The 105596-nt window shown below is 43.7% G+C and overlaps 1 protein-coding gene across 3 annotated transcripts; it reads right to left on the reverse strand.

Annotated features, from left to right (window-relative positions):
- Positions 1 to 994: 994 nt before the first annotated feature.
- Positions 995 to 79261, reverse strand: LOC112266557 (aryl hydrocarbon receptor). 3 transcript variants are annotated; one of them, XM_024444131.2, is made up of 13 exons: positions 78821 to 79261; positions 72513 to 72700; positions 14910 to 15055; positions 11841 to 11930; positions 9818 to 9941; positions 9134 to 9279; positions 8698 to 8900; positions 7705 to 7814; positions 7345 to 7486; positions 7015 to 7240; positions 6580 to 6809; positions 3706 to 5254; positions 995 to 3257 (listed from the first exon to the last, which is right to left on the reverse strand). In XM_024444131.2, exons 1-13 carry the CDS (start codon positions 78877 to 78879, stop codon positions 3144 to 3146), a joined length of 3327 nt encoding a protein of 1108 aa, XP_024299899.1. In that variant the 5' UTR covers positions 78880 to 79261; the 3' UTR covers positions 995 to 3143. The 3 variants fall into 3 exon arrangements, with proteins under 3 accessions (XP_024299899.1, XP_024299900.1, XP_024299901.1); XM_024444132.2 differs by lacking the exons at positions 72513 to 72700; positions 78821 to 79261 and adding an exon at positions 18521 to 18740; XM_024444133.2 differs by lacking the exons at positions 72513 to 72700; positions 78821 to 79261 and adding an exon at positions 18085 to 18101.
- Positions 79262 to 105596: the final 26335 nt, after the last annotated feature.

Consider the following 105596-nt stretch of genomic DNA (forward strand, 5'->3'; position numbering starts at 1 on the left):
AGCAAAAAAAAAATGTTACATTTTTGTTGGACAATTAACAACAGGAAATCAGCTCCAAGTGATTTTGGAAATCTGTTCTCATGCATTCCCATGCATAATAGAGAGACATATGGTATGTGATCATAAACAAATACTAATAATTAATAATTATTTATTTGATTTACATATCACTTTTCTACCAACTGAGCTACTCAAAGCGCTTTACATAATAGGGGGAAATTTGTAGCACCCACCTCAGTGATGCACAGCATCCATTTTTTGTGTCAGATCGCTCATCACACATCAGCTATCAGGTGAAGAGGTGAGGAGTGATGCATGCCAATTAGGAATGAGAGGGATGGTTAGGTGGCCATGATGGAATGTGGCCAGGTTGGGAATTTAGCCTTGACACCAGGATGAATACCCCTATTCTTATACCCCTAATACCCCTATTTGAATGACCACAGAGTCAGGACACACGTTTTAACATCCCATCCGAAAGACGGCACCGTACGCAGGACAATGTTCCCAAATGTAATCAAGGTTTGAAATGATTATGTTTTAGTCAAATACTATTATCTGTTTAGGTTTCTTGCGGTCAATTTTCAGTCTAAAACTATATATTTTTATTATTTTCTGTCCACCTGACCATCCTCTCAAGAAAGAATTGGCCCGCGGCTGAATCTAGTTGATGATCCCTGATCTAGAACGATGTGTTGATACATTCATATTCAAGTGTTATGGCATAATTACATACAGTACGTGTGATATATCTACAGTATACGTTGTATGTTTATCTTTCTGTTTTTTATTTTAAATTTGTATTTATTTGCTCTGCTGATATAATTGTACCATTGACCATCACATTAAAGATTTATTGAATATTGTGAAAATCAATTTTTAAAAAAACAACATTTTCCAAAAAACACAACATAAATCTCACCAGGTCAAATTCCTGATACATGTATATGTACTTGACAAGTAAAAGTAATTCTGATAAGAACAGACAAACCTATGAAAAGTCATTAAACCCCTTTAATAATGTGGAGATGAAATATAACAATTGAGGCGTAAGCGCCATGGCTGACACATTGTTAGAGGCAGAAAAACAACAACAACAAAAGCCACAAGGTGGATGTTTATAAATACTGTTCTGAGGAAACAGGTCAAAAAGGGTTTTACAGACATGAACTGTTCTGTGTGCGGAAAACATACGTATAAAATAGAGTATAATAATAGGTGTGAATCTTATAAAGGCCACGTTACTTAAAAATACAAATTAAAACTAGTATGTACGCATTAAAATGGTACGGCATATAGAAAGGCGCCTTGGCCTCAGTGCAATAGTTATAGTGCCTACATTATGCAGAAGCATACAGACAAGAGCACAGACAAATATACTTTCAATATGGACACTTACGGTGTTCATTAAAGATTCTGTATTTTTGTATGATTTCTGAAAGCACCCGATCCCCCTAGAATACATTGAATAATCCACATTGAATTGGATCATTGATCATTCTGAAACTGTAGCTGCCAATACTGTATTACTTCCCTGTAGAACTGCAGGGCAATAAAATAATTCATCAAAGAAAGTAAAGTAAAGTGAAAGATATTCCCACATAGGCATAGGAGAGCATATCAACAATGCAGTTTGAACAGTGGCTCTACTTTTTCTTTTCAAATTGACTGGTGATTATATGCTTTTTCCATGATTGGTTCATCAGTTTCTCATCTGGAAATGTGTTTCTCATCTGCATATCTATGCAAATGAGGCACTTAAACTATCTGATGCATTTCTGCATGAATACTTTACCAAGGCACCTCCCCTTCTTGGGTGTTTTGAATCAATAGAAGCACAATGGAAGCAAATAAAACTGCAGGTGCACAGGAATCCCACTGGGCACAGACATCAATTCAACATTTATTCCAAGTTGGTTCAACATCATTTCATTGAAATGACGTGGAAACAACGTTTATTCAACCAGTGTGTGCCCAGTGGACACTTCACAAAAATCACAGAAAAGACTAAACTGGCTCAATTACATATTTGTAGTTTTGGTTAAATGCTTATAAAAATACAAAAGATGCATTTTTTTCAGAAAACAAAACAAAGCTGAGTAAATAAATGTATTTTTTGTTGTTGTCATTACATTCTGATTAACATATCTTGTTGTAATAATAGGATATATCCAAATGGAGCATGGTTTGTGATGCAAGAACACGAGGCAAGTCTCAAAAGTCATCACAAGGCAAACTGAGGGAAACTGTCTTTCAATTCTCATTCAGGCCATTGAAGTATTATGATTGCTGGGGAATAGTTTTTCTCCCCGTATCAAAATAACGATTTGATACAGTTTAAACTGTATATCATTCATACATACATATTGTACAGTACGTAATGATATCCATCCTGTCCATAATATCATATGCCAACATATTTAGCATTTTCCAAATGCAAACGCTCTTCTTCTTGCCCGTATGGCCATACTGTAGTCAATTTACCAGGCATCGACTATCTCACCTTTCCTTTTGGAATTCGTCTAGATCCTATATATTCAAATGCATTTCGGGATTTAAAAAAACAACAACTTAAAAGTAATCCCAGGAATCTCATTCAACGTCTCACTCTCTCTTTTTACATATTACTGCTTACTTCATCATCTTTCGTCTTCCCTTTCCAAAATCTTCTGGAAATTCTTTAACGTCAGAGGCACAACGAAGCACAATTCAAAACAACCAATAAATATATTCTGTCTTTTCTCCACATCCACCAGGCGTGAGTGTAGGTCCGAAATGGCACTCTATTCCCTATATAGTGCACTACTTTTAACCAGGGCAAGCACACCCAAGGTGAAAGCAAGTCAAGGAGGAGCTCCAGTGACAGTCGAGTCTGGTTGCAGAAGAAAAATAAGCCACGCGACCCTCTGGTCCAAACGCCTTGTATCTTGCATCCAAACATACGATTTGAGACGCATAGAAGAGAAATGAAGGAAGCCATCTTGGCCAGTCTCCTTGGTGAAGTAAGGCATGGTGGTGGTAGAATCCCCAAAGGCACCTGGCTGTGTGAGTCTATTTATTTGTTTAGCGAACAGGGCTCATTATCAGTATCTTAACAAATTCCATTCAGCCGCGGAAAAGGTTCTTCCTCCTTGTAGAACCTTCTAGAAGTCGCAACAGTTGGTTTGATTGTTCTCTGAGAAGTATGTGTTTCCGTTGGGCAGGGGCAGGGGCGGGAACTGGAACAACATGTTTTCCTCCATTGGACAGTTTGTAACCTGGATGGTAAATAATGGACCAATTAGGAAGAAGTTAGCCACAACAGATCAGAAAGACAAGGGGATGATGTAATGCCTGCAACCCACAGCAAACTGTGCTTGTTTGAGTGCTTTTAAAATCCTCATTATACCCTTCTCAAAGAAACCACCAACAATGGACAAAGAAAATCTCCAAATTTGTGTAGAAGTACATACAACAGAGCAATTAGCTCTAAATGCTTCAATATACGTCAAAGACAAATATGAAACAGATACCTTCTTCCCAAAGGCCCCTTTGTGGCTCGTAATAATTGTCCTACTAGTAAAACCCTAAATACTGGTGCAATTAGAAACGCTGTAATCTGGTTGTAATAATGAAACAAGTCTCCCTTGAAAAATAGGTATTTTTACCTCAATGGGACAATCTGTTAAAATAAAGGTTACATTCAAATACTGGTGCCTGTATTACCTGTGTCTGCCCGTTGCAGTTGAGGTACTGCTGCTGGACCAGCAGGCTGTCTGGTGTGAGGCCCCCAGGGGTTAGACCAGGCCCCACCTGACAGGACAGAGGGCTGATGTTGGTGTCACCTTGTGGGATTGCCGAGGACCCCACGATGGGCCCGCTGGAGTTCCCCTGGAAGTAGCAGGAGGCCTGGGAGGGACTGTGGTCGTGGAGGAGGGCCGTGGCCCTCTGACAGGAGGATGGGACCAGGGAACCAAGTGCTGTGTTGGGGGTTAAACAGACCCCGTTGACAGGAACCAAGGGGGGGTTGGTGCTGCTGAACATGCAGCTGTTGGAAGAGACGAGAGGAGGGGTGACTTGAGCAGAGGTCTTTTGAGGCCTGTACTGGCCTGATATTGTTTGATCCCTGTTGTAGTTCTGGGCCTGAGAGTTCTGCTGTGGCTGGGCCTTGAGCCCAGGGATAGGGAGCTGGGGAGCAATTTGGAAGTCAGACACCTGGCTGTTATAAAAGCTGCCCATGACATTGTGTTGGTGTCCATTTTGTTGGCGTAACATCGTGGGCAGCATTTTCTGCTGCTGCTGTTGCTGGGTGTGCAGGGAAAAGTGTCCTTGTAGGCAGCTAGCCGGGTTGGGATCTAGAATGACGTCTTTTGGTTGATTTGAAATATTCTGGGCAAAGGTTTCCAACAGGGTGTCGGCCACCATGTTGGTATTGGGCATGGAGGGCAAGGGTATCCACATGGATTCCTGACCGGGCACTGCAAAGGGATCTGATTGGCTTATGGAGCTCTGGTCCTGGAATCTCATTGGTTGATCATTCATGTTCCACCCTAGCAGCTGGTTCTGGATTGGCAGACCCATAGGAGCAGGGATGACCTGAGTGGCAGAGCTCCGATTGGCAAGGCCTGACTGCATCTGTTGTCTCAGGGAATAAGACGCCAGCCCATTACCAGGGCTGGACAGCATCTGAGAGGCCTGGAGGCCTTGCTGCCTACCTTTGGCTTGGTTCTGCCACACCTGGGCACAGGAGCCAGTCAGGGAAGGGTTAAAGGCCAGAGGGTTAGCGTTGCTCTCCAGGCCCAGGTTCTTTCCCAGGGATTGGGCAAACATGTTCCTGGAGGAAGCCTCCTGGAGTGTGGGGCTGTTCAATCCCATCTGAGAGCCCATGTGTGTCAGCTTCATCATGCCCCGAATGTTACTCAATGTTTCAGCCCCACTCAAGCCTCCCATCCCAAGCAACTGGTTCTGCTGGGGATCAACCCCCCAGTTGAAGCCCTTTCCTCCAGGCATCATGGTATTCCCCTGCAGGTCGACATTTGTAAGGCACTCTGGTACCTCCAGGAGGGGGTTGTTGACACTGACGGACCCCAGCATTGAGCCCAGATGCTCGGGCATCTTGAGTCCTCCGTTCTCCTTGAAGAGATGTTCCTCCACATATGACAGGATGTCACGGTTGAGGATGTCATCAAGGTCCTCGGACATCTCACAGTTGCTGGAGCTCATCTTCAGCAGAGTGTTCTCCCAGTCCTTCAGCTCTGTGGGGTCCACATCCAGGCTGCAACAAGATAAGATCAGATAAGGTCCACTTCCAGGCCGCAATCACATCAAATCCAACTTTATTTGTATAGCACATTTCATACAAGCTACAGTATAGCAATACAATACAATGTGCTTCACCTAATTTTTTTTTTAAATAGATACAATAAATAATAGAAAATAGATGCTAATTTTCCATGAACAAAAATTGTGTGACTTGCTTCAGCTCTTTGAAAGTATTTTTGTGGTAGTACAAGAAGTTTAAACATTTTACTTAAGTGAAGCGGTGAAATATATTCGAAGTTCAATTTATTAAAATATCTGGTCTGATTACTTTGATAGACTGTGTCAACCTCATTACATTGGACTGTGGGGCACATATTTAATCACAAATAATTACACTAAGACTACTACACTTTTAATCATAAGGAATTAGAAATGTTTTAGGTTATAATTTGGAGAGAGAAGTATGATGATGCGTCTAGTGGAAGAAGTTTAGAAGTTTGTTAGTGAGGAAAATATGTTGAGGTAGTTGAAGAAGTAAAACAAATGAAAGGTTGAGTAAGTTCTGTCCACAAATGTACCCACATTTTCATTATATGTAAATAGTTACATAATTCTCCCTATTAGCTGAAATCGTATTTTTTTCAAAGCTATTTTAGCTGTCATGTTAGCTGTTCGGTCCGAGCAAATTCACAAATTTGTGGCGCTATGCAGAAGTTGACTCTCTCCAGGCACACGTTGCTAGGCAACCCGCCTACACTTGCCTAGGCGGGCCCGCTCCCTCTGTGGCTAAAGCCAGCGTGAGAAACATGCTAACAAACGTTTGTGCTGTGCAACTAAATAAATACTGCCATCTGACACACAAAACCTACGTACTTGCTATAGTCGTGATAGTGTTGCTAGACAAAGCAACTATACTGCACTCTGACACACAAAACCTACGTACTTGCTATAGTCGTGATAGTGTTGCTAGACAAAGCAACTATACTGCACTCTGACACACAAAACCTACGTACTTGCTATAGTTGTGATAGTGTTGCTAGAAAAAGCAACTATACTGCACTCTGACACACAAAACCTACGTACTTGCTATAGTTGTGATAGTGTTGCTAGAAAAAGCAACTATACTGCACTCTGACACACAAAACCTACGTACTTGCTATAGTTGTGATAGTGTTGCTAGAAAAAGCAACTATACTGCACTCTGACACACAAAACCTACGTACTTGCTATAGTTGTGATAGTGTTGCTAGACAAAGCAACTACCTTCACCATTCAATTTTATAATCTACTATTGTTTTTTATTCATTTCTATGATTTATTTTATGGTAGAAGTCAAACCTTGAACACAGGCTGTTGTCCCCGATGATCTGCTGCAGTGTTTCCATCAGGTCCTGGACAGTGGACTCCTCCCTGATGCCTGCGTCCGGCTTGGGCACAGTGTGGTGTTGGGACTGCCAGGAATCACCAGGCACGTTGGCCATTGCGTGGCTGTTGCTGAAGGCCTGGTCTTCCCAGGAGCACAGCTCCTGAGGGTTGGGGGGCTCGCTGGAGGGCTCGCTGGGGCTGGTCTGTATGGATGAATAAATTAAATTAATAAAATACTTTCCGTGTCAAGTCATCTTTAGCGACCCATCCCTTACGGGATTATTTGACACATTGTCGGTGTTCAAAATGGCAACCTATTCCCTACATAGTATACTAGAGAACTATTGGCCCTGGTCAAACATAGTGCATAATGTAGGGAATACGGTACAACAGAGTAAATTGCTGTACCTGCATATAGACGGACTGGTCCTGCTTCAGCATGGAGCCCAGCAGGGAGTCGGGGTCCAGGGCCATTTCTTCGGCCATCTTCCTGATCTTAGGGCCCTTGCTCTGGGTTGGAACGTCAGCTACGTCCAGAGAGAGGCCCACCTCGTAGAGAACAGCTTCCCCAGTGGCGAAGTTAAAGGGCAGCTGGAGTCTCCGCTGGCGAAGCTGCTCCTCACCCTCCTTATTTCTTGAGGGATAAAAAGGAGTGTTAGAACAAAATAGAATAGAGTACAGCAGAGTACAGAGCAGAGTAATCTTGGATAGGATTGTCCAGATAATGACTCTACTCACGATAACGGTCTCTGTCTGACCATGATGAAGTCGGGCCTCCCTCCCTTGTAGATCAGTCTGGCATTAGCCTGAACCCAGACCCACACACCATTCTTGGCCAGAAGCCTAAACACAGTCAGACCACTCTCACCTGTCTTTATCACTAAGGAGGGAAACAGACACGAGGGAACTGTCAACAACAGGGACGGGTACAGCAAATACAGAGAACTTGTTCGTTTTTGTTCATTTCATTCATTCGTTGTTTAATCCATTTGTTAGTTCAGTCGTTCGTTCATTCGTCCGTTCAATCACTCGTTAGTTAATTCAAATCTCCAAAGAGAAAAGTCGTAATATTAATTGGGAAACGTGATAACGACTTACTTCTGATATGGTTGTCGGCACAGTACATCATGTCAGCAGCGTGGATGAACTGGTATCCAGAGCCTCTCATACACAACTCTAGCTCAGTGTAGCCCAGAACCACCTTCCCTCTGACATACAGTAACGCACAGGAGGAATAACATCAGAAACGCTCGCTAATTACTCTATTTTTTTTCCGGTTCTCTACAGTTTGTGGTTACTATTCAGAGTAACGTTCATGAATAAGTCATCACAAATGCTTATAAATAATTTAGAAATGAACGTCAATGTTATAATGCACACAAAGGAATAAAGCCATCGTTAGATATACACCACGTGGCCAAAAGTATGTGGACACCCACTCGTCGAACATCTCATTCCAAAATCATGGGCGTTAATATGGAGTTGGTCCCCCCCTATAACTGCCTCTACTCTTATGGGAAGGCTTTCCACTAGATCTTGGAACATTGCTGCGGGGACTTGCTTCCATTCAGACATAAGAGCATTAGTGAGGTCGGCAGGGATATTGGCCGATTAGGCCTGGCTCGCAGTCAGCGTTCCAATTCATCCCAAAGGTGTTCGATCGGGTTAAGGTCAGGGCTCTGTGCAGGCCAGTCAAGTTCTTCCATTATTTCTGTATTGACCTGCTTTGTGCACGGAGACATTGTCATGCTGAAACAGGAAAGGGCCTTCCCCAAGCTGTGGAAGCACAGAATTGCCTAGAATTCCACTGTATGATGTAGCGTTAAGAACTCCCTTCACTGGAACTAAGGGGCCTAGCCCAAGACATGAAAAACAGCTCCAGACCATTATTCTTCCTCCACCAAACATTACAGTTGGCGCTATGCATTGGGGCAGGTAGTGTTCTCCTGGCATCCGCCAAACCGAGATTCATCCGTCGGACTGCCGTCGGACGTCGGACTACCGTCGGATGTGGCTGAAACGGCCGAATCCCCTAAGGGATGTGCACATACTGTAGTGTACTTTAATAATAACAGTGGATGGGAGTGTTACCGTGTATCAACATTCGTGGGGGTGAAGTCCAGCTTGTGTTTGGTCTGGAATATAAGTGTCTTGGTCCTGATCTCCAGGATAGAGGGGGTCTGGATTGGGGTAGCCACCAAAAACAGGGCCAGCTGGGGATGGTCTATGGTCCCGTCATCTGACATCTTGTTCTGGCCATGGAGGTACTTCAGACGCCCATTGAAGTTTAGGGCCTGGAGTTGAGACACAGGGAAATAAGGAGGAAAGGTAAGGGACTTCTCAATCTGTGTGATCACATGAGGATAAACATAAATCATAAATACAACTACACTAAGTTTTTGTTTTGAGTATTGCCTCATTCTGTAGAGGCAAAAGTCGTATTTAATCCACTACCTACTAATACAAAGTTAATCTGTAGACGTTAGGCCTCTTGACGTGTGGGGTTGGACTGTTAGTTTTACTGTACCAGGAAGCCAGAGGAGTTGTCCAGGAGACAGCGGAAGCGACAGACAAAGCTCCTCTCCAGGAAGGAGGAGTTCTCAGGGGGAATGTGCTGCGGGTTGTAGCTCACTATGTTGCTGGTGATGTCACTGCTGTTGTTAGGCTGCAGGCCTACAGTACACACAGTTACGGTACAGACACATGTATATTTAAATATATTTTATATTTTAGTAATTTATTAGACAGAGTAACTGACAAGAGCAATTAGGGTTAAGTGCCTTGCTCAAGGGCACATTTGTCACGAAGTTGTCTCTGGGATTCGAACCAGAGACCTTTCAGTTACTGGCCAAATGCTTTTAACAGCTAGGCCGCCTGTTTATTATCCTGTATATTCAGCTAACTATACAAAACGTTTTTTCAAGCAAAATCAAATCTTTCCACAAAGGTTGGCTTAGTCCACGTGTCAAAGTCATTCCACGGAGGGCCGAGTGTCCGTCCTTGTACATTATTGCTGAATTAAGGTCACTAATTAGTAAGGAACTCCCTTCACCTGGTTGTCTCGGTCTTAATTGAAAGGAAAAACCCAAAACCCGCTGACACTCGGCCCTCCGTGGAATGAGTTCGACACCCCTGGCTTAGGCAGTCGGAAAAAACCAGGGTGTGAGTACTAACATAGCAGAATAGTGTACTAACATAGTGCATTACTCACTCTCTGTTGTCCCTGGCTCTGTATCAAACTGGTTGGGGTTAAGGGCGAAGTGGAGCTGACGTCTGAACAAGGCCCTGTCGTCCGTGTGGATCAACTCAAACACACTCTGGTGAACCACATCTGACTGTGGGAGACAGGACAAAGAGGGAGACAAGAGTGTAAAAGACGATATACAGCAGCTACAGTACAGAGTCCAGAGGAATATATGAAGTGCATGAGATTCAGTCATTTCCAAATGTCTCCTGATAATACGAACTAACAGGTGCTGCCCTCCAGTGGTTTGGAAGCCATAATACTCCACCGTCTGCTTCATTCAATGTTTTGTGGGAAGGGGAAAGGAGTGGGATGGGTTGTACATCTCTCGCTAAAGAGCAAAGCTCACCAGGTGCAGAGGCACAAACAACCTCCATATTCCAAGAGGACTCTCTGTGGGTGTGTGTGCGTACGTGTGTGTTGTTGTTTGGAGCATGAGTCATCAACATATTAAAAAACATATTCATTAGAGCCTCTCTCCTGCAGTGTAACGTCTGTCTTTAGGCTCGTAACCTGGCCATGCACCGTGTGTGTGTGTGTGTGTGTATGTGTGTGTGTGCACTGTAAACAGGGGTGAACGTATGTTTAATTTCTTCCCAGTACGGGACGTCCTATGTGTGCACACGCTTATGGGCCTAATCATAGAATTTTACCGGGATGCCATACCGGACCGCCTTACGTTCACCCCTGGCTGTAAATGTGTGTGTGTGTGTGTGTACTGTTAAGTGTGTGTATGGGCCAATGACCCGGGTTCATGCATCGTGTTGCACAGAGGGCAAGCAGTGCTTCTGGGCCCAATGTGCCAAGCGGCAGTCACGCTACACTTTATTGTTCCCAGCACACATGACTCATGTGTTTTCTCATTCGATCCATTAATGGCTCCGCCATTAAAAAAAACGCTGGGAACGTAGGTCTTGACGGAGAGAGAGCTATGTGATTAGATGCTCGTTCTCTGTTCCCTTTTCTCCCTTAGGCTCCCTAAAAACGTGTACTTGGCCTCAGTCAAGGTCTCTCTCTGGGAATGATGTGTGTGTACGCACGGAACGAGAGTTTGGAGTTTGTTTGTCGATGAATTTCTGACTTATAAACACATCCATTTAAACGTGGTCTGTATAAATGTCTGTGATGGGAAAGCGAGCCGAGGGCATATGAATCTCAACTCCATGCACTTCTGCTTCCGATTATAGCCTTGCTACTTCAGATATGACTGATATGCTATGGGGATGATCAAAGTTGAGGCGTTAGAATGTCCAACAAGGTCAACTGGCCAGCAAATTATTCAACTGTGACAATACTGACATTTCTCTTTAGTGTATATGTGATGGTGTAATTAGCTAGGTAGTTGATATGGGCTGCTATGAGGTGACAGGTATGATACCATTAGCTAGCTAGGTGATACGGCTGCAATAAGCTGACATGTATGATACCATTAGCTAGCTAGGTGATACGGCTACTATGAGGTGACAGGTATGATACCATTAGCTAGCTAGGTGATACGGCTGCAATTAGCTGACATGTAAGTTACCATTAGCTAGCTAGGTGATACGGCTACTATGAGGTGACAGGTATGATACCATTAGCTAGCTAGGTGATACGGCTACTATGAGGTGACATGTTTGATACCATCAGCTAGCTAGGTGATGCGGCTGCTATAAGCTGACATGTTGGATACCATCAGCTAGCTAGGTGATGCGGCTGCTATGAGGTGACAGGTATGATACCATTAGCTAGCTAGGTGATATGGGCTGCTATAATCTGACATGTTGGATACCATCAGCTAGCTAGGTGATGCGGCTGCTATGAGGTGACAGGTATGATACCATTAGCTAGCTAGGTGATATGGCTGCTATGAGGTGACTTGAAATGTAGCTACATAGGGTCTTCATAGAACCTGAATAACCCATACATAACACATTTATAAGCAGGATATGCATGATGTGGGTGCACTGTCTGTGTGTCAGTCAGCATGGATCAAAAGGCCCTATTTTACCTGGTGGAAGCCTAGGTAGTCCTGAACAGTAGGAGAGGAGTAGAACACGTATCCCTCCGCCGTGACCACTAGCACAAAGCCATTCAGGGCCTAGAAACACAGAGAGGCACAGTCAGACAAAAATAAACACTATGAACTTACTATTTATGAAATTAATAGTATTATATTATTATGAAGTTAACATATGTTCATACTTCACACGTCAAACATGACACACTTCGTTATTTGACATGAAGATGGGCAAATAAACTTAAACTGAAAGAAAGAAGAATGAATTCCATGACGTAGTGAATGATAAGGGTCAATAAGCGAGTCAAATTAAATTAGAGGAGGAATTCTGGTCGGCTGTTGAAGAAGGGAGAAGTAGCCATGGTGTGTGTGTGTCTATGTGTTTGTTCAGGTTTGGGTAAACATCCCATGTAATTAGCCATTCCTTTGTTCAGGTGTTAAATGTGACAATACAACGGAGCAGGGGGGAATATAGCTTCTTGTCACGCACAGGATCCTGGGCCTTGTAAACAATAGACCACCAGAGTGTGTGTGTGAGAGAGAGAGAGAGAGAGAGAGAGAGAGAGAGAGAGAGAGAGACAGACAGACAGTGTGTGTGTGTGTGTGAGAGAGAGAGAGACAGACAGACAGACAGACAGACAGACAGACAGACAGACAGACAGACAGACAGACAGACAGACAGACAGTTGTGTGTGAGAGAGAGAGAGAGAGACAGACAGACAGACAGAGTGTGTGAGACAGACAGACAGACAGACAGACAGACAGACAGACAGACAGACAGACAGACAGACAGACAGACAGACAGACAGACAGACAGACAGACAGACAGACAGACAGACAGACAGACAGACAGACAGACAGACAGACAGACAGACAGACAGACAGACAGACAGACAGAGTGTGCGAGAGGTCCTGCATTTTGGTATCACAATAAATCACAATATCTGGATTTACTGGAAGCTGCTGCAAGTTTTCAGCATTTAAAACACAGACATTAGCTAACAGGTTTAGGAATACAGGCCAAAGTATTTGTGTGTGTGTGCAGTGGTGGAAAAAGTACCCAATTGTCATAGTTGAGTAAACGTAAAAGATACCTTAATGGAAAATGACTCAAGTAAAATGGAACTACTTGAGTAAAAGTCTGGCTTTAAATATACTCAAGTATCAAAAGTACATGTAATTGCAAAAATATACTTAAGTATCTAAAGTACAAGTAATTTAAAATTGCTTATATTAAGCAAACCAGACATCATTGAGTCTCTCCGGGGTTCCCGAGTGGCACAGTGGTCTAAGGTACTGCATTTCAGTGCAAGAGGTGTCACTACAGTCCCTGGTTCAAATTCAGGCTATATCACACCCAGCTGTGATTGGGAGTCCCATAGGGCGGCACACAATTTCCCCCCCAGTGTGGTCTTGGTTTGGCCAGTGTAGGCCGTCATTGTAAATAAGAGATTTTTTTGTAACTGACTTACCTAGTTAAATTAAGGTTAAAGGTAAAAACATTTTTACAAACGAAGAATTTGTGTTACAAACAAAGCATTTGTGTTTAGGGAGTTCTCCAGATCAGAGGCAGTAGGGATGACCTGGGATGCTCACTTGATAAGTGTGTGAATTGGACCATTTTCCTATTCTGCTAAGCATTAAAAATGTAATGACTACTTTTGGGTGTCAGGGAAAATGTATGAAGTAAAAAGTACTATATTTTCTTTAGGGATGTAGTGAAGTAAAAGTAAAAGTTGTCAAAAATATAAATAGTAAAGTAAAGTACAGATACCTAAAAAAACAACTTAAGTAGTGCTTTAAAGTATGTTTTACTTAAGTACTTTACACCACTGTGTGTGTGTTTGAGGGTAATAGTGAGTGATTCTAACCCACCTACTCTAATTATTTCCAGAAAAAGACTACAGGACAACAAGACGATAACATGGTTTGTAACATCTTCACGATATATGCTCCCAGATTGCACTGAACAAGTTTTCTGCATGGTGAATCAACCACATAGTGAAACACAGTGAAAAAACTATCCCCATTAATCTTTGTCTGGTGTTTAGGCCTACAAATTAAAAAAAAAAAAAAATACAACACACAATTGTGTCTCTTAAGAGCAGCGTTTGTTCTCTGTGTGGAGAGAACAAACGCTGTAGTCACCAGGACAGCAACTGGGGAAGACAGTTAAGACTAAACTACAAACTGCCCAGCACTACTATCAAGGCAGAGAATCAGTCATAAATCAGTCTAGCACCATCCTCCATTAGACCAGTCCCTACTGGAGAGAATAGTGCTGTTTGTGGTCCGCGTTGAGACCTCCCTGGAGATGGCGATGGTTATCTTTAGCAATAAAGCTAATGCTAATGAGAACTAGCATAGCCCTCACTGAGAAATGGGACAGCACGCTAATACTGCTAGCATTATGAGAAATGGGACAGTGCTGTCAGAGGCATTGCCCCACGGGTAATGAAATGAGAGAGTCAAACTCAGGATTTAGTCAGGAGTGCAGGGACTCTGGGGTGTTTACTCCAGGAAGATGACTCTATATGTGTGCTTTAGACAAGTGGTTGAATCCGCTTCCTCTTTTTCCCTCCTTTGATGGCATTGAACATACATGTGCGAGAGGTTATCATTCTATGGAGGTTGTCGAAATATCAAAGAGTTTATAATCGGGCATATTTGTTCAAGACTGTATACAGGGGTTCTATATCTATGGTATACAGTATGTGTGATATTTGGGCTGATAACGTGAGACAGTAATCCCTAACTCTCGGCAAGGTGGAGGAGTTTCGGTCATGTCAAGACGTAAAACAAATAGCGTCTCGTATAACTGGAAGGGAAGGAGTGAGGTTGGTTTCTTTACATGTAGATGGGTATGAGAACCGTCATATAGTGTGTGTGAGCTGGGGGACAGGTCGGTGCTTGCCCCTCACGTCAGCTAAGCTTCCTCAGGTAAACCCCATAGGGACAGAGAGAGAGAGAGAGAGAGAGGCCTAGGGCTGGGGGGAGAGACAGACAGACAGGCAGACAGGCAGACAGACACTGTAAACATACAGTAGACACACTGTATACCTGGAGCAGGAGGTTTCCCTCGGAAAACGTGACCGCATCCACAGAGGTTGTAGCAGTTGTGCTCTTCGCTAGAGTGATCGGTCCATTCCCTCCGAACCCCACCGCTCTCTCCACCCCCCACCCTGGACTGCCTTTCTTCATGGTCGCTGCAAAACAGAACAGAGAGAGAAACATAACTTCACACCGGCACACAATCCTGAAAGCAACACGCATCCGGACAGTGGGAGAAAGCAGCATGGAACTGACTTCCCAAATATTTTGTTGACATGCTCTCTGCTAACGTCTGCAACTCTTTCTCTTATTATTTTTCCAAACCAATGAGGATGGTAATACAAGCCCAGACACACATATACGCACACAGCCACACTCCCTCTCTCCAACCCCGTTTGTTTGTTTGTTTGTTTGTTTGTTTGTTTGTTTGTTTGTTTGTTTGTTTGTGTTTGTGTGTGTGTGTGTGTGTGTGTGTGTGTGTGTGTGTGTGTGTCTGGGCTTGTATTACTATACAAGGTACCGGAAATCTTCAAAGGTCACCACAAGGAGAGTAAAGGATTGTAAAAGACAGTCCCCACGAGAACAAAGCCTATTTTAAGCTTAGTTAAAGGGTTTGGTTTAGGGTCTAGAATTAGGGTTAGGGGTTAAAGGTGGAGTTAAGGTTTGGGTTAGGTTTAGGAAAAATAGGATTTTGAGTGTAAATACATTTTGGGTCCCCACAAGGATAGTAAAACATATGGTCTGTGTGCATGCGCTTGCTTGCATGTGTCTGTGTGTCAGCCAGGATTGGCTTTGGGCTCATTTGGGACTTAACTTTGACTTCAGACTTAATAGATGGGATTATAAAACCTCCCTCCCAATTTGTCTAACTCCATTGTCTCCTTCCCTTGTTCATTTGTTTTCGTCCCCAGGAGAAGCCCTGACAGCGAGCAAGGCTCATAGGGGACTAAGTGCGGGCGTATACGTCATATGTTTCAACTGGAGACTTGAGACATACTCCAGATGTCCAAAGGCCTCTAATCTATATGTGTGTCCCCTAAAAGCAGAGCAGCAGACACCAAGTATGTTTGTGGGGAAAAAAACATAGCCAATTCTTTTCAGAATTGCCGGATGAGCTACGACTATTTCTGTCCATTAGTCTAATATCTCAAAGGTGGTCTTCTTAAAATAGGTCAGATAGAGAAAGAAAGAGAAAAGGGGAGAGAATGCGAGATGAGAGAGAGAGAGAGAGAGAGAGAGAGAGGAAGAGAGAGGCTGACAGACAAAGACAGAGTGACAGAGAAGGAGACAAACAAACGGAGGAGACAGACAGTGACAAATAGCTGTACATACTGGAGTCGGACACACTGGTGACTGACTCCACCAGACTCCAGTCCAGACTGAACCGTAGAGCTCTCGTCTTTCCCGTCTCTCCCCTTCCCCTTTCCCGTGTGTAGCTTCAGACCAGAACAAGAGCCTCCTTGTTCCCACTCGCAGCCTCCCCTTAACCCTCATACCCGGCTGGACACAACACACCCACTGTGCTCAGCCACTTCTGATGAGGGCTGGAAGAGCCGGGGGCTTTCTCTTCCTTCACCACAGATCTTAAATCAATAAAGCATGTTGCTCAGCCTGAACTACAGCTTGGGCTGGGCCTTGCTGGGCTGGCTGGGGGCTGCTTCACCAACACAAATTCTTTCAATCACAGAGATAAGTGTCTCTCAAAGTACCTTGCTATAAGTTCCCCAATTGCAATGGGAGTGTGTGGCTGCTTTGTACATTGGCTAGCCCAGAGCTAGCTAGAGAGAGTGGCTGCTGTACATTGGCTAGCCCAGAGCTAGCTAGAGAGAGTGGTTGATGTACATTGGCTAACCCAGAGCTAGCTAGAGAGAGTGGCTGCTGTACATTGGCTAGCCCAGAGCTAGCTAGAGAGGGTGGCTGCTGTACACTGGCTAGAACAGAGCTAGCTTGGGAGATTGGTTGCTGTAGGCTACATTAGGCTTGCCTGACAATTCACACTGAATTCTTACGCTGCTCTGTCGTTCACTACATACTTTCATCGTCTGTGGTGACGAGGGGAACGAGGGGTGTTGTACACAAGACAAAGTCAACAGTGATTGGATCGTCTCAAACCAATCAGAGTATCAAAGCTAATGCTTTACCCACGTGTGTTCTGCCTCTGGCCCAACCTATCAATTTCTGGACCAATCACACAGCCCCGAATATGTTTCGCATTCGATGAAGGGTCGGGGAGGTACTCAGATCCAGACTCATTGCGGAGAAGAAACTAATGTCTGTGGGCGTGAAAGGAGTCTGGGTAGCCAGGCAAACATTAGGCTATATCACAGAGCTAACCCTGGCTCTGAGGTACGGTTTGGCTGACTGCTATAGTTTACAATGGAGTTGGCTAGAGTGTGTGGTTGCTGTACAGGCTAGCCTGGAGCAAGCTCTGCCCCTGAGGTACGTTCGGCTGCAGGCTGGGTGGGGCGCCCAGTCATTTCCTGTGTGTGTTTTGAGCTACAGGCTGCAGTTAATGCTATTTCTGGATCCTCAGCCGTTATCAAGCCCTCTGTATCACAAGAAGAAGAATATAGAAAAAAGAAAGGGACAGAAATCGAGAGAGAGCAAGCGAGTGAGAGAGCGAGCGAGAGAGAGAGATGAACAACAACAACAGTGTTTCTTTCCAGCAACAAAACCCCAAAATACCTTTCCCACAGGACACAGATGTTGGGAGATAATTTTGGAGGAAATGCAAAGTCAAAGGCAAACCATTTAAAAGGACGATGGACTATTGATATGGCCCAGTAAATTGCAGAGTACTTAACTACGTAGCATACATCAGGGTTAGGATGGAGAGAGAGAGAGCGAACGAGAGAGAGAGAGAAAGAGAAAAAAATAAAGAGAGAGAGTGGGGCGGGAGGAAGAGAGAGAGCACCGTTTCAGGGTTTGGCAGACATGTACAGTATGTGGCTATGCGGTATGGTTACTTTCCCATGTTTGTTCCAGTAATGACTAAGGGAGGAAGAGAAGACAGTGTTTCTATTTGGGCTGACAATGAGGGCTCATGACTGGGTCATGACTGTGGTCCTATAGCTCAGCTGGTAGAGCGTGACACTTGCAATGCCAGAACAGTGGGTTTGATTCCCGAGAGCATGGTATGTAAAATGTATACAAGCATTCACTTTTGATAAAAATGTCTGCTCACCTGTTCACCTACTCTGTGTTTCACAAAGACACTGCGGTTGGAACGTCACTCAGGAAGGAAAATGGCGGACGGAAGACAGGGTGGTGCGGCAGGTGCCGCTTCTCATTCGAATGCTGTAATTTTATCTAAACCATCAGGTGTACACCGATCCCAGCTAAGTAACTCATGCAAAGAGTTAAAGCGCAATTATGTGTTTTATCTCCAGTACTCTGCCATGATTGTCAGTTATGTAGCTGCTCTACTGATAATCTCAGTGCGTCCTTGCTGGGATGACACAATCAGTCTACTACCGGAGAATATCAACACCAAACACATTGGTTCACTGTTCCACGGGAGCGGACAGTACACAGCCATAATGTTCTGAATACCATAATGTTCTGAACCGCTTAGGCGTAACAAACACAAGTCCAACATTTATCGGAAACTGTTAAACTACCTGTTCACTACCCTCCTGCTCTCCGGGGATGTACAACTCAATCCTGGGCCCAATTATCACCGAGCCAGTGATACGCACGGGAGTGGAGAGCGGTGGATGGCCTCGTCCACTGGTCGTCGCCGCTGTGGAGGTGGGTGAGTGCTATGGTCCTATGGTTTCTCTCGACTCACCCGGCTCCAGGATAGATTTTGACTCTTCAAACATACCAGAGTCGCTATATGCGATCCCTGACTCTGCTTCTGGTACGCAAGCTATTTTAATTAGTTCCCCGCACCCAGTGCAGGCGGGAGGGATTGTTAATTGCGCTACCGAACTGCCCCTAATCAAAACGAAACAAAACGGCCTAAACCCAGCCGTCAGAAAACACAGAAAATTTAACTTTTTTTCAATGTGTCAATCACTCTCGAGTCATCTGGGACCCACGAGCTAAGCCCAAGGGACTACTAGGGGGGGCACTTGAACATTCGTAGTGTCATTCCAAAAAGTGATCAAATTCAACATCTACTCACAGACTCCAACCTTGACTTTCTCTGCCTCTCAGAGACATGGCTCCATAAACACTCTCCATATGCTTCCTTGATTGTGCCTGGCTACAATGTTTTCAGGAGAGACAGGATTGAAGGAAGAGGAGGGGGTGTGATGATTTACATTAAAGAACATATCCGATGTAAACAAATTGAGTGGTCATGTGATAATGAACTAGAATGTATCGGCCTGAACGTTACACTGTCTCCCCAAATGTCTTTTACCCTCATTGGAATGTATAGGCCACCTTCCACCAAAAGTGTGTTTTTTGATCAGTTTAATACCATGCTTAGGGAATGTGATTTTGGGAAAGAGGTCATCTTAATGGGAGATTTTAACATTAATTATGAAGACAAGTGTTGTAGGAAAACCCTCAAACGGATCACTAATACCTTTGACCTTACACAGCTAGTTAAAGGGCCAACCAGGGTGACTTGTTGCTCTAAAACACAGATTGATTTGGTGTTCAGTAATAAACCAGAGAGAGTGACTAAATCATTCAATATGGTTACTGGGCTGTCTGATCATAATCTGACACTTATAGCCAGAAAGCTGTCTAAGAGCAGGTTTAACCTCTCTACTGTTAGAAAGCCGGATCAACTCAGAATACCTAAGAGTGAATTAAACTATTTTGAAAAAGCAATTAAGGGAATGATCTCTTGTCCTATACAGATGTGGAAGCTGATAGTCAGGTTTTTCTATCCACAATCCAGACTACAATAAATGGCTTCCTAAAGAAAATCAAATCCAAACCTGGCCAAAAGAGCACTCTTCCTTGGCTAAATGGAGAAATCTGGAAATTGATGAAAGAACGAGATTATGCTCTAAAAATAGCCTTAAAATCTAAATTAGAGCATGACAGACGTAGGTTTACCATGTTGAGAAATAAGGTGATGAAAGAAATCAGACAGGCCAAGGCAAACTTTTTTATTAACATAATTGGTGAAGCAAAGGGAAATTCTAAATTGATATGGGAGAATCTAAAAAAGTTAACAGGGAAAGACCATAGTAACACTGCAAAAAGACTAGAAATCATGGTGAATAACAATCTAACACAGGATGCAGTCGAAATAGCAATAGCCTTCAATTCCTACTTTATTGACTCTGTCAGGGTACTGACACAGAACCCCTCCACTGGTTTCTTGGGCTCAGTGCTAGTAAATGACACTCAACCTGTCTTCATCATAAGGGAGGTTTCTGAGTCAAAGGTGAACAAGGTGATTAGCTCACTAAAGAACTCTAAAGCCAAAGATGTGTTTGGGATGGACTCTACCTTTCTTAAAAACTACAAAGAGTCACTCATTGGCCCCATTACTAAGGTCACCAACACATCTATTGGTCTCGGTGTGTTTCCAAGGGTATGGAAGTTGGCCATAATAACGGCCATCTTTAAATCAGGCGACCCTGCTAACGTGAGTAACTACAGGCCCATTAGTATACTACCTGTGGTGTCAAAGGTTGTTGAAAAGTGTGTAGCAGAACAACTGATTGCCCACCTCAACAACAGCCCCTTCACATTACACTCCATGCAGTTTGGCTTCAGAGCGAAACACTCCACAGAAACGGCCAACTGCTTTCTTCTGGAAAATGTGAAGTCCAAGATGGACAAAGGGGGTGCTGTTGGGGCTGTGTTTCTGGACCTAAGGAAGGCTTTTGATACTGTTAACCATGAGATTCTCATCACAAAATTGTCCAAGTTCAACTTTTCCCCTGATGCTTTGAGATGGATGAAATCATACCTTGAAGGCAGAACTCAGTGTGTCAGAGTGAGCAATGAGCTGTCGCCCACTCGTAGCTATGATGTGGGCGTGCCCCAAGGTTCAATACTGGGGCCCCTCCTGTTCAGCCTGTACATTAATGATCTGCCTTCTGTCTGTACTGGGTCTGAAGTTCAAATATATGCAGATGATACAGTGATATATGTGCATGCAAAGAGCAAACAACAAGCTGCACAAGCATTCACTACTGTAATGGTCCAGGTTACAAAGTGGCTCAGTGACTCGTGTTTGCATCTCAATGTGAAAAAAACTGTTTGCATGTTCTTCACAAAGAGGGCAACAGATGCTACTGAGCCAGATGTCTATGTGTCAGGGGAGAAGCTCCAGGTGGTATCCGATTTTAAGTACCTTGGCATCATACTTGATTCCAACCTCTCTTTTAAAAAGCATGTGAAAAAGGTAATTCAAATAACCAAATTCAACCTAGCTAATTTCCGATTTATACGAAATTGTTTGACTACAGAGGTAGCAAAACTGTACTTCAAATCTATGATACTCCCCCACTTAACATACTGCTTGACTAGTTGGGCCCAAGCTTGCTGTACAACATTAAAACCTATTCAGTCTGTCTACAAACAGGCTCTCAAAGTGCTTGATAGGAAGCCCAATAGCCATCATCATTGTCACATCCTTAGAAAGCATGAGCTCTTGAGTTGGGAAAATCTTGTGCAATACACTGACGCATGTCTTGTATTCAAGATCCTTAATGGCCTGGCTCCCCCTCCACTCAATATTTTTGTTAAACAGAAAACCCAGACATATGGCAGCAGATCCACAAGGTCTGCCATGAGAGGTGACTGTATAGTTCCCCTAAGGAAAAGCACCTTTAGTAAATCTGCATTCTCTGTGAGAGCTTCCCATGTCTGGAATACACTGCCATCAGACACACATAACTGCACCACATATCACACTTTCACAAAATGCTTGAAGACATGGCTAAAGGTCAATCAGATGTGTGAACATGGTCCCTAGCTGTGTGTTGCCGCTCTCCATGTTGTCTGTTGTCTGTAGCTTGTGAGGTGTGGAAACACTTTGTTGCTTTTATGAATTTTGTCTTGCTGCTTTTTGTTCTATGTTGCTCTGTCTGTATGCTACGTCTTGCTTGTCCTATGTTGCTGTCTGTATGCTATGTCTTGCTTGTCCTATGTTGCTATGTCTTGCTTGTTCTATGTTGCTATTGTCTATATTGTAATTGTTTTTAATAACCTGCCCAGGGACTGCGGTTGAAAATTAGCCGGCTGGCTTAAACCGGCACTTTTACTGAAACGTTGATTAATGTGCACTGTCCCTGTAAAAATAAAAATAAACTCAACTCAACTCAATGGCATATATATGATGTGTAGCTGGCGTGTGAACCAGGGAGACTGCTGTTTAATTCAGTGAACCAACTAGAGAGAATATGGGCCAGGGTTCATATTCCCAGAGTCTCAGCATCAGAGTGCTGATTATGCTTAATGTTTCCTCTTAGATCATAATGAATATGATTATATATAAAGCACTCTGAGATGCTTTATGAATACGGGCCCAGAACTCCAATATAGCAGTTGCCTGTCCCACGTAAAGGGAGCCAGCCCTGGCAGGACTAGATGTGTTGTGGTGCTGTTATCCTGCTGCTGTTACTGGAGCACAGAGACCAAACCAAACCCTTGGAGCAGTTCACTGGGTTTAACCAGTCAAACGAGCTTCGACTTCCCTATCAGAAAATCTGTGGCCTGGTCTGTGGGGTTAACCTCGGAACTGACGTGAAGCTCTGACTACACAGCAAAGGAATGACTGGCAGGGCTGGCTCAGCCCGGTCCACACACACACACGCGCACACACACACACACACACACACTCAGGCCTCCGCAGAGGGGAGGCCAAACGAGGAAAACAGACCAGGCCGCAAAATTGCCACTTGGCCGGTCAGATAGCAGCAAAAGCAACACCACATTCCTCTATTCTCTCCTGACTGACTGACTGGCTGACTGTAGCCCCGAGAGCTGGAAATGGACAGGAGTCACCAAGTTTTAAAAATGAGAATGGTCTGAAGTGGTTTGGTCAGTGTAGGACTGTACAGCGGGAGCTCTGCCCCGGCCCGCGGAACTCAATCCATCAGGACTGAATTACCATTCAAATGATATTCCTACTGCTGCCAGTGTACATTATGGAGAGTAGCCTATGATCAGAGGCTTTGGAGTCATCTAGCTCCAGTTCTTCTTTCCTAATGATCGCCTGTCACCGACCATCGTATGCCTTCTATGCACTTTGTACGCCTTCTACGCTCGTCATCATTTCTCATCATTTTTACTTCAAAACAAAATATTCCATTGATATTTTCTTTTGAATGCTTCCAATACTAGGGAAATGGCAACATATCCCTTCAAAACCACAACGTTGGCACTCTCACATTCAAGCCATCGCTACTCAACCTAGTGATGAAGAGAGAGTAGAGAGTGTAAGACAGAGTCGTGCACACACACACACACACACACACACACCAACCCCCACCGCCACCTCAACACCCCAGGGCAGGCAGCCGGTCCGCCGACCACAGCTGTCCACACTGGGCAGAGGGCAGCAGTCTAGTCTCATCATTATTTTAGTTTTAGAAGGTCAACCCACCAGTCAGTCTCCTGTAGAACCAAACAGAACCATAAAAGGTCTCTAATTTCAAGGGGAATACAATCTACCCACCCACCGCTATAACCAGATCTACTCAGAGAGAGAGAGAGTCAGCGAGAGAGTCAGAGAGTCAGAGAGCCAGGGAGTCAGAGAGTCAGGGAGTCAGGGAGTCAGAGAGTCAGGGAGCCAGGGAGTCAGAGAGTCAGGGAGTCAGGGATCCAGGGAGCCAGGGAGCCAGGGAGTCAGGGAGCCAGGGAGTCAGGGAGTCAGGGATCCAGGGAGTCAAGGAGCTAGGGAGTCAGGGAGCCAGGGAGTCAGGGAGTCAGTGAGTCAGGGAGTCAGGGAGCCAGGGAGTCAGGGAGCCAGGGAGCCAGGGATGGTCTGGGCACCTAATGGATGAGCATGGTCTATAGATATATATATATATATAATCTCAGGGTGACAGTAATGGGATATGTAGTCTACCCAATCAACAAGTAGTCTACCCCATCAACAAGTAGCCTACCAAGGTCAAAAGAAGTACATTATATATAAGGAATTAGATGCTATTTAGGACACAGACAAACTGTCTTTATTTGTTGTCTCACTGTAATGTCATCAGGCGGGGGAAGGATGATTCTGTATGCCTTGTTGAGGACGTGCTTAGGCGACAGTAGTTTGTATGTATGTTTGTGTTTGTGTGTGTGTGTGTGTGTGTGCGTGGGTATGTGTGTGAATGACCAGGTTCGAGCTACCTGCCAAAAGGTTAAAGGGTAAAATGCTGTGTGTGTGTGTGTGTGTGAATTATATAATAAGCTTGCAGATGTTCAACCGGTATACAGAAGTGTCTCTGAAAGCACGCACATCTAATCACTACAGAGCAGGGCCTCTCTTGGACTGCTACAATACAGACAGAATAATGACACCCAATATAAACGGCTTCCTGTCACACCGAAGTGGAAATGTTCAACCCACAAAAAGTCTACATGCACAAATACATCCCCATACAAGCCACCTATAGTGCAGTTCAGCTGTGTTGTACTGTACCTCTCTACCTCCATCCCTCTTTCACCCCCTCTCTACCTCCCACTTTACCACGCCTCCAGCTCCCTCTTTCACTTACTCTTTCCTTCCCTCTTTTACCTCCCTCCCTCCCTCCCTCGCTCCCTCCAACTCTGGTGTATAGTATAGGAACACACACCGACTGCCGTGTGACTAGCTCATCCCCCTTCTAACGGCTGATGTTTCCCAGACAGAGCCAGGGAGCCATGACTCATACTCTTTACACTGGAGGAGAGAGCGAGGGAGGAGAGGGCGAGGGAGGAGAGAGCGAGGGAGGGGGAAGAGAGGGATAGGAGAGAAAGCAGGAGATAAAAAGAGGAAAGAGAAATTGGGTAAGAGAGGGAGAGGGAGGTGGGAGAGAGAGAGAGAGAGAGAAAGAGAGGGAAGCCCATCCTCCCCTATCTGTTCTTGCTCTTGTATGGTCGTCTAGTTAATGACCATCGCGTGCAGAGCGAGACTGCATCCTTGACAGCACCTGAACCCTATTAGCTAACAAACTGGACCACTTCCCGGTATTTTCTTTGCTCTCGTTTTTGTGTGTAAATGGTGTTTGGCACTAATGACTCCCTCCCACTTGCTGCCCTAAACATAAAGAACTTCATAGGTAAACCAATGTGTGATTAGTGCCCGTAGCACTCACTGTGGGTGGACTACAATACCAAGACCAGTCAGGGGTAACGAGAGACCCACACAATGGGTCTGTATCCTGTTGTCGACTCTTGACTCAAACTGGGAGAAAATCGCCAATACAACAACGTAATTGTTTTGCCTGTCATTTTCGTAGCCGTTTAAGTGAAGTACTGTGCACAACATGAGACAGAGGATTGTGTACGTGTGTATGTATGTGTGTGCGGCGTGTGAGGTTCTGCCCCGATGGTACGCTCAAAGCCCAGGGAGAGAGAGGAGAGCTCCAGTGTGTGGGATGTATAAACATGTACTTCTAAATAACGACTTGTTCGTTTCTCAACTCTGGAGTTTTTTTTTCTGAGCCGTGCCAAAAAGTTGTAATTTCTCTCATGGCTCCTATGCTTAACATGATTTACAGCAAAACATAACGCTACAGGTAGATTTTATTCACTCTGCAATTTCACATAAGGCATCTGCGACCTTTTCTCCCCACCCTTTTCTCTGTTCGTGCGGCTGAGCTATGTTAGAGATTGTGAAATGCGTGAAATACAATGTAGGCTACGGCCGATTGATTTCCTCGGGGTCTAAGCTAAGCACACATTGGTTTGTAAACTCTTCAGTTCCCGAGCAACTTTCTTTCTGGTGATAAATCAGTTAATTGCAAAAGTCATTTTCAAAAAGTCAAAGTCATTTCAACAGTTCACACTAGCAACAAACAAAAAATCAACAACTCCAAAACAGTGCCAATGTGTTACTGAGTTAGAAAGAATGTTATAATGATATACAGTAAGACAAGTACACTGTACTAGTGTACTGTATACTAGTAAGTGTAGTACTCTGTACTACAGGAATGCTTTAGTAGGCTAGGCTTTGTGTTGTGGGCGTGTTGGGGCATGCTCAGTGGACCTCCTCTGTAATACTCGGGAGGCCTCCCCAGTCTACGCACTTGGAACTTCTCTCCGCTTCTCTCTGCCTCCACGTCCTGACTCTGCCCTCTGTGGCCAACCCGGAGCTGTTTTCCATTTGCGCAGGACTTCAGATTTAGGGAGAAAGAAGGAAACAGTGAGTGAAAGAAACACACGAGGAGAACAAAGAGGAAGAGAAAGAGGGGGAAGGAGGAAAGAAAGAAAGAAAGAAAGAAAGAGAAAAAGAAAGAGGGAATGGCTGTGGGGAAGTAGTAGCACCGTGGGAACTCAACTGGACTGGTTCAGATTCTGATGCTGGAAAACAAGCCGACTGTTTCATCCATCTCACACTGCACTGTAGCACTACCTATGACGTTAATTAGAACCAGCTGGACTGGGGAAAGCAGCTAGCAAACCCCCAGTCAGTTCCCTAATAAAACTACAGACCCCATTCCTATCTCTCCCCCCTCTCTCTGTACATCTCGTTTGCCAGGCCTTTAAAGTAAAGAGGTAAAGCGATGGGGCCTCCTCAGCCGCTAGGGGTTCCCCTAGGCTCTATGCTAAGTGCTCTCGAGATTCTACTACAACTTCTCCTGGCATCAGACGCTGTACATACAGTAGAGGAAAAGCAACCATTTAAGCCCCCTGCACCCCTACAGTCCCCCTCTCTCTCTCTCTCTCTCTCTCTCTCTCTCGCTCTCTCTCTCTCTCCGTATCTACAAACCCTCTGACCCTCCCTTATCCTTCCCCTGTCTCTCCCTAGCTTCTCCCCCACACCCATTCACTGGGGTTTTTGAAGACTTTGAAACCTAAGAGCTGAATTGAACCATTGTTTTCCCTGCCTGCCTCGTCGTCTGGCCGGCTAGCACAACCTCATCCAGCCTCTCTCATATCTCTCTCTCTCTCTTTCTTGTTTAAGGGCAGGTCATAACTTGCAGAGCTCTGGAGGAGCCCAATGCTCTATCTATCTGTAGATCGACACTCTCTCTTCAGCAGTGGAACATACAGACCCCCTTGGTTCCCTTGTACAGTACAATACAGTATACAGGCCCAGTTCACACAACTCTTTTGAAGAGTGACTTGGAATTATTTAATCAATTCCCTATTAGCATACTTGTTCTCCCGAAATATTGTACCTCCAGCAAGATATTCTGACAAGGTATCTATGCATTTGTTATACGGCTTGACAAAGGTCCGACAGTTGCCCCCAGGTAAGCACAAAGGCTACTTAGCTTCCTCTGACTCCATGTGGTCAACGAGCATAGGATCATCTCAACTTTACGCCTCTCAATATGAACCGTTCTTATACCCAATGAGCTATTTGCAGACATTACTGTCTCCCCTCTGGCCCTCATTCATGTGCACTCATGGTACTGTATATGTGTCCTGTGGCATACTTTGTTACAGAACACATAAACAGGAGTAGGCTGTAGCTGTCCGATGATGGACTATGGGTGTGCTACGTATACATAGCGTTTTCATTTTTATTTCACAGGGAGTCATTATTTTGACAGGGAGTCATGCTGAGAATGACGTCTCTTTTACAGATGAGTCCTGTATACACGCCAATACACAGGAATCGTAGAAAACAAACACATTTTTCAGAAAAAAAAAAAGGTCCATAATCGGCCCTAGAGGCACCGATTCATCCAGTTTCGGAGCGCCTTCATTCCACAAGTAAGGTGCTAAAAAAACGAAAAAGCAGATTGATCTAACTCAGTGGAGTTAGTTGATCTAACTCAGTGGACTTAGTTGATCTAACTCAGTGGAGTTAGTTTGATCTAACTCAGTGGAGTTAGTTGATCTAACTCAGTGGAGTTAGTTGATCTAAATCAGTGGATGTAGTTTGAGTGGAGATGGAAGGGATCTCTAGAGTTAGCGCTCCCTGAGACCGGGTCTGGTATCTTGTACGTCTGTGTGGTGTAGCATAACGGTCTGACATGGCGGCAAATGCCTAGGCCACATCGGGGTTAATCCCAAATGGCACCCTACTCCCTAGGTAGTGCAACACTTTTGCCTATGAAGGGAATAGGGTGCTATTTGGGACAGAGCTATGGTTTGTCATGGAGCAGGTGGGACAGAGATTTACTCCAGAATAAAGCCCTCAAATGCAACTGTGGACCTTGAAGACCCACATTGGGTGACATAAACAACACCCTCTACAGAACAGGGGCAACCTTCCTGGAGGTCACAGCAGGCATGTTCCAAAAAGGGCACCCTAAGGTATACGTTTACAGCACATTGCTATTCAAGGTTCCACAGCAGAATATGAACCTACTGTACATTATACAACATGGGAATAATTCATTCCCCATAGGCTATACCAGAGGTTTTCAGATCCTATCCTGCTTGTTTTCTGTTCTACCTGATGATTAACTGCACCCACCTGAGGTCCCAGGTCTAAATCATTCCCTGGTTAGAGGGGAAGAATTACAAAAAGCAGTGGAACTGACTTCAAGGTCCAGATTTGAATTTGAGGGCTGTATACTGTGAAGGCTAGGGTACGTCTAAAATAGTCATAGAGACTAAAGGTCAATGAACCAAACTATGGACCTACGATGAAGCAGAATACAGACCTATATAATACTACTCCATTATCCATCAACCATCAGACAGTCTCCTACAATCTCCAGTACACCTTAAACACTGAGGGATCATGGGACAAACTGTACACTGTCCTCTGTTTACAGAGCTATTTCCTGTTAGAGGAAACACATACAACTCCCTTCCCTGAGAGAGAGAAAGAGATAGATATATGTATATATATAGAGCGAGAGAGAGAAGAGACAGAGACAGAGACAGAGAGAGAGAGAGAGAGAGAGAGAGAGAGAGAGAGAGAGAGAGATCTAGAGAGGAGAAGGAGAAAGAGAGAGCGAGTAAGAGAGAGAGAGAGAGAGAGAGTGAGTGAGCGAGTGAGTGAGCGACATGGTGTGCGAGAGGTCTTGCATTTTGGTGTCACAATAAAGAGCCTTTGTTATAACTGGATTTACTGGAATCTGATCCCATTTGGATCCTATCTTCACACCACATGTCCATGTAGAACTCTATCTGCTTATGTGGGCACCATAGACCTGCTGCACAAACAGACCCTGACCCTTGACCCCGGTGTGTAGTGGGATAAGTTTTAGAAGAGCGCAGAGAGCGGCCCAGACATCCCTCTGTTAACATTCCCCTGCCTCCATGCTATGTCACATTCGGGCCGTTGTTTCATTTGTCGATAGGCCGTATTCATGCTGCCACCCACCCCAATGACAGGCTAGACCAGAGCTAGAAGCAGCTAACTTCTACCCTTTTGCTGCTAAAGAAATACAAACTCTGTTTTTCTCTCTGTTTTTTCCCCCCTTGACGTTTCACCACTCGGCGAGTGTGTTAATGTTGTTGTTTTTTTGCAACGGTTCTGGGTGAAGGACGTGAGTAATTAACAACAAACTATGAGTTAGGAGGAAACCGTACAGACCTTGAAAACAGAAGTTGGGACAGAATATAAAACATTTGAGTCAGGTTCCATGAAGTTATGATCAAGTCTAGTGTGAGAAAAATTCATGTTCTACGCCGTATTCTTCAAATACTACAAGTAAATCAATATCATAAAACGTGTTTTTTTCACATGTAGCACCTTCTACGCGTCTTCTGTAGAATTGTACAGTGAGATTCAATACTGTACTCCAGTTTAGGTCATGTTGAATTAATGGTTCATGACAGGCCCCCTTGGCACCAGCAATACCTATTTTATAGCTGCATGGATCCTATCCAGCTCTCCACTTATGCAGAGTAGATAAATGCAGAGTTAAAGTGTTGGTTGGAGCCAGCAGCACCCGGATCATCTGACAAACAAGTATTTTTGTTTCATCTACAGAGAGAGAGAGCGAGGGAGAGAGAGTTAGACAGAGAAAGAGAGAGAGAGAGAGAGAGAGAGAGAGAGAGAGAGAGAGAGAGAGAGAGAGAGAGAGAGAGAGAGAGAGAGAGAGAGAGAGAGAGAGAGAGAGAGAGAGAGAGAGAGAGAGAGAGAGAGAGAGAGAGAGAGAGAGAGAGAGAGAGAGAGAGAGAGAGAGAGAGAGAGAGAGAGACACTCCAAAGAGAATGCAATGCACGGACAGGCATCGCTGGAGGTCCGTTTACACTGTTGTCTGGATCGTTAATGAATGGATGGATACAACATAATTAGCCTTCAATGTCAAAGCCAACAGTCAGAGAGAGAGAGAGAGAGAGAGAGAGAAGCAAGCTAAAGCCTGTGCCAAAGATGCCAAAGATGAAGCACGGACGAGCTCAGGGGGAGGGAAGGAGACAGGGAGAAGAGGGAGACCAGGAAGAAATACAAAGACAAGGAAGCAGTGAGGAAGGGATAGGTGACATAGGAGATTGAGGTGGAGAGAGAGGAAAAACAGGGAAACAGCCTGGATTTAAAATGGATTACACTTAGCTATTGCGTCACGGGCCTACACATAATACCCCATAACGTCAAAGTGGAATTATGTTTTTAGACATTTTAGGAAATTAATCAAAAATGAAAAGCTGAAATGTCTTGAGTCAATACGTATTCAACCTCTTTGATATGGCAAGCCTAAATAAGTTCAGGAGTATACATTTGCTTAACCTGTCACATAATCAATTGCATGAACTCATTCTGTGTGCAATAATAGTGTTTAACAGGATTTTTGAATGACTACCTCATCTCTGCACCCCACACACACAATTATCTGTAAGGTTCCTCAGTCAAGCAGTGCATTCCAAGCACAGATTCAACCACACAGACCAGGGAGGTTTTCCAATGCCTAGAAAAGAAGGGCACCTATTGGTAGATGGGTAAAAAAAAAAGGCAGACACAGAATATCCCTTTGACCGTGGTGAACACATCCCTATGTACCGCTCTTCAAATTAGGAGTGGCTGCATCATGTTATGGGTATGCTTGCAATTGGCAAGGACTAGGGAGTTTTTTTAGGATAAAAATACACGGAATAGAGCAAAGTACAGGCTAAATCCTAGAGGAAAACCTGGTTCAGTCTGCTTTCCAACAGACACTGAGAGACAAATTCATCTTTCAGCAGGACAATACCCTAAAGAACAAAGCCAAATATACACTGGAGTTGCTTACCAAGATGACATTGAATGTTCCTGAGTGGCCTAGTTACAGTTTTGACATAAAATGGCTTGAAAATCTATGGCAAGACTTGGAAAAGGATCATGTGCAAATATTGTACAATCCAGGTGTGCAAAGCTCTTAAGGACTTACCCAGAAAGACTTACAGCATTAATCACTGGCAAAGGTTATTCTAACATATGTTGACTCAGGGGTGTGAATACTTATGTGAATGAGATATTTCTGTATTTCATTTTTAATACATTTGCAAACATTTCTAAAAACACATTTTCACCTTGTCATTATGGGGTATTGTGTGTAAATGTGTGAGAAAAATTGGAATTAAGGCTGTAACACAACAAAATGTGGAATAAGTGAAGGGGTATGAATACTTTCTGAAGGCACTGTATATATATATATATACATACACACAGAGTGAACAAAACATTAGGAACACCTTCATAATATTGAGTTGCACCCCATTTTGCCCTCAGAACAACCTCAATTCGTCGGGGGCATGGGACTTTACAAGGTGTCGAAAGCGTTCCACAGGGATGCTGGCCCATGTTGACTCCAATGCTTCCCACAGTTGTGTCAGGTTGGTTGGATGTCCTTTGAGTTGTGGATCATTCTTGATAGAATCGGGAAACTGTTGAGCGTGAAAAACCAAACACACGCATCTCGTAAAGCTAAACACAGAGTCTCTGCCTCGGCCCGTCTCCCCAATCCCCCTTTCCCCAGCAACAACCATTGTCGAAGGGCGTTTTTTTTATTCAGCCGAAATCTCCGGGCAAGTTATTAATATCTAGTGTTTACTTTCAACACTTTCGATAAGCCAACGGAACATTTTTCAGCTCTAATGTCGCGTTTCTGGCAGCCGCTGAGTTAAACTGTGGGTCGTTTCCTATTCTAAATCACTTCGTGGCACGACACCGCACTGCAAGGCTACTCAGGTCAGACTCCCTCTTTCACTCATTCTCCCTTCTTCTTCTCCCTCGACCATCACCCAATTTTCTTTTCTCCCCTCATTGCCATTCATTCGTTCTTGTCTCCCACTTTCTAGGCCTCTCTACCTTCAACACACCCTCTCTTTTTCACTCTCTCTCTCTGGTCTCTCTGTCTCCCTGGTCTCTCTCTCTCTTGCTCTCCCTGGTCTCTCTCTCTCGCTCTCCCTGGTCTCTCTCTCTCTCTGGTCTCTCTCTCTCTGGTCTCTCTCTCTCTTGCTCTCTCTGGTCTCTCTCTCTGCAAGCTCTAGGAGTGGGAGGTGTCGTGAGGGTCTCTCTCTCTCGCTCTCCCTGGTCTCTCTCTCTCGCTCTCCCTGGTCTCTCTCTCTCGCTCTCCCTGGTCTCTCTCTCTCGCTCTCCCTGGTCTGTCTCTCTCTTGCTCTCTCTGGTCTCTCTCGCTCGCTCTCCCTGGTCTCTCTCTCTCGCTCTCCCTGGTCTCTCGCTCTCTCTCTCTCTGGTCTCTCTCTGGTCTCTCTCTCTCTCTCTCCCTGGTCTCTCTCTCTCGCTCTCCCTGGTCTCTCTCTGGTCTCTCTCTCTCTGGTCTCTCTCTCTCGCTCTCCCTGGTCTCTCTCTCTCGCTCTCCCTGGTCTCTCTCTCTCGCTCTCCCTGGTCTCTCTCTCTCGCTCTCCCTGGTCTCTCTCTCTCGCTCTCCCTGGTCTCTCTCTCTCGCTCTCCCTGGTCTCTCTCTCTCTCTCTCTCCCTGGTCTCTCTCTCTCTTGCTCTCTCTGGTCTCTCTCTCGCTCTCCCTGGTCTCTCTCTCTCTCTCTCCTGGTCTCTCTCTCTCTCTCTCTCTGGTCTCTCTCTCCCTGGTCTCTCTCTCTCTCTCTCCCTGGTCTCTCTCTCTCACTCTCCCTGGTCTCTCTCTGGTCTCTCTCTCTGGTCTCTCTCTCTCGCTCTCCCTGGTCTCTCTCTCTCGCTCTCCCTTGTCTCTCTCTCTCGCTCTCCCTGGTCTCTCTCCCTGGTCTCTCTCTCTCTCTCTCCCTGGTCTCTCTCTCTCTCTCTCCCTGGTCTCTCTCCTGCCCACTCGACCACAGGCTGAAGCAGAAAAAGCAGCCTGAAAATAAGAGGGCAGTCTTTTTCTTGGCAAGTGGATCTTCCATTTGGTTCCCTGCTGATGTTAATTACCAAGCTCCATATCCTTGTGTAACCAAACACTTTACCCTGATCCGCCCCTCCACCCCCTCCCCCACCCCCTCGTCCACTTCCCCTCGCTGTTCCCCCTCCTCTGTGCTCTCTCGCTCTCTCCCTTTCCCAAAACTTCAATCTCGACTGCCAGGGTTGAAAGTTTGCACGCCTTCTCCTCACGCAAGGCGAAGGAAGGAAAGGCGAGGGGATTGGGCAGAGATGTACTCTGTACTCAATCTCACTTCCCCTGTTAGACTTGGCACAGCTCCCACTCAACTGCACTCAGCAGCACACACAGACACACACACACACACACACACGCGCGCACGCACGAGCGCACACACACACACACACACACGCATACATGTGCACGTTGCACAAGCACACAAACACATGCACTGATGCACAAAGCACACACACATTAATTAACAACTTTTAACAAACACAAACTCCACTAGTCAACACAACCTCCCAGCCTGCGTTACTGCATCAACACTCTACCTCGAAACACACACTCCTTTCCATCACACACACTTTCACCCACGCTGCTCACAACTCAACACGACACCTCCCACTCCTAGAGCTTGCTCATCAAAATCGTCTTGCAGCCAACACACACACCATGACCCGTCATCACACTCACACCGCAGAACACGAGACACACACACCTCCTCTCCCGCTCCTCCCTGTTCTGCTGAGGAAGGCAGTTAGCCGTCAGCCAGACAGACCGCATCAGGTAGTGACACAAAGCCTCTCATTGTTCCAGGAGTTGGCTGAGGCCCAAAGGGCTCATACTTGGCTGCTTCATAAAAACTGGGGTAAGACAGAAACAATTGGTGGGGGGTGATGGAGAATCTCAGGATTTCTCTCTCCCTCCCACTCTCAATCTCTCTCTCTTATTTGCAACCCAACCAAGATACACTCACACTAGCACCTTGTATTACAACACTAACCCATCCATCCATCCCTCCATCTGTCACTTCTCCCTGGGCTTCATGTATAGACCACACCACACCACTTCACATGTAACCAGTCAGTGAACTCAGAGGATTCCATTCTCTTCTTCTCGCTCATATAAGAGTACAAAGCATCACACAACATACTTCTTCTTCCAGCCAGCCAAGAGGAGAATGTTTCTTTGGCTACGTCTATTGCCGACATAGTGCACAACTTTTTGCCAGAGCCCTATTGCCCCTGGTCACAAGTAGTGCACACTGCACTATATAGGGAATGGAGTGCCATTTGGGATGAAGCCAATGTTTTCTTAATGTCACTGAGTCTCCTCTCTACCTCTAACCTGAAGGGTGTTTTCTTGTGGATGGTGGATTTGTGCCTGAAGACACTTAGCTTATGTAAACATGGCTCGGTTTCTTGATTCATCTCCGTAAGGTTAGGTAAATGCTGGTGCTGTGCCAGGGGAGTGCTGCTCTGTGCTGAGGGCTGCTTGGTTTCCTACAGTACAGAGCAGAGCAGCTGGCTTCTGACTGATACTGTAGACTTGCGTCCCAAATGGCACCCTATTCCCTATGGCGTGCACTACTTTTGACCAGCTTCCCTATATATATATATATATATATATATATATATATATATATATATATATATATATATATATATATATATATATATATATATATATATATATATATATATATATATATATATATAACCTTTGACCAAGGCTGGTCAAAAGTAGTGCACAATATAGGGAATAGGGTGCCATTTGGGATGCACCCTAGCTGCAGCACCAGCTGCACACAGAGCTGAGAAAGGGACAACCAAAGCTGGGGGGCTTGGGACTTGAAACCGATCTCTGCAGGACTCAGAGGGAGGGAGGAAGAGGAAGATTACTGAGAAACACCAGACACATGCTAAGACACAGGCACACACACACAAGCATGCATGCACACACTCAAGCGGGCACACACACACACAACTAAGTCTTACTATACTTGTGAGGACTTTTTGGGGACCGACAATTGATTCCCATTCAAAATCCTATTTTCCTTAACCCCTAACCCTCAACCTTACGCTAACCTTAACCCTACACACCCCAGCCACAAGCTGGTCTCTACCTTACCATCGGGCAGAAGGCCTCAGAGCATGAGGTCTGATACCAACAGGCTCAGAGACCGTTTCTATCTTCAAGCCATCAGACTGCTGAATGCCTGAACTGGCCTGACCACCTGCCCTGATTCTCTGCACCTTAGCACACACACACACACACACACACACACACACACACACACACACACACACACACACACACACACACACACACACACACACACTGCTACCACTCTTATTGTACTGCTCAGTTTATATGCCCATATTACACTTGAATAAAATGTTTATTCTATTCTACTGCCATTTACTTTATGTTCATATTCTTATCTTTTATTATTTCTTATTGTTGTTGCATTGTCGACTAATAAAACCTCAACCCCTAACCCTTAAGTCTAACCCTAACCCTAATTCGAACCCTAACCATAAGCCTAACACCTAAAAATAGCCTTTTTACAAGTGAAGACCGGCAAAATGTCACATTTTTGTTAGTTTATAAGGACTTCTGGTACTCACAAGTAGAGTAAAATGCGTACACACGCGTGCAGACGAGAGACCCCCAACTGTACACCCACACACCTATTCTACCTCTTCCACTGTGCCAGCCAGCCAGGCACTTAGAAGGTAGTTGAATGCTTCAATAATGGCTGCGGGTGCTTTACCAAAGTGCAGCATGGTTTACACAAGGGACGCAGTGAGTCTGAACAAGCCGTCCATTCTGCAGGGTGATTGGAATTCATCGGGGCAGAGCCCATTAATGAAGGCTGTCAGCTATGCTCTCGTGCCAACGGAGACACTGGTATGACGAGGATAACAAAACGAGGTCACGCCAGGCAGGGTATGCCAGCCATCGGATCTGATCTGGAGTACAACAAGTTGTGCACACGGTACTGGTACTGTAGGTACTGAAGGTACTGAGTTAATGATAGTGTGGAGCAGACTAGAGGGGCTTACAGTCCAAATGCTGTTTGACAAGAGTATAGACTACGGCTGGATAACAGCCAGGTTTACTGACACCAAAGACAGGGCAGGTAGCCTAGCGGTTAGACCATTGGGCCAGTAACCGAAAGGTCGCTGGTTTGAATACCTGAGCTGACAAGGTGAAACAACTCGACGTGCCCTTGATTAAGGCATTTAACTATCATTTGCTCTGGGGGCTCCATACTACAATGTCTGACCCTGTAGAAAAAAACACATTTCACTGCACATATTTGGTGTATATGACATTAAATTATCCCTCTCTACTAGTGCAGCACTGCTCACTTTCTAAACTCTATCCTCTCTTTCCACCCCCCCTTCTCCCTCTTTCTCTTTCGCTAAATAAAATCTTTACACGCAATGCCATTTCTTCTGCCAATTACTGTCAGTCAACAGCTCCAAGAGGCCTTTTGGGAAGAAAGCAGGGCTCGAGCAGGCCAACCGCCGGGTGGGCTGGCCCAGCCTAAATACTGCCGCCCCCTTTAAAACCTCTACTAGTTCCTATGAATCAGGGGGACACGTGGGGAGGGGAGAGGCCAGGGGAAGGAGGAGGAAAGGAGGGCCAAGTGGTCAGCTAAAATTGGATATCGCAAAAACTATGTGAGAGAAAGACAGGGAGAGAGAGAGATGCAGCATACCAAATGGCACCCTGTTCCCATTTAGTGTACTACTTTTGAACAGATCCATATCTGTAGCGCACTATATAGGAAACAGGGTGCTATGTGGGACGCGGACAGAGCGTGGAAGGAAAATAACAGATTGGAGGGAAGGGTTGGGTTGGGGAGTTTTGTTATGAGTGGTTGGGGCCTTTAGGGGCCGGTGGTTTGGACTGGGAGAGCTACTGGGCCTCTGGAGCTGGAGGGACAGAATAGACCATTAATATGATGCTGACGTTCCCAGAATGCAACATGGAACCTCGGTTGACTCCCCTCCCTCCTTCTCTCCTTCTCTCTCTCCCACCTCCACGCCCTGCCTGCCACTGGCTCGGCTCCCCCGAACCATCTGGTAACCCTCCAAACTGTCAACCCTCCACCCCTCTAACCCCCTGTCTGTCGTGAGGCCTCTGCCTGGCTCTGGCTGCCATGACTGACTCCAAACCTCCATGGAACCATGCGAAAAACAGTCTACTCTGTGGCAGACCAGTTGGCAAGCTGAGAGATAAACAACAACAACAACAACTTCCTTCTCCTGCAAAGGACAGCACAAATTCAAAACGGTGCGTTTTCAGTTTGAATACTACATTTGTTTTTCTGGGTTGTTACAGGCAATACAACGACGCAATTGCCACTCTACTAGCGTAAGTGAACATAGTTCATCATTTCCTTGCTTGGACAGGAGTGCGGGTCGAGCAGACATGTTTTACTGTACTTCTCCTCTCTATCTCCAACCTAACCCTCCTAGCCCAAATAACCCAGCTCAACTCTAGCATGCACATGTACACCAGGGGACGTGGGTTCAATTACTATTTGAAATGATTTCAGATACTTTATCTGTGCTTGATTGCGCTTGCCTGGCTTAATGGACAAATAGAGTAGTCCCAAACTGCAAACCCCTTCCATCTGAAACTCCAGGCAGGCTCCAGGCAGGCTAGAGCAAACACTAGATGTAGTACTAGTATTAGAAGCACCAGCATTAGAAACACTGACTCGTTGATGAACCCAGGTCTGCACCAGCCAGGCGTGAGTTCGAGCTGGCACCTGATAGAGGGCCAGGCAGTGTCACTCAGTGTCACTGCCAGGAAGGACGCCGGTGCTAAGAACACAAAGTATACAAAAGACATTTCTGGCCGCTGTAGGGCTGAGAGAGAGAGAGAGAGAGAGAGAGAGAGAGAGAGAGAGAGAGAGAGAGAGAGAGAGAGAGAGAGAGAGAGAGAGAGAGAGAGAGAGAGAGAGAGAGAGAGAGAGAGAGACAGAGAGAGAGAGAGACAGACAGAGAGAGAGAGAGAGAGAGAGAGAGAGAGAGAGAGAGAGAGAGAGAGAGAGAGAGAGAGAGAGAGAGAGAGAGAGAGAGAGAGAGAGAGAGAGAGAGAGAGAGAGAGAGAGAGAGAGAGAGAGACAGAGAGAGAGAGAGAGAGAGAGAGAGAGAGAGAGAGAGAGAGAGAAGAGAAAAAAAAAAACCTTAATAAGCACCTGAGGACAATAGAGCTACTCCGGAGATTGTGAAATCGAGAACAGGAGTACACAGTGACTGATCTAACTGAACTGCATCGGTTCTGCTCTGCGCAGCGCCAACACTTCCGTGTTTGACAGCCATCTGCTCTCGGTTTATATAGCAGCAGCAGCATGTGCAGGACAGTGTCGACCCACGCTTCTCTGACCAAGCAGTTCATCACATACTGTACTTCCTCTTCTTAAGCTTCGGCCATTTTGAAGTCACCGAAGCACATTGTAAGAGGCTTTCACGGCTGACGAGACGAATTCATGTTGTTGTATCACGACAGTTAAAGTAAGGACAAGGTGTGGCTCGTTTGTTATTCTATATTAAAAAAGGTGTGAGGTATTATTGCTCTCCAAGCTGAGAATGTACTCCTCTGGTTCATTCATGAATGTATCCTCACGTTCTCTCAACCTCAGGGCATGCTAACTGCATTTCAAATTAGCACTCACAGTGGAGTTTCAAAATATTTTTGATACACTTTTAATTTAGCCATGGGTAAAGGTAAGGTAAAGTTCCCATAGTCATCAGTGCGGTGCGTGTTGATACCGTGCTTACTGTGACGTGAGTCAGTAGGTGATTTCAGACCTTGATCAGCATGGAGGGAAAATCCACGCACATCAAACGCTAAGCTACCTACCTCCCACAGACAGAGATGGACAATTTCCAATTTGCAACTCTACAAGTCTGAAGCAATGTCATCACTGATTTGGATTCCCCCGAAATTGTCATTACACAAAAATATGAAGTGTCTACTTTCAGGCAAAGAGAGGAGGATGTGAAACAGAGACAATAGAAAGACGAATAGTAGGGCATAGTGCTCAGTTGTAGTGGTACCAGGCTGGGCCTGTGGTAAGCATTCCACTCTCTCTAGTGACACTGTTGGGTAGAGGTGGCTGCATGGCCCTGTGGTAAGCATGGCACTCTCTCTAGTGACACTGCTGGATAGAGGTGGCTGCATGTGGGCTTCTGAGGGACTTTCCCTGGTGGTGTGGTGACTCATACATTTGACTACGTTTCAAACTTCACAGCTATCACACCGCATCAGAAAGGTCCATGACATATTTTCTTATACAATATTCTAATGATGTGCCATACTCTTTCTTATACAATACTCAAATGACAGAAGCAAGGAAACGGAAGGAAAAAAGGCCATGTCAGGCAAATGGTCGAACGTAGAAATAGGGATCCATATCATAGAAATAGAATCCATAAAAAAGGGCTTGGATTTTATTCTATGATCCACATATAGTAGCTTCAAGTGGCTTCATCTGTAGATACACTATAAAGACACTATATAGAGATACACTATAGACACACTATAGACACACTATAGACACACACTAGAGACACACTAAAGAGGCATACTATATAGAGACTATAGACACACTATATAAAGACACACTATATAGACACACTATAGACATACTATAGAGGCACACTATATAGACACACTATAGAAACACTATAGACAAACTATATAGAGACACACTATAGAGGCACACTATATAGAGACACTATAGAGACACACTATAGACACACTATATAGAAACACTATATAGACACACTATAGACACACTATATAGAGACACACTATATAGACACACTACAGACACACTATAGAGACACACTATACAGACACACTATAGACACACTATAGACACACTATATAGAGACACACTATAGACACACTATAAACACACTATATAGAGACACACTATAGACACACTATAGAGACAAACTATAGATACACTATATAGACACACTATAGACACACTATAGAGACACACTATAGATACACTATATAGACACACTATAGACACACTATAGACACACTAAAGATACACTATATAGACACATATAGAGACAATCTATAGACAGACTATATAGACACACTATAGAGACACACTATAGAGACAAACTCTAGAGACACACTATATAGAGACACACTATATAGAGACACACTATATAGAGACACACTATATAGACACACTACAGACACACTATAGAGACACACTATACAGACACACTATAGACACACTATATAGAGACACACTATAGACACACTATAGAGACACACTATAGACACACTATTGTCACGGTGTGCGCTACTGGTTGAAGGTAAGTCAGGTACAGGAGAGCAGAAATGGGTGATAATAGGCACACATTATTCATATCTAATGAAAAAAGCAATATACGCCCAAAGTACACGAAATGGTACAAACCAACACACACGGGCCAAACACAGACCAGTGTTAAACAGACAGTGCTAAACAGCCTAATACGGGCTACACGTAACAAACAAACAATTTCACACAAAGACATGAGGGGGAACAGAGGAATAAATACATGATGTGTGATTGGGAATGAAAACCAGGTGTGCAGGGAACAAGACAAAACAAATGGATAAATGAAAAATGGAGCAGCGATGGCTAGAAAGCCGGTGACGTCGACCGCCGAACGCCGCCCGAACAAGGAGAGGAGCCGACTTCGGTGGAAGTCTTGACAACTATAGACACACTATAGACGCACTATAGATACACTATTTATTCAAAAGTATGTGGACACCCCTTCAACTTAGCGGATTCGGCTATTTCAGCTTCACCCGTTGCTGACAAGTGTATAAAATCGGGCACACAGACATGCAATCTCCATAGACAAACACTGGCATTAGAATGGGCTTACTGAAGAGCTCAGTGACTTTCAAAGTGGCACCGTCAATGGATGCCACCTTTCCAACAAGTCAGTTGGTTTGCACTGCTAGAGCTGCCCCGGTCACCAGTAAGTCGTGTTATTGTGGAAACCGCTAGGAGCAACAACGGCTCAGCTGCGTAGTGTTAGGTCACACAAGCTCCCGAGAACGGGACCGCCGAGTGCTGAGGCGCGTAAAAATCGTTTGCCCTCGGTTGCAAAACTCACTGCCGAGTTCCAAACCGCCTCTCGAAGCAACGTCAGCACAATAACTGTTCGTTATGAAATGGGTTTACATAGCCGAGCAGCCGCACACAACGCTAACATCACCATGCACAATGCCAAGCGTCGTCTGGAGTGGTGTAAAGCTCGCCGCTATTGGACTCTGGAGTAGTGGAAACACACTCTCTGGAGTGATGAATCACGCTTCACCATCTGGCAGTCTGATGGACGAATCTGGGTTTGGCAGATGCCAGGAGAACGCTACCTGCCCCAATGCATAGTGCCATCTGTACAGTTTGGTGGATGAGAAATAATGGTCTGGGGCAGTTTTTCATGGTTCGGACTAGGCTCCTTAGTTCCAGTGAAGGGAATTCTTAATGCTACAGCATACAATGACATTCTAGACGACCCTGTGCTTCCAACTTTGTGGCAACAGTTTGGGGAAGGCCCTTTCCAGTTTGAGCATGACAATGCCCTCATGCACGAAGTCCATACAGAAATGGTTTGTCGAGATTGGTGTGGAAGAACTTGACTGGCCTGCACAAAGCCCTGACCTCAACCCCATTGAACACCTTGGGGATGATTTGGAACGCCGACTGCGAGCCATGCCTAATCGACCAACATCAGTCGACCTCACTAATGCTCTTGTGGCTGAATGGAAGCAAGTCCCCGCAGCAATGTTCCAACAACTAGTGGAAAGCCTTTTCAGAAGAGTGGAGGCTGTTATATGAGCAAAGGGGGGACCAACTCCATATTAATGCCCATGATTTTGGAATGAGATGTTTGACAAGCAGGTGTATTGAGAAATGCAACAGGTTGTTAATAGCTATCCATAAAGTCAATGGGGCTGAAACAGCTGTGTATGTGTGTGTGTGTGTGTGTGTGTGTGTGTGTGAAGCCTGTAGCCACAGCACAGCTGCAGCTGACACAGTGAACCAGAACATTGACACGCAGTGAACCTGCACACACACACGCAAACGCACACGCACGTGTGTGTGTGTGTGTGTGTGTACACAACACATTAAACACAGCTAACGGTCTTGTCAAGTCTACTCCATAGAACATTCCATCCTCCAAAAGCTGCATACTTACCCGTACTTATTTCCTCACACACCGGTTCCCTGGTTTGTAGTGGTGGTTATATAAAACAAGAGGGCTTGGATAAGGCAGAGATAACAGAACATAGCACAGTGTAGACCAGCAGCTGAAGGATATAACTTCTGTAGTGACAGTTTACCCTCTCAAGAAAGATGATTCAATTCAATTCAACATTCATCATATCCAGTTGTCCATTCATTCCCAATCAGATTAAAACCAGGAAGTGTGATGTTGGTTGACGTGTAGCAGGCCTCTTTGGCCTCATGTGTGGAATGTTATCAATATTTTCCTAATTTGATAATTAATCAAGATAATTTCAAAGAACCCTATGAAAATCCGCTGTTTCTATGTCAAAAGTTTTTTGTTATATTTCAGTCTTGAAACAGTCTGTGGTGTATATAAAGTGTAATATGGGATGCAAACTCAAAATGTAATACATTTCAACTCTATATCGGACATGGTACAGGTGTCTTGTTTTTTTAAGCCCACAACCATGTGTGTGAGGTGTATACTTCTGTTTCAAAGTAGACTTGTTTAAGACTACTAAGAATCACTCTGTGTGGCCCTAGTTTAGCCCACTGCAGTGAAAGGTTAAGCCACAAACTGGGTCATCCAACAACATGAAAGGAGATGGCCATTCATTTCTATGACAGTGTCACACATAGACATAACCAATGACGTGTTCCTCAGGCTACCATGGACCTCATAGGAGGCACTCTGGGCGTGATTGTGTTTACAGACATTACTGAACTGTACAATCTTAGGAAAAAAAGGCTTCCTAAAAGGTTATTTGGCTGTCCCCTTAAGGAGAACCCTTTTTGGTTCATTAGGGGGTATTTAATTCGACATTTCCTTTGGGGTTTTGTGCGGGATTGTTTTCGTTTGAACTGTCAGTGAGTCTGGGTTTCGTTTAGTTAGCTCATGTTCTACAGGTGGTTTTCCCTGGACTGTGTCTGAGTGGGGGTTTTCGTGGCTACTACTGTAGTCCGGTTGTTTTTTTGAGCCAGTTAAATAAAACACCCTTTACTTTGGAACTTGTTTCTCCTGCGCCTGACTCCACACCCACATCTCCTTGGGGAGATCTGACAGTAGAGGCTTCTCATTGCTCTCCTTTCGAAAGACCATCATATAACTATAACGTACACCATTTAGCAGACACTTTAATCCGAACCGGCTTAGAGTCATGCATGCTTACATTTTACATATGAGTGGCACCGGCAGGAATCGAACCCACAACCATTGCAAGTGCCATGCTCTACCGACTGAGCCACACATGACTTCATAAGGCCTTCTTGCTCCAGATTCCCAGGCATTCATATCCAGCCTGTTTTAAATACAGTGTGGGAATGCAAATAGTAATCTACATACTACACATACACCCCTTTCTCCCCCGTTAGTTTCTCCCCCCGGGTCTTCTCTCAGGGAAGAAGGTAGTGAATGGGATCTAACACGCTGGGCTGTTTTTATCAGCTAGGCCCTAATCACCCTCCCACCCACCCACCCCTGTCTTCTTGGAGCAGAGTTCAATAACATGGAAATAGGAAGTGATGCCTTGACGTGATGAATCCAATCGAAGGCAGAGGAAGAGGATGAGAGAGAGGAAGAGAGAGAGAGAGAGGAATATGAAGGGAACGATAGGGAAAGAGAGAAGAAGAGATGGAGATATAACCTGAGTGGCCGACTGCTTTTGCATGCCACAATGACTGGAGGGGATGTGTGTGTGTGTGTGTATGTGTGTGCACGTGTGAGTGTGTGGGGTGTGTGTGCCACACAACAGGTTGCCATGGTGGCGGAGGGAGACATGGAAAATTATCGTTGGCTATAGACTAATGAAGCAGCTGCTGGGATGTTTATTCCGTTTCTGGATGACTGGCCTCACCCCTTCCCCCTCTCTCCCTCTCCTCTCCTCTCCTCCTCCTCCCCTCTCCTCTCCTCTCCTCTCCTCTCCTCTCCTCTCCTCTCTCTCCTCTCCTCTCCTCTCCTCTCTCCTCTCCTCTCCTCTCCCTCCACTTCACTTCACCTCTCCTCTCCTCTCCTCTCCCCCTCTCCTCTCCTCTCCTCTCTCTCCTCTCCTCTCTCCTCTCCTCTCCTCTCCTCTCCTCTCCTCTCCTCTCCTCCACTTCACTTCACTTCACTGTCACCTTTCCTCTCCTCTCCTCTCCTCTCCTCTCCTCTCCTCTCCTCTCCTCTCCTCTCCTCTCCCTCTCCTCTCCTCTCCTCTCCTCTCCTCCTCTCCTCTCCTCCACTTCACTTCACTGTCACCTTTCCTCTCCTCTCCTCTCCTCTCCTCTCCTCTCCTCTCCTCTCCTCTCCTCTCCTCTCTCTCCTCTCCCTCTCCTCTCCTCCTCCTCCTCTCTCTCCTCTCCTCCTCTCCTCTCCTCCACTTCACTGTCACCTCTCTTCTCCTCCACTTCACTCTCACCTCTCCTCTCCTCCACTTCCCCCTCTCTCCTCTCCTCTCTTCCACTTTACTCTTCTCCCCCTCTCTCTCCTCCACTTCCCCCTCTCCTCTCCTCTCTCTCTCCTCTCCTCTCTCCACTTCCTCCTCTCCTCTCCTCTCCTCTCCTCTCCTCTCCTCTCCTCTCCTCTCCTCTCCTCTCCTCTCCTCCTCCTCTCCTCTCCTCTCCTCTCCTCTCCTCTCCTCTCCTCCTCTCTCTCTCCTATGACTGTGTGTGTGTGTTATTCGTTGACAAAGGCGTACCTGTTGTTGCAGAGAATGGAACCAACGGAGAGCACCAAGGACATAAAGAAAATGTGAAAAAATACACAAAACATACATATTCAATATCATCAAATGTGACTCTCTTCTCTAACCGCCTCAATGGTTTGATGATGACAACAGACCGCACGTATCCGTTTCCGTTTCGACGAACAATAAAGTTGTATGTTGTGCTACGTATCAAAGGATGATGCATCACAGGCCGCTATGTTAAACAGACATAGATCACAGCAACTCTCCCATGTCTCCATGGACACACATGTACCTCATTAACTAGAGTCTTTGGTCAGACCACAATGGCCTTTCCTCCTTACACTGGGCTAAATACATGTGGTAATACATTACTTGCACAAGTCTAAGTCACTTGGACAGACATCACATAAGGCAGTGGATCTACTCCTCGACGGGATTGTATGGTCTCCAAGAATAAGAAATAGTTAGGAGTTATTATTTTTTTAACCCTTATTATACCAGGTAAGTTGACTGAGGACACATTCTCATTTGCAGCAACAACCTGGGGAATAGTTTCAGGGGAGAGGAAGAATGAGCCAATTGTAAGCTGGAGGATGATTAGGTGAACATGGAATTTAGCCCAGGTTAACACCCCTACTCTTCCAAGAAGTGCCATGGGATCTTTAGTGACCACAGAGAGTCAGCGCAACCCAATTAACATCCCATCCAAAAGACAACACCCGATGCAGGGCAATGTCTCCAAACACTGCCCTGGGGTAGTGGGATATTTCTTTTTATAGACCAGACGAAAGGGTGCCTCCTATTGGCCTTCCAACACCACTTCCAGCAGCATCTGGTCACCCATCCAGGGACCAACCCTGCTTAGCTTCAGAAGCAAACCAGCAGTGGGATGCTGCTGGCTTTCTATTCATTCAGCACTTTAAATGAAACAGGGGGAAATAAAATAAGAGGAGAAGAGACAGTGAGGAAACCACATAGATCTTAAAGTGAAATAAAACCCAGGCGAGCAGTGAGCGCACATCTGGAAGTGGAAGATTCCTCGGACACAGCCTTGCCTCCATAGTCAAGTCCGTACCAAAGAGTCATGTTTGTTTTTGCTCCGAGGGGGAGAGAGGCAGAGAGAGAAAGTGAGAAAGACGTGACGAGAGAAGAGGGTTGAGGAGGGGTGAGGTGAAAAGACGGAAGATTGAAAGAGAGTAGTAGAGGAACGAAGGTTGAAGCGAGAGGCGGGGGGGGAGTAGAAAATAAAACGCTCCAGATATTCAGTAGGGATATTATCTTAATCTGAAGACATTTAGTTCCACTAGAGCCAGACTATAGATTTGTCCTTGGGAAGTAGCCAGAGTCAGAGATAAAGGAACCAATCGGTTAGGGGAGTTGGGGGACGACGCACTCACAACACAGCCAGAGAAAAGGATCCTGACTCCCCTTAACCACTTCCCCTGCCTCCATCCTCCTTCCCTTGCTCTCTTCATTTCTGATTGTTTATTTCACTTTTGTTTATTATCTCATTCACTTACTTTGGCAATGTAAACGTATGTCTCCCATGCCAATAAAGCCCCATGAATAGAATTGAGAGAGAGAGAGAGAGAGAGAGAGAGAGAGAGAGAGAGCACAGTAACCCTACTCTCCAGCAGTCCAACACTTGACCCATATCGACCGGCGCCTTTGTGGGAGAGAGAGAGAGAGAGAGAGAGAGAGAGAGACAGAGAGAGAGAGAGAGACAGAGAGAGAGAGAGAGCGCAGTAACCCTATTCTCCAGCAGTCCAACACTTGACCCATATCGACCAGCGCCTTTGTGGGAGAGAGAGAGAGAGAGAGAGACAGAGAGAGAGAGCAGTAACCCTACTCTCCAGCAGTCCAACACCTGACCCATATCGACCGGCGCCTTTGTGTCAATGAACTGTTTGTTTTTGCTCTGAGTTTTGCATACAGTAAGTGACTGGAGAGAAAACAAACCATGCATTATGGAGGTGACTGATTGACCGTGTTCAACAGCACGGGTAGAGAGAACCACACCAGCTTCATTTCACCAGGAAGTGCTGCACTTTGCACAAAAGGGAAACCTATTTTTACGAGAAGCACACGTTGTGTAAGCACAAAGCTCGACATACAGTAAAGGTATGCAAACCAAGTAAACAGTATGCTAACCAATCCATGAATTACACACATACAGTATGTTTAACAACATGTCAAATGCATATAACAACCATTCACACCAATTTAGACTTACAGTAAAATGTATTCAAGGACTACTCCGCAATCTATTTCTGTTGCTTCAGGAATGCAACACGTGACACATTCCCAAAATGTTTTATTTGGTATTTCTAAATTGCTCTCCCTAAAAATAAACATGAGTCTAAATATGTTTCTACTCTGGCTTACAATTGTGGAACAGCTGTGCATTTATTGATTCAAGAAGATTCCGTCTCTCTCAGCTGCTGCATGAATTAGTAGTAAAAAAAAAGAGACAGAGACATATCCAAAATGTCACCCTATTCCCTACATAGTACACTACTTCCGACCAGGGCCCATAGGGGAGCGCAAACAGAACGTAATTAAAACCAGCAATTAGCTTCACTCTGTTGCAAGAGGAGCACGGGGGTTGATACCTCATGTCCAGTAGTAATACAGGACAGAGAACGAGGGAGGAGAGGAGGAGGGGAGGAAGACAAGGAGATGCTGCTTTTTTCTAGGCCCCAGTTTTGTCTTTTAACTTTGAATGATTCCATGCCTTGCCTTTCTTCTCCGGCGGTGCAGGGTATCCTGTTTACATACTTGGGGCGGTACTTGAAAGCGGGGCCTGCGCCTTCCCCGCACAGACATGTTGGAGAACTGCTCGCACTAGCCCTTCTCCGTGCCCGCCCGCCGGCCCGCCGCGGAAATATAAATAAATAAAAGTGGAAGGTTTGTGTAATTGCTACACAATGGAACGAAGCCTGTCCTGTCTGGTTACAGTATGATAGGGTAGACTTAACCTTACTGTAAGGCACCTGCATGGAGTGTGTGTGTTTGTTTGTCAGATTGCCCACAGCTCACGTTCACGGCGTACGTCTTTGTTCAAAAGATCATAGCAGTTAGAGAGAATCAAATATCCTGTATGTAGGAAGTCTTAATCAAGGCAGGAAATGAAGACGTTTACATTATTGAGTCACTATAGCCCAATAGTCATGAGCCTTCATAGACAGTCTATTCATTTTAACAGATGCTTTCTCATATTCTTTTCATACTGGTCCCCCGCGGGAATTGATCCCACGACCCCGGTAGTCACAAGCGCCGTGCTCCACTAACTGAACTGCACGGGACCATAGACGATTGGTGTTCACCACTGGGGTGAGAGAGAGGTTGAGATGAGGTTATGGTTGTTGGTTAGGGTTTATGGTTTGGGTTTTTGGTTTTGGTTTAGCCTGGTTAATGGTTAACCTTGAGTGGTTATGCAGACACACACACACACACACACACACACACACACACACACACACACACACACACACACAGACACACTAATGCCATGTCTGCCTGGCTCTGGCTGCTTACGTGTAAATACATCTTTACACTCTTACCCGAATACGGGTTGAAAATGGCCGATTTGGACAGTGATAAGCGCCTAAATTGGAGCGCGTGAATGTACAGTAACATTCTGTACATGACGTCACAGCGCCGTATGGGTTTTGACTGACAGCCACTCTGAACTCTGAGCACTGCTCGCGACAGGGAGCTGCCGCCATCCCTCCTGCTAATTGGGCAACTTTTGCTGATGTTTTGCCGTCTGAGTGAGGGGAAATGTGGTAAATTAAGAGGACGTATTTTAAAAGAGGAGACGTTGAGGATCACAAGAAATACCGCTTTGATGTCATACAAGCGAACCCAAACACCAGTCCAAATGTGAACATCACATTCCATATCACAAAACACACGATAATCATTTCCCCATAACCTTCAATCTCGTCCCTTATAATTGCTACCGCGCTTATGCATATTTCTTTTGTAAGAAACGTTTCATTTTAACCCTATCCATATAGGCCAGTTCCCACGAGTGTAAAGGGTTAAACATGTCTGTTTAATCTTCATATCAAAAGACAAAGAAATGGATTCATCATCTCCAATAAACTAAAACACATCTCTGGGCTACGTCCCAAATGACACCATGCAGTGCACTACGTAGGGAATAGGGTGCCATTTGAAACGTAGCAATACATCTGATATGCATCTGAGTAATGTAATGGTCTCGTTATAGGAGGTGTCCTGAGTAATCATTTGGGTCCCCATATCATCCCGTAACCACAGCCAGGGGATGCCTGCACCAATCAACAGGGGCTAAAGTAACTGAGTGATAAAACGCTAGCGACAGTTTGTCTCAACATCAAGGCCAGCCAACCAGGCCCATGGACACTCCTGCCTCATTCTCTGCCACTTGATCTGTCCTTCCAGACCCCTGTCATTTGATAAGGTGGTGGCGGTGGTGCTCAATGCGTCAAGCAGAACGATGACGCGCCAGCTAAAATAAGGCCTGTAATATCTCTCCCTCTCCCTCGCTCTCTCTCCCTCCCCCTCTCAGTCTCTCCCTCTAGGTGTGTGTTTTCCTTTGGGGGGGGTGGGTGTACACTAACGCTTATCCTCCAGTGAGAGCCAACAGGACCTGTCCTTGAGGAAGCTGAAGACGAAGAAGAAGAAGACGAAGAAGAAGGGAGCCCTGGAAATGAACACACACCCCTCCTCCTCCACCCTCCCTGCTGCCACATCCCAGCAACACCAAGTACCCCTGCTGAAAAGGGCCTCCTGGATTTCTGGCATTAACACCCTGTGTTGCGCTGTGTGTGTGTGTGTGTGTGTGTGTGTGTGTGTGTGTGTGTGTGCATTCACGTGTGTGTTCTTGAGGTTCGCTGACAGACAAGGGCACCTCGTCTATGTGTCTTCCCAGCACTAACACAGGAGACCTTGAGAGGCAGAGAGAGAACTGATTGAGAGACCCCACCCACCTCCTCGCCCCCCCTCCCCAGCCCCTGCTCCACTGACAGATCCGGGGCCCTGCTCTCACGCAAGCATGCCTCCCCTGGGGACCCACGGCTGCCAAGAGGAAAGAGAGCCCTATCTCTTCCTGTGTGCCGATAAAACCCACCCAACACTACAGCACAGCACAGTACGACGCTGACAGGGTCTGAAGGGAACATTAAACTGAGGAGGGCGTAGAGTTTGCGGAAGACAGGAAGAGAAGAGTGGAGAGCGGACATGACCAGGTATCCAGAGTGATTCTGCTGAGGAAGCGGTGGCCCGAGCCAAAGCAAAGCGTTTCTCTCTGGCAGAACAGACATTCTGAGTATCCGTCAGTCACTTCTTACATTGCACATATTGTCGCTGCTGGAGTTATTTTCTCTACTTCAAGTTTGCCTCAAGTTTGTTTTGCACAACTCTTGCAAAGGGGGAAATGTTGTTTTCAGTTCAAGTTCAAAATGTCATTGGTAGCCAAAATTCACATTTCTGCTTTTTAAAAGAGATATAGTACTGCAACAAGACCGGGGAACCGCAATACATTTACACAAGCGTGGTAGTGAAATATAAACTATTATCTTTGCCCAACAAGCCCATACTGTGTTATTTCCACAGAAGTACATTTCCCCATGAATTATGACTTTGATTACACAGATTAACGCTATGTCGGGAAACAGCTATCACACTCCACTGGGGAATTCTGTAATCTGCTCCGACAGGTTTTTCAGTGTCAGTGTGTTCACTTCAAAGATGTTAGTTAGACCGAGCAGAAGAGGGCGAAAGAGGTGCAAATATTTGATAAGGGAGAGAAAGAAAGACAGAGGAAAAAGAGAGAGCGAGAATGGAGGAGAGAGAGAGAGAGATAGGGGGAGAAAAGGGAGAAAAGGGAGAGGGAGCAAAAGAGAGTGACAAACAAAGAGAGCGAACGAGAGAGAGGTGGAAGAGGGTAGAACAAACATTGGATTCTGACAAGACATGCAGTCTGGTTTGTTATGTTTTACTCCTTACCTTCCTGACAGATTTCCACTTCTCCACCTCTTTATTCTAAGAGCCCACGTGGGGCTCTGCCTATGTAAATGTTCATTCACAACTCCGGGGGAGGGGAATGCCTGCCAGTAATTTTCCACCACCATGATGTTAATCCAAATCACTTCCCTGTGTCTTGACGATGTGTCAGGTGAGCTCGAAGTGTACTGTATACAGTCATTCAGGGGATACGTGCAGTCCGGTGCAACATGTTTAGTGGTCCGTGCCATGACAGTGGGTGAAACTGTTCCGTCATTTTGTGTCATTGGAAGAACAGACAGGCTCGAGGCTCATGTTTGCTCATGACACATTGTCAAATATTAGGCCTTTAAATCTCAAATAAAGGATGAACTGAGTAGGTTTGCACATTTTGGGGAATATTCAGAGGTGGAAACTTCCCGTGGGAATTAATGGGATTATATGGGAATTGATATTAATACAATTTAAATGTAGGTGTTGTTTTGCTTTGGGAATATTTACCATATCATATGGAGACAGACACATAAACCTTTTACCTTATATAATTGCAAATGATTAAATCCTTCCAATATAAATAAAAATAAACATTTTAGTTAAACATTTAGTAACGAATTGAACTTTAATTAAATGAGTTGACTTTTCACATGGGATGAGTTCACAGAACCACAATGATCCATTGCATCTCTCAAAAACGGTTTCAACATACATCTGTAAAATGATAGTCTAGAAACTAAATCTTTGGTTGTCTTCCTCTCAGGCTTCCGTGTCTTCTCCCTGGACCTCCTCAATGTCCACCTCTTGAACATCAGACTCTGAGGCCCCATCTTCACTGTCACTTTCCAGCCTTGCTGAGGATGGCTCATTGTCAGGCTCACAAAGACTCACATTTGCCCGGATGGCCACCAATTTTTCAACCATTGTATTGGTTAGCCTGTTCCGTGCTTTGTGTGTTCCCAAACAAGGATGTTTGCGTTCTGATGTTGGTGGGATGTGGAGGATGATGGAGGCAAAAGGGGAAAGAGCCTCAGATCCACAAAGTCCCTTCCACCAGGTGGCTGATGAAATATGTTGGCATGACTGCCATATTGCATCTCTATCCCAAAGCCCTTGCTTGGAAGTGTACTTCGCCAGACTGCCAAAAACCTTGCCCTCATCCAGGCCAAGGTGGCGAGACACGGTAATGATGACACCATAGGCCTTGTTGATCTCTGCACCAGACAGGATGCTCTTGCCAGCATAATTGGGGTCCAACATGTACGCTGTGGCATGTATGGGCTTCAGGCAGAAGTCTTCACGCTTTTTGCTGTATTTCAGATCTGCAGTTTCCTCTGCTTGGAGCAACATTGAAGTGGGCAGAGCAGTACGGATAACCTCTCTTACATCTGCAAGCAGAGTCTGAACATTAGACAGGATAGCATTGTCTCCCTCAATCCGTGCAATGGCTACTGATATATGTTTCAGGAGTTTCAGGCTGCTTTACCACTCTCTTCCAAAATACATCATCCAGGAGGATCCTCTTGATGGGGCTGTCCATATCGGGAGACTGTGATATGGCCATTTCTTGGAGAGTCTCATTCCCCTCTAGGAGACTTTCAAACATTATGACAACACCAGCCCAACGGGTGTTGCTGGGCAGCTTCAATGTGGTGCTCTTATTATTCTCACTTTGCTTGGTGAGGTAGATTGCTGCTATAACTTCATGACCCTTCACATACCTAACCATTTCCTTGGCTCTCTTGTAGAGTGTATCCATTGTTTGCAGTGCCATGATGTCCTTGAGGAGCAGATTCAATGCATGAGCAGCACAGCCAATGGGTGTGACATGAGGGTAGGACTCCTCCACTTTAGACCAAGCAGCCTTCATGTTCACAGCATTGTCTGTCACCAGTGCAAATACCTTCAGTGGTCCAAAGTCATTGGTGACTGCCTTCAGCTCATCTGCAATGTATTGACCGGTGTGTCTGTTGTCCCTGGTGTCTGTGCTCTTGAAGAATACTAGTTGAGGGGTGGAGATGATGTAGTTAATTATTCCATGCCCACCATTCGACCACCCATCAGAGGTGATTGCAATACAGTCTGCTTTCTCTATGATTTGCTCGACCTTCACTTGAACTCTGTTGAACTCTGCATCCAGCAAATGAGTAGATAAAGCATGTCTGGTTGGAGGGGTGTATGCTGGGCGAATAACATTCAGAAATCTCTTCCAATACACATTGTCTGTGAGCATCAGATGTGAACCAGCTGCATACACAGCTCAAGCAAGAAATTCATCAGCATTTCTCTGACTACGTTCCTCCATTGAGTAAAAAAAAACATGAGCTGTTGCTATCGATAAGGTGTCTGATTCATCATTTTCAACTCGAATAGAAGTAGAGTGACTTTTGTCAGAGGTTTCTTGTTGTGAACGCTGAGGGAACTTTATGCACTTGGCCAGATGATTCTGCATCTTTGTTGCATTCTTCTCATATGATTTGGTACAGTATTTGCAAATGTACACAACTTTTCCTTCTACATTAGCAGCAGTGAAATGTCTCCACACCGTGGAATATTCCTGTAAAGATTAGATAAAAATTTGTAAAAAAACAACAAATACAATTCCATGTACAGATAAATAGTTAACTTCTTGGATATAGGGGGCGCTCTTTTAATTTATGGTTAAAAAAACGTGCCCGTTTTAAGCGCAATATTTTGTCACGAAAAGATGCTCGACTATGCATATAATTGGCAGCTTTTGAAAGAAAACACTCTAAGGTTTCCAAAACGGCAAAGATATTATCTGTGAGTGCCACAGAACTCATGCTACAGGCGAAACCAAGATGAAACTTCAACCAGGAAATGGGCAGAATTTTTGAAGCTCTGTTTTCCATTGTCTCCGTATATGGCTGTGAATGCGCCGGGAATGAGCCTGCCCTTTCTATCGTTTCTCCAAGGTGTCTGCAGCATTGTGACGTATTTGTAGGCATATCATTGGAAGATTGGCCATAAGAGACTACATTTACCAGGGGTCCGCCCGGTGTCCTTTGTCTAAATTGGTGCGTAATCTACAAGCTGCACGCAGTCATCCAGTGATTGAGAGGAGAGAGGAGGCTTTCAACGAACGATATATCATGAAGAGAAATGTGAAAAACACCTTGAGGATTGATTCTAAACAAAGTTTACCATGTTGTTTCAGTTGATATTATGGAGTTAATTTGGAAAAAAGTTCGGCGTTTTGAAGACTGAATTTCCGTTTTTTTTTGGTAGCCAAACGTGACGCACCAAACGGAGCAATTTCTCCTAAACAAATAATCTTTCAGGAAAAACTGAGCATTTGCTATCTAACTGAGAGTCTCCTCATTGAAAACATCTGAAGTTCTTCAAAGGTAAATTATTTTATTTGAATGATTTTCTGGTTTTTGTGAAAATGTTGCCTGCTGATGCTAACGCTAAATGCTACGCTAGCTGCGCTAGCTGTTACACAAATGCTTGTTTTGCTATGGTTGAGAAGCATATTTTGAAAATCTGAGATGACAGTGTTGTTAACAAAAGGCTAAGCTTGAGAGCTAGCATATTAATTTAATTTAATTTGCGATTTTCATGAATAGTTAACGTTGCGTTATGGTAATGAGCTTGAGGCTGTATTCACGATCCCGGATCCGGGATGGCTCGAGGCAAGAAGTTAAGCAGTTAGATTAACAACTCCTTTGTAAGATAAATGTTTCAAAATGAAACATATATGGAAACAAGTGAAATAAAACTCCTCGGTTAGCAGGCTCAAGCAAGCTAAAACCCACATGGTAGCAAAAACTAACTAGCAGAAATTGTCAAGAAGTTAGAAATGATTTAAACACACTTTTCTTTAGGCTACTATTTAATAGTTAACAAAAAATCATGTATGTCACATAAAATATATTCACCCCACCCAGTATGGTAATCAAAACTTACCAGAAAGCATGTAGTCCTTGGCTCAGACAGTGTAGTACTGTGGGCTTAATAGCATCTAGTGTGCAAGATCTTGAGAATCAGCTGTATATGTGATGGAAGAATGCACTGTGCATGCAGAGGGTTGCAATTCCATTGAATTGCCTTATGTGTCTCCCACAAAAAAGGTTCACTGTTATAAACTAACTTTTTTTGATGAATTTAAGCAAAATTACCATGGAAATATTCCGGAAATTTACCAGAAAGTTTCCAACCCTTGCAACCCTAGACCTGTTTTTGAGTTTCAGAAGGAAGTCTTCATGGAAGAAACTGAGAAAACAGAAACTCAGAAAATCCGAAGAGGCAAACATTTCTTACAAAAAAAAATAAGTTGAATCAGGGCTGTTAAAATGTAGATGTTCCAGAGGTCTGCATCCGTGGCTTGTAGGCTATGTGTGGAAGCCAGGAGATGCTAAATGTGTTTAAGTTAAGACCGACAGTTATTTGCTTGACAACCACCGGCTGACAACACTGTGACCGCCACAGCCCTATTTTATCATTTGTAATATTATTTAACCTTTATTTATTTATTTTTATTTTACCCCCTTTTTCGTGGTATCCAATTGTTAGTAGTTTCTGTCTTGTCTCATCGCTACAACTCCTGTACGGGCTCGGGAGAGACAAAGGTCAAGAGCCATGCGTCCTCTGAAACACAACCCAACCAAGCCAAGCTGCACTGCTTCTTAACACAGTGCGCATCCAACATGGAAGCCAGCTGCACCAATGTGTCGGAGGAAACACCTAGTGACCTGGTCAGTGTGCACTGCGCCACAGGAGTCGGTAGTGTGTGATGAGACAAGGATATCCCTACCGGCTAAGCCCTCCCTAACCCGGACAACGCTAGAGCAATTGTGAATTGCCCCATGGGCCTCCCGGTCACGGCCCGGCTGCGATGGAGCCCAGGGTCTCTGGTGGCACAGCTAGCACCTTAGACCACTGCGCCACCCGGGAGGCGCCTATTTAACCTTTATTTAACTAGAAAAGTCAGTTAAGAATAAATTCTTATTTACAATGACGGCCCACACCGGCCAAACCCGGACGATGCTGGGTCAATTGTGCACCGCCCTATGGGACTCCCAATCACGGCCGGTTGTGATACAGCCTGGAGGTCTGGATGTGATACAGCCATAGTCAGGAAACATATTTTTCCTCCCAGAAACACTAGATCATCGCTGCTCTTATGAATTATCATTGCAGGTATGTATCCTGATGCACATTCTTATTCAACAGTCTTCTGCATAGGAACACACTCAGCTGTTTGTACAAACTCAGGGAAGTGGACTGTTGGAAATGGATATTCCCTTCCTGAGCCATGTCATCACCTGAGGGATACAATTAGAACTGCCGCTAACTGAACAATAAAGTCACAGTCCAGTCCTATCCAGCCCAGCTGGATGACCATCCAACATCCTGCATCTAATCCCCGTCTCTCGCCAGAAGAGCAGGGAGAGAGCCAGCGCTAGATCAGAGGTGAAGGGTTGGAGCGGAGGTTAGCAGACACCTTGCTGCTCTGAGACACCAGGCATCAATGAGGCATTCCTATTCTGCCTGACTTATGTTGATCCACTCAGTCTGAACAAAGAGAGCTTCCTGTATACATAAAGGAGATTACTCAACATGCTCACCAGGTTTCCCCTGAGAACTGACTGAGACACACACACACACACACACACACACACACACACACACACACACACACACACACACACACACACACACACACACACACACACACACACACACACACACACACACACACACACACACACACACACACACACACACACACACACACACACACATTTAACTAGGCAAGCCAGTTAAGAACAAATTCTTATTTACAATGACAGCCTACCCCAGCCAAACCCGGGCAAATTGTGCACCACCCTATGGGACTCCCAATCACTGCCGGATGTGTTACAGCCTGGGTTCGAACCAAGGACTGTACTGACGCCTCTTGCACTGAGATGCAGTGCCTTAAACCCCAGTGCCACTTGGAAGCCCACATATGCACAAATGAACAAACACATACTAGCACAGACGCTTGAGCAAACGCTCGCACACACACACACACACATTTTACTGTCCTTGTGGGGACCTAAAATGTATTTCCATTCAAAACCCTAAATCTAATCCTTACACTAATTATAAAAAATATAAACAATTCTCCCCAATTGGTAATTATGGTCTTGTCCCATCGCTGCAACTCCCCTATGGACTCGGGAGAGGCGAAGGTCGAAACCCATGCATCCTCCAAAACCTGAGCCTGCAAAGCAGCAATGCTTGCTTAACCAGGAAGCCAACCGCACCAATGTGTCGGAGGAAACACCATCCAACTGGTGACCATGTCAGCTTGAAGGCACCCGGCCAGCCAGCCGGGTGCAATGGGACAAGGAATGGGACAAGGAACAAGGAAATCCAGGCCGGCCAAATCATCCCCTAACCCGGACGATGCTGGGCCAATTGTGCGCCGCCCCATGGGTCTCCCGGTCCCGGCCGGGATCAAACCAAGGGTTGTAGTGACGTCTTAAGCACTGCAATGCAGCTCCTTAGACCGCTGCGCCACTCGGGAGGGCCCCTTACACTAATTCTAACACTAATTCTAACCACTAATTCTAACAAATTCCTTTAACACTAGACAAGCCAAGTGAGTCATTTTGACTTAATATGAATTTCAAATTGACATATCTTTGCCATTTCTTAAAGTCATAACCCACCTCCATCCTTAACTTTTCCAAAATAAGCATATTTAAGACACATATGTTGTTAGCATTTCGATATCACAAACAGAATTTGTGTTCTAACCAGTTGAAGAGGACTTCTTCAAATCCTCCTACAGAGTCACATGCTGGTAAGACATTTTGATTTCTATATAGTATCAAGAAAGAGCAGGTCCGGAAGTTTCCAAAACACTTAACATTTCCGAATAACTCTTACAAAATGTAAGAGATGAGCTTTATTTCACAATACACCTTTTCCAAGAATAACCACTGTTTCATGAGCTCCACACTTGAGCATGTGGCAACAGATGGCCTACAGTAACATAAACAAATGAAAATTATGGTGTTCTTTGAAAAACTTTTTTTTTTCATATTCTAATGTTACCCAACACCTTCATAAAACACAACCAAAGGAGTATTTTTCCGATAGCATATATGAAATGTATTTATTAGGCTGTTAGAATGTTGGAGCCAAAATGACTAGTTTTGACTTGAAGGGGGGGGTCCCTAGCGGTATTTCTTTTGTTAACTCGCACCATTCTCATGACACATTGTAAAAGGAGAAGTCTATTATACATCCTCTGTGTATTCAATGAAAATAAAGGAATCGTTTCCCCCCCCTCCTAGACTATCTCTTCTGTTGTGGGGTTGTTAGTTTCAGAGTGTGTGACTCAGGGACAGCTGAATAACACTGGAGGTTTATAAACAAAGGGCGAAAACATAACAGCTGTCCTTCAGAGAGATGAAGTTTTTCTCCGTTTCCTCACGTCTCGCCAGAAGTTGAACTCATGCATCAGAAACGAGAAGTGATGATTCACCAAACCCCTCCTCCCCCCCGTATAAAACCACACAACCCCTAATACCCTCGGTTCCCACCAATCTCAATCTGATCTCTCAATAATAAGGAAACGCATCTAAACAACTCAACTGGACGTAATGGACCAGCCGATACCTTTCAGGTTGGTGTAGGTCTGCTAAAGAGAACAACGTAATAGTAGACTAAAGTGCCCTATTGCCTGCTGCTCTTTTCTTGTTCTTATCATGCAGCTGCTTCTGTTGTTACTCAGGGAAAAACAGGAATAGGACTACAGAAAGAAACAGGAGCAAGCCTACAGAAATGATAAGGAGTAGGTCTACAGAAAGAAACAGGAGCAGGCCTACAGAAAGGATAAGGAGTAGGTCTACAGAAATGATAAGGAGTAGGTCTACAGAAATTATAAGCAGTAGGTCTACAGAAATTATAAGGAGTAGGCCTACATAAAGGATAAGGAGTAGGTCTACAGAAATGATAAGGAGTAGGTCTACAGAAATGATAAGGAGTAGGTCTACAGAAAGAAACAGGAGCAGGCCTACAGAAATGATAAGGAGTAGGTCTACAGAAATGATAAGGAGTAGGTCTACAGAAAGAAACAGGAGTAGGACCTACAGAAAGAAACAGGAGCAGGCCTACAGAAATGATAAGGAGTAGGTCTACATAAATGATAAGGAGTAGGCCTACATAAAGGATAAGGAGTAGGTCTACAGAAATGATAAGAAGTAGGTCTACAGAAATGATAAGGAGTAGATCTACAGAAATGATAAGGAGTAGGTCTACAGAAATGATGAGTAGGTCTACAGAAAGAAACAGGAGCATGCCTACAGAAATGATAAGGAGTAGGTCTACAGAAATGATAAGGAGTAGGTCTACAGAAATGATAAGGAGTAGGTCTACAGAAATGATAAGGAGTAGGTCTACAGAAATGGTAAGGAGTAGGTCTACAGAAATGATAAGGAGTAAGTCTACAGAAATGATAAGGAGTAGGTCTACAGAAATGATAAGGAGTAGGTCTACAGAAAGAAACAGGAGTAGGACCTACAGAAAGAAACAGGAGCAGGCCTACAGAAATGATAAGGAGTAGGTCTACAGAAAGAAACAGGAGCAGGCCTACATAAATGATAAGGAGTAGGTCTACAGAAATGATAAGGAGTAGGTCTACAGAAAGAAACAGGAGCAGGCCTACAGAAATGATAAGGAGTAGGTCTACAGAAATGATAAGGAGTAGGTCTACAGAAAGAAACAGGAGCAGGCCTACAGAAAGGATAAGGAGTAGGTCTACAGAAATGATAAGGAGTAGGTCTACAGGAATGATAAGGAGTAGGTCTACAGAAATGATAAGGAGTAGATCTACAGAAATGATAAGGAGTAGGTCTACATAAATGATAAGGAGTAGGTCTACATAAATGATAAGGAGTAGGCCTACATAAAGGATAAGGAGTAGGTCTACAGAAATGATAAGAAGTAGGTCTACAGAAATGATAAGGAGTAGATCTACAGAAATGATAAGGAGTAGGACTACATAAATGATAAGGAGTAGGTCTACATAAATGATAAGGAGTAGGCCTACATAAAGGATAAGGAGTAGGTCTACAGAAATGATAAGAAGTAGGTCTACAGAAATGATAAGGAGTAGATCTACAGAAATGATAAGGAGTAGGTCTACAGAAATGATGAGTAGGTCTACAGAAAGAAACAGGAGCATGCCTACAGAAATGATAAGGAGTAGGTCTACAGAAATTATAAGGATTAGGTCTACAGAAATGATAAGGAGTAGGTCTACAGAAATGATAAGGAGTAGGTCTACAGAAATGGTAAGGAGTAGGTCTACAGAAATGATAAGGAGTAGGTCTACAGAAATGATAAGGAGTAGGTCTACAGAAAGAAACAGGAGTAGGACCTACAGAAAGAAACAGGAGCAGGCCTACAGAAATGATAAGGAGTAGGTCTACAGAAAGAAACAGGAGTAGGACCTACAGAAAGAAACAGGAGCAGGCCTACAGAAATGATAAGGAGTAGGTCTACAGAAAGAAACAGGAGCAGGCCTACATAAATGATAAGGAGTAGGTCTACAGAAATGATAAGGAGTAGGTCTACAGAAAGAAACAGGAGCAGGCCTACAGAAATGATAAGGAGTAGGTCTACAGAAATGATAAGGAGTAGGTCTACAGAAAGAAACAGGAGCAGGCCTACAGAAAGGATAAGGAGTAGGTCTACAGAAATGATAAGGAGTAGGTCTACAGAAATGATAAGGAGTAGGTCTACAGAAATGATAAGGAGTAGATCTACAGAAATGATAAGGAGTAGGTCTACATAAATGATAAGGAGTAGGTCTACAGAAAGAAACAGGAGCAGGCCTACAGAAATGATAGGAGTAGGCCTACAGAAATGATAAGGATTAGGTCTACAGAAATGATAAGGAGTAGGTCTACAGAAATGATAAGGAGTAGGTCTACAGAAATGATAAGGAGTAGGTCTACAGAAATGATAAGGAGTAGGTCTACAGAAATGATAAGGAGTAGATCTACAGAAAGAAACAGGAGTAGGACCTACAGAAAGAAACAGGAGCAGGCCTACAGAAATGATAGGAGTAGGTCTACAGAAATGATAAGGAGTAGGTCTACAGAAATTATACGGAGTAGGTCTACAGAAAGAAACAGGAGCATGCCTACAGAAATGATAAGGAGTAGGTCTACAGAAATGATAAGGATTATGTCTATAGAAATGATAAGGAGTAGGTCTACAGAAATGATAAGGAGTAGGTCTACAGAAATGATAAGGAGTAGGTCTACAGAAATGGTAAGGAGTAGGTCTACAGAAATGATAAGGAGTAAGTCTACAGAAATGATAAGGAGTAGGTCTACAGAAATGATAAGGAGTAGGTCTACAGAAATGATAAGGAGTAGGTCTACAGAAATGATAAGGATTATGTCTATAGAAATGATAAGGAGTAGGTCTACAGAAATGATAAGGAGTAGGTCTATAGAAATGATAAGGAGTAGGTCTACAGAAATGATAAGGAGTAGGTCTACAGAAATGATAAGGAGTAGGTCTACAGAAATGGTAAGGAGTAGGTCTACAGAAATGATAAGGAGTAATTCTACAGAAATGATAAGGAGTAGGTCTACAGAAATGATAAGGAGTAGGTCTACAGAAATGATAAGGAGTAGGTCTACAGAAATGATAAGGATTATGTCTATAGAAATGATAAGGAGTAGGTCTACAGAAATGATAAGGAGTAGGTCTACAGAAAATGATAAGGAGTAGGTCTACAGAAATGGTAAGGAGTAGGTCTACAGAAATGATAAGGAGTAAGTCTACAGAAATGATAAGGAGTAGGTCTACAGAAATGATAAGGAGTAGGTCTACAGAAATGATAAGGAGTAGGTCTACAGAAATGGTAAGGAGTAGGTCTACAGAAATGATAAGGAGTAATTCTACAGAAATGATAAGGAGTAGGTCTACAAAATGATAAGGAGTAGGTCTACAGAAATGATAAGGAGTAGGTCTACAGAAATGATAAGGATTATGTCTATAGAAATGATAAGGAGTAGGTCTACAGAAATGATAAGGAGTAGGTCTACAGAAATGATAAGGAGTAGGTCTACAGAAATGGTAAGGAGTAGGTCTACAGAAATGATAAGGAGTAAGTCTACAGAAATGATAAGGAGTAGGTCTACAGAAATGATAAGGAGTAGGTCTACAGAAATGATAAGGAGTAGGTCTACAGAAATGATAAGGATTATGTCTATAGAAATGATAAGGAGTAGGTCTACAGAAATGATAAGGAGTAGGTCTATAGAAATGATAAGGAGTAGGTCTACAGAAATGATAAGGAGTAGGTCTACAGAAATGATAAGGAGTAGGTCTACAGAAATGGTAAGGAGTAGGTCTACAGAAATGATAAGGAGTAATTCTACAGAAATGATAAGGAGTAGGTCTACAGAAATGATAAGGAGTAGGTCTACAGAAATGATAAGGAGTAGGTCTACAGAAATGATAAGGATTATGTCTATAGAAATGATAAGGAGTAGGTCTACAGAAATGATAAGGAGTAGGTCTACAGAAATGATAAGGAGTAGGTCTACAGAAATGGTAAGGAGTAGGTCTACAGAAATGATAAGGAGTAAGTCTACAGAAATGATAAGGAGTAGGTCTACAGAAATGATAAGGAGTAGGTCTACAGAAAGAAACAGGAGTAGGACCTACAGAAAGAAACAGGAGCAGGCCTACAGAAATGATAAGGAGTAGGTCTACAGAAAGAAACAGGAGCAGGCCTACATAAATGATAAGGAGTAGGTCTACAGAAATGATAAGGAGTAGGTCTACAGAAATGATAAGGTGTGGGTCTACAGAAATGATAAGAATTAGACCTACAAGTCCCTTGCTCTACGAGAACCCCTTTTGACTTTCACTCTCAACTGATGACTCCTTTTCAACTGGTGTGGGGAGCTAATACGAAAACCCCTTTTTCTTTTACTTACTTCAAATTACAATAGCAACTTTTGACATTGTCTTCCCCAAGCATTGATTTTCCTGGTCCTATTTGTTTTCCAACCATTGTATTCTTCCATAGAGAGAAAGTTTGACGGCTTCTCCATTGTTGGTAGGAAAAAAAGAGGCAGTTCGTTTCAGAGGGAGGCAGAACGTCAATATTTGTTTTGGCTTGAGTCATTCATTCTAACGTAATTGTAAAGTTCTTACAGTAATTTCTTATGTGGAAAAAAAGGAAATTCCACTCTCTCAAACACAAATACGCACACACACACACGCACACACACACACACACACACACACACACACACACACACACACACACACACACACACACACACACACACACACACACACACACACACACACACACACACACACACACACACACACACACACACACACACAACACAAAAAAGGGCCTGAGCTCTACAAGGAACATTGATTGAAAGAGATTGAAAGCTGTAGGTCATTAGGGCCAGTCTCAACCTGTCCTGCATGGTGACCTTTAACCTGGCCTGATTGAGACAGCTTTACTCAACTGCTGCTTACCACTTACCAAATGAATCCCAAACGTTACTATTAAACTTTTCCAAACAAATCAAACAACGTTTATAATCAAACCATAGGAAGCCTAATACGTAAATAAACTATAACATTTAAGACGGAGAATTGTTATTGTCTTTACTGGAGAAAAATACCAAAGAACGCGCTCTCCCCCACGCGTTTGGAAACACTACAGCCAAAATGGGAGCCACCTAGAAAAACTACAATTTCTGGCTCATTTTTCCAAATATCAGAATGAAACTCTTTCTAAAGACTGTTGACATGTAATATAAGGCCTAGGAACTGCAATCTGGTAGGATTTCACCTTATAATAAAATTGACAGCCAGCTACCAAACAGTGGTAGGCTGAACATTTTTTTGGGGGGGGATGGTTTCACCTGCCATATCAGTTCTGCTATACTCACAGACATAATGTTAACAGTTTTAGAAACGTCAGAGTGTTTTCTATCCAAATCTACCAATCATATGCACATCCTAGCTTCTGGGCCTGAGTAACAGGCAGTTTACTTTGGGCACGCTTTTCATCCGGACGTGAAATTACTGCCCCCTACCCAAGAGAGGTTAACCTTAACAGTAACCCTTCCCTTACTCATCTCTGAACACCGTTTACTCAAAAATGTCATATGTAGCAATCAATGCCTTACAATGCATAACTCTTTATTTGGGCCTTACAATGCATAACTCTTTATTTGGGCCTTACAATGCATAACTCTTTATTTGGGCCTTACAATGCATAACTCTTTATTTGGGCCTTACAATGCATAACTCTTTATTTGGGCCTTACAATGCATAACTCTTTATTTGGGGAATTTACAGATAGAAATCTCTTGTTAAACTCAATCCCAACTACGAGCAGAGACTCCAATGTCATTTTAGTTCAAATACTGCACAGGGCTAGTATTTCAGTGCTAGCTAGCGGTCGGTATACCTGGAGGAATCTGCTGGGTTTGTGATATGGCTTAGTAGGCATGTGGCAGATTCCTCAGTCTTGGCATTTCGCCTGCAATGGAACTTGATCATAACTCAAACACAGGACCTCGACACCATCTGGAAAGTAGAGGAGCTCACGCTAACCAGACACAGATATTGTACATGTACCAACTGTTTGGCCTTGTGTTTGATTACATTGCAGAGAGGGCGCTGCTCAATAAGTTGGATTTTTTTTTTAATGGCAGGGGTGGGGCCTGTTCACCCTCTGCCCAATCTAAGCAAGCCAGCGAGATGATCAAGATGGGCATGAAGCAACACTGGAGTAAATTACAGAGCCCTTGGTCTGTGGCAGCCACTGAACTGCACTCCTGTGCAAAGCTAGATTTTTCCGGATCTTCCCAGGTCCACCCAACCCCCCCCAAATGCAGGACTCCATCCTAGACCTCTCAGCTAGCACAGGACCATGACTATTGGCTTACCCTCTTCAGCACAACCCCAGTCAAAACACAGCATCAAGCGGCTAGCTGCTCAAGTAGGAACATGCCCAAGTACCCGCCAAAGACCCACCGTGCCACAAGAAAACAGAGAGAAGAAAACGGAGAGAAGAAAACGACTCTAGTAGAAAAAAAAGAGAAAAAGAGCATGTCTTTTTTTGGTTTACTCAGTGTGTACTGGGCTGTAAATCACAAGCCGGTCTTGACATCGTTGTGTTAAATGGGTGGAGGTTGGTAATATCACTGTGGTTAAATAATCACCATTGTTGTTATTCTTATTGCGGTGCCCACGGGGACATTCCTACAACACTATTAACTATGTGTCATGGTGAAAGAATTCATGTGACTAGTCCAGTTCTTCAAAAACAGATTTAAACTTTTACAGAGTGACTTGTGTTTTAGTCAGGTTGTGACATTATAGGCTCATAAACCACTCTGTTAGTGTGATTCACACAACAGCTTCATCGTTGTCATATGTCCTAGGATATTTACCCATCTGAAAAAAAGGATGGTGTGTCTTACCGTTGCCTGAATCGGTTATAGAAATCCCATTATAATGCTTCAGGTATTGGTCTGCTTTCATACTTTGCTCGGTAAAGAGCGGGTCGAGGGGGTGAGTGGAAGAAAAAAGAGTGAGAAAATGAAGGTGAAAGAGAGCGGTAGGAGGGAGAAACAGAGAGAGCACTCGTCATCTAAGGTAAAACTCAGTACACACCGTCAGTCCTAAGACTGGGGCCTCATTCTGTCATAGAGTTAGACTAGCAGTGATTGTTATCCCTCTCAAACAGGTATTTGAACTAAAGCTTTGTAATGACTGTACCTGTCCTTGGTCTAGGTTAGGGTTTTCCAAACTCGGTCCTGGGCCCCTCTGGGGCCCCTCACCCTCTGAGTATACGTTTAGTTCTTTTGCCCTACACACCGGATTTCAAATATTCAAAGCTTGATGATGAGTTGGTTATTTGAATCACCTGTGTAGTGCTAGGGCAATTACACTTTGAGTCTCTGAGGCCGAGTGTTGAGTAGAGGACAGACTGGGGCCCCAGGACCGAGTTTGGGAAACCCTGGTGTCTAGGTAGTCAACAACAACATGTCAAAACCTTGAGCCTGCCAGAGCCTGTGAGGTTGTTCTGGGAGGTCAGGGGTTAGAGGTCACTGCTAATGGTGACAGGGAACATTCCTCTCTGTCTCTGTGACTTCTCCTCACTCCATTTTATCATGTTATGTCCTGGAGCAGTGTTTGCATTTGTGTGTGTGTGTGTGTGTGTTTGTTCGTGTGTGTGTGTGTGTTTGTTCGTGTGTTTGTGTGTGTGTGTGTGTGTGTGCGCGTGCGTGTGTGTGTGCATGTGTGCGTGTGTGTGTGTGCGTGCGTGCATGTGTGTGTGTGCGTAGCCCTCAATGTGTCTACAATGTCAAACACTACCCAGCAGAACATGTCCAGACACCATCCCATTCAATAACACAGCTTACTCACTGCAGTTACAATGGCGTCACATAGACAGGCTAGAAGAATGGCAATAGCAATGCAAATTGATCTGGTGTGTGATCATGCACTTTACAAATTGCATCCATCCTTCTGGCAGCTATTTATGATGACTTCAAAATCAACAAAGGGATACAGGGTGTATCGGGGCGGCAGCGTAGCTTAGTGGTTAGAGCGTTGGAATAGTAACCGAAAGGTTGCAAGATCAAATCCCTGAGCTGACAAGGTTCAAAACTGTCGTTCTGCCCCTGAACAAGGCAGTTAACCCACTGTTCCTAGGCCATCATTGAAAATAAGAATTTGTTCTTAACTGATTTGCCTAGTTAAATACAGAAAAAAATAAAAATACAAGGTCAATGTTGAGATGACATGTGCATTACAGTGTATGAACATATAAACACATACTTCTCTAACCTGGGCCTGTGATGTCAATACTGAATCTGTTTCATGATTTCTCCGTGCACGGAAAATCTGTGTTATCCCAATATTGTTCTGTTTTGGTTTTAGGATTTAGCATTTAGTGTGTGTTTAGTCTCCGTGGGAGCATTTGTTTCTCAGCAAAATGGCAGCCCTGTCCTTCTACTTTTTGTTTGACCTACACATGCACTAATGTTGAGTCCAACCCTGTGTTGTATCTATCTCACCAACAGTAACACCCACACAACTCAACACCATCCCTGAGTGCCAAGCTGCTCCATGTCACTCTGTCAACACTTCATAACAAACAACAGTAACTGAAAGAGATCCATTCAAAGAAGGTTTCAGTTCAGAATAATAACAAATACGACCAAATGTATGTCACACGGGAAGTGGAATGAATCATAGTTGCCATAGTCCAACCTTATTACAACCTCAGTACAATCTTACCATGACCTCAGGAGAATGTGAGATTGGTTTGCATGGAGGGGTCAAAGGTGACTCTCAGTAGCTTGTTTAGCCTGTTTTACAGCCTCTCTCTGTTGGGGAATGCTAGCGACCCAACCTGCACTACTCCCTATTCCCCAAAGCAAAATCCCAACGCTGGAATAACATCTGGGAAAGCCATGGACGGTGGTGGGGGAAGGTGTGTGAAATCGCCACAGAGGCCCAATACAGGATTCAGCGAGGGGGGTTAATGGCATAAGTCATAGGACTTTAGGACTTTACATAATGGAGGAGTGCTCTTCAAACCTGTTTCCTAGGAACCCACAAGGTGTGCAGGCTTTTGCTCTAGCCCAGCACCAACACAAATTCAACTAAAATACAACTTATAATGAAGAGTTGAATGTTAGTAGTACTATGCTAGGACTACAGACACCTGGAACATGAAGAACACGACAGGTATATTTCTGTTATAATGGGACACGGCCTATTCCTCGTTTTTATTTAAACACTGCTCCAATAAGTAGAGCTGGAATGTGACAGGGGTTAAGCCTACCAATAATATATATGTCAGATCCATCACTAGGCAAACACAGCTGACTCCGACAGCAGTGCCTCGTGTTGTGGTTGTGCAGCCAGCCAGCAATGCTCCAGAGCTTACCTCCCCAAACGTGCCCCTCCACCCTTCCACACCCAGCAGGCAGGCAGCCTCAGATCCCAGAGATGATAAACAGGCTTCATAGAGACAGAGGCCAGAGAGCTCGAAAGGGAGACAACGCACAGGGAGGAGGTGGAAAGATGGATGTGTGTGTTGTGTGTGACGGATAAAGGTAAAGCGATGCTTCAGTGTGTTTTTTTATGGTCGACAATCACGACTGTCTCTGAGTTCTTCTCTGGGTGAAGTGCTGTTCTTCATCAACACAGACCACTGTCAGGAACCATAGATCCGGTGATACAACATGATCAGAATTACTGGCCCACTAGATCCCAGTATGCCTTCTCCCTGTCTACTGACAGTACGCGCACACACGCACACACGCACACGCACACACACACACACACACACACACACACACACACACACACACACACACACACACAGTGTTTATCTCCCCCGGGTTTCTGCACTCTGCATGGGCCCCACTAATACAGAGTGTGTCTGTTGTCTCAACATAGAGTCACATGGATTCACGGGTGGTGACCTTTCGACTTTACTGACCCTCAGCTCAGAGTCGTACAGTGTCAAACCTCCTTTCCCACACTATCACTGACACTCCCTTACTTCACAGGGTCCGCCAAGTCAAACACAGAGATAGGAACCAGGTGGTGCGAAGACGGCCTTGAAAGACCACGGTTCATATTGCAGTCGGGAACGCATGGTGAGCTCAGCCACACACATCTAGTAACATTCACCGTTGTTCCCCATGTGTGGATATTGTTGATATGGGAATAATGTCGCAACTACAAGCTGTTTTGTGAGGTCACGCACATTCTGATTCATTCTCAATCAGAAGATATCTGAGCGATATCAAGTGTGGAAATGGTTGGTTGACACTTCTACTCTGAACTGGGGTCCCACACTAAAGATAACCACCATGGTGAGACCAAATCAAATCAAATAGAATTTTATTTGTCACATACACATGGTTAGCAGATGTTATTGCGAGTGTAGCGAAATGCTTGTGCTTCTAGTTCCGACCGTGCAGTAATATCTTACAAGTAATCTAACAATTTCACAACAACAAATGAATGAATACGAATATGTACACATAAATATATGGATGAGCGATAGCCAAATGGCATAGGCAAGATGCAATGTATAGAGTATTGTATATACATATGAGATGAGTAATGTAGGGTATTTAAACATTATATAAAGTGGCATTGTTTAAAGTGACTAGTGATACATTTATTACATCCAATTATTAATTATTAAAGTGGCTAGAGATTTGAGTCAGTATGTTGGCAGCAGCCACTCAATGTTAGTGATGGCTGTTTAACAGTCTGATGGCCTTGAGATAGAAGCTGTTTTTCAGTCTCTCGGTCGCAGCTTTGATGCACCTGTACTGACCTCGCCTTCTGGATGATAGCGGGGTGAACAGGCAGTGGCTCCGGTGGCTGTTGTCCTTGATGATCTTTTTGGCCTTCCTGTGACATCGGGTGGTGTAGGTGTCCTGGAGGGCAGGTAGTTTGCCACCGGTGATGCGTTGTGCAGACCTCACTACCCCCGGAAGAGCCTTACGGTTGTGTGCGGAGCATTTGCCGTACCAGGCGGTGATACAGCCCGATAGGATGCTCTCGATTGTGCATCTGTAAACGTTTGTGAGTGTTTTTGGTGACAAGCCAAATTTCTTCAGCCTCCTGAGGTTGAAGAGGCGCTCTTGCGCCTTTTTCACCACGCTGTATGTGTGGGTAGACCATTTCAGTTTGTCCGTGAAGTGTACGCTGAGGAACTTAAAACTTTCCACCTTCTCCACTACTGTCCCGTTGATGTGGATAGGGGGGTGCACCCTCTGCTGTTTCCTGAAGTCCACGATCATCTCCTTTGTTTTGTTGACGTTGAGTGTGAGTTTATTTTCCTGACACCACACTCCGAGGGCCCTCACCTCCTCCCTGTAGGCCGTGTCGTCGTTGTTGGTAATCAAGCCTACCACTGTAGTGTTGTCTGCAAACTTTATGATTGAGTTGGAGGCGTGCATGGCCACGCAGTCATGGGTGAACAGGGAGTACAGGAGAGGGCTGAGAACGCACCCTTGTGGGGCCCCGGTGTTGAGGATCAGCGGGGTGGAGATGTTGTTTCCTACCCTCATCACCTGGGGGCGGCCCAGATAGACAACAGATAGATTGTGTAGCAGTGGGGCCCCTGCAGAGAGCAGACACCCGGGGGAGATTAAAACACAGTACATTCAGCAGACAGGGAGAGAGAGCACATTTTGGTCTGGTGGGCCAGTAGGTTGACGATCATGGGGAAGCTGCAATGTGCTGCTTATGTGGAGCGCCATGGGAGGCGTGGGACACAACCCTAGGGCTTTTCTCATCAACCGCGACACCTTACGGCTCTAGGCCGGCCTCCTTCCCATCATCCTTCAGTGGTCTATGATTGAGGCGAGGGGCAAGACAGAGCAGGGACGATCCAGGCTGCATCACATCTGGCCGTGATTGGGAGTCCCATAGGGCGGCGCACAATTGGCCCAGCGTCGTCCGGGTTTGGCCGGGGTAGGCCGTCATTGTAAATAAGAATGTGTTCTTAACTGAATAGCCAAGTTAAAATTTAAAAAATAAAAAATAAAAGAGCAGGTCCAGCTTGGACCTCAAGAGTACAGAGGTCTCTTTCTCCTGAGCCAAACATCCAGCCACTTCAACCTACTCTGAGCTCTCCATACATCTACATAGCTCAGGCCTGACCAAAGCGTTTTGTGGTCATGAAATTAAAAGCGGACAAGGGGAGTTGACCACCACAGCATGTTTGAGGATGACCAAAGGGCAGTGACCACCACAGCATGTTTGAGGATGACCAAAGGGCAGTGACCACCACAGCATGTTTGAGGATGACCAAAGGGCAGTGACCACCACAGCATGTTTAAGGTTGACCAAAATTGCATCACTGAGAAAATGTGTGTATAAAATATACAAAGCCCACTTTAAATAGAGTTGAACTAAAGTTCTAGTATCTTTAATAGCAACTAATAATGTAAAAATGCTCATATAGAATGTATAAGACGATTCCTTTTTGGACCATGCCGTGCAAGCACAGTACACCACTCTACTAGGATCCTGTTGCGTTTGTTTGAGGGGAGGGGGAGTTTGTGAACTTGAACTTCACACAGGCCGATGAGGAAGGAGGAAGGGAGGGAACAGAAGAAGGAAAGGAGGGTAAGGGGTTGCACAGGAAGTAGAGTGTGGGTGGAGTCAGAGTTCAACGCCTGATTTCCAGCTCCCTCCACACACCCTCTCTGTCCTTCTGACCCTCTCTGTCCTTCTGACCCTCTCTGTTGCTCCATAAGAGAAAGAGAGAGGGGAGGATAGAGAGTGAGGGGGAGAAAGAGAGGGTGAGAGGCTCTGCTGCTGCTGCTGTGTGTGTTGTTGTGGTGTAAAAGAGGATTCGAAAAACAAAACGGGATCTCCTAACTGCTTTGGGGCTTGTAGCTCATAACTACTCGCTCATCATGACTACTCGTGTATGGCCATCGCCCTGGCAACGTTTACTTAGTAACGCAATAAACGCATGTCTCCATTCATTACAATTAACACCTTTGGTTGCCAAGGAAGTTATGTCCAAAACATACAATATGCAAAGGGCCTTGTCTGATTTGCCTTTGTTGTTGATGTAGAGTGTTTATCGCTAACTGCTATGTCGGTGGATGCCCAGACCAAAAAAATAAATAATAATTGTCGGAGTGTCTGTTAGCTCTCGTCATGGCCTGGCTTGCAACGAGACTACAGTCTTCTTCTAATTGATGCTATTTTGGACAGAGGAGGAACTATTTGAGGAAAAGTTATGTGTGGCAGAAATTAGCAAGGACAGTCAATCCTTCTGGTGTGTATTTCAAATCAAATCAAATCAAATCAAATCAAATATTTGCGTGCGTGTATGTGCAGTGCTAGCTAACATCTCCGACCACAAGAACATCCTCTGCTGTTTTGGGAGTTAAGAGGGGCCGGAAAGTTAAGAGGGGCCGGGCGGTGGGGGGATGGGTGTGTGTGTGATGATATTTAGAACATGTGTTGCCACTCGACAGGAAAAGGAAGCTTGCGTCTGGCCATGTGACACTCTGAGGTAATATTTCTGTCTGTCCTCTACTCAAAACTCGGCATCAGAGACTCAAAGTGCAATTAACACGGCAACACAGATATAAACCGTTTCCTGAGAGAAATAGAGAGGAAGAGAGAGAGAGAGCGAGAGAGAGACAGAGAGAGACTAGTAGTCAGAGGTGAGAAGCGAGGCGAAAAGAAGGGAGAAAAAGAAGCCTCAAACCAAAAACTACAGATCTCAATCTAAGTCTTCACCTCTGTCGTAAGAGTTAGCCACCATGTGGCCTATGAGGCAGCTAAAGTGTTGGTTTATCTATGAGTCAGAGTAAGTGCCACCCACCACTGAAGAAGCTCTTGACCTTGAGGTATCCCACACTGAGCCGAAGCACAGACAACTTGTCCAGCCTCGCACGTACATCCTCCGAGAACGGCAACAGCCCGGTCAACTTGTCCAGCTCTCCGTTCAGCCGATCCCTGTGGCGCTTTGACGGATTCGATTTGATGCCATCTGTAGGAGGGGGTTTAGGACTGAAAAAGAGAGAACAATAAGTTACGGTTCGATGACGGGGGTTTAAAATTGATGCAGGGTTTTTCAACCCAAGAACTTGGTCTTTCTATTATTGCTGAAGAGAGTCTTCTAAGAGATACTGGTACTGAGAATTACACACAAGAGTAGAAAGTGTGACAAGCAGCCCCGGGTCTGCTAAACAGCCTGGTTTCTCTGGTGATGATGAAACCATCTTGTAGGAAATATTTTGGTAAAGAAGAGAATGGAATAGTAGTGCATATATTACATGGAATCTGATTTCCTTTATTGTAATGTGAAAATGCCTGATCAATTTAGTCCTTAATGAAGTTGGATCTACTCTGAGTTTAGCTGTGTGCTATTCGGGTTAGGGTATTCCCCTGTCCACTGTTGGGTTTCTGTTGAAGTGAGTTCTGGCACTAAAGAAGACTCTAAGGCTGTTGAGAAACATACATAGGGCCACTTCAGGAAATGAAATGTGATCCAGACCCAAAAACCTCCAAGAACAATGGTCTTTTACAGAGATGTCTCAAGTTTACAAATGTACAAAATGGAACCCTATTCCCTATAGCACGTGTCAAACTCAAGGCCAGCGGGCGGTTTGAGTAAATACATATATTTACTGAACAAAAATATAAACGCAACATGCAACAACTTCGACAATTTTACCGGGTTTCAGTTCATATAAGGAAATCAGTCAATTTAAATAAATGAATTAGGCCCTAAACTATGGATTTCACATGACTGGGCAGGAGCGCAGCCAATCAGAATTGTTTTTTTTCTCCCACAAAAGGGCTTTATTACAGACATAAATACTCCTGAGTTTTATCAGCTGTCTGGGTGTCTGGTCTCGGACAATCCCACAGGTGAAGAAGCCGGATGTGGAGGTCCGGGGTTGGCGTGGTTACACGTGGTCTGCGGATGTAAGGCCGGTTGGACATACTGCCGTCCCCAAAAAATGTAACGTTGGAGGTGACTTATGGTAGGGAAATTAACATTAAATTCTCTGTTAACAGCTCAGGTGGACATTCCTGTAGTCAGCATACCAATTGCATGCTCCCTCAAAACTTGAGACATCTGTGGCATTGTGTTGTGCGACAAAATTGCACATTTAAGTTGCCTTTTATTGTCCTCTAGCACAAGGTGCACCTGTGTAATGATCATGCTGTTTAATCAGCTTCTTGATATGCCACACTTGTCAGGTGGATGGATTATCTTGGCAAAGGAGAAATCCTCACCAACAGGGATATAAACAAATTTGTGCACAGAACTTGAGAGAAAAAAAAACATTTTGTGCATATGGACAATTTCTGGGATCTTTTATTTCAGCTCATGAAACATGGGACCAACACTTTATATGTTGCGTTTAAATTTTTGTTCAGTACATACAGAATAGTCTCTTCACTCTGTCCAGCTAGCTAACAGTCATCGAAACGAAAGCTTGACAGTCAATAAGCATCGAACATTCCGAAAGTGATAGGTAGAGGACAATTTTTTTTGCACATTTTGACGGCAAGCTCAGTTTTAAACTGCGGCCCTCCGGACCTCAGTGAAGATCGAAAGCGGCCCGCGTGGAACATTTGTATGACACCCCGGGCCTATAGCATCAAAAGTAGTGAACTATAGGGAGTACGGTGTCATTTCAGATACATACAGAGACTCGTTTCCCTTTGATAGTTGAAGAGTAGCTGAAACAGATGTGATTCTCAACCTCAAGTAAAGAACCACGTCATTGGTGCAGTATGACGTCATCCTGATTCCTCACAAATACAGGCCTCTGTTTACCAGGTATTTTGTCTTAGAGTAAGTCTCACCAAGCACCTTTGGGTCCCAGCTACTGCACTCTCTCTGGCATATTCCTAGAAATTTACTTAACTCTCTTTGTAAACTGTCAAATAGCATAATTAATCCATTATAATGTTCAACTAACTATAAAAGGCCTTAAGTCCAAGAGCTTGTATTAGGCTGGTCAGAGTTGTTTTAGGAATTTGATAAGCAAGGCAATATTAGCTTTGTGTGTCAAGTATACTTACTGTACATCGTAATCATCTATTCCAACAAAAAAAACTATGTGAAAAATGTTATTGGAAATGAACTTTCAGACATATAAGAAAAACTGAAAAATGTATTAGAAATTAATTGTCATGGACATAGATGACATTTCAAACCCTAAACCTTATAATGTTGTTAACATACATAGTGTGTCATTGTCTACTCTTACCAATCCTTAAAACCAACAAGTTCTCCCACTTCAGAATTTCCTGGTTCAATGTTTGGGAGAACCTTGTCTTGAGAAACCAAGCCATTGTTGTCACATGAAGGTCTGTTGTAACCCAACGCTGTATTTTCCCCACCAAGGGCTTACCCAAAGGGATTTCAACAGTAACTCAAGCCAGAGGTTTGGAACCAAATTATACATTCCCAGAAAACAAGGGAAAGTGATGACACCCGAGACTGGCCTTGGGGACAATAGGCCCTTCATTCAGACCATCTCTGTCCGTCCACCATCTTGGATTACATCTTGGATACCTCACACAGACGGAGGTACCTTCATTGTTGTAGCACAGGTGATATCACAAGTTAATGACACATTCCAAGTGACATTAGCATGTTTTGATACGGGTGCACGTAGTTCAATGTTACAGTAGTGTACTCTTAATCACTGCAAGGACCACACAGTGATGTTTACATACTTACGTATTTATAATGAGATAAGTGCTAGCTTCTTGTAGCATTTTGGCTTACATCATTAAAATGGCCAACCTTTCCATAAACAGTTCAAACCAGACGGACGAGATCTGAACCAAAATAGATAACAGGCCAGTCTTCCAAAGGTCAACCTGATGGCTGAACAGAGGAGGAGTGATAGAGGAACCAGATCTAGGTCATCTGATTTTGAGTGTTGTAACCGACACATGACACGAGAGGCCTGTGCACGTTTGGAAATAGCGGGGCCCAGGCCTGGATTCAAATAGTATTTGTTTTCCATCAAATACTTTCAACATTTGACATAGCCATCATGGAGTGCCAGATGGGCAGGGTTTTGCCTTTTGGGCCTATTCTATTGGTTACTTTGCACCAGGCAAGCTCAACCAAGGTCAGCTAAAGTGCACAAATACTATTTGAGCCCGGCTCTGGTAAGGTCATTCTCACCCTGATAACCTCCAGTAGAACTCTATCTGTCTCTGGTCCACCACAACAAAACAAGACTGGAATTAAACTCGGATGGCTCAACCTGCAGCGTTCGCCTTGCCCACCTCGCTGGCCCTCTCACCATGACTCATGCTGTAGGTCCAATTCTTAAAACAATGGATGTGTAGTGTTATCTATCTTGGCAGAGTTTTACCATCTTATTGCAAGACTGCTTTCCCAGACTCCCAAACAAAGGTACTTTGTCTGAGTCAGTCTAGCAACAACCCCTGAATAAGATTAGGTTCTATGTCTAACATAACAAATACATAAAAACTGTCTAGCATTCTTTCTAAACTGTTTGGTAAAGAAGAAAAAAAGACAAGGTAAATACTGTCTAACATTCTTTCCAAACAGCCAGGACACTGTCTGTGAAGTAATGGTGAAGGTAGTAGCCACACCTGTGGATGGGGAATAGGGGTCCCTTAAAGTAAATCTTTAAAATGCGGGGATGTGAATGCATGGTCATCACCATCAAAGTCATATTAATCCGTTGACATACTTGCTGCCAAAAATAGCCGAGTCACTTCCGGCTCAAGTGTTACCGTAATGAGCTTCTGGTGAGGTCCGTTACAGTTAATGTAGCCATGTGACGTCACTGACAAGTGGCAGGCCAGCGGTGGAGGGGTGGCCGAGGGTCTGGTGTGGACTGGAGAGCCAGGGTCTAGGCTGTCTGTCTGCCTGTCGGGTTCCATGTCTGTCTGTCTGTCTGTCTGCCTCTGTCTGTCTGTCTGTCTGTCTGTCTGTCACTCTCATTTGATTCTGTCAGAGAAATCACAAAGAGTCATGCTTTTGTCTGTTCTGTCTGTCTGTCTGTCTGTCTGTCTGTCACCAACTATCAAAAGAGTCATGTGACCACCAACTATAAGTCAGTGACCTAGTGAGAGTGGCGGACTGAGTATCATACTCAGAGGAATGTCTACTAAAACACTAGCGATGCATCCCAAATGGCATCCTATTCCATATATAGTGCACTACATTTTTACCAGAGAGCCCTATGAGCCCTGGTCAAAAGTAGTGCACGATACTGTATACGGAATAGAGTGCCATTTGAGAGGCAGACTAAGCCTGGTCTGCAACACAGCAGCCACACAATGATATCATTGTGGAGGTAGAAAAAGCTCAATCTATTGGACATTATAGAACTGTAGACACTGTCTCCTGCCGTAGGTAATGTTATATCATCAATCTTCTCTTTATAAAAGGCCAACAGGTTACCCTGTGCCATTGTTCCAACCTTCTGGAAATCTGATAGAGGGAGAGAGCAATGAAAAGATCATGTTTACATATCGGGCTGGTAGAAAGTGTGGAGATTGGAGGAAGAAAAGACGTTTTCAAAATTGAGTAAAATACTTGCTGAATAGGGTCATAAGGTTATAACTAGGTAATAATAAAGTAATTACTCATACTTATTAACTCAATGAGTCCCACCGTATCGCTGGTGTGTTTCGGACTTCGAACTCCTTTAAAACATTGTGCGTCTGAGCTACAGTCTTCTTGTACCATTGGAATCGTCTAATTCTCCTGCATCCGTAAATACCAACCATTAGTCTGTTTGATTACCGGTGGCTGAGCTAGAGCAGTATTTGTGAGACAAGGGCGGAACCCGAAGGGGCCCGGGGCAGGTTTTTTATACAAAAATGTCTGTAGAGTCCGAATGGTTTGAGCTACAAACTATTAAATGCTTTCTATGAAACGCTAAGACTCTCACAAACACGCACATGTGTTTTGATCTATGTTGCTCACAAGCTACGTAAGAGTCATTAGAAGGTAAGGGGTTCTTCTATATAGAAGATCATTGGAAATCCCAGGAAAAATGTGTCAATAACACTGTAACATGCTCAATGAATTGCTGACAATAACTCCAAAAACTCCAAACAAACTCCAAACAAACTCCAAACACAGTTGTCACTGACAAGTTGGATATTCATTTCCCATTGAGCAAACAATTGATGTACTTACAGCATTCATATAAATTCATTTTTTTAATCAAGTTTATGCTTAGACTGACCTTTTTTTTTTATTGACATCTCATAAATGCAACTCTTTGTGTAAATATAAGGGCTGGACATGCAGATAAATGAAAGTCAGATCAACTAAAATTAGATTTTTGCTGGAGTCTTGGGACCAAAATGTTCTGAATAGTGCAATATATTGAAACATAAAAAATAAAAAAAACGATTTGTTCAAGTATTTTTTTTTGCCAGAGAATACAACTGTATAACTTTGTGTGACTTCGAAATATGGTAATTTGCAGAGGAAAACGTTTTGAAATGCAAAAAAGTTTGTTCCTCATGACTGGAAAAAACGCAGGTCTATTAAATTACAAAATTTCGACCCAGTTTTCCCTGCTCTCCCTCCCCCATGTAAGTATTGCATGAGAGCGCAGCCAATTTTCAACTTGATTATGACTAATGCAAGACTACCATTTCCATGCCAGACCATAACTACACACCAAAACTCAATCTTAAGGTAACCCTAAAGACTTGAGGAAGCATTTATAGCAGGCTATTGTGGAAAATACTGAGAACTTAAATAGAGATTGTATAGATAACAAATCGAATGAAAATGGTTTGGAACGAGACAGTAGTCTCAAATTAGTTGGGCATCGTTGTATCTGCAGAATCACTGCAGATACCCAGAGCTATACCAACTTTACGCACAACTTAAACACAAAACCAGTATCATAATATGCATATTATTATATGCATATTATTCATAGAATATGATCAATTGTAGATTGATACATAACATGTCAATCAATGTGTGTATCGTAAAAATGCATTCACCCATAAAATTATGACAAAAGGTAGTGAACATGCACATCGGTCTTATTTGCGTAACTTGATTTAGTGAAGCAATGTAATGTCATATTTCCTTTACACAAAGTAGCCGTATCTTTAAACTTGAAAATTATATTCAGAGTTGCTTACATTTTCTGAACAGGCTTCTTCCGTTTCTTAGCAGCGTACTGCGCCGTACTCCCCAACATGATGTATATCTATCTCACTAAGAAAGTCTTCAGAATAAGACTATCCAATACGTTTCCCTCTTATTCTTGCAGATAGTTTTCGAAGACACACGACCTGCTAAAGCTCTGTATTATGTAAATATCCACAAAGACTCCGTTCCGATGTACAGAACGTCTCATACGTCGAAGCTCCAAATATGCTCAGACACTATTCCTCTTGGTATACCAGACCGATAAATCCAAAATTGCTTTTTGATTGTAAAAGGTTAGACAAACTTTTCAAACTGCACAGCAGCTAGAAATGTCGTGCGTGCACCGAACACAATTGACTCCTTCCTTTTTTATATATTTGTTATGCTGTCATCCCTAATGCATTAACATACTGTACACTCCTCCAGTTGGGCGAACGTAAAGGCTGCGTTTTCTGCTGCTCGAACCAATCCAGAGCGCTGGTTCACTGCACCAGGTACAGTGGGGCTGCTCGCTATTGGTGCAAAGCGCTTTCAGGAAATATGAGAGAGAGAGAGAGAGAGAGAGAGAGAGAGAGAGATTTGTGTCTACTGTTAATTTTTATTGTTTATTTCTCTTTTATTTATTATCTACTTCACTTGATTTGAGAATGTTAACATATGTTGCCCATGCCAATAAAGCCCCTTGAATTGAATTGAGAGATGTACCTTTAAAGAGGCAATCTGCATTTCTAACAATATAGAAGAGGTTGACCCCGCCACTGTTTTGGTAAACATCTGAGGGATGGGGCTGGAGAAATGTATCCACTCTGAAATTCATAGACAGAGGCACAGAGCTATGGACTCAAGGACTGAGTATCCATGTTATCAAAATTATAGTTGTAACCATGTTTTGAGGTTATACGGTGATCGTTTCTAATGACATTGTTTACAAACAAAAGAGTAAAACAAGCTTATATGTTGGGTCTGATGGAGTACGACAGTTGAACTAAGCTTAAGAGGTTACATTATTCAAGAATCAATGGGTATATATATATATATATATACAGTATCATTCATTTACATTTTAAAAATTGGTTTAGAAAGTGCAGATTGCCCCTTTAAAGGCGGAGTTGTTTATGATATATACAACGAGGACAAACTGTACGTATTGTACTTACAAAATCATTTGCAACCTTTGATATCATGGAGAACGCCCTCAGAGCTATGCGCAATAACTCATTTCAATTTAAATGCTGGCTATTGTCCTGGGCCTCTAACCTTATACTTGAATGCTAGGTTAAAACATTTTTAATATACACAATTTCAGATCATTTTATGTTAGTGCATGAACTTTGGCAACCAAACATTTCCAAAGCCACTTTCTCCCATGCAATAGTATATAATAGATAGCCAGGTATTCCCGGGCTACAGGGCTCTACCATAACCCTGTTACCATGTGGTGGTGCATGATGCTGTGAACTTTTCAGACACTCTTCCCATAAAGATGACTTATTGCTTCTGGTTCAATGATGAATGTGGTAATGGTTGCCTAGGGTTGTCTTGAAGAGTTTTTTTGTTGTTCATTTCAACAAAGAAATGCTGTCATGTCCATCGGCTTTTGAAACTCCCCAAACCACAATCCATTAAATACACTTGCAAACTATGGACAGTTATTGTAAAATGCCTTGTTTTATTCCATCTCCTCTTTCCTCTGTGACGGCTTAGCTTGGCCAATGGATCCTAGTAGTAGGACATTATTTCCATGACATGATCATATTGAATCATTCAATTCTGAGAGAAACTGAAGTGAATGATTAACACTGCCATTAGGGACTTACTGGTAAAAATTCGACAACTTCAAGGAGACACAAGGGACACGATTATAATCACATAGAGTAGAAACTAATAGAATAGGATAGAATAAAATAGAGCCTCACTGTATCATGACTTTGCTACGACCAATCATGTGGACTGGGCCAGGGAGGCCACTGTTTGCTAACACGTCGATATGTCCTGTACTCAGGCTCCAGTGATGTTGACACCCCAGACTGTGATTGGTTTGGTTGGGTCGCCCAGGTGTTGCTGTCTGACAGGGAGTGGAAAAACACACACAGCCTCTGACCGACCACATTGACCACGGAGCATGAACCATCTGCAGCACACACATTGAAACAGTGTCAGTAAAAAACAAACAGCCACAGAAAGGACAGTGAAGCACACCACAGAACAGCTGACAGCTTCGACTTGGCCGTGGTCGCAAGTTAACGTCTTTGAAAAAGTAGGAGTTCAATCTATACCCTTCATTATTGTTCAATCTGTCACCCTTTACTCCTACACCTTGTCAGTAAACACTGACTAGAAGATTAGGGTTGAAAAGGTCTCTCTGTTCTAGTTCTTGTTGATTAATCAGTCAATCGCAATGTATTTTGGCTTCATATATTCAGCTGCCGGCAATGACATAGCGTTCCTACATCTTACACTGTTTGTGTGTGGATCCACATATCGACAAAGTAGTTGCCCAATTGTCGACTGAGGCAATGTATTGGGGTTGACACTCTAATGGAAACTTTGAGCACATGAAATCAGTCAACATTACTGTGGTCCTAAAGCTTAATTGAATAAAAATGGTGACAAATGTATGTTGAGAAACACAGTGAGAAAAACACAGGGCTTAAATTGAGTGCAATTCCATAACTAACACCAGTTGGTTATTGTGTGCCTGTTTTTCTGCGTCTGTTTCCCCCCTATGAACAACACTCACCAGAAATCATTTGGCATAGGTGCCTATTAAATTGTCCCATCCAAGCAAGTATTTGAAATCACCGTCATAGCCACTGGAGGGAAGGTTTCTGGCATAGCGAAGAACAAATGAACACATGGGGAAACCTATTTCGTTACCATAGAGCCTCTGTTGTTGGTGCTTTATAAACAAACCAGTAACAAGTAAACAGCTATTTATGATATGCCACAATCTGGCACCATGAAATGACTTTTACGGTCAAAAATACATCCAGTTCAATTAAAGTTTGACTTGAAATAAAGAAAATCTGTCCAGATAACATACAAGGAAACTGACACACAGACCTTAGTTAGTGAAGCTGTCTCGGTAGCACTGTAATTATGTAGATTGCAGAGGGCATGTAAATTGTATGAATTAAAATGAAGAATCGACTGTTTGTAGTGAGAACAAATGGAGTTGATAAAAACCCTCTCTGTTTTGACATTCATTTGAAGCACGGTTTCATTATTGTCATGATGGAGTTCAGATCTGAAATTCTACTTCAATCTGAAATATGATTTATAAAATGCTGTTAAAATAGCTGTAGTATGATACAAATTATAGGGTTATTGTGAAGGTAGAATTCAGTTTAGCTCTATCTGACATGTCAAGAAATAAACACGCAACATTAACAAAACTGCACTCTTAACATGAGCTAATTAAAGAATTGCACATTTAGAGTTATACAATTCAGAGATGTTTATATTGTTTGGCAGGGGACAGGGTAAAACTGTGGTTAGTTCCCAGTTCTAGATGGCAAATCAAAGATTGTTCCCATAGTGTTTAACAAGACACGCAGAGGTGATTTTAATACACTAGTAAATCTGTTGAAAACAGTTTTAAATGTTACCCATTGAACTTTTACTGGGTAGCATTTAGTTCTATAACCAGCTTCATAAAGTGAAATGAGCGCTGTGTCATTTTGCAGTCTTCTCAATTATCGCATCTTTCTGTACCTGAATCCATGATATAGTGCTTCAGAAAACTGATGTGCTTTGAAGGAAAAACAAAAGAAAATGCCATTTATATGTCATCTGTTTGGAAGTATTTGTTGGCATGAAGGGACTAAGATGTACTTGTTTGTGAGTTTCGTAACCAAGGACAGTTTAGGTTGCACGGTGGGAAATGTAAACAAATTAGCTGAGAGAGAGTATCCAATACAATACTCAGATTTAATAGGTTTGAGGCATGAATTAGGTGGAAAATGTACCTTCGCTGCCTGGTCTCTACCCTCAAGTAATAGCTACCTCCCCTGGTCACCTCTGCTCACCCTGCAGTTATTGACTGACATTACATTCTTATTAGAGCAAGGGATTCTGCCCCTAGAGGTGAAAACCAGAACCCTTGTAGGGCAGGTCGGCAATTTACAAGAACAGAGGTCGAGGAATTTGGCGCTATATGACCGTTCTACACAATCCATTTATATGTATATCTGAAAATCACTGACCATGGTTATTCATGTTCACAGCATTGCTGTTTTCCTGATACTGATGCCTTCTGACAGTGTTGGAGTCTGGTCTGACGAGTTGGTGTGGATGATGCTTCTTTTGAAGTGAGCATAACGTCTTTCTCTGCTCTCGCCCTTCATTTTACGGAAACACTGACTGAAGCACTGAATCTTCAAAAGACTCAACTGGCTCGAAGATCAGAACTCAAGTTGTTGGATGGCCGCCTTGTCCAGCCGTCAATTGGTGCTGTACTTATAAGGGTGCAGCACTCGTGGAAAAACAACAACAACCTAGCTAAATCTGATACTGTCACATAGGTCTGGGAACAGTTACAGGAGCTTACCGCCAATCAAAATGGCTGCCGAAGGTTGCGATTTGGCATCGTTTAATTTGCTACACGTAGTTTGTGTTTACTTCTCTTTGAGGCAGAGAGGGGAAGTCCGGGGTTGTCTGGTTCACAGAGAAAGGAAGGGATTAAATCCATTGTTAAATCCAGACGTGGCCCTTACCCTTTACTCAGATCCGAGTAGCCATATCGAGCCAAGCACTTGATCTGTGGAAGAAGAAAATAAAGAGTCTACAATGAAATACAAGTTTTCTCCCCAGTAAAGTTCAGTGAAGATTTCTCTGCGCTCTCATCGTTATATTTATGGGTACCGTAATGTATCATCGTACATAATATTGAATATATTATGAGTATATGCTTAGAGGATATCTGTCGTCATTCTGGTGCTGTAAATCATTAAGTATTGCACTCAGCCCGGTGGTGGACCTTGCAATGTTCCTCTCAACGAATAGCTTATACAGTCTTGTATAGATGTATGAAACATGATGAAAATGAAGGACACACTATCTCCACCTTAAAGTACCAAACCTGAGAGAGGCTCATCCTTCAAACTCAGTCCGGGTCTGGACCCTGGACCAACACACGCACACGCGCACGCGCACGCGTGCACACACACACACACACACACACACACACACACACACACACACACACACATACACATACACACACACACACACACACACACACATACACATACACAACACATACATACACATACACATGCACACACACACACACACACACACACACACACACATACACATACACACACACACACACACGCACGCACACGCGCACACACATTTTCAGCCATATAGTCATCCTGAATTTGAATTTGATTTGAGAGACCTATGATTGCAGACAGATGTTGGCGTAGTCGACATGTGTGTGTGTGTGTGTGTGTGCAAAACAGGGTGGGGAAGAGTTGGTCGGTCATTGTATAAACTTTACCTTTCCGTCTGGTAATGGCTTCTTCCATGACAGCTCTAACTCTCTCTCTCCAGCTCAATGAATCACAACTGGGTTTAATGGAAGGGACTTGACCTCTGTGGGCGTTAGGTTGGCCTTTTGGAAGACAAATTGGTACCATTTCTCATCTTGTTTTTTATGATGAGAGATTATTAGCTGTGAACTTTTTAAAGGAGGCGAGGGTAGTGGGTTATGCTCGCTGTCATGCGTGGGCTGAGTGGACTGTATTCTTCATTCCTACTCAGGAAATGATTTGTTTGTATCAAATACTGAAGTAAAGCCTTCACTTTGGCCTTGCCTCTATACTTTCAACAGAAACTGAAGACCACCATTTATTTAATGAAACAGTGTGTGAGGTATAGTACTCCTAAGTGCCTACCTAGATGACATGTTTTGAATAGTCAGGCCAGGGTGTGTTATTTGTTCTCTACAGTGTAGATGGAAGGGTTCTAAAGTACGTTTCTCTCCTGTGAGTAGATTATGGGTGCACACACTGGGTCTCCTGACGGTAGAAGTGGACACGGATCTAGTCATCTCAGATCTCTACAAGTGTCAAGGAGGTAGGAGATAGGAGTTGGTTTGGGATTTAAGGGATATCTCTGCTGCCCAACCTACTGGGAAATGGCTGGCCGACTAAACTGTAAACTCCAGTCTGTACCCCACAGGTATTTATTTTTTAAATATATTTTTAATTTCACTTTTATTTAACCAGGTAGGCTAGTTGAGAACAAGTTCTCATTTACAACTGGGACCTGGCCAAGATAAAGCAAAGCAGTGCGACACAGACAACAACACAGAGTTACACATGGAATAAACAATAAACAAGCCAATAACACAATAAACGAGTCAATGACACAGTAGAAAAAAAAGAGAAAGTCTATATACAGTGTGTGCAAAAGGCATGAGGAGGTAGGCAATAAATAGGCCATAGGAGCGAATAATTACAATTTAACAGATTAACACTGGGGTGGTGTGCAAAAGAGCAGAAAAGTAAATAAAAACAGTATGGGGAAGAGATAGGTAGATGAGGTAGGTATAAGGGAAGGGGTAAGTTTTGCAGTGGTGGAAAAGTACTTGATTGTCATACTTGAGTAAAAGTAAAGATTCCGTACCAAAATAGAAAATGACTCAAGTAAAAGTGAAAGTCACCCAGTAAAATACTATTTGAGTAAAAGTCTAAAAGTATTTGGTTTTAAATATACTTAAGTATCAAAAGTAAATGTAAAAGTACAAATTATTTCATATTCCTTATTTAGCAAACCAGATGGCACGATTTTAATTTTTTATTGACAGACAGCCAGGGGCACACTCAAACTAATTTACAAAAAAAAATGTGCTTAGTGAATCTGACAGATCAGAGGCAGTAGGGATGACCAGGGATGTTCTCTTGATAAGTGTGTGAATTGGACCATTTTCCTGTCAAAATGTAACGAGTACTTTCGGGTGTCACGGAAATGCATGGAGTAAAAAGTACATTCTTTTCTTTAGGAATGTTGTGAAGTAAAAGTAAAAGTTGGCAAAGATTAAAAATAGTAAAGTACAGATACCCCCCAAAAATTACTTAAGAAGTACTTTAAAGTATTTTTACTTAAGTACTTTACAACACTGAAGTTGGGTACCTTATAGTTTGGGTTTGAGTGTAGCTAACAGGTCTGACTGCTGACAGCCAGGCTAGCCTTCTCACCACTCCTAAGGCTCAATTTTCTCCAAGTGCGAGAAAATAAACATGTTAATGAGGAGTGGAGCTGCGCACCGAATGAGGCTAGCTCCACATGTGCTTTGAGTTGGGACGAAGGATTGGGAGGCTTAGGTCTGACAAAGCCCCATTGGTCACTGATATAAGGCTGCAGCACTTTCAGGCTCTTCCATGGGCCACCCCATAGACTCCCACGCATGTTACAATCACTTAGGTGCAGGTTGTCATTGTTGAGCTAATTTGAATCAGACTGATATATTCTCAGATTGTCTAGATCAAAGTAACCTACTCTTAAATCAAACAATTGTTGACCCCCCCCCTCCCCACACACACACTTAAAAAAGTGAATAACTAGTAAATGTACAGGAGTAGTCATCCAAGGCTGCCATCGCGGTGCTTTGGCAAACACGGAATTCCTAGTGATACTATGTATCATAACATAACGCATGTGTGTAATCATGCTTTCCGATTGTAAAACACCACCGCAAATTTTTGGGGTACCTGATGAAGTGCAAATTGGGCAGTAGACTCACTTTATCTCCAGGCCATCAGACTTTTAAACAGTCACCACTAGCCGGCCTCCACCCAGTACCCTGCCCTGAACTTTAGTCACAGTTACTAGCCGGCTACCACCCGATACTCTACACTGAACTGCTGAGACTGCTGCCCAATGTACTTTACATAGTCATTAAACAACTGGTCACTTTAATAAAAATAATAATACTTTTTTACTACTGCTGTACAGTCGTGGCCAAAGGTTTTGAGAATGACACAAATATAAATTTTCACAAAGTCTGCTGCCTCAGTTTGTATGATGGTAATTTGCATATACTCCAGAATGTTATGAAGAGTGATCAGATGAATTGCAATTAATTGCAAAGTCCCTCTTTTCCATGCAAATTAACTGAATCCCCCCCAAAACATTCCACTGCATTTCAGCCCTGCAGCAAAAGGACCAGCTGACATGTCAATGATTCTCTCATTAACACAGGTGTGAGTGTTGACGAGGACACGGCTGGAGATCACTCTGTCATGCTGATTGAGTTCAAATAACAGACTGGAAGCTTCAAAAGTAGGGTGTTGCTTGGACTCATTGTTCTTCCTCTGTCAACCATGGTTACCTGCAAGGAAACATGTGCCGTCATCATTGCTTTGCACAAAAAGGGCTTCACAGGCAAGGATATTGTTGCCAGTAAGATTGCACCTAAATCAACCAATTATCGGATCATTAAGAACTTCAAGGAGAGCGGTTCAATTGTTGTGAAGAAAGCTTCAGAGCGCCCAAGAAAGTCCAGCAAGCACCAGGACCGTTTCCTATAGTTGATTCAGCTGCGGGATCGGGGCACCACCAGTACAGAGCTTGCTCAGGAATGGCAGCAGGTAGGTGTGAGTGCATATGCACGCACAGTGAGGCAAAGACTTTTGGAGGATGGCCTGGTGTCAAGAAGGGCAGCAAAGAAGCCACTTCTCTCCAGGAAAAACATCAGGGACAGACTGATATTCTGCAAAAGGTACAGGGATTGGACTGCTGAGGACTGGGGTAAAGTCATTTTGACTATTTTGACTATCTGGAAAAAAGCTTGTCCGGAGAAGACAAGGTGAGCGCCACCATCAATCCTGTGTCATGCCAACAGTAAAGCATCCTGAGACCATTCTTGTGTGGGGTTGCTTCTCAGCCAAGGGAGTGGGATCACTCACAATTTTGCCTAAGAACACAGCCATGAATAAATAATGGATCCAACACATCCTCCAAGAGCAACTTCTCCCAACCATCCAGGAACAGTTTGGTGACGAACAATGCCTTTTCCAGCATGATGGAGCACCTTGCCATAAGGCAAAAGTGATAACTAAGTGGCTCGGGGAACAAAACATCGATATTTTGGGTCCATGGTCAGGAAACACCCCAGACCTTAATCCCATTGAGAACTTGTGGTCAATCCTCAAGAGGCGGGTGGACAAACAAAAACCCATACATTCTGACAAACTCTAAGCATTGATTATGCAAGAATGGGTTGCCATCAGTCAGGATGTGGCCCAGAAGTTAATTGACAGCATGCCAGGGCGGATTGCAGAGGTCTTGAAAAAGAAGGGTCAACACTGCAAATATTGACTCTTTGCATCAACTTCATGTAATTGTCAATAAAAGCCTTTGACACTTAAGAAATGCTTGTAATTATACTTCAGTATTCCATAGTAACATCTGACAAAAATATCGAAAGACACTGAGGCAGCAGACTTTGTGAAAATTAATATTTGTGTCATTCTCAAAACCTTTTGGCCATGACTGTACACACCTTTCCCTATTCATATACTGTCCATACCGTCTACATACCACATCCTATACTACGTATTTATATTCTGGACTCTGACATTGCTTGTTCTAATATTTCTATATTTGTTCATTTCTTCCTTTTTAATTTGGGGATATGCGTGTATTGTTTTGTATTGTTAGATATTACTGCACTGGTGGAGCTAGAAACATAAGTTTTAAGCTTCACCCACGATAACATCTGCAAAATATGTGTACGCGACCCAAAACATTGTATTTGATTTGATTTGTCCTCTTTCTTCCTTCACTCAATTCCATAAAAGTTCTGATGGACTCACATGAATTATGAAGAAAAGAGGCATAGATTCCTTCACCATCAGAATTTTACGGGCAACAACATCCCACTGGGAACAGACGTCAATTCAACGTCTATTCCACGTTGATTCAACCAGTGTGTGCCCAGTGTGATAGGCCTATCTCCTTTTCCCAGTTCCCAAAATAATGAACTCCCATAATAAACTCCACTCGATCCTACTGCCAAGCTCCGCTGTGTAATGACTCATTATATTGAATATCACCAGTCTACCTGGCTGGCACAACTTGGAGAGACAGGATAATGGGATTTATGAGGAATGTTCCTCTCTCATTTTTTATCTGACTGGAAGTGTTTTCAAGACCGGAGTTGGAATTTCGGTAAAACTATTGGAAGCAGTTATCTCCCAGACATAAATAACAGAGTAATATATAATCCAGCAGTCTTCAGACATCTACTTTCCTCAACTTGACCCGTCTGATAACCCATGGCATCCAGCAGGTGAGGTGATCACCACAGTGATCATGGAGGAAGACAAACAGCTCACCTCGGGTCCTAGGGCATCGGGTTTATGACACCTGGCTCTGGCCTAGATCCCCCCAACCTTTGGGTTACCAAACCCGCAACGACCACTCACTCTGGACAAGTAGCATAGGCACAGATACTGTATGCCGTGATGCAACAAAAGGCACGGACACCACCTTCCAGAACCATGCAAATGTTTCTAACGATGAATGCAATTAAGGAGGCCTCTAAGGATCAACAGTAACTACATAAAATGTATTTACAGAGAGAAAAAATGTCAAACAAATATCTGCAAATGTCACTTACGATGTTTGTTCTGTTAGCAGGCAGCAGCAGTGCCGATGAAGAGGAGGCCTACTGTTTGAACGCTGGTAGCTACAGTAGAAACAAGGCCTTGTTTTCCATTCATTCACATAAGCCCAGTAATCAGTATGGCTAATCAGAAGTTGGAAAGGCCAGCACAAATAAATACGTGTGAAGGAATTCTCTCCCCCTCAGCCCGACCAACAGATGGGAACACTCCAAAGGGGAGCACTTGTGTTTGGGTGCTTTCTACACTCCACACTTTCCGTCCGACTACTTAAGGATCTATTATGTGGGTTTGCCTTATGCGTTTTAATGGACATGTGTGGTGTTTAAGTGTGTTTCGTAACACATCTACAAGAACTCAGATCAAGACCCTTTTTGTACAGTAAGTCATTACTGTATTGATTTTATGGGACCAATGTCTATACTTTTGATTTTGTGGGATGTTTTGATTTTGTGGGACCAATGTCAATATGACCTGTTTTGAGAAAATTCTCAGAATAATTATGTCTCTTTTGGAGTTTGGATGGTAGTATACTTCTCTATACTGTGAACACAAACATTGTATTATTTGTGACCAGCACAAAGTCAAAGTTCCTAACCTCTGCGGCTTTGCCTTTTCATATATGAGTGTGCTGCAGTGCCTGCATTCTGGCCTACTGTAATCTGGACACGAGAGGAGAGGCGACTGCATTGAGTCAACAGCAGATTCTTGGTGTTGAGGCTGTCTCGGCTCGGGCTACCTGACTCTATGTGGGTAGAGTGAGCCCCTTCCTTCGGAAAAACTGTGTTCACACGCAAGGGGCTGTGGGGCCCCACGTCCCAGCATTCTCAGGTGGTGACTTCAGGAGAAGACTGTGACGCTGGAGCTGAAAAACTGAGAGTGGGCCAGGCCTCTCTGGGACCCGCCATCCACAGCCTCCCAGCCCCCGTCTGTTATTTCTAGTGTTATTAAAGAGCCTCCTCTGCTCTTGGCCGGGCTCTGTCCCTCCACTCATCTGTAGTTGATTAGGGCCCTGGTCGGTCGGTTGGCTTCTCCCTGGTTCCCCAGCGCTGACATGAGGTATGGGCCTAGCGAGGCCCAGGCTATACTCACAACGATAAACATGGCGGCTTCCCATGAACTCATGCATCCCCTTGTAGTGAATGAAAAAAATCTAACACTTTAGAACGAGCAGTTAACACTCGCTTCAAGCAGAACAGAGAGCGATAAAAGATCCCTGTTAATGCTAATGTTGTTGTATACGAGGCTGTCTGTCATAGTTGTTGATGTATTTTGTCATTACTGGTTTGATCGGGGATGGATTTGATAACTAAGGTTGTGTTACAATAGCAAGCATGTGGTACTATGCCGTAGCCAGTCTACTATGCCATAGCCAGCTGCTACACTATACCATGTGGCTTTGAGTACCTGTCAAAAAAACACAACAGGACAAGCAAGGAGCTGACACTTCCTATTGCATCCAATAACAGCATCCTTGTCGAAAACATTTTACAGTAAATACATTATACCTCCAGTATGTGGAAAAAATAGCCTTTTTTTTTTAGAATGTCACATTTTGTTTCCTTTGGGTGTTTAATCTTGGTTTTAATTACGTCACTGTCTGATGAAAATGTCTTATCTCCAATACAAGAAGTTTTCAGGAAATGAAAAATGAGCATATTTTCCCATTGAACTTCAGAAGCTATTTTGAATACATTTTAGATCTTGGTCCTAGTTATGAAATGTTCTAAGTACATTGAGGGGAATTGATGCTTTTAATAAATGTACAAAATTACTATTGGCAACATTTCTGTCACAATGTTCTCAGACAGCAACATTATGTAAAGATACAATCTCATATTTAATCAGTGGATGTCATTATTACTTTAGTTGCTTAAATTGATCTGACAAGATGTGCGAATTCCCCCATCTAAAGGCCTGCACTCTCTCGCCCCCTCTCCAATGCCTATTGGCTTCATCCATACATTTCAATGGATGGGATTATGGTCGCTGACTGGGAGATGTTTTTCCTGGAAACACCACAGTTTCCATTTCCATTGGCCCTTCCCTCCTCTGCATCACTGAACACTTGCTCATGTCCATTCCCCCCCCAAAAAAGTCACACGCAATAGGACCGCTGTTCAACACACAGACTTGTAAAATGTCAAATGTTAATCAACCATCACATTGTTCAAGGCACATGCAGAGGGTGAGTTATGGTTAAGGCCCTGCTTTGCTTGGCAGTCTTTTCCCTCTTTTCTCTTAGAGGGATGAAAGCCAGCTGGGTATGGGTAGAGAGGCATGGTGTGGGCCTAAATTTGCTCAACAAATTCCGAGGTCAATTTACAATTGGATTTTGGATATCCCACATTCTATCACTCTACTCTTAAATATATGGGAAATATGTCTTCTTGTGATTTAACTGGATATTCAACTATTTATTGGGTTGGACACATTAGATTAATGAGGCAATATATACGGAATAATGGTTGCAATAGACTTAGCCCATAATGAGCATATTGAAACTATTTGGGCTGAAAAAGAGGAGGAAGAGGGAACTACTAGATTAGATGCGCAGCAGTTAAACAAAAACTTTCTCTCTCTTAAAAGGGCTGATGGTCATTTCATAATATCGACCATGTTAGAGAGAAAATACATTTTGGCCCTCCATATACTGAGCCAAAAGCATACACTTTTATGTACCTTGTTTTCAATCATTTCTTTGTGTGATTGTTTTATCTGCCCTTAACTTACTTTACAGTTTTTTGTTTACTTTCTGTATACCTCCATCAACACAGCTAGCGAGCTGAGTTAGCTACCCATTGGGCACATCAGTTCAATGTCTAGGAGACGGTCTTCAAATAGAGAGACGGTCTTCAAGGTAGCCAAAGACGGTCATTACCGGATGTAATCACACTGAATTCAAATGTGAAATCGGCCAAAACCTGACTGGAGTTTTCAGGGAGAGCGGCAGCGAGCCAACCTCGAACAGGTAACAGCAAGAAAAAACCATATCCCAAAATATTGGTAAAATGGAGAAGATAAATGAAATGCTGTATGTAACAACATTTCATAACATTTTTGGCCTCTTATTTAACAAGCTATTATACACTTAGAAAAAAGGTGCTATCTAGAACCTAAAAGTGTTCTTCAGATGTCTCCATAGGAGAACCATTTGAAGAACCATTTTTAGTTTCAAGTAGAACCCTTTTGGTTCCAGGTAGAACCCATTCCTGACAGGGTTCTACACAAAACGAGTTCTATTTGAAACCAAAAAGGTTCTACCTGGAACCAAAAAGAGTTGTCCTACCGGAACAGCCGAATAACCCGTTTGGAACACATTTTTCTACGAGTGTAGCTAGCTATTTGGGTTAGCCAAGTTGAACTTGGCATGTAGCCTACTGCCAACTATCTGACAAATTGAGGAAGACGTTTATTGAATCATGCCTCTGTCTCTCTAGGTGGCAAGAGGTGCCCTTATAACCTCTGTCAGTTAACCAATCAGAGAGAGAGAGAGAGAGAGAGAAACACTTCTCAGACAGTTTCTCTAGTGGTAGTCCAGGTGTGGATGAATGTTCCATTGATGCATTCTCAGCTTTACAGTGTTTGCTCAATTATACATTTAGCTCTCTTTTTAACAGCTTTCAATTATGGATAGTTCTGTAAATCTAATTTGGCACTAAGCCTGCTGTAAACACTCCTGTAACCCTAATGTGAAACACATTTCATAAACTTGCTTAGAGACAGTGAATTTTATTCTTTCTGAAAGCATGTAGAGCTATGAAATGTTTGAGTGACATTTTTTAACTGTCTTTCGGTACCTCATGACGTATCTTCTCGACTCAGAAAGGCTTGGAGAGAATCTCAATTGCATACCCCTCGCATCCTCTCCCCTCTCTTCTCACCTCCTTCTCACAAACCAATGGATGAGAACGCCAGAGGTCCCTCCCCTATGACCTTCTCCTCCAATGGGTTTTGAGGAGGAGGTGAGGAGAGATGAGAGAGGACTCGAGAAGTATGCAATTGAGATTCTCCCATAGAGAGACATCCAGGTAGAAATGACTGAGAGAGGCGTCAACTGGTGTGACCTGGAAAAACATCTCACTCAAAACTGAGTGAGATGAAGGACATTTATCAATGATCTGCTGTGCTCCTTCTAGGAGCCAAAGATTCCTAGTTAAGTCAAGTAAGTCATCTTCTGGGTCATCTTAAGAAGTCAAAGGCCTCTATGTTTCATTTTAGACCTGTATCCTCTCAGTGTTAAATTAGTCGAAATGTTTTAGGTTTATAAGCTTGCTGAAGGCAATAAATTAGGTGGAGAACTTCACTAGCACCACACAAAAAGTTTTTTTTTTAAACTGCCAGTATGGAACCAACCTCAAAGTGAAATCACAAGTAATGCATAAAATTGGGACAAGATGATCTGGGTGGAAAACGAGAGAGAAGTTGTTTGAACAGGAACAGGCGTTGGCAGACTTGGTGAGTTTTCAAATGCAGGTGAGGTCCGGTCCTCTGATCAGGAGTCCAGTAGTAGTGTTTCACTTCACTTCACTCAGGACTTGGCTCTTACTGGTGTGTGTGTGTGTACGTTGTTACTCAAACCAGACATCATTATGTACTATTTCACTGCTTCAGACTCGTCGTAAAAACAAGTGACCACACAGCCACTCAAAGGCAATGGCCTAAATTGCCTCTGGCACTTTTTCTCACAGTATCCAGAAATAACAATGAGCACTAAACGGCTTTCTGCATACTAAGCTACTTAACTACTTTTTTTCTGGTGGCATTTGTAAAGCTGGCGTGTAGTGTTTCAGTTCACTCAAGACTTGGCGGTGTGTGTGTGTGTGTGTGTGTGTGTGTGTGTGTGTATTCATAAAGCTGTTCTTTGCTCCTGTGGAGAGGGGATTGCAGGGATTGGGGCAGAGAGGTCAATAAACTCATTGGATGTTTTAATTAGCTCGCTTTTAATCCTCCTTTACTATTTAACACATCTGAATTATTCTGCCTCAGAGGCTGGGAGGCTCTGGTTGTATAGAGGTTTAATATGATTCTGGGTGTCAGTGGAGGCTGGTGACTTGAAAATATAGGAGGATGGGAGACCCACAGTATAGTCACAGACTGCACAGAGTCCACAAAGCGTGTTTAAAAAATCATCAAAGACAAACTATTTTAACCCTAAGATTTATTAAATCAATTATTTTGTAAAATAGTATGGGGAATGGGAATGAAAGTTGATGTTGAATGCTGATACTTACACAGTGTTGGGAAGGGATCACATCAGTTACTGAATGAGGTTATAAGACATGAGCTGAGGTGTTCGAGAGGCTTGACTTCAGTGCAGTTCAGGGTTTGAGGTGTTCAGAGGCTTCAGTGCAGGACAGGGTAGAGGTTTTCAGTGGCTAGGTTTCAGTGCAGGTCAGGGGTAGAGGTGTTCAGTGGCTAGGTTTCAGTGCAGGACAGGGGTAGAAGTGTTCAGTGGCTAGGTTTCAGTGTAGGACAGGGGTAGAAGTGTTCAGTGGCTAGGTTTCAGTGCAGGACAGGGGTAGAGGTGTTCAGTGGCTAGGTTTCAGTGCAGGACATGCTCATCACAGATGGATGCTGTTGGAGAGCTCAACTCTTCCACTGAGGGTGCGACAGGATTTAACAGGGAAGACAAAAAACAATAACACAACACAGTTAGACAGAAGAGCTAAGAATGTGTTAGTCCAAGCAAGGATTAATCTACCTCCTACATCTCCTGTAGTTTGAAGAAATTCATTTGAATGTAATAGTAACCTAAAAATGATCATCTATCACCATTCACTGTCTCAATCTTTCAATCTATCCAACAATGTCACCAACTCACCAAGCTTCTAAATCACACATGTGTAGGTTAGTTCTCTGATCCTTTGGTTGAGTGGACAACATGTTAGTTCATACTGCAAAAGCTTTGATTGGTTGGAGGACGTCCTTCGGGAAGTTCTATGAAAGGGGGTGAGGAGCACGTGCCTCCTAGGTTTTGTATTGAAGTCAATGTAGCCAGAGGAGGATGGAAAATAGATGTCCTCCGGCTATACCATGGTGCTACCCTAGAGGGTGCTGTTGAGATTACTGTAGACCATTGCAAAACAGTGTGTTTTAATTAGGTATTTGGTGACATTTGAATATATTTACTGTAGTTTTATCTAAAAAGGATTGCATTTTATTATTGTTTGACTATTTCTATTTTTCTGAAATTCACTGAGAAGGATGGTCCTTCCCTTCCTCGTCTGAGGAGCCTCCATTGGTGTGTGTGTGTAATGTGTTAACAATAACTGTCTTATTACAGTAGGTCCAGACATCATCCCAACACATCCAGTCCTCCACCCTGTCCTCACTCTTCCATCCCATAGATGTTACCCCCTCTGTCCTCTTCTCTGAAATTATCCCTTGGCCTGGCTTGGACCACATAGATGGATCTTTGTTGTTTTGAGACAGAGGAAGGGATGTCACAATGGCCTGTGACTCAGCACATCTGCATGTGCACCCCACTTCGTCCATCCTTCCTTCATCCATCCATTTTCCTAGTGACTGATGGGATTGAACTAAGTGTGTGGTTCTCTAATTCCCATTCTAACGGGAAATTATGCTCTTGGCGGTCTTCTTCACATAATCGTTTGCCTCTAGCAGGCCAGAGAATTTCACTGGCGTCCCTCCAACAGAACGGTCTGAGCGTCTGGGCCTGGGCTAACTCAAACCCCTGCCCACATCAGCCGCCTGCCAACAGACCTGTTTATCAATACTAGCAGAATGTGCCCATTCAAAACACCCTTATTTCTAGAAACAAACACTCCGTCTCTGCCAGTCTAGCCCACTCTGTTATTGGCAGAGTATCTCTCTGAATTCAGGGTAAGATTTCAATTGGTCTAGACTGGTCTGCTGGGTTTTGCTCGATGGTAAAGCGCAACATAAAGCGTCCTTTGTATTTTGCTGCCAACACTTTTTTTCTGAGCCTACAATAGCCTTTTGCTTTTGCTTGTTTGGCATGGTATCCATTATGCATTCCTTACTTTAGGTACTTGGTACTGCCATACTTGGAATTTTGAAGTACGTCAGGACTTACAAGTCAGCTGTAAGTCCTGATGTCCAGTAAATCACCTCGTAATTCTCCATCAGTATTGGCACCCCTTTTTAAAATAAAAGTAATAAAACAGATGTTCGGACCACTTTTATTACTTGATAATAAAATAAATCCATATCATAAATCTCCCACGGTGGAGGCCCTCGCTTCCCCAGGCACTTTATAAAATGTGGTCAGGGGAGTGATATTCAACACAGTCATACGGGTCATAACAGGACAGTTCAAATGTACAAATAAGTTCCCATGGCCAGAGTCTATGTTAACCACTCGAATCCTAACCTTAACACGTTCCCTAAACCTCAACTCTAAACCCAACCTCTGCAGATCAAAATGTAAATGGAACTTTGAGGTTGACTGAAAAGGATGCTTCCTCTCACTAGTAATTTCCCCACTCTATCACCAACTGTCACGCCTCTGGCGAAGACGTTACTTTCAGAAGGAGTGGTTGTTTTGAATGAATGTTGACCACCAGTGTTCCAGTATTCTCATTGCAGTACTTAGAATTTACCACTGGGTGGCGCAGCCAGAACATTTGACTTCCATACAACTACAGGATCCTTTTCACCACAAGAGGGAAGTGTCTCACTATCACAGAAAATCTAATACCACAGACAGAACGATGAGCCATATATTAAACTGGATGCATAGACGCGAAGCATCCGGTTGGCATTTCCACTCACTAGTATGGAAGCCCAGTGGCCGGCAATGGGAGAACATTAAGCGAGATGGATTTTGTCCGGTATTCTGTTGATTTTCTCATCGATGACACATGTTGATCTCCATACAGGTTTCTGCTTCCAAACTAAAAGCTGTAACAAACAGAGTGGACTGCGTTTTGCCAAAGTTTCAAAAAAAAGTGCGTTGCTTAGAGTGCACACGCGCACCTCCCAGAGTAGGCGTTCCCTAACTGAAATATGCAAATAACGCCAAAAAGATCTCAGTAGCTGGTGTTTGACTCTGCCCACCTTCTTGTTCTGCACGCTGTGATTCATTTGCTCCCGTTGGAAACGACAGGCTCTTGTCCATCTTGGGTTAGTTATAAAAACTCCCTGCTAATACTGTAGTGGAGGTGGTCCAATGGAATGACTCAAAGGCAAAGTCAAATTAGATTTATTTGTATGAATGGACTTACTTTCAAGAGCTTATCCAGGAGAGTGCAAGTCTTTTAGCACTGATTGGTGCTAACCATGAAATAAAATAACAAATTCCCCTAGTTTATAAGAATGTCTTGTGATTAAACACGACAGCTTTTAGTCCATTGTTCAATCTTATGAAAACAAACGTTAATCACTCTTAAATCCTAGGATTAAGAGGCTTTAACAATAACACTTGGAACAATTAACTGTATTTGCCCTGTCTGTGTGAAATGATGCCATTCTTATTTCCTCATCTCATGGCGAACGAGCACAAAGAGAGAAAGCCCTATGATATGTTATGGTGGATGAATAGGCATCATTCATCCGCCTTCCCAACGTGATAATGAGGCTCACTGTTCCTAAGTTTGAGCAGAGGCTTGAACCATTTGTTCGATTTGAGAAAGAAAAATGCATTGTGTGACGAGTAGGCGAGTCATTTCTAGGTGAGAAAATTGCTTTTCCTTTCCGGTCACTTTTCAATTAGTCACACTCATGCTGCAAATGCAGCTCTGAAATAAAATGGGGTTTAATTGAGTTGAAATGTGGGATCTGACACAAAGGAGAACTAGAGCCAATGAATTGTTATGTTTTGGGGCCTCCGGTGGACCTGCAGGTGGACCTGCATACCAAACAAGGCTATTGGTCCAGTTAGAGGGAACAACTCTATTTCTCCACAGGAAAACTTTGTTCATAAAAAGGCAGATCACACATCAAGGTGCTGTGTTTACCATTAAGCACTGGGGGTGTACTCGATATTAGGAATAGTTACTTTAGCACAATCTTTATTCATTTGTAATTGTTGCTGTTGTACAGACTGTATATTGTATCTGGATATTTCCCTGAAGAGTTGTAGCTATCTGTCCTAAAGAATTCAATTTGATTTCGACAATCCGGTAACACTGAGTCAGTCCACATCAGAAATGACAGTGGAAATGTATCTGGCCTATTCAGAGAGTGTCGAAAAGATGCTGAAGATGCCTCTGCCTTTCAAGCAAAACCTGGCAGAGGCCATGCAAGGTGAGCAAGATGTTTTGTGAGATCTATTTTCTCCTGTTTCATCTAATTAGAGACCAAGCTTTTTAAAGCAGATTTTTCAAATCAATCACCCCACACAATGTGTGTGTGATGTAGTTAGTCTGTTTAGTCAATTTCCGGAGTGATAATTGGCAGTGCAAAGACACAGCCACGCTCCTACCGTGTTATGACTGTGGGGAACCTGGAAGGCCTCTGCCAACACGCACAAACACACACACACACACACCTCCGTTTTGTTACTTTCATGCCTAAGGATGTACACTATATTCTGCTAGAATTATGCTGTAAATAAGATACAACTTTAGGCAATTCCAAAGGAGATGTGACAAAATGACTGCCTGCTCTAATGAATGCAAAGCTGCAAAGTTAACGTCAGGGTGTCAGGTGCAATGACAAGTGATATTGGGCTCTCACTTTTAATTAAATCTAAATGTGCCTGCAGTCAACTGAATAATTACACCCAGGGAACTGAATTATCTGGTCAAAAGTTTGTCACAACAACTAAGTCTGGAAAGACAACTGGAACTTGGAACTGGCTTCTCACACTGAGAGAGAGAAAACAAAGTACAGAGACCTTTCAATGCTCTGCCTGTATTCAAAAAACAGTCATTATTATTATTATAAAAAAAATAAAACAAGATGGAACTACAGTACGTGAAAAAAGTGAACATACTCTAGGACCCAAAATAACCCATCCATATACACACACAAACACAATTCCAGTAGTTTGTTAATGACAATACAGCCTAGCAGACTCCCTGCAGATGATTCAGTGCTGGCTTCTGCAGGTGCAATGCGGTTACACATGAAATAACAAAAGCCAATTTCCCCTAGTGACCGTTCATATGAGGATTATTTATCAGTTATCATAGAGTAATAATGATTAGGCCTATATCACCTCTTACTGCTGAGCGCACCAGCCAGGCAGGCAGGCAGGCAGAGAGGCAGGTAGGCAGACAGGCAGGCAGGCAGGCAGAGATGCAGGCAGGCAGAGAGGCAGGCAGAGAGGCAGAGAGGCAGGCAGGCAGAGAGGCAGGCAGAGAGGAAGGCAGACAGGCAGAGAGGCAGGCAGGTAGAGATGCAGGCAGAGAGGCAGAGAGGCAGGCAGGCAGACAGGCAGGCAGGCAGAGAGGAAGGCAGACAGGCAGAGAGACAGGCAGGTAGAGAGGCAGACAGGCAGGCAGATAGGAAGGCAGAGAGGCAGGCAGGCAGGCAGGCAGGCAGAGAGCCAGCCAGGTAGAGGCAGGCTCCCTGCTAGACTATCTGTACAGGAAGCCAGCCACACAGGCAGATAGGCAAGAAGGAGGGTATATAGGCAGGCAAACAGGCAGCCTCCTTGGGGACAGTAAATGCATGTTGGAATGTTGGGAGTGAGACACCAGGTTATTATGATCTCTGGGATCAGAGGGCAGTGTACTGTTCTTGTGTTGTATGAATCTTTCAAAACCAAACCATAGGTATTTAAATTAGTAACAGTTGTTAATGGGGATGATGTTCCCTTTAGTTTTATGGAGATGCAGCTCTCTCTGGTACAGTGAGCCTAATAAGGAAACAATGTTTCATCAAAGTAAACAGAAAGGAACAGACTTAATTAAAAGCAGTTCAAAGCATAACACCGTTTGTTCCCTCTTTTCTGAATCACGTTTCTTCAGCATTTCTGCCTAGTTTTGCAGTTACAAGCTTGTGAATTCTTCTAAAAACTGTTTTAACACTGCATTGGTTGAACACTGTTTTAACACTGCATTGGTTGAACACTGTTTTAACACTGCATTGGTTGAACACTGTTTTAACACCGCATTGGTTGAACACTGTTTTAACACTGCATTGGTTGAACACTGTTTTAACACTGCATTGGTTGAACACTGTTTTAACACTGCATTGGTTGAACACTGTTTTAACACTGCATTGGTTGAACACTGTTTTAACACTGCATTGGTTGAACACTGTTTTAACACTGCATTGGTTGAACACTGTTTTAACACCGCATTGGTTGAACACTGTTTTAACACTGCATTGGTTGAACACTGTTTTAACACTGCATTGGTTGAACACTGTTTTAACACTGCATTGGTTGAACACTGTTTTAACACTGCATTGGTTGAACACTGTTTTAACACTGCATTGGTTGAAAACTGTTTTAAACCTGGAAATCGTACTCGGTGAAACGGCCATGTCCGTTTGCTATATTACAACAACGAAGAAGATACTTCAAACAATGAACACGCCCCCCCCCACACACACACACACACACGCGATAGAACACAGAATATGTACTGGAATATTTTTTGGCCCACGATACTGATTGCTCCTCTCCTCCTTTTCATCAGCAGAACAAAAATCATGACAAATGCACTGAGGGCGAACAGTGGCACTGTTTCACCTTATGCCGATTTCATCTTTAACACTGAGTTGGTTTAACAGTTCTCTAACACTGCTCTGTTGGGGATCCCCTCTCTCTGCAAGTTTGACATTCACAAGTTTGACATTCACTTCTATGGGGAAGTGCTGAGCGCAGAAACTATTCCTGGCTGTAACAATGTAGCATCCGTCTTCACAGGCAGGTACTGGATTATTTATTCCTGTAACCCTGGCCCCCCCCAAAAAATGTACTTCATAACCTTCCCAATGCACCTTTGAACAGAAGCGTAAAAAGCCTTAACATAAACCCCGGAGCAGACTTTGTGATAGCCATTTTGCGAGAACTGCTTATCTTGCAATATTCAATATCCATAGCGGAAACGTATTGAAATAGTAATTGAGTCTGGAAAGGAAGTCCTTTCTCCTAGGAAGCTGGCCATGTCAGGGGCTAAGTCACATATCTTCATTATAGCTTGAAGAATAGAATAGAGCAACACTTGGATGAGCTGGAATTGAGCGTTTTCTGTTTTATTGCTGCTGTATTATGCAAAACTCTCCTTTCTCAATAGCTCCAGAACCTTAAAAATGTGCATCCCAAATGGCACCCTAATCCCTACGCAGTGCACTACTTTTGACCAGGGAATAGGGTTGCATTTGGGACCGCGCCTATTGTAAGCCATGGGGATATTCTAACAAGATGATTCAATGAGTTTCCTGTTCCCATTCTTCTTTCCTTTGTCTGAACACATCCAGGTCTCTGTCCCAAATGGCAGACTATTTCCTGTACATTCTGTAGTGCACAATTTTTGACTAGAGCTCTATGGGTGCTGTTTGGGACGCATACAAGACTCTATTATCTAACAAGGGAGATAATCCACACAACTCAGACTACAGGACCATGGGCTTCCAAGTCAAGTCATTCATTAATTCACGTACTGTTTCCTCTTTTACTGGAATTAGCTACAACTCAAAGAGAGTGAGGTAGCTACATTGTTCAAAAGAAATTCAATGTGTTTTCATCGTTGGTGTCTTTAGGAGAGTACAGTCCCATGCTGCGCTCATCCACGGAGAATGCTAGCATGTATTTGCATTTTATGCCATTTTGTCGACAGAAGGAGAAGAGATGGGAAAAGTCACCAGCTTTGGATTTGCCATTGTTCAAGCTTCACAGAGCAGTCGAGATGAAAGGAATTTATGTTGATGCCTTCAGGGCCATATCAAAGTATGGCTTATTGTCGCAATAAAACAGTATGTTCTCTGCGCACCAAGGCCAGGAGGAAAGCTGGGATACAATTGTAAGAGAACAGGATGGGTGCCTTTTGAACTGTTATTTGATTCCTAATAATAAAAATACATTGAACGGGAAGTGCGGCTGGTTGCTGGTTGCTGGTTGCAAGGCTGACTTCCTGATTATTGCCTTTCAAGCGCCTGGTTCTTGTGTTTAGCTGTCTAGGCCAGGCTATGGCTTCAGTGACCCTGGAATGACTCTTTTAGAAAAGTTGTTCATCTCCTTGAGAGGTGTCAGTGGCCCTGCTGAAGTCACGGCCGAGTCCCAAGTGGCACCCTATTCCCTATTTAGCATCCTATTCCCCCATAGGACCCTGGTCAAAAGTAGCCTAGTGCACTAAATAAGAAATAGGGTGCCATTTGGGGCACATATTTTGTAAGTGTTTTCCTCCCTGATCAATAGGATTTGATATGTTGTCGGTGAGGACGGCAGTTGGATGGATGTCTCAATGGCGTTATTGTCTTTACCTCAATCAGACAGAGCACTCAAGCTACTGCACTCAAACACGCTGAGTCACTGGCTTTGAAGTTGGACTTGATTAGAGAATTGAAGGAAAACTCTGTTTGGAGAAAGGTTAGCAATTGTCCCATACTTTGATTAGGAAGACAAATGGAAATAAATACTTTCAACTTGCAATCAAATGGCCAAAAGTAAGTGCACTTTGCCAGCTCGTAGATCAGGTGATGTATGATCTTGAGATTGGCTTGTATTGTCTTGTATCCCAACCAAGAATAATACGCAATTAGAGTAAAATGATTTCCCAGAGGCACAATGGTTTTTTGCAAAGTGTGCTGGCTCAGCTCTGCAGGAACGTTTCTGGGGTTGTTGGAATTGCATTAAACCCACATATCGCTGCCTGGCGCTACTCAAGGATTCAGAACTGCCCTTCAGCAGCCTCGGGCACTGCATCGCTCTATTCTAGCTTGATGAAAATAGAAAACACAAAATCCTCCATAAGCTTCTAAATCTCATTAACACACACTATTGAAGTGCAAACATTTGCCCCTATATCTTGGTTTCCTGAACCCAGATGTTGTGTTGAATAATCCGATTTTTCGACTGGGTATACAAGTAAACTCTTAATTGGGAAAAAGGTTTGGCTGATTTTATCCATGACTGTGAAAATGTATCAAATGTGTAGCTTGATACATACCCACACTTTATCTAATGGCATTTTCATGTGATAAAACAACAGACATGCATTATCTTCAACATAAACTTGACCACATTTAGTCACCGATACAGTATTTTGGGATGTTAATACTTTGAGCATACACTACCGTTCAAACGTTTGGGGTCACTTAGAATTTCCTTGTTTTTGAAAGAAAAGCAAAAAAAAGTGTCCATTAAAATAACATCAAATTGATCAGAAATACAGAGTAGACATTGTTAATGTTGTAAATGACTAGTGTAGCTGGAAACGGCTGGCTTTCTATGAAATATCTACATAGGCGTACAGAGGTCCATTTTCAGCAACCATCACTCCTGTGTTCCATTGGCACGTTGTGTTTGCTAAGTTTCTCATTTTAAAAGGCTAATTGATCATTGGAAAACTATTTTGCAATTATGTTCGCACAGCTGAAAACTGTTGTTTTGATAAAGAAGCACTACAACAGACCTTCAATAGACTAGTTGAATATCTGGAGCATCAGCATTTGTGGGTTCAGGCTCAAAATGTCCGGAAAAAAATAACTTTCTTCTGAAACTCGTCAGTCTATTCATGTTCTAAGAAATTAAGGCTATTCCATGCGAGAAATTGCCAAGACACTAAAGATCTCGTACAACACTGTGTACTACTCCCTTCACAGAACACTGCAAACTGTCTCTAACCAGAATAGAAAGAGGAGTGGGAGGCCCCAGTGCACAACTGAGCAACATCAACAGTGATGAGGCGACTCTGGGATGCTGGCCTTCTAGACAGAGTTTCTCTGTCCAGTGTCTGTGTTCTTTTGCCCATCTTAATCTTTTATTTTTATTGGCCAGTCTGAGATATGGCTTTTTCTTTGCAACTCGGCCTAGAAGGCCAGCTTCACGGATTCGCCTCTTCACTGGTTCACTGGTTCACCGAGGTTGAGACTGGTGTTTTGCTGGTGTTTTGTTGGTACTATTTAATGAAGCTACCAGTTGAGGACTTGTGAGTCATTTGTTTCTCAAACTAGACACTCTAATGTTACATAGGTATTCAGACCCTTTGTTATGAGACTCGAAATTGAGCTCAGGTGCATCCTGTTTCCACTGATCATCCTTGATATGTTTCTACAACTTGGTTGAAGTCCACCTGTGATAAATTCAATTGATTGGACATGATTTGGAAAGGCACACACCTGTCTATAGTTGACAGTGCATAACAGAGCAAAAACCAAGCCATGAGGTCGAAGGAATTGTCCATAGAGTTCCGAGACAGGATTGTGTCGAGGCACAGATCTGGGAAAGGGTACCAAAACATTTCTGCAGCAATGAAGGTCCCAAAGAACACAGTGGCCTCCATCATTCTTAAATGGAATACAAGTTTGGAACCAACAAGACTCTTCCTAGAGCTAGTCGCCCGGCTAAACTGAACAATTGGGGGAGAAGGGCTTTGGTCAGGGAGGTGACCAAGAACCGGATGGTCACTCTGACAGCACTCCAGAGTTGCTCTGTGGAGATGGGAGAACCTTCCAGAAGGACAATCATCTCTGCAGCACTCTACAAATCAGGCTTTTATGGTAGAGTGGCCAGACGGAAGCCCTTCCTCAGTAAAAGGCACATGACAGCTCGATTGGAGTGTGCCCAATAAAAGCCCCTAAAGGACTCTCAGACCATGAGATTCTCCAAGATTCTCTGGTCTGATGAAACCAAGATTGAACTCTTTGGCCTGAATGCCAAGAGTCACGTCTGGAGTAAACCTGGCACCATCCCTACGGTGAAGCATGATGCATCATGTTGTGGGGATATTTTTCAGTGGCAGGGTCTGGGAGACTAGTCAGGATTGTGGTAAAGTTGAACTGAGCAAAGTACAGAGAGATCATTAATGACAACCTTTTCTAGAGCACTCAGGACCTTAGACTGGCTTGAAGGTTCAACTTCCAACAGGACAACGATCCCAAGCACACAGTCAAAACAATGCAGGAGTGGCTTTGGGAAAAGTCTCTGAACGTCCTTGAGTGGCCCAGCCAGAGCCCGAACTTGAACCCAAGACCTGAAAATAGCTGTGCAGCAACTCTCCCCATCCAACCTGACAGAGCTTGAGAGGAT

Source organism: Oncorhynchus tshawytscha, linkage group LG14 (genome assembly GCF_018296145.1).
Source record: "Oncorhynchus tshawytscha isolate Ot180627B linkage group LG14, Otsh_v2.0, whole genome shotgun sequence".
Taxonomy (NCBI): Eukaryota; Metazoa; Chordata; class Actinopteri; order Salmoniformes; family Salmonidae; genus Oncorhynchus; species Oncorhynchus tshawytscha.

Bases quoted from the DNA above. Each gene is read 5' to 3' on its own strand.
- LOC112266557 (XM_024444131.2), bottom strand. From the start codon at position 78,879: ATGTTGGGGAGTACGGCGCAGTACGCTGCTAAGAAACGGAAGAAGCCT. The intron at 7,487-7,704 runs GTAAGTCGTTAT...TTCCCTCCTTAG, and splicing joins TGCCGACAACCATATCAGAA to TGATAAAGACAGGTGAGAGT. The intron at 5,255-6,579 runs GTTTGACTTCTA...ATCTTGTTGCAG, and splicing joins GACAACAGCCTGTGTTCAAG to CCTGGATGTGGACCCCACAG.